This window comes from Ambystoma mexicanum, chromosome 7q (assembly GCF_040938575.1).
Source record: "Ambystoma mexicanum isolate Mex_15411 chromosome 7q, UKY_AmexF1_1, whole genome shotgun sequence".
Taxonomy (NCBI): Eukaryota; Metazoa; Chordata; class Amphibia; order Caudata; family Ambystomatidae; genus Ambystoma; species Ambystoma mexicanum.
Genome location: NC_090941.1, coordinates 238,688,917 through 238,833,095, shown reverse-complemented (window position 1 = coordinate 238,833,095; position 144,179 = coordinate 238,688,917).

The following is a 144,179-nucleotide window of genomic DNA, read 5'->3' as shown; positions in this document are numbered from 1 at the left end:
AAAGCAAGAATACGTAATCTAAACTTATAAAATAGAATGTTATCATAAAAACGTTCAACTGTTGACAAATAGGTTACAAATCCCACATACAGTTTTTTCTTTAAATTTGTTGATGGTAAATGTGTTTTGCTTGCCAAAGTCAACATATTTTTTAAGCATTATATGAGGGTTTAACACAAATGATTGAAGACATTGTGATTCAAATGTGTTTTCTTTAGGACATCTTGAACATGGGCCAACCAGGACCAAGGAATTTTGGTATTGGATCTAAAAACATCCATCATAACTGGCTTGTACGATAAAAAATGTGAACTAATTTTAACCATAAGAAAAACGAGTTTGATGGCAACATCATATTCAATCCCTTGCCTGCCCAATTCCATTTTCAGAAGAATATTCATATACTAGGGCAAACTTTGCCATGGTGATAAAACGCATTGAAAATGTATCTATTTTGCACTATGGGCATTTTTTGCCCTGGTACTTATAGCATGCCAAACTGCACTTGACATGGTGCAATGGTTTTCTAATATGTCCCATTATTTTAAAAAATAGGGCAAACTTTGCCCTAGTGCTAATACTCTGCAACATTGCACCAGTGCAATTGTCTATAACTGAACTTCTCATTCAAAATGCTGTCCGATGATTAAATATTATATTGAACATAAATGTGCCGTATGTCTCATGGTTAATGCTTAACCCTTCGTAAATAGGAAATCGGAAATGTTCACTGACACAGAGGTTTTTTCAAGTCAGATGTTCCCATATCTCTGCAAGATAGAGGGTTGCTTTCTTTAATTGGGCCCTATACGCCTCAAATGATTGTGCAATTGCCTTTGCTGCATAACGATTGGCAAATGAGACAACAACACCAGATTCGCACTAAAACTGCCAAATACACTAATTGCCAAAACGAATGACCAAATCATGAAAATATTTGACATTCCCTATTTGGGTACCATATAAGGTTGCATGGATAGGGCAATACGTCTTTGGGTGACACACCATGACCTTTGTTTTAGCTATATTAATCACAGGATCACTACGATTGCACATCACAGAAAATGTGTTGGTAGCCTTCCTTATGCCCATTAGTGATGTTCACAATAAAACTGCATCATCAGCTAAAAGAAGTATGTTTAATCTTTCATTATTAATAATAGGCCCATCCACTGATTTGGAGAGCATGTGCATACCAATGCTGTTAATAAATAAGGAGAACAACAGGGTTGATAAAACACACCCCTGTCAGACTTCTTTTCTTACGTATAGAGTGGAACTCTATTCCCCTCACGTTCCCCATATAACGTCTGACGAGTTGTATAAATAAAGATACTCTATGGCGATAAGTAATTCTGATTCATCCTTCATTGCTGTTAGGGTATCCAACAATCCTACCCTACTTACATTATCAAATGCAACCTTTAGAACCACTGAAATATAATGTCATTTTTTGGGATCACGTATATTTGAATTGCTCACAAGAGTTTAAAAGTGTGTTCTATACTTCCCAGCCCAGGACTGGAATCCGCCATTAGCATGACTCAAAATGTTATTTTCCGAGGCCCTTATGTTTAATTTCTTCTCCAGGACCTTATCATAAACTTTCCCTACAAAATTTAACAAAGAGATATGTTGATAATTAGCTTAATTGTTAAAATCTTCTTTTTTGTATATAGAATGTTGGGATGAAGATGCAACGTCCTAAACGTGTAGGGAGGTACAATCAGTGGAAAATACATTAGCATGGAGAATTGGTCATTTTTGTGTCAGTGTTTCTGTCATTTGTCACAGCATTTCAGGTCATTCTCGAATTGCATTTATATTTTGCCACATTCAAGAGCGCACTAGTCTACACAGCACACAGCGGAATGATGGACAAAAAAATATATTGTTACTGGTTTCCATTATCATAAGGGCCTCTTGGCAGATTAGCCATAGTCCAGCCATTTTGAACTTTGCCCCGTTTGAGTGTGTAGATTTCTGTTATTCAGAGTACTAAGTCTCTTTCTTTCCATTTAATTAAACTTTATTCCTGCTTCCACCAGCAAGTGTTCAGCTGTGGAGGAAGGGTGAGGTGCAGCACAGATGTCAGCTATTATTGCAGAGCCTAGCTGTTCTCTGGAGCCTTTAATGAAATGTAGATTAACGGTGTGTGTTTGCAAAGATAGATAAAATACAATAGTTGGGAAGGACATATTTTGGTGTGAACAAAGCCTTGGGTGAAGGCATTGCCAAAGCACTAGATCATTGTCATACTGCCCCCTATGTTGTGTTGGAACAACTGGGTCTGCATTAGAGTAGCTTGGTAGCACGAATAAATATGAGAAATTAATTACCATGGAGTGGCACATCAGTTACTTTTTTTTATGAAGCCACCTGGTTCCCAAGATATAGCTGGAAGAATGTGTGCTAGGGATATCAACATGTTTCAAAATGAAAGCTGCCTTGGATTGCCAAATTGGTTGAGCTCATGGGGGAGGATATTGCTGTGTCTAATTTGCTGACTTCACTGTTCACACTGTTAGGTATCAGTAATGCGAGGTGGGCAACTGCTTGTAGTTTTCTCAGTAATTGACATTTTATTTCAAAAGAAAAATGCAAATAAACCCTAACTAAACCTGCTCTACCAAGGGATTCCCTACCTAGTCTAGTCTAGAATCTAAGGGAAAATCTACTAACATACACAGAACTGCCTCTCACACTAAACAACAGAACAATCGAAATAAAAGCATACACAACACAAATAAAAGATTACCAAATAACCAGTGTCTTGGATGACTTCTCGCAGGTAGATCGTGTTCCACCAAAAATGTCCAAAGTCAATTTCTCCCATGGAAAAATAAAGTCTTAAATCAGTTCTTGAAAAGTTCCAAAGATGCAAAAGTTCACGCAAACAAAAATCCACTAGTAACAGTTCCTTCGTTGTTTGTTGAAAAGATTCCCTTTCCAAGTTCCACTTAGAAAACAGCACCAATGGAAATCCTGGATAACCTCCTTCCAGGACAGAATAAATAGTGTTCAAAACAAAAGAAATACCACTTCTGCTTTTTGAATTATTCTTTTGTAACTTTTGCAGTGTTTTGAATATCATTTGTCAGGATGCTTCTTCTAAATGGGTTGCTTTCTCTTTGGCAACTCCCTTCTGTAAGTGCTACTGCGAAAGCAGGATCCTTTGTGTCACGTTTTACTACTGATTCAACTATATTCTAATAAAGAGATTCTGATAAAATTATAGACAACCACAGTTCTGCTGTTTCTGCTACAGCTTGATACTTTGAAAATATATTAGGCAATTTAGGCAAGACTCTTCGACCTCTATGGGTAGGCAAGGTACTCTTCTTTCCTGTTCCATAAGAAAGGGCAGCCTCTTTGCATCTTCTGTCTGCCTTATACTGCTTTTGCTGCAACTTGATACTTTGAAAATATAGTAGGCAACTTAGACAAGAATCTTCGACCTCTACAGGTAGGCAAAGTAGTCTTCTTTCCTGTGCAATAAGAAAGGTCAGCCTTGTTGCCTCTTCTGTCTGTCTTACAGCTACCACAGCATCTATCTTGGCTTCTAGACGGCTTCTCTCTCTCAGCTTCAACAGTCTCAACTTCCCAGATTGCTGATTATTTCTTTTGAACAAGCATCCAGTTCCCAACCCCTGCTTTATGTACACCTTCTCGTTTCCAGTAGTTGGCCCAAAGCTGTATTGACACTCTCCCAGCCATAGATAACCATTTCAGCCTTGTTTATAATAGCTTCAACAACTTAAAAACCTCAGTGTTCCGAACTTAATTGGGCGGTTTCACCTTAGAAAGGATCTATCTACTGGCTTGGGTAATGCTTGTTCTTCTCAGGCCTTCAACAACTTCAACACCTATTAAGTATTTGTTACAATAGTCAGCTTTCACTTCATAAACAAATGTAGGTACACGCGATCTCTGTTTCATGGCAAACTTCAATCTACAAATTTGCGTTCCCTTTAATTCAGGCAGTATTCTGTGTCAATGTTGATCGGGAAACACAGTGTCTTAGACGCAAACTTTCTTTGATGTGAACTATTCTTGTAACACGTTGGGAAAGTCAGCTGCTACTTCTTGAAAAATGAAAGATAATCCCCTCTTAATAGGAGACACACAACCTCTCTGGTAATGTTTTTTATGCAACAATGGGAAAAGAAAGATGTTCTTCTTATGGGAGCACTTTATCTGATGCTGAATAGGGTGTGACACAATTGCCTTTATTAGCAACGACTTACCACGACTGCAAACAACTTCACTTGCTTTAACTCATATTCGAGTGTGAATTCAGCTGGTTACCATTATTTGCAAGGATTTTTATGTGATTTGGAGAACAGAGCTTCACTCATCGGCTCCAAAATCACATCGGTTGCGGGCAGCTTTCACATCCCAACATTCTTGCTTCTACTATTACTGCTACAGGCTCCCTTGGGACCCACATCCCTCTGAAGTACGGGTGTCTCAGGTTCGGCCTCGACAATGGAGAGTCTTATTTTTTCCAGCTTCCCTCGGCTTGTATCTGCACATGGGCATCAGTTAAATGCACGACTTCAGCTCTGCATTCACAGCAATTTGGCTTTCCTGTAAAGACTGTCAGCTTCCCCCAGTCTCTTCCAATGCAGCCACAGCAAACAGGGTTTGTGAGCACAGGACCAATTGAGAGCCTGCAGGTGCAATCTGCTCTTTCTTCGCTCTGACATTCATCTGTGGTCACAATTCCTAGTGAACTTCCAGCCTTTTGCTCTGCTTCATCTTCTACTACTGCTGCCAACCTTCCAGCTCCTGCTCCAACTACGTTCTACCGCTCCCTTTTGCTGCAGCCTTTCATACCCTTCAGGTGTGTTAATTGTCTTTAGGAGCAGGCCCTTAATATTAATTTTCTGACCCCTGCCAGAGACTATTACGCCTGCCTGTTCTTTACCTCTACATGCCTGTTTAGCCCTCGTCTTTGTCACAGTCCCTGAGGGATTCTGGGACATATCGTCCTTTTTAAGGAAATTCGGTTTTCCTGGTTCTTCACTCTTTTTAACAGTGATTTCACCTCCCTTGATGTTTTTAGAAGATGGATTGTAGGGCTTAACATTTTTAGAGGCAGATAGGATAGAAAGGGCCGCATTTCCTTCATTCTTTTTTGTATACTTTTGGAATTTGGGAAGATATGTGATTTTAGGGTTACAAAAGACATGTTCTTTGGATACAGCACTTTGTTGGATTACACCCTGGGTGTTTACCCTTACATCCTTATAAGGAGGTTGACATATATCAAAATGACAATAAACCAATTCCTCCTTTCACCCAGTGGCAAGAGTATCCCTCTCCAATGATAAATACCATGTCTCAACCTGTGAAGGCACCCCACCGCCCTGGGCCTTGTCTCCACCCAGTTGATCCTCCAGCAGTCCACCACCCCAATGATTGGGATCAAGAAGCATCTGCCCTTTCCTGGCCACATGTGAGGAGACTTTAGGCAGGGTTTTAGTCGAGAATCTGCAAGATTCTCCCAAACACTCACTACATGATTGAGTCATTTCAGTGGGACTGTACATCAGAAGTGACATGAACTTGTTTTGACCAATGAGGGTATGCCATTTTAGTAAATGTTGCATGGATTACTTTAGCCAATTAGGATGACTTATTCTCTGCTGACTGCACAATTAGGTCATTCATAGGGGGCTTCACTTAGGATGGTCATAGGCAGTGTATTAACCAATGTGGGGTTACTCATGTATATTTTGTATATATGTCTCCATAGGTGGGAGCCAATAGTGAATTTGGGATTAACATGTACTTGTTATTTGTAATGTATTCTAATTTTGTGGTTTTGGTCCTTAAATTCTGTAACTCAATGGGGGCGATTGAGAGTGTTTTCAATTCTATGGATCTGACTTTCACTCTGAGCCATAATTTGCATGCATTAAAACAGTGTTTCATGCAAATCTTGCACTCTATTTTTGCTTCCTTGGATTGATTTATTTTTATCGGTTTTTGGTCCTACCATACATTTTTGGATGACCCTGACGTGAATTCCAGTGCCTCGCTAAGATGCAGAGGGTCCTATAGCTGCACGTCTCAGGCTGTGGAGCCCTGACTCTCGGGAGCAGTTTATGTGCACACAAACGAAGAGGTGAGCAGATGCCATGATACTCTTACAGTCTGTCTGATCTCTGGAGTGTAGGCTGCTTGGCTCGTCTGGGCAGGCAGTTTGTGGGGTACGAGGCCCCAGGGGAACTCGAATACCCCCAAGAATGTGAGATCACTTTCTGCTTGAAACACAGTGTTGTTGATATCTTTTTAAATGTCTTGTTAATTGCTACTGTGATAAAAGGGAAAGCTTCCCGAAGACAAGGAAAGACCATGTTGTTTGTTTCTGCATGAGTTCTTTTACTAGTCTTGAGGTGAATCTCCCCTGCCATGGGGAAGAATGAGCCATATAGAGTAGTAAAAGTGAAGAACTAATCTGGGGAAGCTCCTCTTAAATGGGGAAAGACAGGCACTGTATAAAAAATGGTGGTCCTATAAGAAAGGGACAGGATTTCCCTCAAATATAGAAGGGTAGTTTGAGGAGGGTTGAGTTCTCTCACCTCTTGGCAAGGAGGTAGAGGAAGAATCTACATCACTGTGTATATACATGTGTTTTGTCTTGCAGGTATCAGTAGCAGGCATATATATAGAGGTAACGATTCTTAGGTATTGTTAGCACATTGTGTATATAAGGTAGGGAGTTTTTGGTTACTGTTTGTCAGTGACTGCAGGTTAGGGTGTTTTTTAATATTTATGTGAGTGATTGGTTATTAGTGGGTTATGAGTTTTGGAAATAAGGCTCAGCAGGTCCTGTGTCTTTGGAGTTTTTTGATGTTTTGGATGAGGTTGGAGCCTTGTATTGTTATGGGTACTCTGTTGGAGCATTTATACAAAACACTTCCACAATATAAAAAGAGAAAATGTTCAAGTACCACCACAAGTGGGTTAAGGTAAAACTGGGCAGAATGCTTAAACCTTGGCCCAAGGAGGGCACACATGATAACAATTTATTGAAACACATGTGCACACATGTGTTGTCAACTTAAAAAGGGAAAATACTGAAAAATAGGCAGAGTATATTTGAATTATGGAAATTGTTTCAGGAGGATGATCACGCCCCTCAGGACAGTACAGAGGGAATACAACAAGTATTTATACAGTCCATCACTCCTCCCGCCTATGGGTGCTTCCCTTTACAGTACAGAGCAGGGTACACTAACCCCCGGTTTTCACCCACAACTGAGGACAAGGGGAGGGACCTGATACCCAGTCAATATGGAAATAGAAAATAAGGCTCAAAGAGAGTTAGAGGCAGCATTGTAGAAGGTGAAAGAACAGATAGTGAAAGGGGCACAGGGACAAGGGGTGTGGCAGACTGCAGGGAAACACACAGACAAATTGAGGGTGGGACAGATTCTCTTCAAGCCAGACAGTAAATCTATCAAATATCTTAATGTAAACACAAGTGGGGAATAGCCCAATCCAGGGGAGGGCACAGAAGGTCTGCAAGATAAGAACATGCACCGTAATAGTGTAGACTATGACTCAGTATATTCTCAAGATAGTGGAGGATGATGATGATGAGTTGGAGACAGATGAACAGGAGGAAATAACACCATGGTGCTGTCAGCTCAGACCAGGCCTCGGGAGATTTTCCCTTGTTAAGGGTAGGAAGTAAGCATCCTAGAGTAAAAAGTGGGGAACACATTTCCAGTTGCTACAGAAGGGACCAGGGAGTTCACATTATGTGCCCTGGCCCCACATGGATCGGGATAACTTAATGCACACCTTGCCCTCTCTCACAGCAGGATCAGGCAAGTGTATTTATGCCCTCCAAAAACATAGAGCAGGGATCACGTTAGGTGTAGGAGACATGAATAACTTGTTTGCAGGCATGTTGGGGGAACAGGCAGACACCATATGGAGGAAGGCAGGATATAAATGAGTCAAATTGAGCAGTAATGCCCACGATGCTGCACCATTTAAAAACTGTTGAGCACACATATGGAAAGCTTTGAGGGACAGATACCCAGACACATCTGACATAAACTCTATCATGGCTCACACAATGAAGGCAGATAAAGACCCTGCACACTGAATTCAGCAGATACAGGAAATGTGGCAGTTAGGGACAGGAGAGACATGGGTCAAGAATTTAGTAGTCTTCTCCCACATGAAGAACACAAGTATCTCCCGACAGTAGTGCGCTCAATGCCTGTTGTTTTAAATCAAAAATGAGACTTGCAAATTATTGTCAGTCTTACTGTATGTGGTTTTAATTATGTAACTAGCTTAGTGAATATTAAATCATATTCATAAGTTGCATCTTTGGGTAATCATTTACAGCCATAGCATTATATTCAAAGGTTGCATCCTTGTGTGTTCATTAACAGCCAACAATAATGTTTTTGGCACACATGCTTTTTTTCAGCAAACCAATGGCTTTCTCTAGGCTAGTTGAACAGTTCCCTGAAATTTTCCAGAGTGTTACTAACCCTTATTCTTGTTGTATTGCAATTTTGTATACATGTATACAGGCATTTACATCAGTGTTTAGATTCATTTTCATAAAATTAAAATACGGTACAATCTGTATGTTTAATCTTGTTCAGTTTAGACAAGGTTCACTTCAGTTAATGGCAGCAGGCCGGGCATGTGCTGCTGTTGTGCCTTCATCTGGGTTAAATTTGGGTTGTCGCCTATGTAAATGTTTCGTCCTGTTAGGTGAATTGCTAGTCTTCTTAAGTTGAAAGTGAAATGTCCTTGCTCACTGGAGTTATTTTCTGTGAATGAAAGCACTTTGGAGCATACTGCTTCTCTGTTTCATGTGATTGCCTTTGGTAAATCCTGTGGTCAGGTACAGATTTTCCCAAAGACAGCAGAGGTGTTTTGCTCAGTCAGGCATTGAACGCACTGGTGTCATTCATGATTATATACTGTTCTGGTGTTACTGTCTCCTCCCCACCTGACAATGCCACATTACTCAGAACACAATTCAAATTCACAAAAAGGTTAGTACAGTGACACTTGGTAACATCGATACACTTTTGGAGTCTTTTACCACATGTTGTTCAAGTGTCTTAAAGTAGAATTGCAATCAGATTTGAATAAGGTAGTTGGCATGAAAGCAAAGGCATCCCTGAAATACATGCACACATAGTACACTATTGTAGAGTGAGGCAATAAAAGGAGAAGGAGAGAGTAGAACAAACACAGATGTCAGAAGCAAAACGAGTACAGATAAAGCTAGCTAAATTCAGCATGGAAGGAGCAATGATAACAAACACCATGAAAGGGCAGCAGGGACAGAAAGACCAGGAAATGACCCAGGGGAGATGGGAGGTTTCCAGTGGGGAAAGGGCAGTTACCAAAGAGGTAAAGCGGGTTTATGGGGAGGAATGAGACCTTGGTTTGGAGGACCATGTTAGTCTTTTGGGAACACAGGACACTGTGCATGAGAATGCAAAATTAGGCCGCCCATGTCCTACAATAACCCTACCACTCCAGTTTATCAGCTCACTCATGACCCACTTGCCCAGTTCCAATGAAGCCACAGCTGATCCAATACCCAGCACCAAATCTCCTGCGGACAAACATGCAACAGTCACCTGCTCAGTCCTGGGATAAAAAAACAACCAAAGGGCACAGTAACTCATTACACAGTAGTGAGTGTGATAGGGGGCCATCCTTTCCTGCTCACAGGCATGAATGTTTAAACACAATTGGACAGCCCACAGAGATCTCTGACATGCCTAGTACCATCAGTAACTTCAGACACGGAAGAGCATCCCAAAGTGGGAGTGAAGATATGGGATTGAACATGTTCTTTTTAGGTCGACAAAGTAGCCGCCAAGTCTTGTATTAGGGAAGGGAAGTTTCATCTGTCAGGCAAAAAAATGGATATGCAGGAATTCGCTGGGGTAGTTGTATCAGTTCCTTTCACGTAAGATTTACCCATTCCCATAGGTACACACGAATTGACAGCAGCTATATTGTTTTCACAAGATGCCCTTGTTAACCTCCTGGGCAGGAGTAACATGAATAAGTTGAACAGGACCATTTAATTAACTGAGCACGGCATAGTGTGTTCTACCTCAGGCACATACCATGCTAGAGCTACTGTGGTAATCCATGCACTTTGTGGCCACAGCATCCTGTGGGGTGTGTCCCTTCACCCAGATTTCTTCATCTATGGGTAAACTATTCTGTTAGGATGGTTGCCTGGGACACAGAACAAAGCACTACACATTCCGGCAGAATATTTATTCAGACCAGCCAACCCCCAGGATATAGCACCAGGCAACATTATCACATTAGATTTAGAATCAGTGATCACTAAGGCAGACAAAGTAATACTGTCAAGAACAGATGGGAATTACATTACATGCTGTACGGTGCAATTTATTGACCCAGCACAGCAATTACGAAAGGTGTCTGATGAGCAATTGGTTGAAGACACAGATGACACAGGGATGATGGTGTTTCAAATATGTACACCCTGTCAGATAATTATCAACCAGAGAGAAGTACCTCATGCTGTGCTCCTTGCAAAGACATTCCCACCACAATTGAGGAAATATTTAGAGAAGGTGCTCAAAGAGTTATGGACCGGTAGGTCCCACAATGTCAGTCTCTTAAAAGGGATAGGAACAGTTTGCATCAAACTGAAACCATGGGAAGTGTTGCCCCGAGTGAGGCAGTACCCCATAACTATAGAAGCAGGTAAAGGGATTTATACCACCATTGACACATTATGCAGCTGGGTGTAACAGTGCCCATGCATCAAGGCTGTGTACCCAGTGAAAAAAGTAAAAGGGCGTCTGTGGAGTATGGTTCAGGATTTACACCTGTTGAATGATATTGGAGAGATAAAGGTTCCAGTGGTCCCCAATCCCACCACTTTGCTTTTCAATATCCCAATTGCAGTGACCCATTTCAAGGTGATAGAGCTAAGGAATGCATTTTTCTCTATCCCATTGCACCCTGACTCATAATATCCAACAGTATTTAGCTGCAAAGAACAGAGGTTTCAGAATGCTTGTTTACCACAGGGTATTGTGAGTCCCCAAGCATTTTCAACAGGGTACTGCAGATGGGCTTAGGAGATGTTCATGTATAGAACACAGTAATTGAGTATGTAGACACGCTCCTAGTGTGTAGAACGACAGAAGAGCAGTGTTAAAATGAATCAGTGATACAAGGTCGAAAAAGAGAAATTGCAATGCTGCCAGAAAGAAGTTGAATATTTAGGGCAGAAAATATGAGAAGCTGGGAGAAGAGTGACACCAGAAAGGGCAGAAACAGTACATCACACCCAACAACCGACCACGGTCAAACAGATGCAGCAATTCCTAGGATTATGTAACTATTGTTGGGCCTGGATATTTCATTACTCCACCTACAGTAAACCTCTATTGCAGCAGGTAAAATAAGGACAGAATGTTAGGGATCGCTGGTCTGGACAGATGAGATGGTTTAGTGGTTTCAAGAACTCAAAAATGCAATCAGTAATGCATCTGTGTTAGCAACACCAGATTACAAAAACACATTATTCTTGTTCTAACATTCAAATTGTCAAGTGACGACTGCTGTCCTCACTCAACAGACATCAATGGGACACAGACATTTGGCTTATTACAGTGGTCTCTTTGACACATAAATGCAGGTTCATTTTTCATGCAAGTATGCTCAAATAGAAGCTGTTTTCGCAATTCAAAAATCATCCACAATCACAATGGAATGCACCGTCAGGTTATACGTGGAATACAAATGTGTGCCATATTAGAGAATTCAAAATGCACTCTCACCACACAAAGAATATCAGGATACAAGGCCATCTTGTCCAACCATTCCAGTCACATGGTGAGAAGTCATACTGTCAATCCAGCAACATGTATTGCAGAGCCAGTACAGCAAGGTGAAAAAGTGCATGATTGCCCTACATACAAAGACACTTCAGATGACACTACCCACATTTGAGAAGACCCGCTGGAATAAGGTGAAGTGCTCTTTCTTGATGGTTCATCGACAAATTATCAGAGCACTGGGGTCATGCACATGGTTCGTCAGTGGTGACTATGAAGTGATCTCTAAGGTACAACTTCCCCCACACCACTCAGCTCAAGTAGCATAGCTCATAGTGCTATTAACAGTATTGGAAATATCCAATGGGTGCATTGTTACCATTTACTCGAGCCCCTCTAGAAGGAGGTATAAAAAATCAGATAGCACACCCATGCAACACTCTGCCCTACATTCCGGGTTAATTGATGCATTAACACTCCCCACATTAGGGGTAGTATAATGCCTACCACATACCAAGAACTCTGACCCAATTTCCCATGGTAATGATGTGCATATTCAGCAGCAAAAGAAGCAACATATCTGGAGGTGCCAAATCCCACAGTATCCACTAAGGTAATATTACAGCCGGTAGAACTAAATATTCCTAACAATGCAATCCCAGATACCCAGATTGTTGAATTACAGGGACAAGCTCCCCACCAAGAGAGAGATTTATGGATCAAAAAAGAGTGTGCCTTATCCCCCATAGATTTAATTAGGATACAGAATATTTCAAGAAAAGCAGTGATGCCCCAGGAACTACTTACAGTAGAACTCGAGTGGTTGTACTACCCTGTGAATGTATCCATGTAATACATAGCAGCTGACTTACAGGAAGAATGGTTTGTCCAACCCTCCAGGAGCATAATGATATTTTCATACTTAATTGTAACACATGACAAATGTACACTACAGGTCACACCCATACAACATTGAAAGCAACATTGCCCAACCCCTCATAGCCATTTCGACACCTCCACATTGACTATGAGGAGATGGTTAAAAGGTGCAGTAACTCCTATTATGTAATTGTTGTGGTGTGCCCATCGTCTTGTTGACTTGAAGCAATTCCCTGTGTCCACCTTGATGCAAAACTGCCAGCAATATTTTTAGTACATCAAGTATTTGCCCGATGGGGGATGTGTGACATCCTCAGACCTATAATGGGGGTCACTTCTTTACTGAGCTCTTCAAAGACATTTCCCTTTTATTGTGCATAAATCACAAACTGTGCTTCATTTGTCACCTGCAAGCCAACAGGGTTGTGTAAAGCCTAAATAGTTTATTGAGACGTCAGGCCAAAATGTGTAACACATTGAAAAAGAGTTGACTTTGCTGTCTGCCATTAGCATTGTTTGCTCTTTATAAAGAAGTCCTCTATCAAACCTCCCTCTCCAGCTAACTATTACCCGATCTCCATCACTCCTTTCCTGTGCAAACTCTTGGAAAAACTGGCCATCGTTCAGCTTAATCTGCACACAGAATCTGTTGGTTGTCTCCATGACCACCAGTCTGGCTACACAGCTGACAGAAGTACAGAAACTGCACTCATGAACACCCATGAAGACCTGCTCTCTTACCTTGACTGTAACCTTTCCTCTGTCCTCATTCTCCTCCGTCTTTCTTCTGCTTTTGATAAGGTCAACCATGTCATCCTGCTCAATAAACTCTGTGATAACTTGGGTATTACTGGTCAGGCCCTGGCCTGGCTGACCTCCTTTCTCACTGACTGACCCTCTCAGGTCCAACTGGGGTCTTTCATCTCTTCTATCTCTCTCTCTACTTGTGGTGTTCCCAAGGGGTCTAACCTTTTGTCTAGGCTTTTCAACAACTATCTGGCACCTCATGCCCACTGCATCGCTACTTTCTGCTCCAACTTTCAGTGTTATGCGTTTGACACCCAGCTTTCTTTCAGGTTCCTCTCAGCTGCCTCCACCCCTTCTCTCATACCAGAAGGGCTGCACTTCAGGAAGACTTTCCTCATCAGAACACCAGCTCCCTCCTTTCCTCTCTCTCTCTCTGGCCACTCACTCTCGTCCCTCTTCCTGCTGCTACCTGTGAGGCTAAGAACATCGAAGTCACATTCATCTCCACCCTCTCCTTCTCTCCTTACACCTCTGATAACTCTAAGAAGTCAAACTATCAGCTGCACCTCTGCAGGGGTATTCTTCCTTTCCTCACTTTCCCTCATGAGCTCACTGTCTCCTGAGTTCTGGTCCTCTCTAGGCTGGACTACTTTTGAAATATGCCTGCCTCTACTCTCCAACCTCTACAACTTTTCCAGAACAGGACTGTGAGACTTGTCCTTGTCCTCAAGCCAAGGGATTGCATCTCTCCAACTCTGAAATCTCTTCACTGGCTCCCGATGGTGGCAAATATCAAGTTCAAGACCTTTTGCCTCTTCCACTAGGCTTTCTGCGGCCTGGGATTGCACTACCTCCATCTCTCTCTTCCTAAACATCTCCCTTCTCAGGCTCTCCGCTCATCCACTTACAGCTCTCTGAGAGTCAGATCCTTTTCCATACAGAGAGTTGGGGGCAGATCTCGCTCTTTGGCTGGGACCTCCCTCTTGAACAGACTCCCACCCTCTCTCAAACTTGAGCAGAACCACCGCTGGTTCTGGAAGCAACTCAAGACCTTCCTTTTCACTTCTGCTATCTCTCTTCCTCTCCCCTGCTGATGTCTCCACCGCTCCATGCACTGGTCACCTGGCTACCTGCTCAACTCGGGCCCAGGCTCCTGCATGTCCAGTTGCCTTTGCACTGCCTCCGGACTCTCCCATCACTTATGGTCTGTATCTGAAACCCTACAGTCCCTTCGCTCTGCACATATGAAACCACTCTCTAACTGCACATATTGAGGTACCTTCACTTCTCCCGTCCCCCCTCTGCACTTCTCCACTTCCACTTCCCTGCACTTGTGCGATCTGAATGGCGGAAGGCATGGAAAGATTGTTGTTTTGTCCTCCCTCTGTTTCCCTCTCCTTGTCTTGTCACACCTAGAAACACTTGAGTACAGGCACGTTATAAATGCCATATCATATCATAACCAGCCTGGGTAAGATCATCATCTCACAAGATAGTTACTGGCAAGAGGCTGCATACTGCACTCACACCTGCATGCACACACAGCTTCAGATTCACAGAATTCTGCACCAATTCTAGATGATGAATCTGTCAGATTTATCTTCTGCCAGGTTAGGCCCCATCACAGAGTGCTCACTACACCAGCAACGGAAACTCCAGCAGCACAAAAGGACACAGCACCTCTGCAGTAGTTGCAACAGCTCATCCCTTGCAATAACATCCTTATTAGAAATGTTGTACAGAAGTGGAGTCAACCAAAATTTGACTGATGCTATGACGTCATCTATGCCACCCCCACAGTGGACGAGGTTGCAGGCTGGAAGATGTGGAGCCACATAACTGACACCCCAGAAGGAAAACAGATTTAAACCCCTCTCCAGCAGCAGGAGGAGGAAAAAGGGGGAGAAAAAGATTAGTGATATTATTTCTTTACCTTCTTTGAACTCAACGCTGCCCTTCGGGCGAATGGATGCTAACTCTTTTTTACAACCTTCACAAACAACAGACAATGTAAAAGGGTTATGCTTTGCATCATTTTTTCTTTTCTTTTCCTTTCCTTCTCTCTCTCTCTCTCTCTCTCTCTCTCTTTCTTTTCTTATGATAGAATTGATATGGTTTTCTAGGGGTGGGTCAAGTAACGTCACTGACACTGCATATATAACAGTGAATAATAGTGTATCCATGAGCAGAATTAGAAGGGATATTCCAAACCCAGGAGTTTATTTAGGTATTGTTAAAGATATGCATCACCCCGAGACTGACAATGGGCCTCATTACAACCCTGGCGCTAATGGGTTAATGGCGCCGTAAATGGCTGCGGCGCCGTTAACCCATTAGTGCCTGATTACGAGGTCCCTTTGCGGGACCCGACCTTAACAGAGGGTCTACACCAGCCGTTAAAGTAGGGACCCGCAAAGGGACCTTGATGCTAAGTACGTACTTAGCACCTTCCCCATTCCCATAGAGCCCTATGGGGCGAAAATGGGAATGGTGAAGGGCCATTGTTCAATGAGGAATTACCGCCCCGCCAACCTTGAAATGGGGTGGTAATTCCCCATTGAACCATGGCGGAACCGTTACAACACTGGCTCCAACCATGGTGCTAATAGCGCCATGGTTTAGCGCCGGTGTTGTAATGAGGTCCAATATGTGGTACAACCACATGAAGGTGGTGGGAAGAGGGAAGTCAAGAAACTCTTGTTATTTGTGTTCTTTGATACACCATGCCATCAGCATACCCAGACTGTTCATGTCACAATAATTTCCACCAGAAGTAGTACAATGTTCAGTGTATTTTGCCTTAAGTAGGGTGCAGGGATTGATTCAGGCACACATGTTCTAAGAACAATGGGTAGAAGAGGACACTATAGCATACACAGATAATTGCATCAACATAAAGAAGATGGCAGAGACAGACTGTTTGAAAAAGCATATACTGACCTATCACACAACAGGGCAGAGGAAAGTGGAAGCTGTCTTTATTGTACCACCCCTGATCCGATATCATGAAGAAGTAGAACAGGAACAGCTTCTCTGCAAAGCAATACCTCAATTGCATATGGAAGGTGCTGTTTATTTACAGAGATGAGTGTGTCCAAGGACTGATGGGGTGCAAAGCAGAAGAGATGGTTGGATTATCAGAGTGCAATATCACAAATAAATTAGACTTGTTCAGCTGTATCGGAAAAAAAAAGTTAAAAAGTTGATCTTGATTGACCATGTGGGGACTAACGAAAAGTGTAACCAGACCATCGATTTCCCCGACATAATGGGGGGGACAGCAACCCTCATGGATGTCTACTGGATTTGTGGGGGCTTAGCATATACTCAATTGTTGCCACTCTGGATGGGTGTGTGTTGTTTGGCAACCCTACAGTCCCCATCCTCATTATCCCATTTATCAATATAACCACCATCAGTGAGCACCAAATGTCCGTACCAGTGCACCTTATGCATCAGTGTGCCCGGTGCTCTTTGGGCTTGAAACGTCATTGATAGAGCAACTATTCCCAGGACTCTAGTGACAGACTAAATGCTATTCCTGAGGCATTTAGGCTGTTTAATAAAGCAGAGACCTTTTTTACCTTTCTTCTTGCTCCTTGGTTACCGCCAGCGGCAGATGCAAAATGGCTCCAGATGACACGTTGCGAGCTCATACAACTTGCAAATGAAACTGAGCATGGACTAAACACTGTCAGAGAGAAGTTAATAGCAATTAGGTGGACCACCCTCCAAAATAGTTATGTCCTTGATTTACTGAATTGCATGGATGGTGGCGTCTGCGCAAAGTTAGGTAGTTCCTGTTGCACTTACACACCTTCCAATGATGCAGATAAAGGCACCTTTTCCTAAGCTTATTCACTACACATTTTGCACTTTAGGATGGAGAAGGAAGGAGGAATCACAGAGCAAGATTGGTTTGGGTCTACATTTTCATGGGTTCCGGTGTGGATGGGTAAAATATTGATGGTGCTGATTCCTGTCCTTGTTTTAGTGTTTATCCTTCTTTGTACCTGCCAACTGGTTATGGCTTCTGCCCAAAGACGGTGTCCAAGGCAATGCCTGTGATGTCACTAACACTTAACAGGTGAGGCCACTCCCCTTTTGAAAGAGTTGCACATACAGACAGACAAATGGAATGGCGCGATTCAGCATTGCATGGGTAAGATATCAGAACTGACTGGTCCACCAGGAACGTGCTCTGATTCCCCTCCTGACCCAGAGAACTATTCGGAAGAATATCTTGGCTGCACAGAGGATGGTGGTTGCTGAATTCTGATGTGTACCCCTGAGGAATATGCAGTACAAGGAGGCAATCTGCATTATGTTCGTAAGGTATGGGTGCCAATGACTAATTTTGACAAAATTATAGAAGCAAGCAAGGTAGTTAATGGGGGGAATGTTGGCATGCAGGTGCAATGCACTAAACGTGTAGGGAAGCTGTGGAAATTCCGCTAGCATGGAGATTTGGTCATTTTTAGTGCCAGTGTTTCTGGCATTTGTAGCAGAATTTCAGGCCAATCTCGAATTGCATTTAGATTTTGCCACATTTTAGAGAGCTCAAGGCTACCTAGCTTATAGTGTAATGACGGGCAGAAAAATATATTCTTACTGTTTATATTAGCATAAGGTCCTCTTGCCACATTAGCCATAGTATGCCCTTTTGAACCAGGCCCATGAGAGTGTGTGGAGTTCTGTTATTCAGAGCACTAGGCTAAAGTTCTGAGCCTCTGTCTTTTCATTTAATTAACATTTTCCTGCTTCCCCCAGTGAGTGTTAAGAATGCCATGGTCTGTGGAAGAAGGGGGCGGTGCAGCGCACATAGTAATTATTGTCACAGGGCCTAACTGTTTTCCGCAGCATTTAGTGACATGTTGAATAACGGTTTGCAGTCTCAACCATAGCTAAAAGGCCATTTTTGCTAGGGACAATATTTTGGTTACACAAATTCATTTGAAAAATTAATCTCCAAGTAATAGAGCCTCAGTTACTTTTTTAATGCAGCCACCTGGTTCCAAGAGATAGACTTCAAGATTGTGTGCTAGGGATATCAACATGTTTGACCAAAGTTGACCAAGAGAATATGCAAATGCAAGGACGTTTTTGCATCTGTTTGATGGATCGGAAAATTGGCTGCAAAGATATTATACGTGCATGAGATCCCCTTCTGAAATCCTGTCTTCAACCAGCTTAAAACATGAAGTTCCCCAATCTATTTCTCAATGCTATGTAACAGACAGGTTGCAAATATCTTATTGGGCCCGTCCAGTAATGACAAAAGGCGATAATTTGTAGGATCATTTCTTTTGCCATATTTAAACACTGGAAGCATGTGTGATTGTTTCCATGCTAGGGGACTATAGCCGGCACTGACAATTCGGCCAAACCGCAGCATATTCAGCTTTGGCTCTCATGACCATATTACAGGTCCCATTGGAGTTGGGTGCTCTAGATTGTTTAAGCTTTTTAATAATAGGCAATAAGTCCTCTGTGTCAAAATCAAGTCACAGCTGAACCCGCAGAGATGGCTTACAAGGGGACGAGCTCTACATTTATCAGCTATATGCCCTCCCAATTCATTGTAGCAATACCATTAGACAGAGACTTCTCCGATTGCTTGTCTTTTACTATTAAATATGTGCCACAACTGTTTGCTTCCGTTCTTCTGTATTGCTTCATATAGGATCTGACAAGCATTATTCACAATGGACATATGATGGCATTTAGACCAATTAGTATATTTTATTTACTAGAGACAAGTTTCCATCTGTTGATTGTTTTTGCAGTTCTGTCTGAATTATGCTATGACATTTTTGACAGGTTCGTTTATGATTAATGTTTTTGAATGACACAAAAGTATGGGTCGAGAATTTTAAATAGTCAAGAAATTCCGTTGAATATTGCAATTTTATATTTTTTTGTATACGATTTTAAAATAGATTATTGATTGTACTGTTTGTATTGTAATTAATCATTTTAATATGTTATTGAAAAGGTTTGTTATAAACTATATTCAATTAAATAAATTAATATATATATATATACATATACACACATCTATAGATTTTTGCCTTTTTTTTTACCTTTATACATCTACAGAAGGGGTCAGTATCCAATTGATACACTTTTCTAATTTCCTGTCTCAGCTTCCGTTTTTTGTTGACTATAACTTTATCAAACTGATGGGCACCGTATGCAAAGGTAAACCCCCCTTCTCAGACAACACCCAATCGATACAAGGTTAATTCAAATCCCCCCATTCGACATATCTATGTCTATGAGCCCAGATCTAATTGTTGTGATAGTCTCATAAATAGTCACTTGCGTATCTTCTGTAGAACCTACTCAGGGCGGTCATATACATTCACTAAAAGAATATGACAGTCCTTGCTCAATTCCACCTCAAACATTAGGATGTTATCGACAGGTAGTAATATTTCCCTATTGTCAAATTTATTAGCGCAAATGGTCAATAAACCACCAAATAGGCAACGCTTATCACCCCTGCTTATCAAATTTTTAAACATGTAAAACCCATCAACAGCAACGTCTCACATTAGCTATGTCTCTTGTAGTAATATGATGCCTGATTTGCATAAGAGGTTACGTGTACCCTCTTCAGTAAACATGTCGGCATGGCCGTGAGTCACTCCCAGTGTGTATTCACCAATGTCTCACCTTCCTGCTTCAATCAGAGCAGCTTCAATGGGAGCTCAACAGGATTATTCAGTTAGCCCAGCACCCCACCCCTCCCCCCACACCCCACGGCGAGATTGCCTGGCTACCTCAGGGTTTCCAATCCATTCTTCCTGATTGGGCCTCACTTTTCCTGTTTGATCGTTATCAAAGCCCCATTTTAAAAGGGAGGGAGCCCAACTCTGTACCAAGGCAGACACTTCTAAATCCCTACAATTAACTTTCGTGCCAGCCATACTATGTGCTCAAAATCCCTACTTTGTAAAACACTCAGTGATGGTAAAAGGCTGAAAAGGGTCAGTAGTACACTCCGGTTTATAGGCTGGTTACCATCTTGGAAAAGGCATGTTACTATAAATGATGTTGATGGGAGACGTACCGTCTGATCAGCTTGCCTGGACTTAACCAAAGCAGGCAGCCTTATCTTCTTTACAACTGGTGCTTGCATCACAATAGACTCACAGAAGAAAGACGCTGACAAGTTACCCTGAATATCCTGCGCCTGCACTGAGACAATAGATTCATTGCCACTCTTATTACAAGGGGCTAGCTCAACTCTCATTTTTTTCTTGTTCATTTTTTGTCTATTATTGGACCTTCTGACTTTCCTCGGCACCTTCTTATGGGTTTTCTTTGATAGAATCATTAGTTTTTTGTATGTTCATCGAAGCATCCACTATTCAAGATGAATCCAAGTCATGCTCCTGTTCTTGGACCCAGATTCTTCTTCCCTTTACTGCCTTCATCCTTTTTCTCCTGGTATTTCAAGAGATGAATTGGGTCATTTACCACCTCGCCAGGATACCATACCAATGTGGACTCTAATGGCACTTCCCTAGGCTGTACAAAGTCGGGCAAAGTCTGCCCTGGCTGTCTGCGGGGTCCGTGGCTGTAGGCGAGTGGACTTTTCATCTGTTTTTTCACCTGCCTGGTTGTGAGGGCACTTGCAGCATTGCCTGGTCCATTTGTTGCACTGTGGTGCAGTCTTTGCTTTGCTGTCCCCATCCGCTCCTCCGGCATGCAAACCGGCATCTAAGTTGCCTAGCAAAGCTGGAGGCCACAGCTCCTGCCTCAGTTTCATCCACCTCACTGGCTTATAATATCGGCCGTGGGTGAAGCTGACCCTCGCTAACTGCGGGGTCCGTGAATAAAATACAGACTACAGCTATTTCATCAGCCTTCAAGTGCCTTACTCGATCTCCATCTCGGCCGCCATGACAGTTCCATCTGTCTCCCATTCCCCAGCACAACCATCTTTACTAATAGCTGGTTCAGCAAACTTTTCCACTCTGGTGCTTGGTAGCATATTTCTTGTTTCTTCCAGTTTTTAGTGTTATGCCTCCAGAAAGCAATCCTTCTGCTTCTAGACTTACATCCCTCGAAACTATGACAATCTTATCTACCATGTATGTATTCCGAATGCTGAAGTTATTGACCTTTGATTATGGAATGCAAGATCGGTCTGCAGTAAAGCATTTGCTGTGCTGGATCTCTTTCTTAGATTCAATTTACATTTTGTTTGTATCACAGAAACATGGATTCCTCCATACAACACCCCTGTCGCTGCCTCTCTGACCCCCTCACAGACCTCTTTTTGTCATACCACAGGTCACATTGCTCGGGAGAGGGTATTGGCAATCTTTATCAATTTTCTTTCTCACTTATCTCTTTGCCCTTGGCTCACCCTAGCTACTCTTCCTTTGAATTTTCTTATAATATCTTTTCTAAATCCTATTCTATTTCTTTCCTGCTTATCTAGCGATCTCCTGACCCTGCTGGCTCTTTTTGCGATGATATTGATCATCTTCTTTCCCATATTCTTCCTTCTCCCAATCCTCTAATTCTGCTGGGCGAGTTCAATCTTCACCTTTTGCTGACATTCTCCACTCTACCTTTTCTCTCAATTCTTAACTCTTATTTTCTTCACCCTCTTCCTACTCCTCCATTTCACATTTCTGGTTCTTGTCTTGATCTTATTTTTACTTCCTCTGTTTCGGCCTCTCCTGTTTGCTCAGTCCAGTTTATCTTTTTGACCACTATCTTCATTCTGTGTCACTTTTTCCTCAGGTTTCTTCATGTCCCCATATCTCTCCTTCCATGTCACTGTTCTATCGGTGCGATTTACATAACTTTAACTATTCACTTTTCACTTTCACTTTTCTTTCTGCTCTCCCTTCCCACTCCTCTTTTGCAACCCTACCAGCTGATGAGGCTGCCTCTAACTTCTCTCATTCTCTCTCTTCCTCTATGATTCACATTACCTACGTTGCCCTTCTGTCCCACTTGTAAACCTTCTCAACCATGGCTCTCTCTTCATCTTTGGTCCATGCACCATTTTCTCCATTGTCTTGAAAGGCGCTGGCTTAAGACCAACGCTGCGGCTGATTACTCTTCTTACTTTACCTATCATGATCTTTATGATGACTGTTTGCTCTCTGCTAAACACCTATAATTTTCTGACCTCCTACATACTCAGTCTGCCCATCCTAGCCGTTTGTTTCAAATTCTATCTCATCTTCTATCCCCTCCCACTCCTGACTTTTCTGCTAGTTCTACGCTATCAGTCTTTGACTTTGCACAATTTTTCACCTCTTAAGTAGCTTCCCTTTGTTCTAACATTGATGATTCAATCTCACCCATATCTACAATTACTTTCACTCCTGCTTCCTCTGCCTCTTTTTCCTCTTTTCAACCAATATCTTATGCAGACACTTCTCTTCTATTGGCTAAAGCTCACCCCACTGCTTCTCCCACCAACCCAATTCCTTCTGCACTCATTCTCAGTCTACCCTTCTTTGGTATCTTACCTCACTTCTTTCTTTAAGATCTGTATCTCAACCTCAACTTTCGATCATCGTTTAAGCATACCTCCATCATCCCAATTTTAAAGAAACCTACCAACGACCCATTAATCATCTTACATGTTCATCCTCTCTCCCTGCTACTCTATCTCTCAAAACTACTTGAACTGTTGGTTTACTCTTAAGTCTCTACTTTTGTTTCTAATTCCTCTATCCTTATACAATTCCAGTCAGGCTTTTACCCTTATGACTCTTCTGAAACTGCTCTTCTTTCTGTTTTGAATTCACTACTTACTGAACGCCAATCTAAACATTCATCCCTTCTTATTCTCTTGGACTTGTAATGTGCCTTTGACACCATTGACCACTCCCTTATATTGCTGTCCCTTTTCTCCTTTGGTTTCACAGGTTCTGTCCTTTCCTGGTTTCAATTGCACCTGTCTCAAAGAACCTTCTCTGTTTCATGGGCTGGCAAGTCTTGGGAGGATAGCTCAGCAGCAAAGTGCTCGCCTTGGAAACAAGACGACATGGAGCCACACAGGTTCGATCCCCGGGTCCGCGCTTAGAAACCTCTGGGTATTAAGTGCATTATAAATAACCTATCATATCATACCATATCATATCTATATCCTTCTTACCCACCCATGGCATGCCGCAAGTGTCTGTTCTGGATCCTTTTCTGTTTTCTCTCTACACTTCCTCTCTTGCTGCCATTATTTGTTCCTTTGATCTTTTGCACCACTTTTAAGTTGATGATGCTCAACTTTTTCTTTCCTTTTCTTCTTTTTCCTCTGCGATTCACCACACTCTTTCTGCTTGTCTTTAAATCTTCATTAAATCTTGGCCGTCTTCTCACTATCTAACACTTAATGCTGGGAAAACAGAGGTTCTCTTTTTCCGAGCTAACACTCTTGCCCCTTCTCTTCCTCCATCCCATCCTGTATTTCCTTCCCCCATCCCAGTTTCCAATCTCTCTTATGGCTCGCAATCTGGGGCTCTGTCTTAACTCTAGTCTATCCTTCTCGCACCAAATTTCTCTAACATTGCGCTTGCCGTTTTCATCTACATAATATCCACAAAGCTCGCCCATTTCTTGCCTTTCAAGCTTCACAAATATTGATCTCTCCTTTGATTTTCTCCTGACTCTTCTACTGCTCATCTGCTCTATTTGGGCTGCCAACTTCTCATCTGCCACCCTAAAATCTGTCTTCAACTCATCTATTTGTCTACTTTGTCTTCTATCCTTCTGAGATTCTATCGCATCTTCTCTTGCTACTCTTGGATAGTTATCTTTTCACACTCAATTTAAATTTAATTTTGTGCGCCTCATCTTCATTTCGCTCTATGGACTTGCTAATGACTTTATTTTGGTCTTGGTATTTTTCTAGACCCCCTCTCATTCTCTCTGCTTCCCTTCCTTGTTCCTCTTGCTGGCACCTCGACCCTCATGTGCTCAATCTGGCTTTCCTATGTTCACTCTTTTAGCTCCTCTACACTGGAACACCATTCCTTACACTCTTCGTTCTATTTCCATCTATTTTCAATTCTGTAAGTCATTGAAGTCTCATTTTCTCTAACATGTCTGATTGATTATTTTCTTATTATTATGTTTACCCATTTATTATACCAGTTGTTTGTTCTCTGGACAATGCCTTGGCTTTAGGTGCTATATAATCTATAAATAAATACAATTTAATACAAATACCACAATCTCCAATGGGGGCAGAAACTGGGGCATTTTTGTATACCGTCCTCAATCTTGTTCTCAATATGATTGACACAAGGCCCAGTTGAAAAAGGCCCTACAGAGAGTTAAGAGCTGGTTAAGTAGGTGGGAGTGCCTCTGAGATGGCAGTGTTGTAATAACATTTCAGTGGAAAGTGTGATGCCTTTTTTATGCTCAGCGCCTCACTTTAATCCGCAATTAGGACTTTCTGAGATCTTTCCTGCGCATTCCGCAATGGAGTCTGTTCTACTGCCACCCTAAGGGAATCCTCTATTAGGCCCGTTAATCGGGGTGAACTAGAGAGTCACTGGCTTATAGATGGTGAATTGCTACCTTTGTTGATACTTTCTTTGTCTGTATATGGCCAGTCAACATCCTTAGGGACAGCCGTGATCAGTAACTGTTGCACCCTGGGGTGGACTGTGCTCTAGGGAACTCTGAAGATTTTCCGGTAGCCATATGCACACTTGGCCTCTTTTGTGGGGTATTTCTAAATGTTCCCATAGGAAAAGGGTTGGGCTTGCTGAAAATATGTAATATGGGGCCACTTTGACAATTATTTCCAGGGCCTCTTTTGGTTCCCAGCCCTTGTTGCACCTCAGCGTGCAGAAAAAGGCACAAGTTCAGAAGTTAATTATTATTGTCAATTTTAGTGGAAACACTAGCCAATCCAATCAATGTCCCGGTTTCAAGCACTGTCTCAGTATTCGACACACACTCTGTCCAGACCCCTGCACACTAAAATATTATGTTATTTTAGAGCCTGCATGCGGGCTGGATAAATGAGCATTCAAGCATAAGGAAACCTGTGGGGCTGTATTGCTGCCCATCTGGGGAAGATCAAAAGAGTACTTTTGTCCATGTTTTACCAATTGTATATTACTGCAGAGGTTCTATTTTCTCTTTGGAGGCATTTGTAATAACTACACAGAAGCTTTTGGTGCTGCATTTAGTCTGTCAGTCTAACTGCAACTTCACGCAGCCTGACGCCTTTTTCCCAATTGTTCACCATACGACACACCACTTGGAAAAAGCTGTTCCCTCTGAGCCAGTCACTGCACACAGATTGCAAAATCCACACTTCCGTGGCTCGTTGTTTGTTCTGCCTTCCTTCAAATGAATGGGTAAACAGATAAAGTGGAGCCTGTTTGTTAAGCCACGCAGACAGTGTCAGTGTCAACCGCAACCAAGTGTCTGGCTCCCTCGTTACAAGCTCTAAAGGTGGTCTAAATGTAACTCCTGAAACTGTAAACGACAAACTAGGCAGGGCTGAGGAAGTCCTGAATGAGCAGAGAGCTTCAGAGAGCCTAACGCTCCTCCCCGCTGTGAAAATACAGTGTTGCATGGTGCAATGAATCAAAGCAAGATAAAGTCCAGACCGGCTAAATGAAAAGAAAGAGCACAATTAGAAAACACAATGCTTATTAAGGATACATGTATCCTTCAAATACAACACAAAACCATAGGCATGAAGCTCAAAGGGCAACACGCCCCGCAGTTACTGCATGCACCGCTCTTTAAGTGGGCTCCTTACAGAGGGGTTAACAGCTGTGGCAAGCACAAATTGTTCCCAGACATAAATTAACCCACCTTCTTTGTTGATGTTCGAATGTTTGAATGCTTGAAATTTCAACCTCTCAGTGTGGCTGCACCTACCAGCAGATTGCCTGAGCCAGCTGGCCCACTGACGTACTTACACCCGCTCCTCCTTCTGGGGTTAGAGTCGCACAGAGCACTTCTCAATGTATACGTAGACGACTATAGTGTACCACTGCTCGGCCATGTGCCCGTCCTCCCTCGATACTCGGCAATTCAACAATCCATTACCAAGTCACTCAGGAACCGTCCGGGACCACAAGCAAGAAAAGAACCCTGCAGCGTACAACACGGAAGCAAATTCACACTGACGATTGTCAAGCTGCACCTCAAAGTACCACAGAGAAATGAGGCTGCTTCCAACAATCACACACATTGATGGTTCTGCCTTAAATAGATCAATGAGAAGACAATCTGGTCTCTGTGCTTTTCCACTCTTCTGATATTTCAGTGCATCTTTCAACTAAAGGCATGAAAAGATCAATTTTGTTTGGTGCTGACTGATCGAAGAGTTGCCGATAATTTCCACCACTATGTGAAACATCCAATCACAAGCTTCTGAAATAATTCAACCACACATTCTCAGAGATAGTTATTCTCTGATCCACTGAGTGGGTAGCTGGACCAAAATTGACTATCTGTCCGTAGGTTGTTAAAGTTGTTCTACAGTTACCTTTCATACTAGGCTGCAGTTTTATTTTTTAAAAATATTAGCAAATGTTTCTAAAGTGACTGTAAAGTTCACACTTGTGATAACTTATCAGTGTCACAAGACTTTACTGCCAACAAAAGAATTGTATTTGAGTCTTTGCATTTTTTGTCGTACCACAAAGCACTTAGAGAAGTTAAATGCTGAATATCCCTATGTGTTGCGTAATGAACCGTTCTAACAATTAAACTAACTTTTCACTAATGTATCATAAAAATTAATGTAGTACTATACTGGAGTCATTAGTTTCATACAGAAACATAATTGCCAATGGAATTATCTCAACCTAGATAGCTGTTATCACAAGCTCAAGATGCAGCTGAGCCCATTTCAGATTATTAGTAGACACAATATTAACAGTTTGTAAAGAAGATGTCTTGACTTTAAGATTTATGGATTATGATCAAGCTCAGGATGGTCAAAAATCCTTAATTTTCGTGTCCATTGCCAAATTAGCAAGATCAATAAGATATACTCAGTGTGGTTCAAGGCCTTCTCAGATCCAAAAAATCAGGTTAGCAGGAATGTCTCCAGTTAAATAATGGTCACAAGTTCATATTCCAGTATTTGCAAATAATAATGCTAAAGAGAGGGTGTTTTACACCTGCGATGGGTTTTAACTAAGTGGCAGATTTATATGCCCCATATTCCAAATCTCATCCTTTGTGTTTTGGATACCATTTAAGATATCAAGTGTTTCAAATAGTACATGTAAATCTCCAACCATTATTCTGATATACTGATCCCCTGTCTTTGATTCTCCAATTGATGTAACTATTATTCCATCTCATTAATCGTAATTTTTTGCAGGACTTCAACTATCCGGACAGATATATGCATTCATTGAAATTGTTCAAGAACCATTTGGTAAAGTTATATTTTTCATTTGAATATCGAAAAATAGCCAGAAGTGATCAGTATAGTATAGTATAGGTTGAATAGTCCAATTTATTTGGAAAATCTAACAACCATGTATTCTGCATTGATATTACCTAAAAGTTATCAATAAACACGTTCTGATCAGTATCTCACAGTTGGGAATGGACACCAGGTATGGTCCACAACAATAACAACTGGGAGATATTCAATCTTTGCTTTAGGTGATGATGACGAGGGAGGTGTGGCACTTGATCTGTTAACTAACCCCTTCAAGGCCCAAATGAATTGCTACTTTTGAAGCTGTTTTGTTCATTTCAAATGTATTGAGTGACCTGGGCTCATGATGATACTGATCATTTGATTGAGCAGTTGTACAAAAAAGGATCATTGATCCTGCTGGTAGTGTCAACATGGAGTCCAAATTTAGCAATAATTCACTGTTATTTACTAACCACAGTTGAATTATTATGTTATGTTGTCTCATACTGTGAACCGTTACCATTGGGTGGTCTCCAGGTGCTCAAGTGGCCCTCAAGAAAGAGGGCCCATGGGTTATTGAGGGTACACTGATAGGATAGATCCAGAACCAGGAGAACCTGGCATGAATGTGTCCAACACACTTGCAGATGTGTTGATTGCGGGCACTGGTTTGTTGTGTCTGTAATGGTAAGGACCAATACCTTGGTTGTTTGTTGCATGAAGATGTTTGTTATGGTGGTGGTGTGCTTGTGTGTTTCATAAGTGGTTTGCCTGGTAGTTTTGATCATGTGCACTTGCTTGTTGTATCCATAAAGGGAAGGTCCAGTGTATGAGTTGTTTGTTGTATGCAGATTATTTTTATGTTGGGTGTGTGTCTTTGTCTGATTCATGTGTAGTTTGGCTGGTAGTTATTGTTGTGTGCAGTGGCTTGTTGCATCCATAAGGGTAAGGTCCACACCCATGGGATTGTTTGTTGTATGTGAATGTTAGTTAGGTTGGATTGGATGTGTGTTTGTTTGTACTTTGGCTAGCCCAATGGCCATGTATAGTACTTGTGAGGAATGTTGGAGGGGAGCAGGGTGTTTAGTACTTTGGCTACTCTCCAAGGTCTTTCAAGTATGTCCCCAGAGCTCATCCAGATGCAACAAATTGTCACCTTCCAATTCTTCCAAGTACAATACACAGGCCACCCTTCCACACTCAACACACTAGCCACTCACACAAATTCCTCCAAGTTCCATACATTGGCTACTCTCACTAGCTCCTTCTGCCTAGCAAGAATTACCAGACACAAAGTGTGCTTCTGAGTGCAGCAAGATTAACAGCTAAAGTGACACATGGCTAATCTTCACAAATCTAACTAAATATGACACATGGCTAATCTTCACAATTCTATCTAATCCGACCCATGGCTAGACTTTCCAAATCCATCTAAATGTGACACATGACTGTGGGAGGAGGAGTTGGAAGCTGCAGGTTAGTGGCTGCTGACTTTGGTCTCCATTTGTATTGCTGGTATTATTGTCCACTGTGCTGGTTATTGGCAGTTGAATAGCCATGTTTTCAGCCATTTTCTGAAAGTGAGGTGGTCTTCTGTTGTCCTAATTTTCTTTGGCATTATGTTGCATATATAAGAAAATATGCGAGAGAATGCAGTTCAAGTAAATTTCCTTTTTTTGTATTGTTTTGTCTTGATTTGGAGGATGTCGTTTGATTTTAGGTCTCTTCCTGGCTGGTAGCGGCTGATCTTGGCTTGGAGAAATTTGCCTCATTGTCCATGTAATGATTTGTGGGCAATGCAGAGGGCTTCGAATTTGAGGATTTTTTTTTTTATACTGGTATCCAATGTAGGCTTCTCACAGCTGGTGTGATGTGGTCTCTTCTGGTTAATCTCAGAAGTATCCTTGCTGCAGTGTTTTGGATGCGTGCAAGTTTTTGGGTGAGCCGTTCTGGTATTTCAAGGTAGAGGCTGTTTGCGTAGTTGATTCTTGACAATATTAGGGAGATGAATGCAAGGGTTCTATGTGGAAATAGAGGTAGAGGAGCATCCCTCTGAGTACTCTCAGGAGGTAGAAGCATTTCTTTCTAATAGCATTGACTTGTGGTTCCAGTGATAGTCCGTTGCCCATGAGTATTCCTAGGTTATTTGTCAGTTTTGAAGTCTATGGATGGGTTCCTGTTCCAGGCAGCCAGTCCAGTTGTGAGTTGTTTGTGTTGCCCTCTGTGGGTGAGATAATTATTTCAGTTTTGAACTGGTTTAATTTAGGTTGTTCATTGTCATCCAGCAGTATATGTCAGTGAGGCATTTGTTGAGGGTGTTGCTTGAATCTTGGGTCGTGGTATCTTGATAATGAGTTGTGTGTGGTCTCTATAGTTGTAGGCACTCAGTCAATGGCTTTTAATGGTTTTCATCAACAGGGACACATAGATGTTGAAAAGGAGAGAGGAGAGACAGGAGCCTTGTGGCACTCTGAAAGAGATGTTTTTGGTGTTTGAGGTAAAAGGCAGTTGTTAGGTCATTTTGATTCAATTTGTGAGGAAGGACTTCAGCCATTTTAAGGTGGAGTCATTTATACTGCATTCCATCAGTCTTTCTATTACTTGTATGTGACTGATGTGGTCAACGTCACTGATATGTTCAGTACTATGAAGTCAGATTGAGTGCTGTTGTCTGCATTTATTTTTAAGTCATCCTATATGGATAGGAGTGCTAATTCCATTCCTCTCGTGGGTCTGAAGTTGACTTGCGAGTGGTAGAGTATTCCATGTGTTTCTATGTAGCTAATTAGAATTTTGTATACAATGGGCCCCATTCCGAGATTGGAGGTAGTTATGGCGCTATTTGCGCCACGACTGCCTCCAATAATGGGTCCGGCACCGGTATGGTTCAATGGGGACCAGTGTAGTCCGACCTTTGTGGGACCGGTAAGTCCCCATTGAAAAAGACATTCCCCATAGCCAGCCCCCATAGGGCTCAATGGGAATGGGGAAGGCGCTAATAACGGTACCGCAAATTGCGGTACCGCTATTAGCTCTGAAGTCCCTTAACGGGACCCATCCATAACGCCTGCACAGACCAGGCATTAAAGGAGGGACCCGCAAAGGGAACTCGTAGTAGGGCGGTAAGGGATTACCAGCACCGGTCCCTTACTGGTGCCCAGAATCCCTTACCGCCCTACTCATAATGAGGCCCATTGTTTTCCAGTATTTACACCGAGTAGGGCCGGTTCGATATAGGTCGGAAGTTCGTGGGGTCTTCCACGCTTTCCATTTTGTTTTTTATCAGTAGTTAGAAGTAAGCTGATTTAAATGATGTTGGTACTAGTGTTGTATTTAGGGTTAGGTTCATCAGATGCTGGAAGTTTGATGCTCGGATGCTGTGATTAAGGACTTTTTTGTAGATGACCGGGGGGCAAGGGTCGCTTGGAGATCCTGCCAGGTTAGAGTCCTTTATTAGTGTGGAGAAAATAACTTTGTCTATTTGGTTGTAAACGGGCAAGTCTTGCTGTTGTTGGTGTATCACCCGTTATCAGTGGTCCAGCAATTGTGTTTATAGTTGGGCGGTTTGTATGGATGGTCTGTTGGATTGTTGCAATTTTTTTTCTAAGGTAGTTGGTGATGTTTTCACATAGTGCATGTGTTGGGATGGTGCTTTTGTTGCAGGATGTAGAGTTTTTTTTTATCTCTTTGTTTATTCTGAAGACTTCTTTTTGTGGGTTGGTTGCCGTTTGGATTCTAGTGACATAGTATTTTTGTTTCTGTTTTGAGGACTGCCAATTTATATAGTCTGAGTTGTCTTTGATATTTTACATTATCTGGTTGATTGTAATTGTTTCTCCATATTTATTAGTTCTCTCAGCTCTTCATTGAACCACCTTGCTGCCATCTTGTTTGCTGTGGCTTTGAAAGGTTTTGCTGGTGCTATTCATTTTAGAGCCTTGGTGATCAACGTGTTAAGTATTTTTTTGGTTGAGTCCAGGGTCATTCTGTTCAGCTCAGCAGTGTTTGTTTGAGTCGATTGCAGCAGGTTTGTTAAATATTACAATTCAAGATTCTTCCAGTTTCTTTTCCTTGAGGCGTGTAATATTGAGTTTTCGGGCAGTATGCAGCTTTGACATTTCACAGCGAATGGTATCAGCTAGTGATCACTCCATAACATTGGTAGCCCTTCTCTACCAGAAATTGCATCTAGGGTTTTTTTCCGGCATTGTGGGTGGATCTGTTTACTAGTTGCTTGAGATGGAGTGTTTCCAGGAGGGCACAGAGTGAGTTTGCTGTGGTTTTGTTCTCTCGTTCAAACCAAAAGTTGAAGTCCCCCACAACAATTAAGTTGTCATGGTAGGTGGAAAGGTTGGTGAATAAGTTGTCAAGTTTTGTTGCATAATTTGGGTTGTATGTTGGGGGCCTGTAGATAAGTAGGAACACTACTTGGCTTGGTCATTGTGTTTGATCTTTATGAGGAGGGATTTGCAGTCTGCTATGTCAGTTGAGGGGAGTGGCATAGCACAGATATGCTCTTTGTATGCCATTGGCATTCCACCTCCTCTTCTTTTTTTTCTGTTGCCATGTATTAGTTTGAAATTGTCCAGTATGTCTTTGTGCGCGATAGTTTTGTAGTTGTCTGATAGCCATGTTTCTGTGAGGAAAACTGCGTTTGTGCTTCCCTCCCTTAGGGGGTCACATATTTCTGTTTTGTGTTTAGCCATAGATCTTATATTGAGTAAGCTGCATTGTAGTTTGTCTATTTTCACTTGCCGGTTATTGGCTGTTCTTTCATGTGTCTCAGCCGGTGTGGTGTTTGTCGGGTTTTCATTACTAGGGATTCTCTCCTGGGTGGGGCTGCTTGTTGAGATTTTTCTTGGGTATTTTATCTCCTCGTTCAGTAGCCAAATTAGGTTGATGGCAGGTTGCTTAGTTTTGGTTCGTTCAGGTTGGTAGGTTGTTTGCGCGTGGGTGCTTTATTCCCATCTTTGGTAATGTAGAGTTAATGGTTATAACTCGAGATCGCCCCTTATTCTTATTGGGGTTTTTCCAAAGGTGTTATTCGGGTTGCTGTGTTTTGCTTTTTGGTTTATTTGGTTTGGTGACCTGGTGGGGTCCACATTTGTTCTGGTTTCGGGTCCGTTTAGTGGTGTCTCCATTGGGTTCCAAGGTGTTTTGAATTCTGGAGGGTTCAATCCTGTAGGGTTATGGTTTCCCTCCTGTATCTTTTTTTCTTTCTTGCTTGTTTATCTTTCTTGTATCGAGGCATGTCGGGGGTATGTCTTAATTGTTTGTATTGACTTTGTGATGCATGTTTCCCGGGGGTGGGTGTCCTCTTGCGTTGGCAGCTTCCTGGTCCTGAGTTATAGTTTCTTGCTTTCGTGGTTTCCTTTTGAGTTTGTGGTGTATGCTTGTTGTTTATTGTTTATTGTTTGCCAGGGGTGTATGACCTCGTGGTTAGGTTATTTCCTGGTCCCCAGTTATATGTCCATGCTTTCCTGGTTTTCTGATTGTGCAGTGCTGTGTAGAGCTCTGTTTCACTGTGATGCGGGTCTCTATGTATTTGTTGGGTTTTGTGCTTGAGTCGGGGTCACAGTGGCGAGTGCCTCCCTGTGGTGTCCTAGTATTTCTTCACAGTGTTGTATTTGGTTTGTTTGGTGTTGTTAGTTCACAGAGGCAGAGGTTTGTTGTAGGTGTCCCAGGCTGCCTCAAAGTGGTGACGGACTCTGTGAGGTAGTTGGGTTTGTGTTAGAGCTGGGTGTACTGGGTTGTGGACCACTCAATGGTGATCCAGTGCTAGGTTATAGGTGGAATTATGTCTGTCTTATGGAGTGATGTTTACTGCAGTGTAGTTGGGTGTAGCAGAGACCCCTAGGGTTTGTGTCTGACGTCATGGTGGGAGTTGAGCTGTGTTGAATGCATTATTAACTTATATCTCTGTAATCTATGTTCTAAGTGTAATATTATCTTTGTGGTGCGGGTTTGCCCAAGTATCATGGCAGTTGGTTACTTCTGTGTTCTGCGGGATAGAGACTGGGAGTAACAAGAGCCAGAGTACAGCTTCTGAGTCTGGTAAGATTCGGATAATGAGTGGAGTGAACCAGACCTTAAAACGTTGCACACAGTAGAATGCAAAATAGTTACGATGTGGCGTTTGAGTGTAGCAAAGTTTGATCAGTGGTTGGGACCGACTGCAACTAAACCTTTGTGTGTGGCAAGGGATAACCAATTCCAATGCACTTTTGGCCCATTGAAATACAGAGCAGTCACAGTGTGTAGTCTGGCTGCAGCAAAATTCCAACCTTGATAGTGGCCAACTTCAACATTAAAACCCTGTGTGATAGATCCTTAGGTGTGCAGTGTGTCCAGTGCTCACAGATTGAAGATCTATGCAGTCCAAATCATGCTGCTAGTTTCAAGATGTGTGCAGTCACGACAATACAGCTAATTTCAGAATATATGTGGTACATAACAGTGCTGCTAGTTTCAGGATGTGTGCAGTATCTACGATACAGCTAATTTCAGAATATATGCAGTACCTACAGTGGAGCTAGTTCCAGAATAGATGCAGTATTTATAATGCAGCTAGTGTCAAGATGTGTGTAGTACCCACAATTCAGCTAATTTCAAAGTGTGTGCAACACCTACAATGCAGCTGGTTACAGAGGAAATGCAGCACCTATAATGCAGCTAGTTTCAAGATGTGAGGAGTAACCTATAATCCAGCTAAATATAGATATGTGCAGTAGCTACAATGTAGCTAGTTTAAAAACAAATGCAGCACCTACAATGCAGCACAGTTAGAAACATATGTAGTACCTACTAATCAGGTCATTTCAAGTTGTGTGCAGTCATTTATAACACAACTAATTTCAAAACATGCGCAGTACCTATAATGCAGCACAGTTCAAGACATATCCAGCTACATTCAGAACATATGCAGTGCCTAGTATGCAGCTCCGTTCAACAAATATTCAGTACATACCATGCAACCAAGTTCAGATCATATGTAGTACCTACTTTAAAGCTAGTTTCAAGTTGTGTGCAGTAACGTATAGTACAGCCAGTATCAAACTATATGCAGTATCTCCAATGCAGCCAGATTAAAGCAGTGTGCAGTAACTGGCAATACAGCCAGTTACAAAACATGTGCAGTACCTACAATATAGCTAATTTCAATATATATACAGTACCTACAATACCGCTAATTTCGAAACATATGCAGTGTCTACAATGCAGCTAATTTCAAGGTGTGTGCAGTAATTTATAATACAGTTAATTTCAAACTATATGCAGTACCTAAAATGCAGCTAATTTCAAGCTTTGTGCAGTAATCCACAATATAGCTAATATCAAAGTGTATGCAGTACCTACAATACAACTAATTTCAAAACATATGTAGTACCTATAATACAGCTAATTTGAAAACATATGCAGTACCTACAATAGAGCTACTTTCAAGGTGTGTGCAGTGACTTATAATACAGCTAATTGCAAAGTGTATGCAGTATGTACAAAGCAGATGGTTACAGAGTATGTGCTACCTACAAAGCAGCTAGTTTCAAGATGTGCACAGTAACCTACAATACCACTGATTACAAGCACCTACAATATAGCTAGTTTCAAAATATATGCAACACCCACAATGCAGCACAGCTAGAATCATATGTAGTACCTACTATGCAGGCGGATTCAAGTTGTGTGCAGTAGTTTATAATACAGCTAATTTCAAAACATGTTCAGTACCTCCAATGCTGGTAAGTCCATGTCATAGGCAGCATATACAACACTGCTAAGTTTAGAACCTATGAAGTGCCTAATATGCAGTTCAGTTCAAGGCATATGAAGCACATACCATGCGACCAAGTTCAGATCATATGTAGTACCTACTTTAAAGCTTGTTTCAAGTTGTGTGCAATAACTTATAGTACAGATAATTTCAAACAATATGCAATACTTACAAACAATGCAGCTAGTTTCAAACTATGTCCAGTAACCAACAATCCAGGTAGTTTCAAAACATGTGCAGTACCTATAATATAGCTTATTTCAAAGTATATACAGTACCTACAACACCGCTAATTTCAAAACATATGCAGTACCTACAATACAGCTGATTTCAAGGTGTGTGCAGTAACATATTTTGTATAGTGCTTGGGATGGATGTAGAAGTCTGGTGATGTAAAAGAGAATGTTTGGTGTGGCAGAAAGAGTGTTATGGTGTAAGTGAGGGAATGATCATAGCAAAGGTTCTAGACTCAGGAGCTGGAAAGCCCCTGCCTGGGTGAGGGGAGCCATTGGTTCTTACTAGTCATCTTAATGTGACCTAATGTAACTGGAATAAAGTAATTCGCTGGAACCTACCTGTTGTGCCTGAGAATCCTGCTTTATATCACTGGCGAAGAGTTGGTCTTCATGGAAAACTGGAAACGGACCTGTGTGACTAGAAGAGAAGTTTAAGGTGTCCAGTCTTTGCAGAGGGGGTGCAAAAGAGAAGGAAAGCGAACCACTCCACCCATAAGAATGTCCCATCGCCCAGGGCTAAGAAAGAAAGAAAGGGTAGAAGTCCCCGGGTCCAGAGCCATTACCCAGGACAGGAGAATGAAGGGTCCTATGTGAAAACATTGTTTTCACAGAACTAAAAAAGAAAAAGATTGATTTAGAATGACCACTCTGTGACCGCATAGAGTGGTAATTCTGAATTGATCTGTCAGCCCCTGCCACACACGAGTGAGCGCATGGGTTTACAGGCTGTCAGGTGAGTGTCAGTATGTGTGTGTGTCTGGGCGAGTGTTTTTGTGAGCATATGTGTGGGGATTTGGTGTGTCTTGTGCTTGGATAGGGGTGAGTAGGTGGCCTTAAATTGAGGAGAGGGTGGGGGAGGGGTATTCTTGGGAGGGTGGGGGGTTAGAATTTGATATTGCCACATTTAAACCCAACACAAAAAAGGGTGAAAAACTAAGTATTTTTGTTTTCGGTCTTTGAAATGCAGTAATATCACATAGAACTGACAGAAGGGGTGATGTGCCTGCAGACGACATGGCAAAGAAAAGTGCCCTGAATCTGTGTTGCCTATAGAAGCTCTGGGGCGATTGAAACCGTCCTGTATCCCATCAGAAGAGACAGCGTGAAGGAATCCCCAGGTCACAGGGTACAAAAGTATACTCCAGCACTCAGGGTTGAGGAAGAGGGACCCTGGACAAGGTGGAAGTGTCCCAGGGCAGAGGATAGTAGAGGCTGAGAGTCAGTGTACATCACGCAAACTGTGCAGGCTGAAGTCATTGTGATTTGCATGATGAATAAGAAGTGTGGGAGTGGACGTCCATCTTATCTTCAGTATGGATGTGTGTTGCTCCTGGAGCTGGGCATGAAAGTGATCCCTCCAACAACCCTATGGTTGCTGTAGGGTCCAGATGACCATTGGAGCTGCAGAGCTCCTCTGCACTCTCTGGTCAGGAGACCAATAGTGACATCAGATAAGCTACTGAGAGTGATGGTGATCGGGTGGAATGCTGTGGAGCGCAGGCGTTCAGGGGTGCTCAAGGAATTGCATAGGCCTTAGTGTGGACTCAACAACCTTGTCAGCAAGGGGCAAGAAAAGGACCCGCCGACAGCTATTGCTGCATAGTGAGGAAGTGTGTATCGTCTTGGAGGAAGATGATTTCCTGGGCATCCTGTTTGGCATCCCGGGTTTCAGTGCGTTCTAAGGTCAAAGGACACATGAAGTAGCTGAAGCAAGAACCGTATAAGTGCCAACAAGGTAGAGAAAAAAAATGATGATCTGCAATGGTATGGCAGTCTGCCAGCATACTTGCAACGAGAAGCTGGTATAGAAGTGTCTTCTTTTCTCAAGTGTTGTTGAACATGAAAAAGGCAGAGGTACCAAAGTGAAACGGGACATTTAGATAAGTGGCTAACATTATCAGGTACTGGGCTATTTTGTGCTCACCCACAGAAGAGTTTCTCTGAGCCACCAAGAACTAAGAGTTTATAATGCCTAATTTCAGTACAGCGTGCATACGTCTATGTTTATGTTTACTTGCTTATATAGCGCTGTAGCCCGCAGGCATCAGGGCACATAAACGGAATCAACAAACAAAACCAGACATGATGGGAGCACCTATAACCTAAACAAATATGAACATTTTAATATTTCTCCTTAATTTCGATTTATTTACTTCACAACGTATTTCCAATGGTAGTTTGTTCCACATCATTGCAGCCTGTGTGGCAAAGGATCGTCTATTTCCTCAGGTTCTGAGCTATTCCATACAGGCATTTGTGTACAATGTTATTTACTTTAAAATGCATTCTAACATCCCTGGGAGCCAATGAAGCTCTTTCCTATAGGTAGATACTGGATTCTGTCTTGAAGTGCCTTTAGCAATCCTAACTGCATCATTCCGAAGGACCTGAGGTTTATTAATGCATTCCTTGTTAGCTCCAGCAAGGATGGCATTGCAGTAGTCCAACCTAGGCATAATGACAGCTCTTACTAGTGTTATGCAGTTTACTGCTGATACATTTGGCTCTACTAGTCTTAACAATCTTAGGTGGTATTGGGCCTTCTGGACTGCACTGTTTACATGGGCTTCGGCATCCAGTGATGAATCCAGGGTCACTCCCAGGGTCTTCACCTTGGGGACGACTTTAATGTAATGATCTTCTATGGTGAATCCTTCATACAGGCTGTCAAGCCTATTCCATGTTTGTGGAGACCCAAAAATTAGGAACTCTATCTTGTTTGCATTAAGACAGAGACCATTCATTGTCATCCTGACCTGGATACCCTTGTATATTCTTACCATATGTTCCAGATCTTTCTCATAAATCCCACTCAGTTCAATAATGAGTGTTGTTGGCATAGTTAGAAAAAGCCACCTTCAGTGCGTCTAGGACATTGCATAGGGTACAGCAGAATATGTTGAATAGTACAGGGATAGGCACGCTCCCGGGGACAAACCACATTGGATGACCTCTGGGTTTGAGCACACCTGTTCCCAAACTATCTTAGATTTCCTATCCTGGAGGAAGGATCTAATACAGTTAATGGCTTCACTTGAGCATCCTCCATAGTCTGGCAGCTTCGTTAGTAGTTTCTCTTGGCCTATAATATCAAAAGCTGCCAATAAATCCAATAACATCAGCAGCCCTAACTTACTTCTATGTAGGATATCTAAAATTTCTGACTGCAGGGCTAAAAGGGCAGTTTCGGTTCCATGTGCAGTTCTAAAACCTGATTGTTTTGGATGTAGGATGTTATAGCGCTCTACATATTCTTGTAAATTCCATATTCTTATTTTGTCATGTGATGGGTACCAGTGGGGCACAGGTTGAGAGTCCATCTCTGCATAAGATTGAATCCAAGGTCAGTACAGCACAGTGGGTTGGTCATTTTACTATTTTTTTTTTAATTGGAGAGTTTCCAGTAGAGCACTGATGAAATTTGCTGTTTTTGTTTTCTCTTCCAAACCAGTCGTTGAAATCCCCCAGAACAATTATGTTATCATGATATAGTGTCAGTGAGCTTTCTTACAAAGTAGAGGTTGTAGGATGTGGTTTATAGATCACGAGGAATAGTAGGTTGGCTTGGTTGTTGATCTTGATGTTGATAAAGAGTGATTCACAGTCTTCTATGTCAGTTGGGGGAGTGGTGTGGCGCACATGTGGTCTTTGTGTGCTATTGGAATTCCACCTCCTCATCTGTTTTCTCAGTTGGAATGTATTTGTTTTAATTTGGCTGTTATGGCATTCTGGGTGATTGTTTTGGAGTTATCAGATAGCCATGTTTCTGTGAAGAAGAGTGTGTCAGTACCATCCTCGCTTAGAAGGTCATACATTCCGGTTTTATGTTTGGCCTTGGATCTCACGTTGAGTAGACTACAGTGTAGAGGGTGCACTTTTTTTATTATTATTGTTGCCTGTCCTCTGCAGCGTATTGTCAGGGTGGAGTTTGTTGGGTGTTTGGTTCTTGCTTGGACAAGGCTGTTATTTTCATATAGTGTGGCTCGGGCCTAAGTTGTTGAGGAGTTTGATTAATTTGAGGGATAGGTTTCTTTGCTATGGTTCATAGTAGTGGGTTGCGTGTTTGTGCGTGTGACCTTTTTTTTCGAGTCTTTGGTTATTTATGGAGTGTGGACGGTTAGGGTTTCTAGTTTGTCTCTGATTCTTGTTGAGGTCTCTCCAAAGATGTCTTTGGAGTTGATGGGTTCTGTGTGTTGTGGTGTGCAGTTTGGTGGTCTGTTATGGTCCAGGTTTGTCTGGGTCCTTGCTAGTGGGTTATTAGTGGGTTGTTTTTCTGTTGAGCTGGGGTTCTAGGTGGAAATATAGCAAGAGATGGACTCTGTTTTGGTTCTTGACTTGGTCCATACTCTTTGTATAGTGGTGGTTGGTGGGGATTTTGAGGTGTTGCGAATCCTGGTAGGTGTTTTCCATACCACATTGTTGCAATGTCCTTCCTATTTCTGTTCTCCCTTCTTGTTTCTTTGTCCTTCTACTATTGTGGCATGTGTGTGGTCTAGGTGTCTTTGTCTAGGATTTGTGTTTGTGAAATATACCAGGGGCAGGTGCCCTGCTGGGTAACTTTCTTTCCTGGGCTTAGTGGTAGGAGACTGTGCTGCAGTGGTGCTTGCCTCACTGTGCCTATAGGATGTAACCTCTGTTTTTGAATCAGAATTGTATTGCGGTATATTGCGCTAAGTCCAGGGGAGGGTGCCGTCCTGGGTCAGTTTCTTTCCTAGTCTCTGGCTGGATCGGTGTGCTCCGACACCCAGTAACGTCTGCCCTGCTGTGGGTGTTTTATTTTGATTCAGGTTTGAGTTAAATGTGTGATATATTCTGAGGACGGTTGCCTTCCTGGGTTGGTTTCTTTCCTGGTTTTGGGCTCAATCAGTGTGCTCCGACACACAGTGGTGCCTGCCTCACTGTGGTTGTCATATTGTGATTCAGGTTTGAGGTAAATTTGTGATATAGTCCACGGACGGGTGCCCCACTGTGTTGGTTTCTTTCCTGGTTTTGGGTTAAGATGTTAAGATGGTTGCTCCGATACACAGTGGTGTCTGTCTCGCTGTGGTTGATGTATTGTGATTCGGGTTAGAGGTATATTTGTGATATATTTCAGGGTGGGTGCCCTCCTTGTTTGGTTTCTTTCCTGGTTTCAGGTTAAGATGCTGTGCTTTAATAACCACTGTTATCTGACTTGCTATGTTTGGTGTATTGTGATTCGGGTTTGGGGTATAGTCGTGATATATTCAGTGGGCAGTTGTCCTCCTGGATTGGTTTCTTTCCTGATTAAGTCTGTGTGCTCTGACACATAGTGGTGTCTTTATTGCTGTATTTGTTGAGTTTTACCTCTGTTTTGGTTTTGTGTTTGGGTTTGTGATATATAGTGATGTATTTCAGGAGCAGGTGCCCCACTGGGTTAGTTGTTTTTTTTGGTTATAGGTAAGGTTGGTTTGTTGCGGCCCAGTGAAGTCTGTCTCGCTGTGGTGGTTTGCAGTTTTGTCTCATGATTGTATTAGTGCTTTTGTTTTGATAGGATGGGTGCTGAGTTGTGCAATGTTGTAGGTTTTCTTGGGGTGGAAGGATTGCAGTGGCTTGCTTTGTCGTCTTGGGCTTGGGTTTTGGTTTTGATGTGCTCCAGGTGCGGGTGCCTCCTGGACTTCCTTGCTTTTTTGAGGTTGGTAGTAGATCAGTGTTCTTTAACCCACAGTGGCGTCGCTCTCGCTGTTATTGTACGGTTGTGATGGCTTGCTTTTCCACGTTGGTTTTCCATTTATATTTTTGGTATATTCCAGGGGCAGATACCCTCCTGGGTTGGGTGCTTCCCTGGTGTCTGGTAAAGTTGTATTGCTCTTAGCAGTGGTTGCTTCCTCACTGATTCAGTACAGTTCTAGGCTGGTTGATTTGTGACATTTCCCGTGAGGCTAAATTTGTTTGGGGAGTTATTTAATTCTTTCCAGGAGCAGCATTCAAAGGGCAGCAGGGGTGAAATAGCGCCACACTTCAGAGCATAGTTCAGCTAAGCACAGTGACAAAATTCATAGGCAGTAGGTTTTAGAGGAGTGGTAACATTTCGCAGGGTAGCCAGATTCAATATGGAGGTGAAACTTCAGGGCGCAGACGTGGCAAACTTCACATGGTTGCAGAGTGCTGCAGAATGGCAAACTATGGGGCACAGTAGGATTTGGTGCAATGGTAAACTATAGAGCACAGCAGGATACAACACATTGGCAAACTGTGGATTGCATCAGGATTCAAATACAAAGGCAACTATGGAGCATAGCAGAATTTGACACAATGGCAAACTATGGAATGCAGCAGGGTTCAACACAATGGCAAACCTCAGCGCGCAGCAGGATCCAACACAATGACAAATTATGGTGCGCAGCAGGAATCTGATGCGGAGATGATTTGCAATTGAGTCAAACTGTACAGTGAGAAACAGTGAGAAACTCGCGCAAGCTGCCCATTGATGTGATATGCCTACATATGCATGCGCAGGGCTGAATGGAGAAAGCCTTTAAACTTTGCATGAAAACATTAAGGGCTGGATTCACAGAGTGTTTTCCAATGGGATAGTGCCATTATATGACACTTCTCTGAATCAGACACTATATGACCACTACCTTGTCCAAGTAAACAATCAAGTTAAAATGGTCTGCGGATGTTTAGCAAACCCTTGAGCCTGACCCCTGTGGTCATGTGAATGGACATGATTTCAAAGTGAAAATAAGGAAACAACCATACCAAGCTTTCCTTTTACTTAGCCCAAGCATGCTGTGTGCATTCAATTTATGTCAAGTAAAACTGCCTTCGGAATGCGTCGGTTTGGATAAGATCTGAAACAATTTGTTGCAGGCAGATTGACATTTTACACTGACATTACCAGAGCTTAGAAATCATCAACCACATTGCCGTCATCCTGCAGTTTCATCCATATGGGGGTCTATCTTTTTTTTTTAATTATGGTGGCAGTTTTGTCAAATGTAAAACCTTGCAGTGTTCGGGACCGTTCAAAATGCCATCTTGTTGAAAAATTAAAAACAATTTGGTCAGATTTTTTTAAGGCTTCCGGAGATAAGAAAGAACAAGCTGCTTTATTGGATTTTCCGGTAAACGGGAAATATGAAAATCAGGAAAAAATGTTTGTGGGTTTCTGCTGCCAGGTTTACAAATAATATGAGAGATAGACCGGAACAGCAAATTCATGTTTCAGGGTGGAGAACCGATCTTGTTTATTACAATAAAGGCTGAATAATACACTTCTGTATTTTAAAATATAAGAGTTCGAACCAAAATGTAATGGGCCTAATTATGAGGCTGCCGCCCGTATTCATTTTTTTCCAGTGCCCAGAAAAGGGCAATTACCATGTAATTACGACCTTGGCTGACCGGTTAATTGCCCTTTTCTGGGCGATGGAAAACATTCATCCCCATTCACATTTTAGCCCATAGGGCTCAATGGGAATGGGGAAGGTGGCAGCACCATGCTACAGTCATGTTCTGCTCACGTGTGCCGGTACGGCCACCATGTCAGACCTGGTGGCTGCAAAGTCACCCGAGAGCAGAACTCGTAGTATGCTGGTACGGTAACAGCGGTACCGGCAAGCTTACCGGTACTGTTGTTACTGTACTGGCAAACTCGAAATGAATGTCTTCCTTTGGCATGTAGACTTCCTTATGGTAAATCAATTTTCAAGACAAAAGTGCACATGAGGAAAAACTGCGAATGAAGTAGTTTATTGTCATCATGCTGGTGGAGCACAATAGGGCGATGCAAAGGCTGCATTTTGAGTCACTCATGAAGCAAAATAACAAGGGTACCGTGCGACAGCAAGCAGAACAAAAACGTGAGCTTTAATGTAAATAGGTCTATGCTGATACATGCACATAAGAGAACATTTACACACAGATATCACTGCATGGTCCCACAATTTGAATTTGCACATCAGTAAAATGCACCCACTTCACAAAATTAAATATAAGTGCAAAAATGTACATTTGTGAACTAGCTCTTTTGGGTAGATGAATTAATTCACTAAACTTGGTGTTTTAACCTTCTCTAAGGCTTTTAACATTAAACATGTTCTAAATAAGGAAACTCAAAACAAAAAATACAATTCCTAAATCATGGCCAGACTTTAGATTACTAGACTCTCTCCCAGCTTCCAGGACTTTAAAAGGTAAGTAAGTCTATCTAAGTAGATGCTTCTCTAGAATTATGGGTTTGAGGGATCCCAAACTCTCTTGCTAATGGAACTAGTTGCAGGTTTCTGGGCACCCCCTCGGGTTCCTTCAAAGTGGCAGGACAGCTGGGGGAGTTTGCTTGGGGGTGCTTGGGTGTGGGATTTACATTGAGAAACACATGTACAGAGGGGGAGACAGAGACAGAAAGATTGAGACAGAGCTCTCTGGTATCCTGGCTCAAATTGGGTGTTTTTAGAATCTGTCCCGTCTCTGTCTCTACTCCTCCTGTAATCTCCCTGTCCAGCTCGTATTACCCCTCTTACTTGTGATGACTATAACGGGCCTGGGTGATTCCAGGCACAGCGCAAATAAGACATGCACACACACTGCTGGTGTCTGGGATGCAGTGCCCTTATTGGCAGGCTATTGCCCTTATTTTTTGACTCCTCTTACACGTGCGGCATGACACAACTCATCATGCCATCAAACTGAGTTACATGACTATGTCACATCCGTCCCCAAATTGAATACCAACATGAACTCAAATCAACTTTTCACAGTCTTAAGATTGTCCAGTGTTTCTGCTCGCTGATAGATTCCATGAAACACAAACCCTCTGAGCCTGATAGATGGTGCTGGATGCCTGTGGCAGGAGTAACAGTGGTGGTTCTCCTCCCTCAGGGTAGTCTTGACTCTTGGGAGAATTGGTTCCCCCTCATCTTCTGGCGATGGCTCCTAGTCAGGGCTTCGGGTTGGGCTTTTTTCTTGTCTTGGCTGTTCCATCTCTGCCAGGGTCTGTTTGCCCCACTACGTGATTCTTTCTGGGCCTCTTGCCACATGGTCGTCGGGACTTTCTGAAAATGGGAGGAGTTCCAGGTTGCCTTCTCACTCCCTCATGACGCTGTCACCATGCCGTGATTCTTTTACACAACAGTCCATGTTTACAATTCGTACTTAAGGGCTAATTATTTTGGTGGTACCCGGTTCTTCACTAGTGCTGTGTCCCCTACTTGGAGGAAGCTCGGTGGCTTGCCAGTCTTGGCTCTTGTTCCTGTTCTACTCTCTACAGTGTTGCTCGATACTCTCTGCATCTACCGGTGGTGAAGCCCAGGTATGGCGTAAACGGAGTCCTACTTGGATCGGGACTACGAACATGAGAGGAACTGGCAGAATGAGTGAAGGAAACTATATAATTCTGGGAGCTATGGTTTGTTTTTGTCTTTGGCCATTCGCACCATTTGCTTATTGAGGCCAATTATTGGATGAGAATGGAGAAAAAAACAAAGCCATTGACCATTACCAGGCACAAATTAATGAGTTGCAAGAAAATTGCGACATCTCTATCCTGTCGTACATTGTCTAACACTGTTTTTAAATTAATCAATTCTTGCTCACCTTCAGCAAACTGCTTATCTCTCTCATCTAACCGTGAATCAAGGTCGCTACATTTGGCTTGAAGTCCTGTGTCCAGCTTTGTGTGTTTTAACTTTGCCTTCATCTGTTCCACCCTTTCACGTTCTGCCTCTAAATTAAACAGCAACTTGTTTATGACCTCAAAGTCTTTTCCTCGTCGGTTTACAAACATGTGTCACAAAAACCACAACCTTGCACATAACCTAATGATATAATCTCTCTCTTGCTTATCCACTGAAGCTAGAAACAGTCTAAGAAGACACATTTGCACAATGCTTCCTTCAACAAAAATCTTTTCAAGGGACTCTTTTTCAACTTCAGCACTAATCCTGTATTTCCATGTTATTAGATTTTCAAATGACCAGCAAAAAGTTTTTTTTCACCTCACTCCTTAATTTACTAATAGCTTACCAAGGTAATGCTTGATTCTGGATGCCCGCTCACAGCAAAGCCAGGGCCCCAATCAGCTGGCAGGACCCCCGCACAGCACATTTCTTTATCTTCTTCTTTCCTCACTCAGCCTGAATGGATTACAGCCAAGGCCTTCTACCAGTTTGCCTGCAAATGCAGCACAATTGCCAGCCAGAGAGCGAAGCACAGAGTGTTCGAGAGACCAGCGAGAGAGAGCCAGCCAGCCAGCCTGCAAGTGCTCTTTTTAAACCCTCAATTAGTGACCTCCCACAAATGTATATTTTCTTACAGAAAATGTAAGAAGATATCATCTTTTAAGTGATGTCATGTCCATCAGAACCACTTCCCTCTGTCAATCAGCCAACTCTCTAGAAATGTCTGGTGACACTTGTCTATCCTGCACTGTTGGAACACAACAACGGAAGAACAGTGTAACATTTCTCCTGTTCTGCATTCCTGTTCTGAATCAATAATGGGCCTACTTTGAGACACATTTTATACAGATTTATATTTTTTATAGATTTATATATTTTCACATCTAATTAAGCAGAAACTATACCGCTTCCTAATTTTCACAAGTCTAGTAGCAAATCACAGTACTATATTGGTTGCATCTATTTCTTCAAGGCATGTCACTAATGATACTCGGAAAAATCACAGGTACATGGGTATGTATGGGCCAGCAGAATGTCGAACAAACAGACTCCTAACATATGGAATTAATGGGAACTATGCCGGCCCAAGAACAGCTTCTCCATCTGCCCAATATGTATGTCTACAGAAATGACAAATTGTTTTCTGTGGTAATCACATTTTATTTGATCAGCCTCCTCAATAATTCTGCCCCACTGGAAAAATACATTGTTGTGGGGATGACATTGTGAAATGCAATAATGAAATAATGTGTTTCTGTCAGTGGGTTTTGTGTAAAGATTAGTCAATAGAAAGCTGTCTGTTTTTTTGGACTAGGTCTAGAACAGTGATCGGTCACTGACTCCATTGTATAGTGAATGTTATGTTGGAATTCTGCTCTGTAAAAAATGCATTGTCTCGACATATATGAAATGCAATAACGTGTTTCTGTGAGTAGGTTTTGTGCAAAGATCGGTCAATAGAAAGCTGCATTTGCTGTTTGGTATGATACCTAGAACATTGCTCTGTCACTGACTCCATTGCATAGTGAATTTTATAAGGGAATTCTGGATTTCATAATAAATCTGGTGTAGCTGATGTGCTTCTATTTCATGTATCAAAATCAAAAAGATATATTTGATATAGTGCTTTCAGTGTCAAACTAAATCAAAGTACACATGTGTGTTTTGAATAACATATTTTGACTCATAACGAGCCATATAGAGATTTCCTATATTAGGAGGAAAATGGCTCCAAGATTTGTTCATTTCCTTTGCCAAAAGAACTATTAAAAAAAATGAAATTGTTTGTCAATTTCTGCAATTTGAATACAAATGAATAAACGTATGGCCTAATTCACAGAAGGGCTTTATAATAGAGAAATCCCATAGGAAACCGCTCTGTGAACCAGGCCCTCAGTATCCAAGATGGTCTTTCCATGCTATCCAAGGCCCTTGTTAAATACTACAGTTAATCAGTTTGAGGAACATTAGCGTATAATGATTCCACATCCATTGTTACTAGCAGTTACAATGATGGATCAAAGTGAAGACTGTGCACCAATGTATCAATGTGTGTGGTATCCTATACAAATCTCCACTAAAGAAAAGTCACAGAACTACAGTACATAGCAGTGCTGTCATTTTCAGCATTAGTGTTTTATGTAACAGAAGGAGTTGGTGCAAAACAGACCAAGTACATAATAAATATTAAAAGACAATAGGACTAACGCAACTGCCATCAGTAGCTGAAGTACATCATTGCTCAGACCCTATAACACCATGCACAGCTCTTACTATCTCTTCCACTTCTTTCTTCATTCTCCTCTGCCCAAAAACATTTCAACTCTCTTCTTAACCCTCTCATCTCTTTTTCGTGATGTCTTCCCTCTTGTTGCTTACCTACTCCCTCTAATCACAAAACCTACAACCCTAGGTTTCACCACTCTTCCTCATCTCACATCTACCCCCAGTACCTCTCTACTTCACAGACAAAACATCACTATGCTTCTACATCTCCCTCTCTTTAGATTGCTCTTTGGAATGAACATTCTATCCGTAGCAAGATATCCTTTACCTCAGACTTGCTTCTTTCCCTTTCTTGACCTCATTACACTTAAATAAACCTTCACCCTCAGACTGGGCAATCCTTGCAGGCCTTCATGAACCTGCTTCACCTTCACCCACTCTCCCCGCCCAACTGGCAGTAGTGATGGTGTAGGACTGTTCTCTTCTTCCAAACTTCCTATCTCTCCTGATCCCATTTCTCTCGCAAATTATCCATCTTTCGAATACATCATCTCCACAATCACTGAACTCTATGGCATTCATATTATATCTCTCTACCTGGTCACACTGATCAATTTATTGACGACTTCTCCCAAATAATTTACTCAGTTCCTGCCCATCGTCCCTGGTGATTTTAACTTCCCCCATCTCACCACTCCTCTATTCATTGACTTCAGCTCTCTTCTCTTAACCACTTGTTCTCTTCTGTTCCTTTTCTGCCCACAAATTCAAATGATAACACTCTTGACCATTTACTCATCTCCTCAAGAACTCTCTGCCTCTTATATTTTCACCATTCCTTTTCCCTCTGATCATTCCACAGTCTTTGTCTCAATCTCCACTCCTCCTTCCACCCCCCACTTTTCATCTACCACTTCCATTTCCAAGCACAGGTTCCCTCCTCTAAATTCCCTATCTACCTCTCATACCTACATCACTCTCTCTCATCCAATGTTAAATTCACTTTTCCATCCACTGATAAAGCTTTCACTAACTTTAATGTTGCCCTAAATACTTCTTTCTCCTGCCACTTCCATTTTACTACATTCACTACTAATCCCTCCACTCCACAGCCTTGGATTACAACTTCCATCCACACCCTTAAAACAACAATGAGGAAAAACCTTTGCACCTGGCAAATATCTAGCCACCCCACAGATCTCTAACTCTAACAAACTGCTCTTCAACATGACTTCTCTGCTCTCAACTCTGCCAAACGTGACTTCTATCTCTCATTTTGTCTCAATCCTCTCAACCTAGGTGCCTCTCACTTTACTGAGATGAAACTTCTCTCTTGTTCTAGTGCTAGTACTGCCTCAAAGATTTCCGGACACCCATCCATGTGCACTGGTATCCATTCCTGACTTTCATTCATGTGGATCCTGGCAACTGCAGAAATATATTTTTCCTGACCTGACAGAGGTGTCACATTGTTTTGTGTCTGTCTTGTTCACTTAAATAGAGCCTTAATGTGTTTTCATCCACTTATGTTTGCCATTTCTTCCTGGGATCTAAGTGAATCTCTAATGACTGTTCTATTTCTCTATCCTGCATTTCATCCTTGCACATGAGAATGGCAGTAACACTAGGTACACATCCATTTTGAACATATACTTCAACCTCTATGTCTGACTTAGCAATGGTGTGGCATTCATTTGAATTGCTAACCTGGTTTACAACTTTTAGAGACTTCAAGGGCTTTTTCGCCAATGACCACAAAATGCCATTTACACCATCAATTAGTGGCAAAAAGCACTTGAGACAATTCATGCCTAATAGGAATGATGTCTCCTCAAACTGCTATTTTACCCTTAAATTTGTGGACCCTCAAACTTCTTTTTCTTTTAACCTGCTGTCCTGATTTCTTGCCAGTGAAGCACACCCTTCAGCTGCACTCCGCTGGGCTTTCGCTCCTCGTTATGGGGTAACTGACTTGTCCTTCTGACTGTCAGTACTGGGAAACATTGGGCCTCATTACGAATGTGACGGTAAGGAAACAACAGCACCGGTAGTGCTACCGGCTCCATTGTTACCATACCGCCACATTACCAGTTCTACTTGCGGGTGCCGCTCTGCACGCCTGGTCAGACCAGGCGTACAGAGCGGCACCCGCGAGCTGAACTCGTGATTGCATCGGCACCATTATAAACGGTGCCGGTGCAACCATGCTCCCCACCCCCATTCTGCCCTACGGGACAGAATGGGGATCGGGAGTCCGACGCGCAAATGGCGATTACCGGCCCATTCAACTCGCAATGGGCCGGTAATGGCCTTTTCGTGTGTGCCGGTAGTGACTTATTAAGGGCACAGCTACCACCGAACTCGTAATGAGGCCCATTGTCTCCCTTAGTCTTATGACATTGTTTCCACATTGGCAACTGTATTTCAGTGTTCAAAGTAAAGTACAGTGCCGTGCACTGGGGTCCTTGTGTTGGCAGACCCTAACTGGACATGGTGCCTAGGAGTGGACTGGTGGCAGCATTAGTGTTTTCATATACGTTCATGTACTTTTACAGAGCCATACCATGTTTATTATGTTTGGCTCATGACTGAGGCTAGTGCCTGTCATGGTCATTTAACAAGGCCTTTTGTCTTCTCCTTTGACCATTTTGTGCCTTGGCCTTCCTCATGGTCTGAATGACCCGGGGGAATCCTTATTTGGGCATACATTCACCTACAAAAGCCGGAGCGATTCATGGGCTAATGCATGTCACAGTTGTGGGTACCCAGGAAGTGGGTTGGGACTGTCTTCTCACAATTCACATTACTGGTGCCAGGATGGCAGGTGTGCATGAGGGAATGAGAGCCACAGTGGTCCCTGATTGGACCATTGCTGGCGTGCATGAGTTGGGCAGATCTTCTCATTGGCCAGCTGGGTGAGAGCACTCACTGGACTTTGGGATATGAGGAGGGGGCCTGAGTGCAGACCTGTAGATCACCCATAGGACCAAATCGACCTATACACAGAGCCACATATCCAGGGAAGCGAAGCAGATCCAAGGACTATCTGGAACCTTGCAGAGAAGGTTTGGCATCTTGAGCATGCTCTTGTCCCAGTAGAACCCTGCTTTACGCTGGATGTCTGAAGACCTGCAAAGGTGTTTCAACCGTTCTGAGTGATGGGACCAATCACGCTGAATGCCTCTTTCGTGCCATACAAACAAGCCTTCTCGGAAGTGTCCCTTGGCTCTCCAGTGGACTGGCCAGCTTGTATATTGGCACAGTTATTGGAGCATTGCTACATTGAGCTTTAGCTTGAGCTTTGAGAGAACCCTAGTTCATACTGCAACGCCTCTTCTTGACAATTCTTGTCGTCCCTACTGGTTTGGTGCCACGAGAGAGAAGCGTGCATCAATCTGCAATATTTGGGTGCTCCTGCGTCACTGTGTGATAGTGGCGGGCACTACTGGTGACTTGCCCGCCTTTCTTCAAGTGTCTTGAGACCAGCAGCATTGGTGCATTCTTGGCCCTGCATTTGTGACGAGAGATCCAGCTCCAGTTGTAAACTGTACCTGCATACTTATCCACAACGCTTGTGCACTTTGAAGCATAACCAAGGAAGGGATTTCGGAGCCCAGGTGACCTTTTTTAAACCTGCCAAGTTTGAATCCGTAATGAGCTAAGGCCGGTGAGTAACCATACCACTTACCGGTGGCCCCTAGTTCATCCATACCGTTTTTACACACAAATGATCCCTTGTGGTCCTTGCCTTGTCTTGGGTGACTCTTGCTTCCTATAGTCATCCAAAAGTTGGGGACAGCTTTGTTCTCTGAAGCAGACCCACCTCTGACTCTTGGCACTGATTTGTCAGACACCAGTGTCCTTTTCTAACTTCTAAAGTCACATTTTCAGATAGTGAAGTAGTTTCTGACACATACAAAATGCAGGAATAACCTTTGCTTATAATAAACAATCAAGGGGCTAGGCATGAAGAGATAATATTTCCTACAAATGTAGAGCATTTGTCGTTCCAACTCGTTGCACTTACCCTGGATACTTGCTTACAAACGGATCATTTGTGTGGGTTCGACTAGAAGGTGGCCCAGATATTTCACTGATTTGCACTACTGACAATAAGTTCTTGCCCATTGGCCACTTACATCTTGGAGGCTTTATTCTCTTTCCATTGTAACACACAATGTTTGTTTTTGTAGGATTGGCCACCAAGCAATTCTGGACGATATATTCCTCAAATCTCAATAGAAGTTGCTATAAACCTATTGGTGTTTCATCCATAAGTAAAAGATATTCACTGTAGGCCAACAAAAGCAACTTTCATTGGCAACCACTGGAGGGACAAAAGATGCTGTTTCTAAAAACTCACCCAGGTTGGACACATTTAAGCTAAATAGTCAGGTGACCAAAGCGCAACCCTGCCTCCATCTTCGAGCGGTACGATTAGCCAGAGTTACCTCACTCTGAGCATTCAACCGGAAGTTGATTTGAGTATTGCAAAGGACATGGACTAATATTTCTAAAAGAAAGCTCAGAAAGTTCAATTTCTTCAACTTATTCTAGAGTCTAGTTATATCTACCATGTCGAATGAAAGAATCAGACCCACATTAGCCACATATAAAAGGTCTGCCACCTTTCTACTTACATGTTCGATTAATGTACCAATAACAAAACCATTAACATCCGTCTACTACCCCCTCCTATTTGGAATTTAAATAATCTATTAGTTCCAGAGATCCATTCTTCTATTGCTTTGAGTATGCCTGAAGAAACGACCTTACTACCAGCATCTAGGAGGGCGATCGGGTGGCAGCTGAGTGGATCGAGGCGCTTACCCCTCTTACATATTGGAACAATATACAAAGTATTCAAAGAAGCAGGTAGTGTCTTTGTCCCTAAAATATTATTAAAAAGAACATAGAACGCCAATTCCCACATCTAGGGAGCAAGCTCATAATCCTATTGCATTAGCCATTCGGGCTAGGGGCATGTGAATTTGAGGACGATATTATGATCTTATTTATCTGTGCAAGAGTAATCACCAGCTCCCACTGACCCTTATGAGCAAATGCTAGGGAATCACAGGAAACATAACTGCTCTGATGTAGGATTTTTAAATGATTGTATACTTTGAAATCCTTTTCTGTTCACTAAGGACTGGACATTTTTCAATTATATTCTGAGATGGCCCTAAGCATCAACTCCCCATACCGTTGTAGCATTAGGTATTTGTGTGCTTTCAGCCAGTTTCTATACCTGTGTTTCTCTTTTTTAATCATAAGGCTTTTTACCATTGATTCCTGGCTCCCAACACGTATTTCCTTTATCGTCTGTCTCATTTGAGTAGAGAATCTTATCTCCTACATCCATTACCTTTTGGATTATAAATGTAAGGAAATTATCTACACACAATACTCTTAACTTATTGCTTAGTGTTGCAGAGTGCCAAAAGTCTACTATAGTCATATTAAACTGCTGTATGGGCCTCATTATAAGTTTGGTGGTAGCCTTGAGAGTAAAACCGACAGGCTACCGCCACACTTGTGAAGATTTACGGCGGCTGCAAATGGGCAATTACCGGGTCATTATGGCCCTGCCGGACGCGGTAATTGCCCATTCGCAGGCGCCCGAATGGAAAGCTCCCCATTCCTATTTGAGCGCCATAGGGCTCAATGGAAATGGGGAGGTCGGATGCACCGGCACCATTCAAAACGGTGCTGGTGCATCCAACATGCTTTGCTCGCGGGTGCCGGTATGGCTGCTAGGTCAGACCTGGCAGCCGTAATGGCACCGGCGAGCAGAACTCATAGTTTGCCGGTCCAGGAACTATGTACCAGCAAGCTTACTGGTACTGTACTTCCCGGACCGGCAAACATATCATGAGGTCCTATGTGACTAGGATTCCAAGATATCTGATTTGGTTATTGATGTATAACCAAATTCCTCAAGTTCCCAATTCTGGATACAAAATCTTCACATTCATTTGGGAAACTAAAATACAGTGATCACTTGCCTCAGAATTAATAACCTCGAAATGAGTGCAAGTGTGGAACAACATTTTTGAAAAAGCTACTTAATCCATCCAGGAGACTAAGCCATTGCTGTGCCAAGTGGTCTGCGAGGGATATCCCTGATTACCTGGCCATTTGCAATTATATGGCATGAGTCAGCACAAAATTCAGTCGGATTCTACCCTGATAACGCTGTCTCATACTGTGAATGGATTAAAACATTTTCTCAGTCCCAGAAAAATTTTTCCAGGGCAGACAATTTGAATTCCAATCACCCGCTTACACGACTTTGCCAATCCTCCACAATACCAACCAATCTCCCAATGAAGCCAAGAAAATCTGTATGCATGGGGTGCCAACAAATATTTACAAGAAGAAGCCTCTTCACTACAGAATTATTCCAAAACTCAATTTCCACTACTAACACACCCCTTACTTCAGAAGAGACAAGCTTCCCAGTAAATGTCAAAGTATGTTTAATTGCTATGCAAATGCCCCCTGATGGCCTACCTGTGCAATCTTCTGAAAAACATTCAGGACCTGAGTAATCAGTGGAAGAGTTGTCAGTGTCTTCTTTAGTAATTCTCTCAATTTTTCAGCCTATAAAAATGTTCCACAAATATTCACTACAATATCAAATGTGCACTCTTCAACCTTAGAACTGCTAATGACGCAGGTCATTCTCAGTACAATGCAAAGTAAATATCACCCTCCAATACAACATGTATCGTAATATATCTTCATTGAACCAATCACACATTTGTTTACATCACCTTAATTGTTGCGAATACTGAAGGGCAACCCGATAGCTGTGGCTACAAAAGACCTGTAGAGTCCCGGCTAAAATACACAACGTCCAATTGGTCTAAACATAGCCGTAACCTGGTGTGTACCCTGAAGATAGCTGAGACTTGGTGTGCTGAATTATGATCGCCAATTTGGTAGCCGTGAATGGGACCGCCAGTCTTTGCTGCAATTAACTACGCCTCCAAAGCTCGCCATCTCGTTGGAGTTTTTGGTAGTCCAGGTTATGAATGTATGTTTAAAAAACAATTATCTACATATGTATATATGTGTGTATTCAGTAGTCCTAGTAAATTGTATGTTGAGATATATACAGTGTAAGAGATGGTGGGATAGAGTGTAGATGCATGAAGAGATTTTGGCTCAATAGGGTGGTTGGGTAGTGGTCAAGAGAGTGGGGGTAGGCTAGATAGGGGTAGAGAGGGTGGGGGTAGGGTGTATTTATAAGGAAAGATATGGTAGGAGTATTATTGTGGTAGAAAAGGTGTCAATAGGGTGAGTGGGTGGGGTAGTCAGGGTTAGGTAAAGTGGTGAGGATGTATATGGGGTATTATGGTGAGTGGATGAGGTAGAAATGGTGGGAGTGGGTTGGCTGGATGCAGAGATGTTGAGATATAGTAGGTGCTCAGAGACACTATCCATTGCCACAGTAATATGTGCACAGTGATTATGTCATTGTTTGTGCTTTTCTGTCTGTGAAAACAGAAGGAATTACATTATTTAGAGAGCATACTTTATGAAATACAATTACTTACAGTTGTAAACACGTTTAATTATTTTGAACCTCATAAGAATACATCATATGCATTATCTTTCATACAAAATGTGTGTGCAGTACACTGTTGTTGTCTTCACATTCAATTAACATTGGGTCAATGGGAAAATATCCAAGGTGGACTGAAAAAAGCCATACAGTTTGTGAGACAACTGCTTTACTTTTCGTCATTACTTTGTCTTCTGACTGCTGCCACATCTGCTGTGGTGCCAACCTATTCACCAGCAACCACCACAGAAACCTTTACACCATCCACCGCCACCACTGTACCTTCCATGACATCCACTGGGACCCAAACTCCCCTACTGCTGCCCAGACTGTATCTGAAGCAGTGCAAAGGTATGTGCTGCAAATTTCTCATGTCTTTTTCTATTTATTTTAAATGTTCCTCTCAGGGAAAAACTGCAGACAGCTGAAGGTTCTTCATGATGGAGGTGCAGAGAAAGTTTAGAACAAGTGCAAGCAAATAAACCTTTAACCTTAAATCAATATCAGTCCCTCCACAAGACAAACATTGTGCGTGGATCAGTGCACCAAACCAATATATTTGCAGTGAACCACAAGAAAGAACTTCATCCATATCTTCTTGAAATCTGTAATTAGTTGAACAATAGTTTAACATAGAGTAATCTCTAAATCAGAGCACAAATGCATTCTAAGAATTCCCACTGCAAATAAAGCTATTCATATAAAAAAAAATCTATCTTTTTAAGTGAACCCCGTCATGATAGTATAGGTCATTTTAGGTAGTGCTCATGTTATGTTTTTTGTCATGTGTCCTGTCTATCCGTAAGTTTACCGTCTATGTCTCTGTGTTGGCGCCCAGATGCCTGCGGGCTATCGGCGTGGTACAAGTAAATAAATAATAAATAAATAAATATGTGCTGACACTATCTAAAAAGGTACGCCATCAAAGAAAAAGACCATGTAGTACAGTATATCATCTTAATTAAAAAACGAATTTGAATTATTCAGCAACACAAAAACAATTACTTGATATAGCTGACACAAACCACACTGCTACCAAACCATGACATATGTAAACATTTACTGACACTTACTTTCACCTCAGCACCATACTCAGGATGTGCACACTATGAGCTCTGCAATGTGAATAGCAAAGGTCTACCAAATGGTGCCTAAAATACTTTCCAAAATCAATGGCACAAAAAGAGGACTGTGGTAAGCAAAATAATGAACTGGCCCGCACATTGCCACTGAAAACTATCACAGGCAAGCACACAATTGCAACACTGACACTAACCAATTGCAAACACCAAAACACATACAAAACCTTTTTATTATAGTTTCTTTTATAGCCGTGGCTATTCCACCTGTGGCTACCAGCATAGCCTCTTGTTGTCACACATACATGTTTTATAAAAGTTCAAATGACACACGGGTAGAGGTGAGGACATGGACTCATAAGCACATGGAAAATCCACTGAATAATATGATTATTGCACAGAAATGTGTGGGTTAATACCCACAGCTATTTTGCATAGCTGCGTGGAGCGCAGCAACCAATCAACTGATGTGATATGTTAACAAATGGACGTACACCTGGTGGCCTGCTGTATACCAGCGAGTATATGAACATCCAATCAAACTGCCTGTTTCTATTTGTCATGACTGCAGCTATCGGGAAAAACTGTGAAAAGAAAATGATTTCCTCCTCTCCCAGGCCCTGACCAAGTGACGCCTACATGTATGCCAGCTCCCTCCACTCCCCTGATGGTCTCCTCATCTCCCCTGCCCTCTCCCATTCACCCTATAGCACTTGGCCTTTCTGTGATGCAGGTTCCGGCCAAATTGTCAGCTAGACACGGCTTTGCCCCATGTTAAAGCCAGTGTGATGTTCTATACCCACGCATATGAGAACAATCAATGAAGCTGCATGTTTCCGTTTGTTATAGCTGCTGCTATTGGAAAAACAAGTGAGAAAAAAATAAATTGCTTACTTGCTCTTCCAACACTCAGCAAGTGTCCCCAACATCTATGGCTGCTCCCCCAGTCAATTGATAACCTAATCACCTCACCTCCTCTTCCCCTATAACAATAGTTTCTGTGATGAGGTTTCATACAAAATGTCAGCTAGCCACGGGTATACCCCAGGTTAAAGGTAGATTGATGTTCTATACCCACAGGTATGAGACAAACCAATGAAGGTACTTTTTACTTTTTGTAAGAGCTGCAGCTATCGGGGAAAACAGGTGAGAAAATAAATTGCTTACTTTCTCTCCTAGCCCTCACCAAGTGCCCTCATCATCTATGCCAGCTTCCCCCAGCCCACTGATTGCCTCTTCACCTGTCCTGCCCTTTCCCATTCGCCCCACAAGACGTGTTGTTTGTGTGACACAGCTTCAGTTGAGATGTTGAGTAGTCAGGCTATTCTGTATGATAGCTGAGGTTACAGAAAAGCTTTGTGTTGCAACATCAACCCCTAGATCCCGTCCAACTCCAAAATGTCACTTGGAGTCCTCTTGTCTCCCCCCCACCTCTAGCATATGGCATTTGTATGTTTGTAAACCTGCATAAGCTTTTTTGCTATGTTTCATTTTCCAATACACTTGGCTGTAGCTGCGGCTATTTCTCGCAATAAATGGCGGCTGTTTCATTAATAAACACTTGTTATTTTGGTAATTTACCCGAGATATAGCTTTCTACTTTGGAGTAGGTGGCACCCCTCATCCATCAAATATTTTAAAAACTACTAGACGGAATAATCCCAAACCACAAAAGGGCCGCAAGTCAGTGTGTCGTGACAAGTTATTTTGCACCTGGTCCAAATCCATCCAGCAGTTTGGGTTGTGCAGTCTGGCAAAAATTGTCCTGTTTTGGCTATGGGAAAATTAATAGGGAGTAGGCCGAAACTGTGTTTTTTTAGTTTGGTTTTGTAATATTTAAATTTTTTAACAAATTTTTTAAAAACATTTGCAATCTGAGTGAGCACGGCCATACCTGGTTCCTTCAAACATTTTACCAAATCTGTTGCACAAGTCAAAAGTTATTAGCAATTCTTTTTTTGAGTTTCCTATGGGAGTCCAACTCACCTTAACTATGGACGGTGATTGCTGCCCAATAATATGTTTCAGGTAATTTAGCATCAAGGTCGATAGGTGCCAAGCTTCACTCTCACAATAAAGAATACAGTGATATGAACATCTATTGCAAAAAGTAATCTTATGGGAATCAGATCCCCCTTATAATTGCATGTGCCCTGGCTTTAATATAACAGTTATAGAGAGTCTTAATTTACTCTGTCATAGTTAAACAATTAATTTATTAAATAATGTCCTCACATTCTCAAAGATGTACATTGGAAAGAGTTATATGGTGATTAATAAATGCACTATTATGCAACTAAACCTTAGTAAAGGATAATGAAATTCTGTTAATGGAGTTGGTAAGCAGAACATTTAAAATAATGATGTATTTCTTATAACAATCCATCTTTTTGCCATAAAACCACCTAATAATCTAGCTTCATATTGAAGTAAGGGAATGTAGTATGTCATCAAAAACTAGCCAATTGTTGTTTCTGTCTATTGTAATCACCAACCATAGACTTATATAGTGATGACTATAGGATGAAATACTATTGTAAAATCAAAAGTAACAAATTTGATTGAAAACTGGATACACGTTTCAAATGTATCTTGCTTTTTTTCCCTCATAATGGATGTTTCCCCCCATTGGGTCTCCTTACAATTATTTTATATCATGTGATTTCCCTTATATGTGTGTTTTTATTTATGGGCATCAGTAATAGACAGTTTATTTTGTTGTGTCGGTTCTTATGCAGAACACATGTGTTTGCTTTTATACACTATAACCTTTACTTAAACTATTGTTCTGCATTGCCATGTTGGGATTCTAATTGGTCAATTTGGCATTGTCATTTGTATTTGTATTTGTTTTATTTATAACACGCAAACCATCAGGCCCGGGGGCATCGGGCGCAATTTGTGCAGAGTTACAATAATGCATATATACAGACAAAATTACATTAAAGAGGATATTAACATTAACGAAAGTTACATTAAATAGAATATTAGCAGTGTTTCTAACTACATATATCACAGTGATTACAGTGTTGATAGGCTTAACAGAGGATATACCCATAGGGTGTACAGAAGTAGTGATGGAGGTCAGCGGGCTAGAGTATGTAAGACAGAGGCGCAGAACATTTCTTAGTGCTGGTCAAATAGCCAAGATTTGGTTTTGGTCTTGAATGTGTTGAAAGAATCTTTAGCTCTGATTGTAGTGGGGAGGGTGTTCCATAGTTTTGAGGCTAGGACAGGGAAGCTAGTGCCCCCTGCTTTTTGAAGTTTAAACCTAGGGATTGATAGACAGTGCATCTGGGCAGTTCTGACCAGGTAGACGTCGTTGAGGGCCTTGGTGTCAGCTAGATAATCACCTGTGATGGAAATGAGTATCTGGGTGTCATCCGCATAGTTGGTGTAGGAGACACCCAGATAGTCAAGCACATCAAAGAGTGGTTTTCTGAAAATGTTATAAAGTGTAGGTGACACACAAGATCCCTGAGGTACGCCGCAGTGAATAGGGGAGGGGTCTGCGGCTGCGGATGGTGCAAAGACCCTCATGGATCTATTGCTCAAAAAGGATTTGATCCAGGCCGCAGCCGAGGATGAGAAGTTAGCAGCAGAGTGGAGGTGCCTACATAGGATCTGGTGGTTGACCAGATCAAATGCAGCAGAGAGGTCGAGGAGTAATAGCATTGCTAGTTTGCCCTTATCCTTCAATACTTCAATTTGGGTTTTTAGGTCTATTAAAGCAGTTTCCGTCCCGTGTCTGGGCCGAAAACCGGATTGTCGTAGACCTAGCAAATTATTAGATTCCAGGTAGTCTTGAAACTGAAGGTAAGCTGCGTCATATTTAAGAATTCTGAATATGAGATGTATGACTACTTCTCTTGAAAAATACCCATGTGTGTAAAACATGTGTTAGGTATCTGCCTTGGTCCCTCAATCTTATGGTACTATCACACAATCTTTACTGTACCATATTCATTTTGCATTACTTACTCTTGATTACTTCAGAATGGAAATAGGACATAATAACACTTTATAACCAACCACTGTTAGTTTATGAAGATCTAACTGTGATAGCTAACACAGCAGTGTACCAAGTTGCCCATATGCTTCTAATATCAATAAGTGCATAGTAGTATTCTCTATAATAAGGGCCAGAAAATGTGCATCTAAGAATCACAGTACATTAAATTCAACTAAATCAAAATGCTCCAATTACAACTGCAAGCTCTGATACACAGAAATCCTCCTTTAACTATTTTGAAGTTAAGTGCAATGTGCGTTTATGCAATGTAGCGTATTTTTGCTTATATTGTACCGTTGAATTAGCAAAAACAATGACAATGTCTAGACACCTAACTTCTTGTTGTATGATAAAAAAATAGGTTGCACAACGTTATTTAAAGGTAGAAACATAAGATTGGAAAAACCGTCAATTTACTTCAGCCTGAAATATAACATTGCCACCTCCTTCTTTTCGTTGTCATTAAAGATAACAAATACAATTTGGAAAGTATTAGTGTTTCTACTTTCAAAGGCAGTTTTAGGGTAATATGCCAACATAATGTACCTCCAGGTTTGTTCAAAACATGAAAAATGAACCTCCAACAGCAAACCCAGCAGAGGACAGGTTAATTCATGGTGGTCATGATCACTATCCACCTGAATAACTAGCATCAAAATCAGGCAAAAATGACCAGTGCTCATGGGGAAATTGGATGATAAAAGGCCAATAAAGGATATATATCTTGTATCAAGCATGTCAAACAAAGATTCATGATTTTTCCTTCTGAAACTAGAGGGGAAATGGGAGATAGCAGATGCTTCAATACCTAAGATTAGTGTCAGTGTCAGTGCTTGATAAATCTTTCAGAGTAGCATTCAAATCCCAGAGATAATATCCTTGAACCTGAGACCATGTGGTCCAACAGTAGTTATGGATGTTAAATGAAACCACATTTTGAGAACCCTTGTTTTTATTTTTTGTTATTTTATTGTAAAAAGCACGGACCTAGCTCGAGAGCGGTGGAGCGTTGTACAGAGTGTGGGCAGTAGTGTGAGGTCTGTGCATTGGTATGTGCATCCATTGAATTAGTCCTTGAACAGGTGTTGTTGAAAGTGCCATGTTTTAAGAGATTTGCAAAATTGGAGAATCGTGGGGGCATTCCGATAATTCTAAGGAAAGGAGCTTTTATTTTTGAAGACACACTTGGCATTTCAGTGGCTATAAATGGAAACTCAACAAACATCTGTCAGATGTCAAAGTCCTTGGGAAACGAAACTCATGAAGATCACTTAAACATGCATACCTATTAATCCCCACTGTCCTCTAGCATTGCCATCTATGTTCCAAATAATGCATGATCAAAACATATTGAATTCACAGGTAAGTACGCAGTCATTCAAATAGAGTCTTTCTTTTTGAGTAATTAGGTTCTGCTTCCATTCACCCATCAACAATCAATTAAACACTGTCCTGCTGATTTATTGAAGTAACATGTTTTGTTTAGACTTTCGGTGTTTTACATTTTTGAAATGCAATTCTAGGTACACTAGGAAGCCTGACATCATCCACAAAGTCATCAATTTGAATGTTAGTCCTTTTTAGCAATCAATGTAATACTTTCTCCCAGGACTGGCTCATCACATCTTCCATTAGATTAATCTAAGTTAATATGTGTTCAATCTATGTGTGCTTAGTTCCAAGTAATGGTCATACAGCACTATGACATAGGTTGACAGGGGTGGCTCTTAGCAAATGGTCCTCCCTGTTTTAACACCATTTTTTTGACTTATGTAGGCCTTTACAAATAATCTCCTTTCATTGATGGGGTACAATGCCAAAGTGAATCCCCAGTAAGATCCTCTATGCAAGTCCTGGTCTATGTTTGGACATTGATATGCATATTTACCTTCATGTGGTAAGAGCCACAGGAGTAACTCTATTCAATGTGGAAATGTGGAATGTGTTGTACTATTACTATTGTCAAGGACACTTAGCAGTGAGCACACAGAACATATAGAAAGCATGTGACATGTCTGTGTGGAGGGGACATTCTATAGAGAGAGAGCAATGTAGTCAATTCTGGGCGACTGTGTTTTTGTGACGTCGACTGTGGTCACTGAGTCACAGAGAATACTGGGGCATGTGGTTCTCTGCGGATGGATCAGACAGATCATTTAGGGTCAAACACACCATTAAAGTTCCTCTAATTGACTGAGGATGACTGCAATCTGGGACAGGTAGTGCTGTGGAGGATTCTGCTGCTAGACGTGGACAGTGTTAAGAGTCATGTAGAAAGGGATCTGTTGTATGTGTGGAGAATGCCCTATGAGGCATGAAGTAGTTTTGGAGTTTTCCATGTTGTATGTATTCCAGGTTGCTACATGACATGCAGCACCGAGCAATGGCAGGGGGCCCTCTGTACTGGTGAATTCTGGGACTGTATTGCTGTAATGTTATTTGTACATTGTGAAGGAAATGCATCATGATATATGGCGCCAAGCATGTGCAGCTTGTTCACTGAGATAGACCAGGAGCATTCTAACATGCAGATCATTAGGAAAGTCTTAACAGTGGTATAATACATCTTTGCAAATGTGTGGTCAGTTAATCAGAACTTTGCTGTTGTGAAAGAAATTATCCAAGTTAAGTAAGCACCAATGTTGCTACTTAAATAATATGGAATGGAGCAAACAACTTTAGCTCCAATCCAAACTATCTCAACATGTTTTTTAGTAGGGGAAAAATATCAAAGCCTGTCTGATTTAATACATTTGCAGCTGCATACAAAAAAGAAGTGTATACAACACATTTCTTTTCATGTTACACAGCAAACATAGTACACAAATTAGCCTGATTCTGTTTTGGCCTGGTGCAAAGGTTTTACATAATATGGACGGTGAAAAACCTGCTTACTGCATTGTATGTAATCGAATCATTTGCTTAATTAAAGCACCGGTGCACATTTTTGACAGTTTTGCACATGGTCCTTCATGGAAATTGTAACTTAGAAAGGCACATTCATTCTAGGGTATGCATTCCTTCTTCCTCAAGGGCAGTGAGTAACAGAGAATGTTTTTTTTAGGTCACATATATATGTCTGTGGTTGCATGTTTACTGGGCGAGACCTGGTATCCCCCCCCTTAACACCTATATCCCATCCTACCAGATAGGATATCTTTGAACTTTAACCCCCCTTCCCTAACAACCTCTTTCACATGGACAGTGATCTCTGGGGAAAGACAGGCTCACACCCAAGCATTACATCTGACATGTCACACGACCATGGTCAGGCAGAGTCACGCAATTGCCATTAATGATTCCAATAGAGCTTCCCCACACAGATAAAAGGTGGCACACAAGAGCACACCCTGAGCAAGGCAAAGCACACAAAGGAGCAGTTCTTCCCAGGCAGCAGCGGAACAAGTGGAGAAAGACATCAGGCTGAGAAGGAAAATCAAGGATGGGAATGCCCTTGGACTTTTCGATGAGTGATCATTATACTCCTAGGAACTTGAAAGCAGCATGTGTAAGCCCAGGAAGCAAAGTTGGTGAATCCTGCATTGTGTGTCAGAGATACCCGGGACCCTCCTGCAGGCCTGACCAGGTCAGGGAGGAACAGCAACCACTGTGCTATCATCCTTGGGTCCAAGATCAAAGCTGTGAGAAAGGAGTCCACACAGCCAGTGAGTTGGAGAAACTGCAAGGCTGGTCTGTGTTGAAGGCAAGCTTGCAAGCGGCAAAAGTGCATCCTGAGAGAGCGAACATTGGCACTTTTGATGAAAGACACAAGTAAAGGCAAAATTGCTGATAATTGTTTGAACATTGCATGTAAAAAATAAAGTGAGAAAATCAGACAAAAAAGTTATGAAAGGTTTACGATGCCCAAATAAGCACACCAATGGGTAGGTAGCTATCCTGGCCTGTAACCTCTTATGAAAGGAAAGTCAGAATCTTAAATGTATTTTTGTTGAAAGACATAGGGTTAATACATTAGTAATTCAAGTGACAGTTCCATGTGTCACAAGATCAAAGTATTTATTGTACAATTGGCCCAACACGTTTCGAGTTTTTACTCTTCGTCAGGGGCAAGATGTTTTTCAATTATTTCTACAAAAAACATTATAGAAAATGAACTTGATTAGATTCACATTTAACAATGAAATCAGTGTGATAAAAATGAATTGTCAATATTTGCAATCATTGAATTCTAATCATTACATGCAAAGATTTGTGACTGCGTTGTCAAACACTTGAGTTCTTACATAAGCAAGGTAAATCCATCAAATGAAAAGATCTCACTATGTATTAACCAACCAGCAAGTAGTCAACCATTTATTGAATTAATTTGTTTGCAGATAATTTAGGAGATAAGGATAGCCCTGCTTTTAGTGTTTGAAGTAAGGCCACTGTCTAACATTTCAATGTGAATGCTTTTGGTATAAAACAAAAATAAATATAATAAAACCAAAACCTGCTGACCTTGTGGTTGATTTTCAAAATAATTTTCAGTAATTAAATGTTGCATAAGAGATTGGAATCTTCGGGCGAAGTATCCTCTTTCAAAAATGATAACATCCATATGTTCTTGGTAAGTGCTAGATAGTATGGTAATTAAAGGTAAATCTTACCAACAAGAAAGCTTGTGGGACTAGCCGGAGCCCAAAAAAATGCAGAGCTTCATAAGGTATTAACTTGATTCCCAAGTTGGAATCTGGTTAAGTCGCCAATTTTCACCAAAATTTGTCTGAAATGTTAGATAAGTATCTTTAGAATACTAACCAATAGAAAAACTAGCGAGAAAAGGAAAATAAAATGGTTTCTGAAGGACTTACATTTAATTCCACTTTTGCCAGGTAACTGTAGAGCCTTCTGGAAGCCAGGGTTGGTGAGGTATGACTGCTGCAGTTTGAGATAGTGGCCATGGTTTATATACACAATAGGTTCCCTTTTCCCCCTGGGCTGATTGGTTCAGGGGAAATGACATTGTGTGTGTTTTTGCCTTTATGATCTTTCTCTGTCTCTCAAAACTACTTTTTACCAAAAATGAGTTATAGAGCAAAACTTCAAATTTATACTAGACACCGCCATAAGAAGTAGATATGCGGATTCACTAGGTCACAGCGAATTGGACAATCCGAACGCTGACTCTGTGCGAGGTTGCATCGCCCTTTGGCACATTTTTGCCATTTTTAAGAAATGCATAATATTTAAAATTCTGCCAATGGCTACACATATTCCCAATAACATCTCACATCTTTTCACCTAGTTTCATAATTGTGCCATTTATAATTAACCCTGAAATGCGTCTTTCATGGCCATTTCAGTTCACTAAGTGCAAGATACCTGTACCTGGTCTCTTTATATTCATCTAAAAATCACATGAAAAACTGGCATGATATAAAATTACTGCTGAGAAAAATGTCTTAAAATACAGATGTCCTTTACTGTCAATGGGGTGGATTTGTCACAGGTGTGGGCGGTGCTGCAACTCCCCAAAGCAAACTGTCTCTGCCAGGCTTGGCTTGCAACAAAGAACTTTTATGATGCTCTTTGAAGTTTTGACAGTTCCCCCTCCAGGTGGGATGCTGGAGGAAATCGCACATCTCGGTCATGCACCAGCCCTACTGGCTTCCTTTGTTCATTCTGCAGGGCTGCCTGCTAGTCTAGCGGGGCTGTGAATCCTCACACTCTTGGTCTTTTCATGTGTCCTTGTGGGCCAGTTCACTTCTGGATGCAACTTTTCTGAATGTTGGAGGCAGGGCTGGCATTTTAATTCTGTGCCTGGGCCAAAAAAACAGTTTACGTGGTTTCTGAGTCTTTTCTAAGGAAACCAAGTCTTGTGAGTATTGTGGGGATAATATAATAAACATTGTATGGCCAAACCCCAAACCACATACACAATAATATTTTTGTGCAAGCAACAGCTGTCATTTGACAATTGAATTTGAATGACATTTTTCTTATTTTAAAGCACAGATTTACACGTGCACAGGTTTATTATTTCAAATTGCAAATGTGGTTCTGCAGCCCACTGGATTATGTTTCAATTAATCTTTGGTAGGGCTTCTGCATGCACTGTGGGTTCATAGACACAGATGGATACTGCAAAGAATGCCTTTGATATTGACATGGGAAAAGACAGAGAGCCTCGCTATTTCTTTCCTTTGCTGTAATTTGAGTGCAATGGTTCACTTCAAAAGTAAACAAAAACTGCGTTGTGTGAAAACAGAATTCTTTGCTCTTCAAGAACTTTATCAGTAAAACAATGCCATTCTGTAGATGGATTGCCTCACTTCTTGGCAATCAGATGAAATAAAGCATGCATGGGTGTGTTTCAATGGAGCGCACAACTTTATGGTGTTTAAATTGAAAGAAAGAATGGATTGCAATGCCATTTCGAATGCTGTGCACAGTTTTAGTCTTCAAATGACAGAACAATAAATGTAGAGCCATTCTGAATGCAGGTCAATTTTCTTATGATTTAAATGAAATAAAGCAAATGCAGAGCCATTCTTTGGGTGGCAGTGTTCAAAGCTCGCCACACATGTGCCAAATAGTCAAAAGCACAGCGGTTGTTATTGGCATTGTGTAAATGTGTTTTTTTGGTTGTATGGGAGTTCTGCTTCAGGCCTTAAATACATCCCACAATACGCCTCAAAATCAGGCAGTGCTCCACCCCCCCCTTGTCTAGTGGCACTGCCAATTTCTTACAAGACATTCACCCCTGCTTGCCTGCCCAGATAAACTGTGAAACCTCAGTTTGCACCTTGCTAAAAAAACACCTTAGATACCGCCAAAGGTGCATTCAGGAATAAATAAAGGAAACAAGGCAACAGAACTGGCTTCACCAATGACATACTTCTGTACAGGTTGAGAGGCAGGCACATCCACCTAGCCACCACCGTGCTCCAGTACCTTTCGGAAGTTACGCCATTACAAGACCTCTGAGGAACGCACAATGTCTATCCCCAGATATCAGATATGGACCATATGCCACTGAAATCTGAAATCATCAACATATTGCCTGACACAATCAGTAAATTGGAAACGCACTGATTTTGTCACATACATCTTTAACCCTGAGAAGTCCCAAAAACTCACTACATCCATCATAATTGACCGTTGGTTATCCTGTGGATTTTTAACATAAATCACCATATCATCCGCATGAAGGGAGATCACCAACATACGTTTATACCACTGTATCCCTCGGTGCTCATGCCCATCTCTAATTAATTCAGTCAAGGGTGACAGAGGACACCCCTGCCCCCACCCTCTCTCCAGCAGGATGACCAAGCTAAGGTGGCCATTCACCCTAATTCTTCCATTACGGAAAGCGTAAAGCAACAACACCACAGAGATTAACCCTTCGCCCGCTCCTATCCTTTGCAACAGCATGAATGGAAAGGACCATTTAACAGAATCAAACACTTTTTCAGCATCCAGCAGTGCTGCTACAATCAGATCCCCCTCCCTAACTGCAGACAGTAATCCAAGTATCCAACACAGGCCATAGGAAGTGGAGCATCCCGGGATAAATCCTGATTGATCTGATTTCACACATTTATGCATGAATGGTCCTAATCGTGTTGCCAACACCTTAGCCAGAATTGTATTGTCCAGATTAATGAGCAAAATAGGGAGGTATGAGAAGCACACATCTTCCTCTTTCCCAGGCTTCAACAACATGGCAACCACTGCCTCTCTCATGGTATCTGGTAATCGCCCATCCCACGAAGACTGATGATACAGTTCTAGGAGCTGAGGAACTAATTTCAATGCAAAATGCTTATAAAACTCGTCTGTTAGGCCATCGAGCCCTGGGGGCCTCCCCAACGTCAATGCTTTAATTGCTTTGAGGATTTATGGTCCAGTAATGGGCTATCATAACCACTCCCTTGCCTCCTCTGCACGCTACTAAAGCGCCACTTGGTGAAGAATCGTGAAACCTGAGATTGTGAGTAATACAGATGGGTGTAGCACGCTCCAAATTCTTGGAATTCTCTGTCGGCATATTGCAGCACTCTGGCATGCGAGTGCTAAGCCCACATCACAATTTCTATTACCTAAAAATGTATGTTTATGAATGCAGGTGCTAACAGTGAAATGTTTTATGTTACTAATTTCAGGCCCTTTGTTAACAGTGACGCACAGGGCTCGTTTAATGTCTGTCTTGCTCCGTCTGGCCGCAGCTCTGTTGGTCAGCTTGGCAGGGGCTAGATGACAGTTTTGAAAGCGGATAGTGAGCGGGGCCAATATGGGGCCAATAAACCCATTACGCTGTTGGTCTCCCAACTGAGGGATGGCATCTGGGTCTTTCAGATTTTGCAGTTGTAATGGGCCCCCAAGCAGCTGCCCCCATGTTGGCAGTCTTATGACACAGACACCTACTGATAATCTGCAGCTTTTAACCACCTCACTGTATTGTTTTGAATTCATTATTGATTTAAGCACTCCACAGGTGCATTGGCCTATTTTTCCAATCTGTAAGGCCCGGGATGCCCCACAATCATCGCAAAGAAATGGGCCCCCACCAGCACTGACACATGGTCAACCAGCCCCGCTCCCACTTCCCTCCCATTACCCTGAGCCCAGCTACGAAGCTGAGTAGCTAGTTCACCTTCCCTTTGGCCACTAGTCGTATCTTTCACCCCAATTCAGAAGTTCTTTACTTTAATAATGCTATGCTAATCTCTGGAGAGGTGGGCCATCTAAAAGCTGAGACCAGAAGTTAAGAATTTGGCTTTATCAAAGTTAGTCGGTTGATATCGCATAGATAGGCTTTTGTACTCTGCATGTTTGATGTTTCTGCCGCTCCATAACGAGAGCTACGGGCTGGCGACACATAGAAAGAGGCCTGCTGCCTGAAAGTGGGAGGGCTTCAGCCCTCCCTAGCCAAGGGATGGCTACGTCTATGAAGCCAGGTTGAGTCACCAAAAGCCAACATTTCGGGAGAGGGCTAGAGCCCGATCCACTCAATGCTGTTGCACCCTATATGTCTTTCACTGAAGTCCTGTTAAAACAAATATTGGCAAAGCCAACAGTTTTGGCTTGTTCATAAATATCAAGCATTTGCCAGGCACTGCTATTAGATGCTCAGGTACTCAAACCAATTTGCACCTGCTACCATCAACGGCCAGTTAATACCAACACAGCAATGCCTTTACCATGCCTACATGAAAGCCCAAAGTGTTAGGATTGCCAATGCTTGTTTTGCTTTACCCATGTTGCACTATGAATCAAGGTTAAAGCAAACATACTACTTAACTAAATTGGCCCACATTGAATTTAGGCCAATTGAGCCAGTAATACCACTTATGGTGCACAGTCAGCCTGGGTATACTTTCTGTGGCATGGCGTGTTTACTGACTGGGAGTGCGTACATGGTAATAATGGCATATATTGGTGCAGCTTGCATAGTCCACATGGGAACAACCAGCATGAATATATCTTAATACTAGCATATGTTGTGTGCAACTGCGACATGAAATGTATTGGAAATCTGTCCTGTGCACGGCTGGTGATGTGCAACTATTGGGTTTTTCCATGGGCTTCCATGCACAACCAATTGCAAACTGTATGGATTTCTGCCCGATTATACATAGGAAGTGCTGTAAAATGCATAATTGTAACCAAATGTTTCAAACATTTTCTTGGGTGTGAGAATCCCCTTCAAATAACCCTTGTTTGGTTTGGGCACCTTCACTCTGCTCTGTCGATCCTGCATTATTGGCACAAACATTTAAGCCTCTTCAGTTTAGAAACTCACCAGCCTCCACTGTGCCTCATCCATCTGTCACTGTGTCTGATGTGTGTTTTAATGCGCACATAGGGGAAGGTGCTCCTTAATGCTGTCGTCATGCACCACATGCCGTCATGACATCCTATATATGTTTATGCCTATGATACAAAAGTTAACCTGGCATAAACCTTTCTTCAGTAGAGAAACATAACTTTGCTGTAGCTGATTTGCAGTTGTAGTAGTAAACCATATTTGGGTTCCTCCACACAAACTCAAGGGGAGATTTCTCGAGTCCCCTGTTTGCGAAAGTGCTGGCGGTGGCGTAGTGCGTAACATCAAAAGGGGACCTCACCAAATGTTTTGCACTGTGTCTCACCACATCTTGTGACAGCCCTGGGGGCCAGAGAGGCAAAATTGCGATCAGAGTAGAACAGGGTGGACAAAGGTGCATGCAAGAGAAGAATAGGGAAAAACATAGCGGGACTGATTCACATAGCGTTTTCCTATGGGACTGTGCCATTCTAAAACATTTCTGTGAATCAGGCCCATAATTCGGTCTAGAGAAGAGAGAGCATGTTTTAAAACCAAAAGGGTGAGGAGAACAAAGAGGCCAAGAAAGGGAGACAGAAATGTATGGATATATTCCTTAATTGGCTGACTTAGCCCCATCATTTTGAAGAATATAAAATATTATTATTGCAAAGGGATGAAGGGACCGAATGCCAGGGAGATGCATAATAGGAGGGAGAGCCATGCTAGGAGGGGGTGTGGGCAGAATAGGACAGAATGGAAGGTGAGGATAGAATAGGAGGAATGGCCATGATAATAAGGAGGTACAGAATAGGATAGAGAGAACAGAGGGAAAACTTGAAAGGAGGGTTGAAAACGGACAGAAGATTGAGAGTGATGAGAGAGAATCAAAGGATTGAAAGTAAAGAGCCAGCAAATGTGGGCAATAGTAAGTAATAGCAGAGAAGAGACAGAATAGGAAAATAGACAGAATTGACAGGAAACTAAATGAATCAAAATGGATTGGGAAATGGGAAATAATGGAGAGAGTGAGGAGAACATGCACAAAAGGAGGGAAAGAAATATAAGAAATTGGTTGAGTGGAATATAGATCCAAAAGACAAACTGGGTGGGGATGGGAGCAAGATAAATAACAGAACTGGATAATGAGGGGTGACAGTGTGAGAGGAAGAACAGAGAGATAGAAGTGTGCAACAAATAGAGATACACGACTGAATATGAGAGGATGAGAAGGATGAAGGAAACAATTTAAGTTTGAAAGTGGGAGAATATTCGTGAAGGAGGCAGTCAGGAGGTTATTACCCACATTTGTTGTTTCTAATTTACTGATTGGAATTCGGCCAGTACCATTTGGTCGTTTGGAAACAACCAATTTCGGTAATCGCTACCAAACATGGGTAGCGGGGTTTGCTGGGGTGTACCCCGCTCTCCATGTTTGCTAGTGATTACCTCTGGGGTTCGCGGGGGTGTCCCCAGCTTCTGGAGGTCTGGAGGTGGGTAACAAAATAGAAAAAACAGACCCTGCAGCGTCGGTTCCGACCTGCATGGGAGGGATGCATCTGACGCTGCAGGGTCAGATCATGCCTCGATGGCGATAAGTTAAGAAGAGGGTGGGTGGGGTTTTTAATTGGGGCAGTTTTGGCCACAGCAAAATTGGCTTAGTGGCCGAATTTACCACGGGCTATTTGGCTGCGAACAATTGTGCCACGGCCAAAATGTATACATCCGTCAGGAGGACTAGCAAGGGAGAAGGGATATAAAACCAGCACAGAGAAGAAGGAGAATTTAGTGAAGAACAGAATTAGAAATGGAAGACATTGGGTATGGTAGAATGGCAAGGCAGAGGGGAGAACTAGACAAGGAGACAGTGAAAATGTAAGATAGTCTATTGCTATACTCCACTGTGTAAGTCCCACCCTTACCAATATTTTGATGCTGTCTGGGTGGGATATATGCACTCAACCTCTGCGCTTCTGCAATGAAACAACATGAAGTGGAAGGCAGCTGGAGAAAGCTTCTACAACAAGCCTCTTGCTACAAAGGCAAATGTCTCAAATCGCCCTGATTTGAACAGTGAGATTCTTCTTTGAATAACTACTAACAAAACAATTCTTGGTACCACCTCAAATTCACTCTCTATGAGAGAATGTATGAGATTGTGAGCCTTGGTACCTGGCATGCTACTCGCTCATGGCTACCCCATGTAAACATGGGACAGTGCTCTCTGGAAAGATGAGCCCACTTCCCATTCAGTAACCTTGATGGCGGTGTTGGGGGGGAGGGGACTTCAAACCTTTCAAACCTGTCTCAAGGGGGGATTTGAATAAAAAAGATTGAAGACCACTGTTGTAGACCTATAGGGGATTGAGTCTTATAACCAACCATCCCTTAAATGTGTGCATGTGTACAAAGTCAAATCAATAATATGCTGCATTGTTGTTGACTTCTATACAGTAGGGTCTCTGGGAGGATTCAGCATGAGGCCTTCTTTAACACATATGTGATCTATACATGTAGTTTGCTTTATGATGCAGTCCGTAGTTGAGCTGTACCATTCACACAACCTTTTTGTATATTTGACTCTGGGGTGAGGAATGCAGAGTACTGTGTCTTGTCTAACATTCCATAGCAACTGTGCAATTGTGGATAGTGGAGTTTGTATGATTTCCCATACAGTGGAGCGGGTAGAAGGATGAGCATTTCATCTTTCCCTACAATGTATACACGGGTTTCTCTACATGTAGAGACCTGTAGGCCATTCTCTAGACTTGTGCATGGATAGGCAGACGACCACAGGCTCTTCAAATGTTGGTTTTCAAACGCTGCTTTTGGGCTCAGAAACCTTGCCCCATCTCATTATTGGTTTTCACTAAAACACAAGCTTCATGGGGGCATTGGGTCTGGAAACCTTCCCCAACATGCATGAATGCATAGAGAGTTACATTTAGACACTGGTAAAAAAAATTTAAAAAAATAATAATAATTGAGCAGTTTGATGTCCTGTGCAGCCAAGTGACGGTCCACACCTCATAGATTCAGGGTCATCTACGGTAGAACCTTCCACGGACTTTGAGAAAGTGTCACGTGAACTTGCCTGGCTACCTGTCTTTAGTAATTGACACATTTCCTCTCAAATGCAGCTTGCAACGGATGATCAGTTTACCCTTAGTCTGGGATGGCACAGCAGGCCTTACAAATGAGTGAGTCATTTAGTGGGGCGTTGGTATGGTTGTGGGCATTTTAGGATCCACTGGCTTGGATTCTAGTGATTCAGAAACATGTTTATTCTATCTTACATCACCCATTTTTTTTCTCTTGGAGCAGCCTAACCCACCGTTGCACACAACGTTGCACTAGACTATTCTCTCAGCTCCTTTTGTTTGGTTGTGCGTGTTTTCAATTTGTTGACGAATTGCATGAGAGTAAACGTGTGTTCTAAAAGTGAAATTGTGCAATATTATCATTTAAGCTTATATGAACCCGAGCAAGACAGTGAGTGGTGGCATGTAGTGTAGCAGCAGCTATAGGTGTCAGTACTATGGGGGGCTGATTAAAAACACGTGTTCAATGGGACTTTCCCATGTTAAAACATTTTTGTAAATCGTGCACTGGGCGTCTTACATTTGAGAGAAATACAGAAAGACAAGAAGATATGAGATCAAGAAGACTAGAAGGAGAAATGGAAGGAAGGGTGTAGGAATACAAGGAAGGAATGGAAAAAAAAGAAACGGAAAAGAAGTGTGGCTAAAGGAAGCGAGGGAAGAGAAAGTGCAGAAACGAAAATGAGGCGAAGGAAGGAGAGAGAAATGAGGAGAAAGGAAGGAGAGTGGGTGGAGAACTAAAGGGGAAAGAAGGGATGGAAAGGAGGGGAAACATTGGACAAATGTCCAGGTGGGATGAAAGGAAGCATTGACAATCTTTCTAGTGGAATAAAAGTGAGGGAATGCTGCAATTAGGTTTTGTCTACGCACATTACTATGTTTTATATTACTACAACACGCCGCAGCATAGTGTACAGTGATTTATATGTATTAATATCAAGAGTTTTCTATAATGTTGTCTATTCGTCTAAGCTAATTCTCTATATGACTGACAACAATGTAATGAACAAAACAAATAAAAACGAGAAGTCTTTTACAGCGCACGTGCTTGGCTCAGTTTATGAACCCTATTTCTCATATCTAGTCTGCAACAATTTTAATCAAGCTCTACACATCGGTTTTTGGCTAATCTAAAAGTATTCTTTTCTCTGTGATGCATTAAAGAAAATATCGAGATTTAAGTGCTAGACGTAATTAATTTCGCTCCACTTTTTCAGTCAGAGGAGTGCGTGCTTAAACGTGCAGCAGTGAGGAGAGGAGCCCGCAGGAATTGAGATAAACAGTATAACTGCAATTGCACTGGCAGATTATGCCTTTTATAGAACATAAAATCAAATCAATGCTTTCAGTTAATGGTTTCTTGGACATATACGCATAGTGCAAAATATGGCACACAGTGTCTGGATGGTGAAACCCAAACTCGTGTGCTTTACTATCCGATATATTAACATATGTATATCTTGAATACCTGACTTTCTCATCTAAACAAGCATTGTAAATGATATAAGCTCGTCGTTCCAACGATCTCAGAAGGAAAAATGCAATATTTGCCTAGTATATTTTCAACGAGTTATTTACCAGAGATCTGTTTTTGCAGGGCTTATAGGTAAGCAGGTGCAAGTCTAAATGTGCAGAATGTGTAGATACATCATTAAAGATCAAGAGATCATTCATATTTCATGCGATAACGTTTCATGTTTTCTATTTAATGGTTTACCCGCTTAACCAGTGTCATTTATTGTTGCTCAGTGATTGCTAAACATGTGTGTTAAATGTCAGACCCCATGCAATCTCCCAGCAACATTGCTGGGCACCAGTGCAAAACACTACAAAGAGATGGGGTGACGGTGGGTGCGCCTGTGATTCTGCATCTAATTATTTTTCGCCTGGAAAACGGCCATTTTAATCTTTTAGTAAAATACTGTTTATTAGGAAACAATGTCCCGTATAGCCATAATAATGTTTTTCACCATAATATCAAAACGAAATCGTCTCTTTCATGGGACGCCTTGCTGTGTGTCCTCACAGAATACCTGTTTTCGGTCCATATGCATTAAGGAAATATTTTAATTGTTTTTGGTGGCCTTTTCTTTTAACTTTTTATTTTGGTTATAGGTTAGCAGGTTACAACAGACCACAGGCTCACTCACTTATGGCATCTTAACATTGCTGTTTACAGCATTTGCACACTGACACCACGTTAAACCTCATGATCTTTCAGTTTCTCTCTCATTGAGATATTCCTTATATCGGACCCATATGTCTTTTGGTCTGCTCATCACCTGGACGGACCAAGTATATCCCTCCTCCAATTCACTCACATAGGTCATTCCTCGCAGCCATTCCTGGGACGTTGGTGCCCTCTTGTATTTCCATTTCAACATTATACATTTTTTGTCTAGCATACATTCCATGTTAAACAATCTCCGTATCTTAGTGGATACTTTATCTATGTCTGAAGGCAGGTGGGGGGATCCCGGTCATATTGTGCAATGCCTCTGATACCTTTTGCCAGAACTGCACGATATTTGGGAAATCCCAGTACATGTGCACTGAATCTGTCCCGTCCTTGCCACATTTCACACATTCAATAGGTGCGCCAGGAAAGAAAAGCGAAATCCTTGCCGGGGTGTAATGCAGTTGATTCAAAATCTTAATCTGTATAAGTCTTCGGCGAGCATTTAGAGAAACATCCCTAGCTAACAAACAGTAGTTTTGCCATTTGGTTCTGTCAATGGTTTTTGCTAAATCTCTTTCCCATTTAGGATTAGCCATATTCTGCTGTTTCTGACCTGTCTGAACCACCTTATACAGTCTGGAGACTAGTCCCCTCAGTGTCCCTTCTGCCATTACCATTTCTATGCATTTACAGGACTCAGATTCGTGTGGAAAGGATGACCATCAGTGGTGCACTGCCGCCCTTATGCAAAGGTATTGCAACTTCTCTCTAAACTCCTCTTGGGTCACAAAGGTCCCAGCCGGAAACAGGTCTCCCAGTCTCACAGTCCCCTTGGGGTCCCAAGTCTTCTTTATATCGGGTTCATATGTTGGGGGATCCCCGGGCAGTTCCACAGTGCTATTTTATTGTTATATGGTGTGTCTGTATTGAGTTCTTTATGTATACGCCTCCACGCGTCAACTGTGGTTCGCACCAGGTCAAACGTACATGTGTCTGCATATCTGCCATCCAGGATTACAGCCCTAAGGTTGGTAGGGGATGCGCCATATTGTTCCAGTGCTAGGTGGGCTGGTGCTGGGGCTTTTGAATACCAATGTGCCGAGTATTGCACCTGTGCTACCATACAGTGTAGCTCAAAGTTTGGGGCAGCGATGCCACCGGGTTCATATGGCTCCCTCAGACCCTCCCAACTGATCCTGGGTATCCCATTGCCCCATACATATTGTATTACCATGGAATGAGCCAAGTAAAGTATTTGCGACCGGACCATATTGGGATCATGGTGAAATAATACAGTATCTTGGGCAACACTAACAATTTTCATTGAAATAATTTGCCATATAGAGACAACAGGAATCTGGGCCATGCTGCAAATGTTGTCGTTAACACAATGTGATATGCCTCAAGGTTATCTTCATACAGCGACTGTTGTTTGCGAGAGACTGTCAACGCGAGGTATCTGAGTCTAGTCGGGGTCCAGTGAAATTCCAGCAGATCCGAGGTGCAGATGTACTCTTCGTTAATGGGAATAGTTCAGACTTTGCATTGTTGATCTTATAAACTGAGTGTGTCGTGAATTTTGCCACCTCAGCCATGACTGGTTTAAGGTTATCCTCAGGGTTACATAAATATAGCAGTGTATCTTCTGCATATAGGAAGAATATCTGGGTGGACTCCTCTATAGATATACTTCTATGTGCGTGCCGTTATCGTATTCTCCAGACTAGGGGTTCAATTGTAAGTGCCAATAGTAGTGGGGAAAAGGGACTAACCTGTCTAGTTTCCCGGGCCAATTCAAACAGTTGTGATAATATCCCATTCGTGCAAACGCTGGCGGTTGGATTTGTATACAACAATTGCATTAATATAATGAAGTTTTCCCCTGTCCGGAAGTGTTTGAGTACCCCAAATAAAAAATTCCATGATACTGAATTAAAAGCTTTCTTGGAGTCGAGTGACGATGCAGCCGCTTTAGCCTCTTGTTTGATCTGTGACATGATGCCGAATAATCATCGCAGGTTCAGTGCCGTCAACTGCAAAGGGATAGATTGCAAGTGGTCTGGATCTACAAATTGTTGCATAGGAAGGAGAAACCTATTTGCAATTGTTTTGCCTGGCATCTGTATTAATTAGGGATAAGGGGTGGTAAGTCTCCATATCATTTGGTGGGCATCCCTGTTTTGGTAGCACAGTAATAACGGCTTCCGATAGCGATGGAGGGTGATTCTCATTCTCTAAAGCCCCTTTCCAAACTCTCTGAAGTCTTGGAGCTAGGATTCCCTGATATGTTTTATATAGTTCGATGACAGGTCAACCTGAGCCTGGGTCCTTTGCTAAGGGCAATGTCTGTATTGACTCTACAATTTCCTCTAACTCAATTGGTCTATTGATTTCCTCCCTTACATTCACTGGGAGACCAATGGGGGAACTCCCAGCTAAATATTGTTCCATTTCTTCACCAGTGCTTGTGTCCGTATTGGCATATAATGAGTTATAGTATCTCTGGAATTGTACATTAATTGCTTCAGCAGCAGTTACCAATTGTTTGCTTAGTCCACCAAGTCGCGGAACTTCATCAAATTCCCTTTGCTCGCTCCCAGGAGAGCTCTATCGTTGGTCGTATCGTATTGAATCTCTAGGTGTTGTAGATCCCCCTCGAGTACACACAGTTGCTGTCTGGTTGTTTTCAATATCCCAGTGGTAGTGGCGATCATCGTGCCATGTAGCCACACATTAAATGCTGCCCATATTGTTGCATATTTAGGTATTGTGCCCTCATTCATCTCCAAAAACCCTTCTATCTTCTCTTTTAAGGATTTGAAATGTGAGTGATCTTGTAGTGCAGCTGGAGGCATTCTCCACATGGGGCGAGATCTCGGCATTTCCTTTAGTAACAGTTTCATCACTACTAGTGAATGGTCTGAAAGAATGCGCAGTAAGATCTTAATACCCTTCAATCTGGACGCCCATTCAGCAGAGATTAGCCACAAATCAATTTGGAAATGTGCATCATGCACCGAGGAGTAGTATGCATATTCATCAGTATTTGGGTGTGTGGGATGTCCTGACCCACTAGGCTCTGCCCTGCGACATCACTGCATGCTGCTTTCATCAGTAACAACAGAACGGCTGCCAAAAAGCCCTATGCGCGCTAAAACATGCTGTGAAGTGCGCAGGGAAACCGGAAAAATAGGCTGCCAATCTACTTTGCCTGTGACAGTGGTAAAACAGGAGACCACACTGCCAAAACATGTCTTTGGGATGCCAACAGAGTGAAATGGAACTACCTGAAAAGGCAGTGCTGCATTGCCAGGAAAACACAGAAGTGCTTTAAAATCTGTTTTTCCTTGGCTGTTGAAATTGCAAATAATGGTTCTCCAAACATCAGAAAAGATCCAACATCCTTGTTGGGTGTTCACCATCACCTTATCTAAGGAATCCCCATGAGCACAATGTCAGGAGAAGCAGATTTCATCACAAACATATCCATGCTCAAAAAGGTGCTTGTCTGGGAAAATATGTCAGAATATGGGTGCAGTACCGCCGCCTGCCTGTGTCAAAGCTGTCATTTACTTATACTGGCCGTTTAAAACCTGTGTCTTAAAATCAAATTGTGGAAAAGAAGAGACTTGCCATCAAAAGCAATATAGGTTGCTACTATTCCATTTCTATGTTTTAAAAAGACTGGAAAGAGAGATCTGTGTGTATATTTGTTGAAACTGTAAAGTTTATTTAGAAAAGACAATTTTAAACAAAGCGTTTTAAAGTGAACTGATGCCGGTCACAGGACTTCAAAAGCACATTCCACAGTTTGCCCCAAACAAAGGTGCCTTCCCTTTTGCTCTCTGCCCAGGAACTCTCAGTTAGATGCTAATGAAAGGAGGAGGGGATTTTGCTCTGCTTCTCTGAGGAGAGACAATAGGTTTCCTGGACTGAAAGGGAATGCAAATTCGGGTGTCAACAGAAACAACTGCCAGCAGGAAGAGAACCCTGGACTGCTCTGGGCCCAGCAAAACCATGGAGGTGGGAACAGACAGATTTGTGTATCTTAAACTCAAGAAAATATCTTTTTGAAAAAGACTCATAGGGAACTGTGCAAAATTTGTAAAAATCTGTAAATTATAGGTGGTTAACATGAAATTTGTGCTCACAGTTTGAAACTACTCTGAACACTTGTCACTGCCCAAGGCTCCTTTCCCAGGGATCGCCTCACCTGGATCTTCACTGTGGCTGAGTACCTTCTGCCTCCTTCTCCGGTCCTTTGGAGGTTTCTCTTCTTCCCCGTCCTTCTTTAGAGATCCTTTCCCCTTCTTACGTTCAAAGAGATAGGGGCGATCTCCTCCCGAGGCCACTTTGACCGTTAATAAAACAAACAGTCAAGTGAACCCTGGGGAGCCCGCTCCTTCAAACAGGGAAAAAGCCTGAAAGGCAGAAAAAACCCTGTGTACCTGCAGATGACGATGGCCGGGTAGATTAGAAGGTCCAGAGGCAGGTGAGGACTTTCTACAATGATCTTGGTTGTAACTCCAAAGGATAGCGGCACTGATGCGGGGCCTTTCTGGATGAAGGAGCCCGAGAAGGAAAGGTAAGGAAGAGTCGCTGAAGAGGACTTCCGCAATACACACGGAAGCGGACAAAGAAGGGTGAGCACGGGAATAGTACTACCGGAGAAACAGGTAAGATCAGAGAGAGCCAGAAGTCAGAACGAGAAAGAGCACAAGAGAGAATGAGTGAGTGAGAGCGAGAGAGCGCGAGTGAGTCTGAGTGAGAGAGAGTGAGAGAGAACGAGTGAGCTTGAGTGCGAGAGAGTGAGAGAGCGAGAGAACGGAGATGTAGTGAAAGTAACCCCGAGCGGGTGGGAGCCGACAAGTCGGAACCCGGCCGCCGGGGAAGGCAGGTCTGCGGCAGCGCGAAGCAGATAGCAGAAACAGAACTAGACAAAGCCGGAATACGTAAACAGAGTGATATGCAAGGAAGGTAAAGGAAGAGAACCAAGATCCGGCGAGCAGGATAGGGCAGCAGAGGAAATATATAGCAGCAAAAGGGGAAATGCTGAGACGGGAGGAAATCTAGGAAGGCACTGGTAAGGAACAAAACAAAAGTCAGCGAAAGCGGGTTGCAACGCGACTCGCAGGGGGCGTGGCTTCCATATATGCCCGTAGCAAAAAAAGGCTAGACCGCTAACAGACAAGCTGTAGAGTCCTAATAGCGCCTCCATCTTGCCCATAGCTTCCATGGCCGCATCAGTGTGACAGTATGCCCTCTCCTTATCCCTTCTCCTCCAGGTTTCCCTGTGTGAAGGCGATGGAACAGTCTAAGTAGACATGGGGCGTGAATGTTACGTCTGGGTTCCCAAGATCGTTCTGCAGCAGAGTACCCTTTCCAGTGGACCAAATACTGTACGGTGCCATGTCTGTAGCGGGAATCCATCAGCCTCTCTACCTCATACTCTTCAGGGTTAGGATCCTCGATCCTTGAAGAGGAGAGTCCACGACGACTCATGGGATCGGGATGATAAGTCTTCAGAAGAGAGGTATGAAATACAGGGTGAATCTTCTTCAGACTAGGTGGTAGTCGTAAACGAAAAGCGACAGGGTTCACCTGAGACAAAATAGGAAACGGACCTATGAAACGGGCCGCGAATTTCTCTGGGTGAACCCAACGTGGAAGATATTTGGTTGATAACCACACCTTAGTTCCTACTGTCCACCTGGGATTAGGTGATCTCTTCTTATCGGCGTATTTCTTGTAGCGGATCCTACTAGCCTCCAACTTCTGCACTGCCTCCTTTTGGATGGAACGAAGCTCATGAAGGCGTTGATCAACCGAGGGCACTGTAGTAGGAGGTACCCCAAAAAGAGGTATGTGTCTCGGATGATACCCGTAGGTAAAGAAGAAGGGACTACATCCTGTAGCGGAATGTTGGGTATTGTTGTAGGTGAATTCGGCCAATGCTAGATAAGACTGCCACATGTCCTGTTCCTGATGGCAGAAACAGCTGAGATATTGTTCGAGGGTGGCATTTAAACGTTCTGTTTGGCCGTTGCTCTGGGGATGGTAACCAGAAGATAAAGCTCTCTTTATTCCCAACGAGCTACATAACGCTGACCAAAATCGAGAGGTGAATTGAGTCCCCCTATCAGACACAATGGTCCGGGGCAGGCCATGTAATCTCACCACATCTCTCAGAAATACTTCGGCCACAGCAGGAGCAGAAGGCAGACCAGGCAAGGGAGAAAAATGTGCCATCTTGCTCAGGGTGTCTACAGTCACCATGATAGCTGTGTACCCCTTAGAGGGGGGAAGATCTACAATAAAATGAGTAGAAATATGTTCCCAGGTTTGAGACGGTAGAGGTTCCTGTTGGAGCAGGCCTAAAGGTTGGTGAGTGGTTTGCTTGTTGGCGACACATACTGGACGACCCGTCACATATGCCCTAATGTCCTTTGTCATTGTCGGCCACCAGAAATATCTAGAAGCCAAATGTAGAGTTGCCCCTTGGCCCTTATGCCCAGCCGAAGGAAGGTTGTGGCACCAATACAGGGCTTGAATCTGAAGTTCCTTAGACGGTAGAAACAGTGCCCCCTGATGAAAGTACAACATACCCCTCTTAACCAGGAGTGGTGGTACTCCGATGACACTTCGGAACGACTGGTAGCAACCTCTAAATCATGCAAGAAGGAGCTAATCATTCCCAGGATTCTCTTGCCCACAAGTATTTCATCCTGGCCCTGATTCTCTTGGTACTCCAGGCTCTGAGAAAGAGCATCCGCTAAGGCATTGTCCTTTCTGGGAAGGTAAGTTATTTCAAAATCAAATTGGGAAAAGAAATAGGCCCAACGAGCATGTCGGGAGTTCCGACACTCCATCTGCTGTAAAACCTTCAAATTTCGGTGGTCTGTACGGACCAGAAAAGGATAGGCAGCTCCCTGTAATGAATGTCTCCATTCAATGCAGGCCTGGCGGATCGCCAGTAGTTCTCGTTCCAAAACTGAGTAATTCCTTTCACTTGGTGTGAGCGACCTAGAATAATATGCAACCGGATGTTCCATTCCATCCTTGCCAGCCTGCAGGAGGGCGGCTCCAATTGCTCCTCTTGAGGCGTCTGTCTCGACCACAAAGGGGAGAGATTGGTTAGGTTGCACTAGAATGGGAGTAGTCGTGAAGGTCTTCTTGAGTAACTGGAAGGCTTGGTCGGCTTCATAATCCCATTCAAACTTCTGACCCTTCTTAAGAAGACGAGTGATGGGCAATACTATGTCAGAGAAATTAGAGATGAATCGTCTATAAAAGTTGGACAGACCCAGAAACCTCTGTATCTCCTTGGGACTCTTAGGAGTAGGCCATCTAAAGACTGCCCGTAGCTTTTTGGGATCCATCTGTACCCCCTCCTTTGAGAGGATGAACCCTAAATATGACACTGAGGCAGCCTCGAAGATGCACTTCTCTGGCTTAACCAGGAGCTGATTATCCCATAACCTTTGGAGGACCTGAGTGACATGCCTTCGATGTTTTGAAAGGGAAGAAGAAAAGACCAGGATATCGTCCAGATAGACCACTACAGAGGCATATAACAAGTCCGAAAAGATCTTATCAACAAAACACTGGAATACAGCAGGGGCGTTCACCAGACCGAAGGGCATGACTCTATATTCAAAATGTCCCAGAGGAGTCCGAAAGGCGGTCTTCCACTCATCCCCCTTCCTGATTCTCAGCAAGTGGTAGGCTCCCCGGAGATCTAGCTTGGTGAATATTGAAGCTCCTTCAACAGCCTCAAGTACCTCCTTTATAAGGGGCATAGGGTATCTATCTCGAATAGTCAAGCTGTTCAATCCCCGTTAATCTATACACGGCCTGAGTTCTGTGGTGCCCTTCTTGGGAATGAAGAACATTGAGGCCCCTGCTGGAGAATGAGATTCTTGGATCAAGCCATTTTGTAGATTGGCATCTAGGTATTCTTTCAGTGCCCTTCTTTCCAGGAGGGACATCGGATACATACGCCCGAAAGGAACCGATGCTTCAGGCTTCAGATCGATAGCACAGTCCTCTGCTCGATGTGGGGGTAGAGTACGGGGTAGTTTATCTTCAAAAATCTCGGCGTGCTGCTGGTAATACGGGGGAATCGCCTGAACAACCGCTGAGGAGGTCGGAATTGCGACTCCCCTCCCCTCAACAGGCGATGCCAGGGGTAGACACGAAGCCGAGCAAAACGGCGACAAAAAGCTGACAGTGTTGGCAGACCAGTCAATCCTGGGATTATGTTTGCGTAACCAAGGTATGCCCAGGATGACAGGGAAGTGAGCAGCTCTAATTACATCAAAGGTAATCTGTTCTTGGTGCTGAAACAAAGACATGGTGGCTGGACCGGTCTCCTGGATGATGGGTCCGGATGAGAGAGGAGCTCCGTCTACACCCTCTACTGGCAAAGGACAATCCTTTTGATGTAGGGGAATAGCTTGTTCTTGCGCCCACTGAATATCAATAAAGTTTCCTGCGGCACCGTAGTCCAACATACCCAAGGTTTCTAATGAAGCGAGTGATTCAAAAATAAGATGAACTGTAAATACCATAAGTCTATGGTCCTCTCCTGACACGTCCTGTTGCCTAGAATTGCAGGGATTCTTCAGCTCCGCCCAGTTCCTTTCCCTGCTCAAGACCGGGGAGATGCGTTTCCCGAACATCTCGGGGGTACCTCAGGGCAACTCCGAAGCAAATGCTTCGAGGATCCGCAGTACATGCACAGACCCTGATCTCTGGTCAACGGACCTCTAGTTGTTCCAATTTGCATAGGCTCTTCTGTCTGTGGTCTGGTAGGGGTATTTGCCGTGGGGTTTCCTATAGACTGATGAAGTCTAAACCTCCTTCTTTCAGACCTTTGCTCGTGCAATCTGTATTCCAACTGCAGAGACATCGTGACCAAATCCTGGAAGGCAGCAGGACGTGCCATCCGAGCAAGCTCGTCCTTGAGTTCATCATGTAAGCCTCGTCGGAAGAGGGTCTGCTGTACAGAATCCGGCCACCGTGCCTCTGTCGCCAATTTCATAAATGTGGAAGCATAAGTCTGGACATCTTGGTTTCCTTGACGGAGGTCTAGGAGGGCTTCGTAGGAAGAATATTGGACTTCCGGTCTTTCAAACCTGGCACGCATCAATTGAGTGAACTGAGTGTAGTCATTAACAGCAGGATTTGCCAGAGCTATCAGTGGAGTAGCCCAAGCCAAGGCATTACCCACAAGGTTGGAGACCAGAAACCCTACCCTGGCTCTGTCAAGTTCATAAGCTTTAGGTCGAAACGTAAAGTATATCATACAGGCATCCAAAAATTCTTTCAAGAGTTGAGGACTGCCATCATATTTCCCAAAGGAGAATGTCAGTGGTGGTAAATCGCCTCGGAAATCTTCTCGAGCCGCTACCTGTTGACGTAGGTTGATATTCTCTGTTCTGAGGCTCTGAACCTCTGCCTGAAGGCCTTGGATAGCTGTCACCATCTCCTGGTATTGCTCCAAGGAGGCCATAGTAGCTGTTAGGCGTTGCAAACTGTCACTGCCCAAGGCTCCCTTCCCAGGGATCGCCTCACCTGGATCTTCACTGTGGCTGTGTACCTTCTGCCTCCTTCTCCGGTCCTTTGGAGGTTTCTCTTCTTCCCCGTCCTTCTTTAGAGATCCTTTCCCCTTCTTACGTTCAAAGAGATAGGGGCGGTCTCCTCCCGAGGCCACTTTGACCGTTAATAAAACAAACAGTCAAGTGAACCCTGGGGAGCCCGCTCCTTCAAACAGGGAAAAAGCCTGAAAGGCAGAAAAAACCCTGTGTAGCTGCAGATGACGATGGCCAGGTAGATTAGAAGGTCCAGAGGCAGGTGAGGACTTTGTACAATGATCTTGGTTGTAACTCCAAAGGATAGCGGCACTGATGTGGGGCCTTTCTGGATGAAGGAGCCCGGGAAGGAGAGGTAAGGAAGAGTCGCTGAAGAGGACTTCCGCAATACACACGGAAGCGGACAAAGAAGGGTGAGCACGTGAATAGTACTACCGGAGAAACAGGTAAGATCAGAGAGAGCCAGAAGTCAGAACGAGAAAGAGCACAAGAGAGAATGAGTGAGTGAGAGCGAGAGAGCGCGAGTGAGTCTGAGTGAGAGAGAGTGAGAGAGAACGAGTGAGCTTGAGTGCAAGAGAGTGAGAGAGCGAGAGAACGGAGATGTAGTGAAAGTAACCCCGAGCGGGTGGGAGCCGACAAGTCGGAACCCGGCCGCCGGGGAAGGCAGGTCTGCGGCAGCGCAAAGCAGATAGCAGAAACAGAACTAGACAAAGCCGGAAAACGTAAACAGAGTGATATGCAAGGAAGGTAAAGGAAGAGAACCAAGATCCGGCGAGCAGGATAGGGCAGCAGAGGAAATATATAGCAGCAAAAGGGGAAATGCTGAGACGGGAGGAAATCTAGGAAGGCATTGGTAAGGAACAAAACAAAAGTCAGCGAAAGCGAGTTGCAACGCGCCTCGCAGGGGGCGTGGCTTCCATATATGCCCGTAGCAAAAAAAGGCTAGACCGCTAACAGACAAGCCGTAGAGTCCTAATAGCGCCTCCATCTTGCCCATAGCTTCCATGGCCGCATCGGTGTGACAACACTATGCGATGTTTAGAGGCAGGCCTACCGAAATGTTGATGTTGTAGCAAGTGTGATAATGCTAGAAATATGAAACTTCACAGGATTATGCCCAGATTTCATGCGGATATATGTAGAAAAATGTGGACAGATCTGACACTGGTACCCAACCAAAAGTGCGAAAAACTGTAAAATTGGAACTAAAGGTCTCACTGAGCTGGAACTCGGACGGTTACGTGCTCTACTAAATCTGGGATGTAATTATGTATTGGTAGCAATTTGGTTGTATTGTAAATATGATTTATGTAAAAAATAGATTTACTGTACAGACACAAAGGGGAGGTACTCCCTGGATTGTAAAATACTGCATCATCATGAAACCATGAGTTCCTTCTCAAATCAGGAGAGAGGACCGACTTTAACCAATAGTATTCCTAGAGGGTGTGCTTAGTATAATTCAGCCTACCCACCCCTTTGGGAAATACATAAATAGGGACAGATCCAACCCAGAGGGATACACAGATTCAACCATCAACTGATTTACTATGCGAAGCACTTTGCAAGAAGAACCCATATCTAAGACTTCAGAACCCTGAAAGCAGAAGGCCAATTCCAAAGCTGAACCCTTCTCAGCTGGCCTTTAAAATCTTGAAACCTGATTTTCCCCTAGACTTCGAAGGGGAACCCCACAAATAGAACAGCCGGGCTTCTGCCTCTTGCCAAGAACTCTTGCTAGAACCCAGAGATCCAAACAGGTAGAGCAGAGCTGTAACCTGTAGCTGCAACCCAGAACCAACCCATCAGATCCAGTCCAGAGGCCGTGCAGTGTCCGAGAGTGCCGTGCTGAGTGCCTGAATCTTGTCTGGTGGCTAGCAGAATTCCAGTCCAAAACCTTTGACCAGATCTTTGACGGGCCTATTCCAAACCATAGTTGTGAGTATCTATAGCATAGAATTGTCCATAGCCAGTACCTTATCCTTAAGTAATCCTATTCAACCCATTCTATCATATCCAGAACTCTTTTGTTTTCCTGAATCTTTCCCCTATCAATATAGTCCTTTGATAATTGTAGTGATAATATCATCTTTGCGTTAATATATTTTCGGAAGAAAGACAAGCATCTCGGCAGGTAGAAACCACCCGGAGGCGTCACTGGGTTGGTGGCTGTGCTGTCGTGTAGCTTTGTGGCTTCATAGACACCCTAGTGTAAAGAAAATCTGTTTGTAATATTAAAAAGCGCATCTTTCATTTGAAAATTGTGACTATTTCTGAGAAAAATCGACCTCTACTAAAACCTTCATAGCTTCTGAACCGTGCATGCTAGAAATGAAATTTAAGTGTCAAATTTAAGCTAACATCCTCGGCTTTCAACATGCCAACTCCTTAAAGTATTGCCGCAAACGCGTTTCTCGCGGGCTGAAACGCTTGGCGCAAATTTTTCGTTTGGCTCAATTTCATCACGTGTAAAATAGCTATTTCTTGCCTCCGACCTCAGAATTCAGTTTTCAATCTGCTAGTTATTCAATCATCATTGATAGTGTTCACCTGAAACTATACAAAGCGGCTCCCACTAGTTTTCATTCCAATTTAGTAAATTAAATCCATTTTTCAGTGTTTTTTCCATTAATTCTAAGCCACATTCAAAAGCATTTGACCTGTTTGAAATCATTCCTGTTTCTCTTTATGCTTGTTGGGGGGGATTGGGATTGAAACTGTATTTGTTGAGTGTGTATTTCCTGAAACCTGTGTTCTCTTCTTCCATCTCTATATTGCAAATTGGGGGGAATTGAGTAGTGTGCAGGGGGAAAGAGTGACATTGCATTTGACTGAACCTACACAAAGTTTTATTCTGTGCTGCATGATTTCTCTTATCCATACTCCTCCAGATTAAAGAGATGGTTGATTGTAACATCACCCATTGGTGATTATTGTATAAATATTAAATAGTGTGATATATATATATATATTGCTCAAATCCATAAAATAAATCTTTTAACTTTGCAAAACAACCTTCTTCTTGGTACAGTGAGATCGGGGGGTTGGGGGGATTCAAAGAGAGGGGTGTGATATAAGGGTACATCATTCAGAAATGAAATAATTTATAGACAAAAATATATAATTAAGGGTTCCAGCTGTGCATCACACGCTAGGCATTGGCTTAGGTGGAGTGCCGGGTTGAAATCACTTACAGGTGCTCAGTCCTCCACACATCAATCACCCCTAACTGACCCATTATTTGTTTAACCATTTGTGCAGTGTTAGATAGTTTCCATTGGGTGGTGCTTGTTCTGTCACTACCCATATCTAAAATCCTATTGAAGTCCCCACCCCATATGCTAGGGATCTCACTTTCTGTAGCTAGCTTTTCGGTTATCCCACTGTAGAAACCTCACTCATCTATATTGGGCCCATATGAATTGACTAATATAATTTTCTTCCCATCCAGTTCTCCTGTCACTATTATGTACCTCCCTTCAGGGTCTATTTGTAACTTTTGGGAATTAAAGGGAAATGTCACCCTCATTTGTAGGCAAAGGTCTAATTTAATATTCCTGTGGCATGTGTCTCTTGTAGCATCAATATTGTGGGTGAGTGGCGATCAATATATGCCAGTATTTTCCTGGCTTTTATGGGGTTATTAATGCCTCTCACATTCCATGAAATCAGACCTATCAATTCACCTATTTGTTGTAGCATCAATTATCAATAACGTTAGTGTGCTTAGCAGCCTACTAATTTTCCCTGTGTGATCCTGTGTCGTTTTGCCTGCCCGCCAACCTGCATTTTTAAACTTAAAACATTTCACAACTCCCATCACCCCACCACATTCCCTTACTTGCAACCCCCTCCCTCCGCATTCACCCCACCTCGATGGTGTACCCCTCACATAACTGTGGAATATTCCTGGGGAGGTCTTTGATCAGGCCACGCTTCCTTCAGCATGCCCAGTGCTCACGTGCCCCGGTTTTCAAAAATCCAATATTTGTGCTGCATGCCAGTGTTTCTTTCTACTGCTTCAACAGTAATCTATTCATTCGGAGATGGGATTCACAGGTCATCCTATTTCATTGTTGTGCACATTCCCAATCTCTCGCTGGGGCTTTGGTTGTTTCTGCGGTCCCTTGGCAGAAGAGGGATGGATGCTTCCATGTATGCCATGGCCTCAGCCGGATTCTCAAAAAAGTGTGCACGCCCACTATGCTGTATTCTAAGTTTAGCCAGAAACATCAGCGCATATGGGATGTTTCTTGCACGTAATGTTTTTTTCGCTCGGTTGTGCAACCGCCGTTGTGTCTGGACCCCAGTCGAGAAGTCTGGGTATATATAAATGGTGCTGGATTCGTAGTGCAGTGACCCTTTCTCTCGGGATAGTTTAAGGATACGGCCTCTGTTTCTGTAATTGAGCAGACTTGCAATAATGGTACGTGGCGGGGAACCTGGCTTGGGGAGTGGAGTGAGGGTGCGATACACCCGTTCCACCAGAAAGTGTGAAGAGAATACTGCATTTTCAAAGAGGGGTTTGATAAAGTTCTCTATAAATGGTTCCATCGGACCCTTACATGCCGCTTCTGGGATCGCCACCATACAAATGTTGTTGTGCCGCAATTGTTTTTCCAGGTCCTCACACTTGCCCCGGGTCTTGAGTAATTTACTTTCAATTCAGCAATGTCACGGTCATGTTGTTCCATTCTGTCTTCTGATGCACCAATTCTAGTTTCAACCTACTTATACGCCCGTTCTCTTTTTCTACTTTAGCCTTCAGCGAACCGATTGTTGCCACCATGTCTTCTAGCTTGACATGAATCTGTTTTGCATTGCCAGCATCAGCTGGTTGTCTCGGGTTTCTCTTGGCATTGTATCTGTGTTTCCACCCGCTCAGTGGTCAGCTGGTGCAGTTGTAACTTTCATGGCGTTCATGTAGGAGTCCATTGAGCCTAATTTTATGTTGGTGCCCTTCATATAGTGGCTCTGGTATCCTTTGCTGATGTAGTGGGTCCTTCTCTAATGACCGACTGTATCACATGTACTAGTTACATCCTTTTTGGTAGTAGCCAGAAGGGTTCCGGTGGTCATAGTTCCCTTTGTTGCCACCCGTGTTGCTGTACCGTAATGTGTGCGTTGGATTGCTACGCCCACTATCCAGTGGCTTCTGATGCTTCACGTTATGTTACATTACCTAGTTTGGTCCACAACACTTGTGGGGGTCGAGAACCACACAATTTGCAGACTTCAGAGAACAGGGAGGACCTTCTGCTGGTAAGGGGGGTCCCTGAAAGGCCACGGTTTTAGCAGGACTTAATTTGTATCCACGGCTCCGGCTAAGTGGCTGTTGTGTTCCCTCTGACTAGCACCACACTAGGGCATATTCTCTGTGTATTACTCCATTGGTAGTGTCGCAGGGTGGGAGTTCAGGAGGTTAGTGTGCTACGTAGGCCATTTAAGCTAAGTGTTAGCGCCATAGGACCACTTTCTATGCCTGGCTAGGGGTCCACCTCTCCCAGGAACTGCTGGTCACTCCGGCATTGTTTTCAATCCCTGTTTCCCCGCAAAATCCGATAGTTCTCGGTCACAAAGGTCTCTGTGCTCTCTGCTTGCAGCACCAACATTCAGATAATATGCTAATGGCACACAGCAGGATTTTTTATGCTTTTAGGATGATAGCAGGGCCAGAGCAGCAACTAGCACAGCATTCTTCCTTGCCGCTCAACCGCACCCCCCTTTGGTGGCCTTTTCTGATATCCCATCTGTCCAGTTCTTCTTTTTTGGAGAGTTGTCTTGAATGCAATGCAACATTCGAAACAGAACTTAAAACATTCCAGGTTCCTGTCAAACTCGATTTTGCTTTGACCGGCACTACAATGAGATAAACTCAGCAGATGCTTAGGGTAACGCCAGCAGAGTGTCACTAGAGACTGGCAATTTAGCACTCAATAACATACTATCTTGCTCCAGTCTGGGGTTCGAGGTAATAAAATGACTATTGATAGATTGCATCATGTCCTTCTAATGACCGTGCCTTCATTTCAGGGAAACAAAAAAAAGCATGTTTGATTTTCAGAACCCCTGGAGCCCATACAAAGCAAAGAAGCTAAACAACAGACGTCTCTGCTGTTGGAAGTCATCCTCAAAATGACCAATGATCTGGGCAGAGTACTGCTACTAGACATGAAAACAGAAGTAAGATATATAAGCTCCCAACAAATGATATAGATTAGATTTCGAACCTGAAACATGCTTCGAGATTCAAAACTCTTTAGCCAGTTCCAAAGAACGCCAAAGGGAATTAGATGCAACTCAAGGGACATCATTTGGTAATCCAATAACAGAGTGATGACAAAAATCACACAGCATTTTCAACATTTATCATGAAATAACTACCCCAGAAATCCCTAAATCGTTCAGTTTTCCCCAAAGACAACACACATATCTTCTGGAATGGTCGTACCTTAAAATGGCAAACATCTGTGAGACCATAGGAAACCTGGACCACTCAACACACCGGGAAAAAAGTGCTCACAGATTCAGCCTGCTCATTTGTTAAAGGATCAAAGTGTTGAAGGTAGTGCACCCAATCATATTCTTTAATCTCCCTGCTAAAGAAAAACAGCAACACTCATGAAGGAATTCTGACTAAGTCTTCCAACCAACATCACAGAACTTGTAGATTCATCACTTGTCCAGGTCTAGTTCCTGAATCAATAAAATTATTCAAAGTTCAGCTCTCAGATAAGTAACTATCACAGAGGATTTTTTAATGTAGGTACATGATGTGTTATACTATTTGGTACTACAGCCATTTTTATGTGTTTAAATGTATGTGTGATTTTAATGTGCTGTACATACAAAGCTGTTTTCAGCTGTAAGTATATTAAAAGAAAATAAAGAAGTAACCTTATTTAGACAATATCTGGCTAGCAAACCTTAGTTCTGTATCTCACCTTCCATACTGCAGAAAAAGTCTATAAAGTATGTATTTGAGGCACCATAACCTACCTCAAAATATCCTTTCAGCTGTATGACACAATTGTGAACTTCTGTCTACCAATACCTGTGTGTCAACCCAAATCATGGTGGCAGAACTCGGTAGACCTAGAAAGTCTTGTCACCCACAAGCAACCCGCAACAGCTACCAAACCATCATTAGGATTTGAGGGCATGGGTTTCATTTTGGCAGGCCAAGCAAAGTCAATGGGCCTCCTTACGACCCTGGCGGAAGACCATGGTGCTATTAGCACCATGGTCCATGCCGGTAAGTTACCGACTCCGCCATGGAGAAAGGGGAATTACCACCACATTACAAGGTTGGTGGGGCGGTAATTCCCCCTTCCTCCATGGCCCTTCCCCATTCCCATTTTTGCCCCGTAGGGCTCAATGGGAATGGGGAAGGCGCTAAGTATGGTGCCGCAAATTGCGGCACCGTAATTAGCACCAAGGTCCCTTTGCGGGTCCCTACTTTAACGGCTGGTCTACACCAGCCGTTAAGGTCGGGTCCCGCAAAGGGACCTCGTAATTAGGCGCTAATAGGTTAACGGCGCCGCAGCCTTTTACGGCGCCCTTAACCCATTAGCGCCTGGGTCGTAATGAGGCCCAATGCATTTCCCAGCAATATTTAGTTGGTATGGGAGATTCAAAGGCCCACAAAAGAATGTGCTCAAGTTAACCTTCTCTTTGTGGGGTTATGTAAGACTGTAAGCGTAGAAGTACACAGTAGGCCCTTAGCCTGTGCTTTAGAGGAGTTTGGAGGATTGTGTTATTTATTTGTCATTGTATAACACTTTAGTGGTTTTTATTCCCATTTTTTCTCTTTTGTGTTACTCTTTATTCACTTGGTTGTCTTATTGATTGTTTAATATATCGAGAGAAGATTTCACTATACTTTCCCCTGCTCCATTTCAATATTGTTTCACAACCAAAAAAGTAAAAGAAATTATTTTCCCTTTTGTATTCCTAATCCCGTTTCTGTAAATCTGCCCTACTTGACCTTGTGTGACCTAATCCATTTGTTTATTTTCGCTTGAGTTCTACGCAAAGGAAAACAAAAAAAAACGAAACATTAACTTTTAAAATCCCATTTATTTGTGAAATATAAAAAAAAAAATCCCATTTATATGTGAACCCGAGAATCATATCTGTTTTTTAGTCACCTTCCATTGTATAACCGAGGGTTGTCTCTGCCCTGTTGTCTAGTATTAGTTGTTCCTTAGAACAGAATGGAAATCATAAAACAGAACAGGGCTTGTATATGGCGGGAGAGCTAGAGAAGAAAGGAACATGAGGCTCACTATAGTAACACAGACAGAAACAAATGGAGTTGAAAGGCCGAAGGTTGGGATTCAACCCATGACTTAACAAACAAGCTGAAAGAATATTGAGAGGACAAGTAAATTGGCCATGATTTGAAAAAGACGGAGGTACCGTCGAAACACGTGTCATCGCATAAGGGCAAATGCTAACCTTAACTTAAAACCTTTGATCATACAGAATTGAGTTTTTGTGATTTTTACATTTCCGTTTTTTTGGCGTATGAATACATTTAAGAGAAACCACAAACTCAGTATCCTAAAAGAGCAGAGTTGAAGAAGCATTTTACTCCGTTGTTACCATATTTTCATGCAACTCCAAAATAAGGTTCAAATTGAACAAAAAGGGCGCTGAGGTCCATCTTCAAGTACCCCTTGACAGGTTCCTCGAACATCAAGCTCACTATAGTAACGTGCTCTGTGCATTTATAAAGTTCATATGGCTGAGGCACCTAAGCACTATCGATCACCTACAAACAGAGAAAGTGCCTTAAAAGAGTTACTCAAACAATATGTTCTAAGTCCAAAAGATTTGTTGACCTTCGGAGCTCCTGAGGAAGTTAATTCCAATACTTAGTGGTTATCACCTGGACGGACCTTCCCCGTTGATCTGGCTCCTCGGCCCAGTAGAAGCATAGCATGAGACAATCTAAGAGCATGTGGAGGACTGTAAAACTGCAGTATTCTTTGAAGGTGTGGGGCCCATTTTCTGAAGGGCTCTAAAAGTAATGTCAGTCTTGGATCTGATTTTAGCAGCAACTGGCAACCAATAAAGTTTCCTTAAGACTGGGGAAATGAGTGTTCTCGTAGAGGCATCTGTAACAGTACAAGCAGCAGTGTTTTGATTCACCTGTGCCCGATTTAGCACATATTTGGGAGCACCAAGCAACAGTGCATTACCATATTCAAGCCGCAAGCTAGTAACTATTCGGGCAATGGTAGATGCATGCCGTTCTGAAATAAATTGTCCAATTTGCCCGAGAATAATTATAAGATAATTTGAGGAACTCATTAGTTTGTTAACGTGCTAGACCATGGACAGTTGGGCATGTAAGTAAACCCCAAGGTTTTTTACAACCATTTTGGTGTTGACATTTATTCTAAACAAAGCTGAGCTGGTAGCTGTGAAGAGTTTGGATGCAGAGTGGTGCTCAGCCTTTCAGTCTTTGAAGCATTGAGGCTCAGCCAGTTCAGGGCCAACCCGTGTTCAATGCTACTAAAAATGTTTATCTCAGCTTGTTCTTTTCCAGTATTAGCAGAGGACAGATGAAAGATTAGCTGAGTGTTATCTGAATGGTTCAGAAAAATGAAGTTACGTGCCAGGAGGCAATCATGTAGAGGTTTTGTACATCTATTGAATAACAAAGGGAGCAAACATGCATCCTGAGTTACCCCACAGTCTAAGGGCCTCATCACGTTTACCCCGAGCCCTGCACCATTGTGTGCAATGATTTCAGAAGAAATTGAAAATTAGAGCTATTACAGTCATTACCACTGCCCAGATGATGCAGAGATTTCTTTTTCAGTAATGGAGTGATGCATGTATTTTTAATATATACCCTTCAGCAAAGACCTGATAATAAAATCTGTAATAACATATGCCATAATAGGACTGCATATTTTATCTACATTCGAAGGGCAAGGGTCAACCAGGAATGTAGTGAGATTCATAGACACTATTACACTAGTCACCTGGCCTGTAGTGATTGGCGCAAAGTAAAAAACTGGGAGAGGATTCTTGTCTACTCTCATGGGTGGAATGGTGTCATTCTAAATTAAAAACTTGTCTTCTACTTTCTGAACTATCTCACTTCTGATGTTGAATATTTTATTACAAAATGCAGAAGCAGGTGCATCACAGCATTTGCAACAGGGAGGAACTGAGCTTCCACAAGCATCTGGATTACTACTCAGTGGACGAGGATGTAATTTGCTAGGCGGGTGTCTTGGAGAAAATCAGCATGCTTTGTGTGGTTGTGGTCCCATACATGAGACACCCACAGCTGCATCATGTGGTTCTTGGGGTAGAGGAGGGTTTGGGAAGTGGAGAAAAATCAGGTCTGACAAAGTAGGATTTTCCATTGTTACAGGTGGTGGAAAAGCAGGGATTAGTAGAGTCAGGGCAGGCAAGACAATGCCATGCAGGGGTGAAGCAGAAAGGATGATGGAAAAATCAAGCCTCCAAATAAGTATTTTCTACAACCATTGAAGGGGGATGATGTAGAAGAGTCAGGGCCTCTGAAGGGGTTAATGTAGGGAGTAGATTTTCCACAGGTGGTCGAAGGAGCTTGGGATGATTATGGACTGTATGGACCTAGTCGACATAATGCAAGAGTAGGGAAATATGGCTGCAGATACAATAGAGTTATTGCTAGACAGTGTCTTAATCACATAGTGCACCATTGGCTTCATCTGCAGCAGGACATCGTGGCACATTCTACCATCTCAACCCCCTGCAGTTTTTTGTTCTTGGTGGTGGCAATAGCCTTTCGGGGTGGAACTATTTGGGCAGGCATGGAGGGACTAACTGAGTCATTATGCTGGCCCAGACTGCCTGTACTACCAGATAACCATACGGAAGGGCAGGAAGAGCTTAAGAACAGGGCTGAGGAGGATGGAATTAAAAGACACATGCTATAGCACCATGCAGACCTTCCTGCCAGTCACACAAGTAAAAGAGGGCAGGAAAATAACAGGAGAAGTGACCGCCCTTAAGCGAATAGCTGGGGGAGGGGGGCAATCCCCAAATGTTGTTGTAGAGGCTCACCCAATTTTTGAGAGGCTCACAAATGTGTTGCAAAAGCCTATTTTACAGCCTATGGTTATGTTGAAAAGCATACAGCCTTTTTATAACACTGGAAGCTGCACCGCTGTCTGCAGAGTTGAAAAGAGAGTGAACAGTTAATTTAATTGTTTACTGTGGCAACCCCTCGAGTAAAGTAATTAACCCGACTTAAAGGACATCATATTGAATGAGATATAAAGGACACATGCAGGCACATGACAGCACATGCTTGGGAACTGTGTGACCTGTAATATGGTACAACATCATCTATAGACAGACATACATTGAATTATATCGGCCTGTGTCTACACGTTTGGAGATTTGATCTGAAGCATGCAGTAATGGGCTGCTTGCGTTATTTAATAAGTTGTTATGGATGGACAAAACAATACAATATGCAGGTGAAGAGCGTTATGGTAAATGCATCAATCCGCCACTTAATCCATCTTCCATATTACCTGGGCTTATAAAGGTAGAAGCCAAAAATGTAACACTTTACAGAGGGTGTGATTTGAGCATGAACAACACAATGTGCAGTTTTGGACCATACTGTCTTTTTAGAAAATATTAAATTACTCAAACACACTAGATGAATACACATCAACAAACATAGCTATGCAGTGTATAGTGGGTCTGAAAACAAAGAAGAGACTGGATCGGGCTAATTCAGCCCTTAGCTAGCAAATGGACAATCCACAACTATAGAACCCAACAGTCTTACTCCCTCTTCTACTTTTATCCATTTACTACACAACTCAGTCCATGTACCAAATAGGTCTTGAGTCAATGAATTTCTTTAAAACATGTCATTTATTTAGTCACTCGGTACATACAAACAAATTCAACAAAATATATATATACAAATATAGCATACATACCATTTACAGAGGCACTAATTTACAATATTAGCATCTTGCCTATTCTAAAATACATCCTAAAAATAATGGCAAGTCAAAAAGATACAAAATAATATTCATAAAACCACACCCTTCCTATACAAAACTAAAACCAATAGTGCAGTGTAAACACCAATTCATTTCTCAGTGCGATAGTAAAGTGCAAATTCGCTACTACAATGCAATACAATGTTGGTTGGGCAGCATCAGACACCTATTTTCATATGGGGATGCCTTACTGGAAGAATCCATACTTGTTAGTCGCCCTTTATCTGCCTAAAGGGGACATTGATTTTTAAACTAATAACATTTCTAAACACTGTTATTGTTCAGTGTATATTACCCAACATGTTTCGTCTATCTTCAAAAGACAAGTACTTTTAAATATCTGTAGACGTCTTCAGGGGAACCAACAAAAACAACTATATGTAAAACAAAAAACAGCCTCAAAACGTTTCCTTTAGCCTGTTCCAAACTAGGCTAATATTCTTATCCTTCACACAATGAAGTATGGCAATTTGAAGTCCCAACTGAGACTGAGAGAGAGAGACAACCCATCAAAACAAGGGACAGACAAGGACAGACATAAAACAATCAGTAAGGTCTGTTCAACGGTCTTCTATTTTTAATTAAACCTAACTCAGGATGCTTATTACTGATCCTCTAGTGCTGACTACTATCACAGCTTTATGTAGTGTGGTGAAACATGACACCTACGCATCCCGATAGTTCTAGACAGACGCATCATTGTGAACACATTACTGTATGGTGGCAAGGCCCCACTACCTGTGTGTGTGGTGACGAGACTCCACCATTAGGGATGGAAAGACCGGGTGTTCTAAAGCCGCCCGTATTCCCCCTTGTCGTCTAATGTTCAATGATCATTCTTTCATGTGAATAAAAGGGTAACGGATAGCATAGTTGCCAATTACCTGAATTATGCTTGAGGTAATAAATCTGGTCTTGAAGTGTGCCTAGGGCTCGTGTTGCGAAGCAGAAATGTGTGCTCTCACGGAGCCTCGAGATTATTCCTGTGGGATTGAGGAAGAAAAATGAAAATGAGCGCCTGGGCACAACGTCTTTGTTGTCTAAGCGGATTTCTCTACTTCGGACCCAATGTATATAAAGGTAAGCTCACCAGTTAGAGGGCTCTGTAGCATCTGCAGAGCGATGTCGATTCCTTAGGACCCTATCAATATTCAGATCTGCAGGCGTATGAGTTTCCCCTTACCGACTGTTTCCTGTAGCTATCTGCGGTACTTTTAAAGTACGCGATGCGGGGTCTCACATGATTAACGTGCGACGTATTGACGTGTACCTCAACCTGGCGTCCGTTCCAATCGCAGAACGCGCCCTTGTTACTGGTCTATGTCAACAAACCTGGTCTGAGTTGATCCCCGGCCCATCGATTGCATGGCGGGCTGCCTCGTCCGTTGTAAACCACGTGTAACGACTGCGGGTGCAGTAAAATGAAGGTCTGTAACACCTCATTGCATTAAATAAACCTCAAGTCTCATTGTGGGTGTATCATAGGTTGGTGCAACTCGTACAAAAAGATACGGGCAATACAACTACATGACACAGCTAGCAACCTCTTGTGATGTAAAACATGCCAACTGGTTGTTTTTTGACAAAATCTCTCTTGTGAGTTACTACAATGCACGTGCGACTCGTGCTGTAAAGTATATGATGCAAAGTGCAGAACTCGCTGCATTCCACATGCAGTATGAACTGGTACTTGTGGTATTTTTAGAAACTATTCCAGGTTATCATTTCATTCAAACCTGTTTCAGACGCTTTGGTTAAAAATATGAGCAATTGTTCTCTAAAAAATAATTTCCTAGCATCTTCTGCTTTGTCATTGGTTCTAATCTGTTGCCACAGGATGGTCCATTTTAATGTGTCACTTGAGTGTTCCATAGTTAAAAAATGAGGAACCAAAGGTGCTGAAAACACCTTATTTTTGATGCAACTCATATGCCCGCTGATCCCCTGTTTTGCTTTCCTCTCTGTCATACCGATGTAAATCTTAGCGCATGCACACCAAATGGCATATACTATATTGGTGGAGTTGCAATTGGTAAAGCCTGTTTGTCGCCATGGTTTGTCCAGTCCTAGATCAACGACCGTGGATCTACACGTATATTTGCAATTCACACACTCTCCACATGGTGAGTGTACCATTAATTTGGGTAGTCCCCATTGTTCAGTGATCCTGGTTTGTGTACTGTTCTTGAGTGAAATGTCATTTATGGTCAAAAACTCTTTCAAATTAGTACTACGCCGGAAGGCACATAAAGGTTTGGGTAGTGATCATTCTCCTCTTTCCAATATATTCCAGTGGTGTCTAAGGATTTTAGTAATCTCGTTCGACCTGGTGTTAAAGGTACTTACAAACACAATCTCAGTGTTCTTTTCATTCTTATTACGAAATTCGAGTAGTGCTTCTCTATTGTTGTTTTTAGCTCTCTTCTTGGCTCTCTTCACTACTTTCTTAGGGTAACCTTTGTCCTGTAATTTGCCACTCAGAACTACCGCTTCTGATAGAAAAGTTTGGTTCAGTGTGCTATTGCATTTAAGTCGCAATAACTGTCCAAATGGAAGATTCTCCCGGGTATGCCTCGGGTGGCAAATGTTGAAGTCCAATAATGCATTGCGATCGGTGGGTTTGTGATAGGGTCTGACTTTGAGCACACATTCTTCTTGATCAATCCAAATGGAGATATCCAGAAAGCTGATCTCTTTCCTACCATATGTAGACGTAAATTTCACGAATTGATTTTGTTGATTCATCCAATGGGTAAATTCTGTAAATTAATCCTCTGTGCCTTCCCAAATGATTAGAATGTCGTCTATGAATCTTCGCCATAAAACAATTTGGTCAAAGTAAGGATTGGAACTCTGGTAAATGTGCTTGATCTCGAATGCTTCAACATATAAATTAGCAGCTGTGGGAGCTACTGGGGAGCCCATCACTGTTCCATGGGTTTGATGGTATAAAGCTTTGTTGAAGCTGAAATAATTTTCTGTAAGCGCCATTTCCGCGCACCATATAATGAAGCTGTTGAGCGTTGTTCCTGTAGTCCTTTTAGTTAAGAGAACTTCTTCGGGTACCTCCAATGTAGCTTTCTGAGGAATACATGTATACAGTGAGACTATGTCCAAACTTGCAAGGAACTGCGTTGCAGGTACAACCTTCACATTTTATATAAGGTTTATCACCTCTGTTGTGTCCTGGATATAAGAGTACATAGTGGCAACGTAAGGTTTCAAATATTTGTGTGTAAATGTTGATAGAGTTTCTAACAAGGATCCGTTCCCAGATACGATGGGGCATCCACAAGGATTTTCCAAGGATTTATGTATTTTAGGTAAAATGTAAAATTTCGGCGTGGATGGTTTGATGACACTGAGGTACTCGAACCCCTGTTTTGAGATCCACTCGCGTTGTAATGCTTTCTCAAGTTTTTCTGAAATGAGAGTAGTAAGTTTTGCCGTGGGGTCCACACTGATTAGTGTATAGAATTCTTTATTATCCAGTTGTCTGTCACACTCACTAATGTATGCTGATCTATCCAACAACACTACTGCTCCTCCTTTATACGCTTTTCTAATGATTATTTCCTTGTTGTTGGATAAACTTTTGGTAGCCTTTTTTTCTTCATTGCTGAAGTTGTGGTAACTCTCAGGTTTCTTAGATTTTTCCAATGCCGCAATGTCTATCCACACCCTTTTTGCATAAACTATAGCCTCAGGTGTTCTACTATTCACTGGAGGTTCAAATGATGATTTCTTGCGCAAACCGCTCTAATTTTCTGGTGAATCGTAAGCATTGTCATTAAAGTATTGTCTTAGATGTATTTTGCATAATAAACACTCGACATCGATTCGGGTTTGAAAAGTATCGTATGTGGCTGTGGGTACAAAACCTAATCCTTTATACAGGACTTTAATTTCGATTTCCGTAGGGACATACTGTGATAAATTCACTAATAAGGGTGATTGCTCCTGGTCCTTCTTTCCTCCTGTTCCCAACTGTTGGGGGTTGTGCGCTGGTCTAAAAAAGAGACTGACGCGCTGGTTTGTTATTGCTGGGGTATAGTGGGTCACCTTCATGAAGCTTGTTCAACTGCAATATGTAATGTGACATAAAACCAACATGTTAGGTTGCATGCTCACTGGGAATATTGCCATGGCAAATTTAAGAAAGACATCTATGTACTTAGTTAATTTTCATAAATATAATATTTACATAATGAGTCAAACATTTCAAAATAAAGTAAAGCTAGTTAAATTTGTATTCCTGGGTTTTCCAAATAAACCTTTTTGTGTGAAAGTGAACATGTCTTGAATTCATACAATGTTATGAACACAAAACAATTAATTGGTACATTGGTAATTTCCCACAAATATTTAACACATCAAGGATAATGTATTCTATACATTAATACATCTAAACACATTCCATGTCTCATGGAGACTCTTCCTCAGGAGATGGTGGGGTGGCTGCAATACACTTTGAAAAGTATGTCTTTGAAAGGGCCAGCGCAATGCCGGAGGCATAGCTTTGTCTTTCCCATCTTTCTCTGTAACTGTGACATTGGGCCTCATTACAGGTCGGGCGGTCTGGAAATAACAGTGGCGGTAAGACCGCCACCACTGTTAATTCCAGACCGCCCAATCCCGACTCCTGCAGGCGGGAGGTGATGTTCCCACCAGGTCTGACCTGGCAGGTTTAACACCGCCCGCCTACAGGCGGACATGGAAACACCAGCACCATCACGAGATGGTGCCGGTGTTTCCACTTCCCCATTCCCATTGAGTCCTACCGGACTCAATGGGAATGGGAATTTACCGAATTCCCCCTCCGGAATTCCCGGGACACCAGGGTCGTAATGCCCTGGTATTTCCGGGAGTCACGGAGGCGGAATGGTAATACGAGTCTGGCGGTAACCAGGTGGTTTTACCGCCTCGGTTACCGCCGGACTTGTAATGAGGCCCATTGTCCTCCTCTTGCTTCTCATCCTCGATATGTCTGGTTTACAAAATATTTTTCTGCGGCATGGACTAAGATGTGTCACTATTATTTTGCTCATCATCATTATCATCATCCTTATCCTCAGATTCATCATGAATCGGGGTGTGTAGTTGGAAGTGGTAGAGAGGGATATGAGAAGCATCGCGTATCTGGCGCCGCTGCACTGAGTTTTATTTTCCTGTATTTTATTCAGTAGATAAACTTTGGAACTCATCTTCCGTTTCTGCCCAAGAAACAACAGGATACATCTCAGAATACCCCATTTTCTCTGGCTGCAAAATACCTTAGCATGCACATCTTTATCCTGCACACCAGAGGGATGTATGGATGAAGAAGCTGGACTCAGTGTAAACACTATGGCTTCAATTTACCACACATGCTTCAAAAATCCCTAATGGATCCAGTAACTACTGCAACTGATGAAAAACACTCTCTGGCGGCATGCTTCCCACTCCCCCCTGGCATGTTTAGGCCATCCTATCATGCTGGCACTCAAAATATTCATATCTACTCCCTGGCCCAGAGAATATGGCATGTCTGTTGCACACTCTGTTACAGACTCTAAATGTAATGTATTATCTCAAACAATTCTAGGCTTTGGGACAGAGTCACCATTGTTGGATCTAAAATCCCACATATACAGCACATGGATAAGGGGCATGGTTCCCTTCTCATGTTATTGGATATGTGTGCAGCTTTTGACCTGGTTGGCTATGTGCTACTTATCAAAAGACTTAAAAGTGTCGAGCACTTCAGCATCAGTGCTACGTCAGGTCAACATAAAGAAGATAATCGATCTTTGAATAATGTTTATTGTTTGATTGAGGACTGAATGATTGAAAGTGGCCTGTCACTTAATAGTGAAAAAACAGAACTTATGGTAATGGGCACTAATATCAGAGTACATATTCTAGCGTCTGAATACCAACATTTTTACCGAGCGGGTTGCAAAATTGCTACTAAAGAGAAAGTAAAAAATCTCGGAATAATTATTGACCAAAATCTAGCTATGCAAGCTCAAGACAATTTTCTAGTGTCAACAACAGCTTATTATGTTAGACTGCTTGCTCAAATTCGCCCCTTTATCACAATCAAAAGTTGTGAGAAAGCTAGGACGATAGTAGGTTTTAAAATTCACTACTGCAGCAGCCTCTTAGTAGGGATCACGAAAGGGGATTGAGTGAGTCCTCAAACAAACCAAAACAGCACAGTGAGAGCTGTGCTTGGACTCAAAAAATGCGGCCGTGTTTCAAAGGCAAGACAACACTGGTTGCCAATTGAAGCGAGAATAGAATTCAGGCTGCTGGTAATCACTTTCAAATGTTTAAACATGCTTAGAGGGTAATTCATAGAATTTAGCGCACAAGTGGCGCACGCGGCTGGTGCACAGAGAGCACGTGCGGCAGTCTGCACCAGCTGCATGCGCCAAAACCCATTTCGGCGCACAGCGTATTCATGGATTTATACATTCATAAGCAGCCGTGGCGCAGAGTGGGGCAGCGACCCTGCAGTAGCGCCAGTTACACCCCCAACTCCGCTCGTGCGCCAAAAACATCGCACAAATCCAGTACATGGCGCAAAGGCCAGTGGACCAGCATGCAGCCCCTCAAACACGAAAACATGTGTAAATCTCCATGCGCACCCCTCGAAATACACGTACCTCACTCACGCCAGCAAAATCGCGTATAAAACTCCCGGCGCACCCCTCGGAATACACGCACCCCACTCGCACCAATGAAATCGCATGTAAACCTCCCCGCGGATCCCTTGGAATACACGTACCCCGCTCGCGCTAGCAAAATCGCATGTAAAACTCCCCGCGCACCCCTCAGAATACACATACTCCACTCACGCTAGCGAAATCGCGTGTAAAACTCCCTGCGCACCCTCGGAATATACATACTCGGCTCACGCCAGCGAAATCGTGTGTAAAACTCCCTGCGCACCCCTCGGAATAAACGTACCCCGCTCGCACTAGCGAAATCATGTGTAAAACTCCCTGCGCATCCTCAGAATAAACGTACCCGCTTGCGCTAGCGAAATCGCGTGTAATACTCCCAGCGCACCCCTCGGAATACACGTACCCCGCTCGCGCTAGTGAAATGGCATGTAAAACTCCCCGCTCACCCCTCGGAATACACATAGCATGCTCGCGACAGGCATATCGCGTGTGACACTCCACGCGCACCCCTCTGAATACGTGTACCACACTCACATCAGGTAAAATGCATGGAAAATGTCCCCCCTGTGGTTTGGGCTGCCTGCGGATCATGGTCATGGTGGATGGGCTGCCTGCGGAGCATGAGGAGGGTGGATGGGCTGCCTGCGGGTCATGGACTGGGGTGATGGGCGGCCTGCGGGTCAGGGACTAGGGTGATGGGCTGCCTGCGGGTCATGGTCATGGTGGATGGGCTGCCTGCGGGTTATGGACTGGGGTGATGGGCTGCCTGCGGGGCATGGTATGGGGTGATGGTCTGCCTGTGGGGCATGGCCAGGGGTGTGGGGTGGTCCCCTGTGGTGTGGGCTGCCTGCGGGTCATGAACTGGGGTGATGGGCTGCCTGTGGGGCATGGACTGGGGTGATGGGCTGCCTGTGGGGCATGGTATGAGGTGATGGGCTGCTTGCCGGTCATGGTCATGGTGGATGGGCTGCCTACAAGGAATGGGGAGGGTGTATGGGCCGCCTGTGCGTATTCCAGGGGTGCGCATGTAGTTTTACACACGATTTCGCTGGCGCGAGCGGGGTAAGTGTATTCCGGGGTGTGCGGGGAGTTTCACATGCGATTTGGCAGTGTGTGCCGTCCTGGGTGTGCCCCCCCTGCACCGTAGGCTGCCCACACCACAGGGGACCAGCCCACACCCCTGGACATGCCCCGCAGGCTACCCATCACCCCAGTCCATGCCCCGCAGGCAGCCCATCACCCCTGGGCATGTCCCGCAGGCAGGCCACATGGCACCATGCCCCTGGGAGCCCCGACACATGTCCCTCACCGCACCCCCATTGACGGGCACCTGCCAGCAGGCCAGGACTCATGTCCCTCCACCCCCCATTGATGGGCACCTGCCAGCAGGCCCGACACATGGCCTACCAAACAACGTGTCCTAACAAAACAGACCCATGGCCCTAATGCCAACCCAAATCCCCTCTGCCCCCCAGTACAAGCACGCAACCATCCACTGCACCCACTCCCAATTTAACCATGCCATGAGAGTCTGAAAAGAACCACCATAAATGCACAACAGAGCCACACAGTGGCAACACATGACTGAGGCAATGTTCATTGAGACATGCACAAAACAAATGATAGTACACAACACCAATCATGAAGTTAAAAGAAATGTATTAAAAAACATAATGAAATAACATAATGAAAATAAAACTTGCAAATTAATAAAAAATGAAAGCTATTACCAAAAAAAAAAGAAAATCCGATGAAAAACAAAAATCCACGACATGAAAAAAGAAAGTGGTCCATTGCCAATGTCCATATAAAGTACATACATTTAAAAAAAAAAAAAATGATCCATGGGATGTCCAAAGAATGAAATTATGTACAAGTTCGGAACTATATACAATGCAAGTCCAAAGGGTCCATGATCCCCAAACAAAAGGAAACCTACAAAAAAGTCCTATGAATAAAAAACTATATACATAAAGTGGAGCAAAGTCCATGAACTCCAAAAAAATGATAAAACAAAGGAAACGTAACCCTAAAGAACTATGTAGAAAGGTGGCGGGCAAGTCCCACGGCTCATTTAGTGATGTTCCGGGCAAGGCATCATCAAACTCCACATCGATGTTCCGGAGGCGGGCCTGTTCCCTGGCCTTGAGGTCTCGCAGGGATGCAGCCATGGAATCCCTCAACTCCCTGTAAGTTTCTTCGAGGCCCTCCACCCGCCTCAAAGCCCGGTGCATAGAGTTCTCCGCCCTGACCAACCTGAGCCATGCCCTCTCCGCCTGCCGCCGCTCCGCATCTATTTGCCGGCCCAAACGCTGCCACACGGAAGACACTCTCAGTCCAGGATCCTCCACCTCGCGGCTGATGCCTGCCCCAGGGGTGTTGATGGCCCTGAGCCATGATGCCTCCCATGCTGAGCTTGCTGCTGCCTCCGACGCAACTGCCTCTGCCACCATGACGGCATCCGGGCTGATGGAATCCCCCTGCACCGTGGTGCACGTGCCCTGCCTGATAATGCCGGCACATCCTCCATCCGCTGGGGTCCAGTTGGTGGGGTGGCCACCCCTGCTGGACCTCCGACTCCCGCTGCAGCAGGGATGGGATCTCCACCAGGCTGGCTGCATTGGTGGGGGAAGGTCCACAGGGGGCCCTGGTGGAATACGGGCCAGAAGATGGCGCAGAGAACGACTGGCGTATAGTGTGCACAGAGGGGGAGATGGCCGCAAGAGTGGCCGACACATGGAGGAAACCCCCGACCACGGTGCCTCCCAACTGGGCCATGTTGGCACACAGCTCTTCGTGATGACATGTGTGGTCCCCCCAGGAAGCATGCACGTTATCACAAATGTCACGTGTGCGCAAAGCAACACCAATCAGGACAGATTCGATCCGGACAATGGGTCCCCTCGTCCGCAGGTAGAGGAGTGCCAGATGACTTGGACCTCCCCCCTACCTGCGGACGGGCCTGGGACGGAGCATCCCTGCTGGGGCATGGTGATGCAGTCACAGTGTCAGGGACAGTGACATGCACAGGCCCCTCCGTGGCAACCTGTGCTGCCTCCTGCTCCTGCCCCTGGACTGCACCACTTGCACCAGTGGTACCACCACCATCAGGCCCCATGTTCGGCTATGTAGTGGCCTCCTCTGTAAACACCACCAACCTGGATGGCTCTGCACCGCCTTCCACTGTCGCAGGCCCCTGTGGGGGCTCACCCACCCCTTTCGCAGCAGCTGTAGTGGCGGACGCAGCGCCAGTCTCCTCGCTCCCAGATGATGGAAATTCCTGTGAGGGTAGAGGCATCCCTTTCCTCCACAGTGTGTCTCCAACCTCTTCTTCACTCGCCGCTGTGTAAAGGGAGACATTGAACACAAGCATCACAGCACTGTACAATAGTCCCCTAGACAGAAAGCAATAGCACATGAGTGGCACTGTCAAAAGTCACTTCCATCATTTGTCCAAACAACACACGGGTCAGTGCAGGCAACACACATGCATGAACCGGCATAGCACATGCAATAAACATTTGCATCCATGTCCATGGCACCGTAGTAACATCCAATGGTGGGCTGAAACTAACATGCATCATCGGATATGCTGATCACTTGCACAAGCATCACCGGAGGGTCATGCATCTGGCCCCGTATACCCACAAACACAGAAGATACAAGGATGAGTAGGCTGTATCAGTGAATCACCACATCGCCATGGACGTGTGTCATGCATCCATGGCGCACATACTACTCAGACACATGGACATGTACTTCATGCATGTCCATGACAGCAGCACACATCCCTCACACCCCAAACATGTCAAAGTACAGACACAGGCATGCATACATGTGTGTGCATTCCGCATGCTGCTCCGCATGATGCATTGTAACACATACACCATCCATGTGTGTCACGCCTGACTGGATTCACATGCAGCACCATCATGTCCCTGCACACACACATCCAAACATGACCCATGTCACACATGCAGCCAAGAAGCTAACTACCAGCACACTGCAACATGCACTGTTTTAAATGTGAATGCATGGCCACTTACTGCCCGATTCCAGACGGGCCTGCATCCTGAGGATCTGGTGGTGAAGCACTGGGCGAATGCGCTCCAGTACCCTCATCTGCTCGGTGGTAAGCTGGACCTGGCGCCCCACTGCATCCGCTGCCTCGAAGAGGCGCCGGACCTTCTTGAGGGTCCTGGACTTGTAGTCCTCCTAGTGCTTCTGGACGTGTTTGATGTCATGGGGGTGCCACCCCCTCCGCGTTGATGACACCCACTATGTCCTTCCAGATCCTCTTCCGTCCTTCCTTGTCAGCGTACGATGGTGTGAAGAGGGCATCATAATGCCCCAGAACTTGCTCCACCAGGATACCAACTTCCTTTTCACTGAAGCTGGTAGCCCTCTGCCTCTCTGCTGGGTGGTTGCCACTGCTGTCGGAAGGTGTTGTGTCGTACATGGCAACCCGTGAGGCAGGTAAGGGTGAGCAACTGGGTCCTGGGGCTGGGCTGTGGAGTGATGGAACACCAGTCGGGAGTCTTCTGTTCCAGCAGGGGTGGTCACAGCAACTGGACCCCTGCAGATGGCAGATGTGCAGGCACCAAATGGAAGGGCACAGTGGCAGCAGGCAGGTAGCAGCAGATGGCTCGTGGGAGGCTGCTCGGGGCTCTGGGGGGCAGTAATTCGGCCTTCTGGACAGGAGCATGGTCTTCCGTGTGTTGTCACGTGGCCAGCTTGATACGGAGTGATTTGGCACGTGAAAAACAGCACGTTTGTGTGTATTGCGAGGAAAGGCCCTTGGCGCGTAAGCGCATAGGTGATGTAACATGCACACTGGCGTTTCCCTTGGCACGGGTTGAGGTCCCATGTGGGTTTCCATTGTTCTGTACATGCTTTTCATGGACAGCAGTGCGTGTGTTTTACAGACGTTGGGGTTCACACGCTATTTCTTCACAGCGGCTACAGTGCGTACTTCTTCTTTTGGTGTGGTTGTTGGCTACACATTCTTCTTCTACACGCAAGGCAGGTGGTGAGTTGCACATGCTATTTTTCCTACTGCGGGTGTCCCTGTTAGTCGCGTACCCCTTTTTTTCGGGCATACTAGCCTGTGTGTTGCTCAAGTACAAATTTAGTGTGTTCCTGGCTGCCACAGCATACTACGTGTGTTTTTTTACACGCACATGGGCTACAGGGGTCGTGTATCTCTTTTTCTTGCTTTTTTTGGGATGCCTCAGCATTGCGTGACACGTCATTTCTCCTAAGGGGCCACAGAATAGGACATTCATCGTAGCTGTATATGTGTTTGTTGTGTGTGCACCCTTTTATACTGTGCGGGGCTGCTTCTGCCTGCCTTTGTGAGGCAGACGTGTTTAGGCCTGTGCGTGTCTTTAGGCGTGCGCGTGTTTCCCCTATTTGATTCCATGAATACGTGTAGTTTGCGTGCGTGCGCGTTTTTCCCCTATTCGATTCCATGAATACGTGTAGTTTGCGTGCATGTGGGCGTTCCGTGTGTTCTCTCCGTGTTCCGCCCCCTTTTGGTGTGTGCGCCACACGTTGTGCGCTTTCGCTGTGCGCGTCGCGTACGGCGTTCGGGATGTTGCAGTGACGTTTGCGCCCATGTGCACCACGCGCGGATTTGGTGCACATTCCGGGAAAAACATGTGCAGGGCCTTCCATGAATTGCACACTTCCATTTTTCACGCTTGCGCCAGCTTGCGCCATGAATTTCGGTGCACATTTGTTCCATGAATCAGTCCCTTAATCCCTTATATCTTGTGGACAAGTTAGTTTGGAAAAAGGCACTTAAATCGTTGAGATCAAACAATATGAATCTTCTTGTGGTACCCAGATGTAAGCTTACCTTAGTCAAAGGCCTTTTTTGCAGCAGCTCCAAAGGCCTGGAATTCAATTCCACCTGGTATGAGAAGCTCAAAAATGCTTAATGAATTCAAAAAGAAATTAAAGACCCATTTATTCAGATAGTTTCTGTCACTGTTGTCCAGACATACGGTTCAGGCCAGTGTTGCATTTATTGTTGTATGTCTTGTTCCTCTGCTAAGTAGCAGCCCTATGCCTCTGGAACTTATGGCTGTGCTTTACAAATAATAAAATACATTTAAAAAATCAATAATTAAAAAAATCAGTGCCAGCCATAGAATCTAATGACCTGCCTCTAAACAGTTCTAATGATATCTCTCAATAGCTAGTTTTTCATCTGCTCAGAGATCTTCACAACTAACATCTAGCCCTTTCTGTCACCCACATTTGGCATACTGAGATTTAAGAGCCTGAAGGTAATGCCTTACCTGCAAATAATTATTTTTGTTTTGTTTTATTAAATGCATAGTGGCTTTGAAACAAAACCTTAATATTTCTATTATCTGTGCTTTGCAACTACTATTTTGACTCATCCATTGCAAAAACACTCTCTCACTTAGTTGTAACCAATTGATGTAATCTTCTGCCACAACTCATACACACCTGAAACCTTACTGGACTGCTAGAAATAGTATGGGTTAACCATTCCTTTTACTCATATACATTGTATTTCGAAAAATAATGAATTCATCAGTTGCTTAAACACATTTGTATCTTAAAGTTCATCAAAAGAGCAGGATCAAATTAAAATTAAACACCATAAAAATCAATATATGCTACAACACAAAGCCTAAAAATAATCCTAAAATACAGTGTTCTACATTGTTAAAGTGTTTAGTCCCGATACATCCTTGCTCATATGTACATCACATTTTCACACAATGAAAAACTCACATGTATTTCTAAAATCCAAAGATGGATCTATTTAGCCAACACAAATGCCCAACAGGTTTTGTTCTCTCCTTATTGGCAAACCACAATAAAACTTCTTCAGGGGCTACTGCCACTTCTATACCCTTATATACAATCTGTGTTTACTCAAAACAACAATATGTTGTTTACTATGTTTCAGAGAGCCTTACAATCCCATAGTTTGTACAGTCGTGCAATAGTTTTGATAGACTATCCCTCCTAGCCTATCTTCTAAGGGCTATTTGTTCCGCATTTATATTCATTTAGACTGGACAGTCTGATTTGATGAAGTACTTGTCTTCTTTTTAAGGGGGCTCTCTAATTCAGCCCTGCAACTTAAGGTGGTGTTGTGCTTCTCATTATGTCTCCCTTCATTTACTTCATATCCTTATGGCTGTTATTTTGTAACCATACATCAATGTTTGTATGTTTTTATACCACAAGTGCAGTTAATTCTACTTGCTGGAGAAGCCATTCTGGACAAGCTCTGTGCTAACGTAATGTTAGGCCATGTCAGATATAAAACCACGCCACTAAGCATTAAAAGTACTGAGTCAAGCACAGAGCTTGTTTGGACCAGTGTCCCCCGCAAGTAGAATTATAAGTACTTCTGGGGGTCAGGGAGGCTATTACAGAGGGATGCTACTGCCGAGGAAAGAGATCTACCTGCCACTCTCTGCTTGGAGATGCGTCTGACCTGCATAGAGTTGGAGCTCAAGGACCTAAGGACTCTAAAGGGGAGGTATTTAGGGAGAGAAAGCTTGATGTAGAGAGGTCCCAGGCCCCAGACAGTCTTGCGGATGATGCAAATGGTCTTGAATTTAATCATTGCAGTCAGTGGGAGCCAGTAGATAGATTTTAGGGCTGGATAGATGCAGTTGCTGTGTTTAAGGACAAGGATAAGTCTTGCAGCCCTGATCCGGATTAGTTGAAGAAGGCAGAGTGCAGACAGAGGCAGATTGAGGAAGAGATTGTTGCAATTAGTCCAACCTAGAGAGAATCAGAGCTCTGGAAACATTGAGCTTCTGAGGAAAGGAAGAATGCCCCTGAGTAGGTGGAGCTCAAAGGTGGACTTCTTGACAAGGTCTGTGATATGCAGAGAGAAGGAGAGAGAGGAGTCAAAGATGACCCCAAGGTTTTTAGCCTCACAGGAGGGTAAGAGGAGGGGACCCAGTATGGTGGCCAGAGAGTGTGGGGAAACAGAGAGCAGGTGTCCCAATGAGAAGGATCTCTGTCATTAAGCATTTTCTTTGCTGTACTTTCCAACACAAGGAGTATGGCACCTAGAACACTACTTGCCATATTTTTTCAGTCTCAGGAGTGAAGATCCCAGGAGGTTTCTTTGTTTACCTCTCAGTCTCAGAGATGTATACTTATTGGTGTATTTCTCAGTCTGTGGGTTTCCAACAGAGCATGCTTGCTGCCCCTAGTGTCATACTCACTCTTGTCCAGCACTGACGTGTATTATGTTGTGACACTCTGCTCCCAGATGTAGAGTATGCCGCTGACTCTTATGTAGCTCATGGAGATATAGCACTCAGCTCACTCTATTCCCCAGGAACATAGCGGCAAACTGATTATGATCTGCTTAGGCTCTGCTCTCAAAAATCACTGTTAAGCCTCTGTTTTCCACAATGTTCAATGCATTGAGGGATATCGTAACCCTGATCATCTTAAATAATGCCTTATCTCTTCTGGGAGTTTGTGCCCAGCATGCACATTCACCCAATGGGTTCTGTATCTTTCATTGTGTTCTGCATAGCTGTAACCCTGGAATGCTCTGTAGCTAGCAGGATTACTGTGGAGATATGCCACTCAGCACACTCTGCAGTTGGCACTTTTTTCCCAGAATGTACTGCCATCCATAAAGAATGCCTCCAGGGATATAAAACTGAACTCACTCTTCCATCGGGGATAGAAATCCCGGCATGTTCGGTATTAGACCCTATGTCTACATGGAAAGGTTGTCTACCACCTCCTCCAGATGAAAAACCTTTCTTTCTCCAGCTTCTCAGTCTCATATCCTATTTGTCATCATTGTGAATCTCTCCAACAATTCTCTCCTTCAACTCTTCAGCACTCTCTACACAGCACAACAGCAATGATAGCCTTAATAACTCCAACACACTTTGCCTCTTACAAGAGCCCTTTTATATGCTTATATGCCATTCAAATCCATGAAACAGATCACTCAACAGTGCTTCGTGTGTGTTTTGCTTTAGTTCGGCCATGTGGGGAGATCACGTACATACGCTCTCCGGATGCTTTGTAAAATCAGTTATTGGACTCAGATAGACAAAAATGACATATACACTGTTGGTTATATTTATAATAAAAATGGCACGTTATAGGCCCTTTATTCATAAATAACATACATAAATGAATAATGAACACATAATCAGTTATGCATAGACAAAGAGAAAAGTCGTCACTGTGAGTATTGTTGCAGAAGACACCTTTATCTCGACCACTACGACACTGCTTAGTCCCACAGCAGGTAGGCAGAGAGACTGATCATCCAAACGGGATTTGGAGTGGAGCTTCCTCCCTCTCAGCGAGACTGCATCACCCAGGGTCTAAATTTTAACTGCTTTCCTAAGAGTAAAACCGTGTCTCTTTATGGAGCTACTTTCGATCCCCACCCCTCATGGGTTACCATGCTGCGCAAAAAGAGTGGAATATTCCAGTTAGAATCAGAAGAAAAAACAGCTCCTCTCCTTGCTGTTATTCCCATTGCCCCTTATCACTGAACCTGCAGGAAGCTCTGACTCCCTTTCTAGCTTGTCCTTCAGTGGACAATACAACAACTATTCTCCCAGACTTGGTCATCTGACATAAATATGTGACCTTGTCTTCGCAGTAGAAATGCATGTTTGCTTGCTGAGCCCGTAAAAAGTGTAGGCTTTCATTGTTATTTCATTGCAGTAAATGGAAGTGAATATCCAAGATGGGCGCGCATCAACACCATCTTTTCTGGCTCATTTCGCACACGCACTACATTGTGGGCATCCAAAGTCTCACCAGATACATTTTAATTAAAGGAGAATTTTGCCTTTCTCCTAACATCTTTGAATCTCTGCACTAAGGCAGATAAAGAATGCCTTTATTAAATCTGCTCTCTGCTTTCCCCAGACTCCAGGTTTGATTTAGTGGCCTGTTCACAGACCACATTAGTTTCCGGTATGCCAATGTCAGTGCCCATATGGGATCCATGTGAGTGTTTTAGGTGCCTCCTTCAATGGTGTATTGTTACACATCCAATGATACAGTGTGCCAGGGGGTTTCCTTCAAGAGGAATCATTGGGTCCCTTACTGAGATTTATTTATGGTGCATACATTAGTGAAGGGTCTTGTAATCTCTACTATCCATTTAAATTGTCTTCAATATGCATTTGTGATGAAGACAGAAAACTGATTTATAACAAGCCACTGATTGCCATCTTCGTCTGTCTCCAAGATGCTGCAGTTTGTCCTCACTGCCTAGCCGTTGACACGAAAAATCACATGATTGTTTTCATCAAAATGTGTTCAGTTGGATTTTCTCATGAACAAGTCACACAAAGTTGGTCTGCTTTGATTCAATCATTTTATCTCTCCCTCCAATAAATACTATGTTCATTTATGTTCCACCTACCTCTTAACTACATCCTATTTCGATAATGTATCTTTCCCTCATCTAAAGCTTATTTTAATTGTCTACCTTTCTGGACACCATTTAGGATTGTTCAGCTAAAAAAATATAAGTTTGAGGACCAAGCTTTTGGCCAAATACGTTCACACTGACATGCCCATATAGTTCCTTTATGCATCCTATATATATAGTTGAATGTATACATTGAGGCCTTCTTTTTGTGCATAGACCAATATGTGGCAGCTAGTTTGCTGTTATTTTATAACCAATACTCTTTTGCAGTCCTTCACACAGCATTATATTTCTTACCACTAAATGAGCCACATGCAAGACATCTTGATGATCTTGTTCTCTCTGAAAATTATACATTACCATAGTTAAGCAAAGTCAGACTGAGATTTTTAGGAGTTTGGCAGGCCATGTCCATATTCACTTTTAATACTATGCAACCACCATGTAAACACATCTAATAACCATCTAAACACATCTAAAAACACTATCAAAAGAACAAAACACATGGTAGAAAACACTCCATGCATAAAAAAAAAGTCCAACAAGGGGGCGTGGCTAGCGCACGACAAGATGGCCGACTAGCCCGTGAGCTCCGGCTTCGATCAATCCTGAAGACCGACCATCCTTGCTCAGGGACGCCCTAGCAGCATAATCAACACGCCGTTGCGTGGCGGACAGTCCTGGCCCCCACGCATCCAAAACTGGGGCTTGGGCACCGGACCGTGCGGTAGATACACCGCCCAGAAAATCCGGCGGCTTGGGGCCGCGTCACTGGCCGCCTGCGGGCTCCACACGCAATCCATCCGGAGCCGCGGGGAGAGGGGCTGCGTGCGGATGCACATCCTGTTCGCGTGTGGCCCGCCGGGGCCTGGTGGACGCGGAGGCTCCCTGCTGGTGTCTTGATCCTGTGGACCGGGGATCTGAGGCGGCGACCGACGCTGCTGGCGGCCTCGCTGGACAGGGGCGATCGTGGGATAGCCCGGGTGTCTCCCCTGCTTTTCCTGAGCTTGCGACGACATCTGCTGAGTCTGGCTGGACAAGGGGCCCCCTCCCACCGCAAGTAGATCGGGTGTGGTGGCTGACGGGGGGGAAGACCGTCCTCAACTGGGGCCTGGCACTCGGGGAGGTTCCCCCGGACATTAATCCTGTTGGAAATTGCGGGGCCGGGCGGCCGCTACGTACATAGCGAGGCACTTTGGGGCCAGGCCTGCTCGTCGCAGCTTGCTTTCCTGGTGCGGGCTTGGGCCTAGGCAGCTGGGGCGCTGGACTACGCACCACAATATTACTCGTATGCCCGAATTTGGCGGTTACACACATCGGCATACAGTGTATTGTTGACCCCGTAGGCCTGGTCAACTACCCACAACTCCCCCCTATAGGGGCCACTGCGGCCTTGCCTGCCTGGTGCCCATTGCGGCCTCGTTGGACTCACCCCCTTGAATTGTCACACGGCTATTGAGATCAACACGCTGCCTACCCTATAGAACGCCTCTACAACACGCGGACGCGGGAGACACTGGAGGTAGTGGTGACCCCGGCTAGCTCCCTCTTGCATATGGGCCGCCACGATCAGAAGGGAGCGCGCTCCAGGAAGACCGGCCCAATGGACTCCTTTACAAGCGCTCAGCCCAGTGGATCCGCAGATCCACCGTCACAGCGGGCAGTTGGCTCACCCGAGCTGCCAATGGAGGAGAGGGTGGATAGACTGATGGCTATGGTCCAAGGTGGCTTTTTGGCGGTGAATACAAAACTCGATGACATTGGGGCAACAATTAGCTCCCTCAAGGAGAGTGCCCGCACCACTGAGGCCGAAGGTAGAATCGCCACCAACGAAGAGGCGATAGCGCAACATGACCGCGACATTGCCCAACTGAAGGGGGACCTCCGAAAAACCCTCGATAAGTGTGAAGATTTGGAATCTCGTTCAAGGAGAAATAACATAAGGCTGGTCGGGGTGGCCGAAACCTTCGGTAAAGGGGCCATGGAGCGCCAAGTAGAAACCCTCCTGAAAGAATTGCTGGGCCCGGATACATTCTCGGACCACTTTCTGGTTGAGCGAGCACACCGCACATCGGCACCTCCGCCCAAACCGGGCGCTCCGCCCCGTACAATAATCGCCCGTCTCCTAAACTACAGGGACAGAGATGCTATCCTGCGAGTGTCCAGGGAGAAGGGCACCTTAATATATGAGAATAACAGAATACACATATATCCGGACTTTTCCACGAGTGTCCAAACACTAAGAAGATCTTATGAACCCGTCAAGAGGCAGCTAAGGCTGCGCCAGGTCCCGTATTCACTTGTTTATCCGGCAAAAATGAGAATACAGCATGGTGGCCGGGCCCATTTCTTTGAGAATCCAACAGAAGCCATGTTGTATGTTGAGGCCTCCATCCCGTTGCCGGTTCGGGAACGGGCTGGGGGTCGTGCTCCGCCGCCCCGGGGTGGGGTGGAACCCAGTGTCCCCGAGGGTTGATGTGGTTCTCCTGATGTTGCACTACTATAACGCTGCGGCCTGTTGGCCACTGTGCGGCCCTGAATATTAATGTTTGGTTTAGCGAGGCCATGCAGATCTCTTGGGCTGGAGGCCGTGCGAGTGTCGCTCATACCCCCCAGGAGTTTTCCTAGGTTATGGTTCTAAGGGTACATCGTCCAGTTGGGGTTGATGATGCGGGTGGGGGGTGGGGTTGGAAAAATGGCACGGTTAGGCCGGCGGTTATGCCGGCCCTGTTTGGGGAATGTATGTTCAGAGTTGTTATGATTAAACCTGAGAGCAGTTCTACAGCAGGGCCTCCGTTTCCCTTGCACGGGGGGCGAGAGTGTGGGCTCCCACTTGATTTGTGGTATGAACATGACACGGGACAATAAAGGACTAGACATCAAGCTCCTTTCTTGGAACATCCGGGGGTTAAATAACCCAGTTAAGGCAAGAAAGATCTCAGCGTATGTGGTGAGACACAACCCCCAAATACTGTTTATGCAGGAAACACATGCGCTTGGACAGGTCAATGTTAAATTTTTGCCTAAATGGGGACCCCACAGGTATTACACTGATTATTCGTCACAATGCAGGGGAGTGTTGACTCTTATACACCCTAAACTGTGTTTCAAATATCAGTCCAGCAAAATAGACCCACAAGGAAGGTACGTGTTGGTATTGGGGGAGTTGGCGGGGCACCGGACGGTCCTGATTAACACATATGGCCCTAATTTAGACGATCCACAGTTCTATAGTGCCCTGGCAGATATGTTAACCTCATTTGAGGAGGTGCGGGTCGTCTGGGGTGGAGATTTCAACATGATACTAGATCAATCCCTAGACCGCTCATCGACGGCCCCTAGGGCCCCCACCAGGGCGGCACTAGTGGTTAAACAGTTGATGGAACAGACGGGCATGTTTGATGCATGGCGAGCATTACACCCGCAGGAGAGGAAATATACTTTCTACTCGTCGGTGCACGATTCTCACTCGCGCATTGATTACTGGATTATTAGTCAATCCCTGGCCAAGGCTATCTCTAGGTGTGATATGCACCCCCGTACCCTTTCTGACCACTCACCGATAACACTTGATATAAATTTGAGAGACGCCCTCCCCCCGGCGAGAAGATGGAGAATGCCATCCACAATCCTAAGAGACCCCAATGTATGTGAGTCGCTGCATGTGGAGATCGCAGAATTTTTGGAAATAAACGAGGGTTCCGTTCCAACTTATGCGACTCTGTGGGATGCATTTAAGGTCTGGGTCAGGGGTAATATCCTGGGAAAGTCAACAGGAATGTTGAAGTCGGTGCGGGAGGAGTTGGGCTCTACTTAGGCGAAGCTTGATTTACTACAGACCGAATACAGTACTACACAGAACAAGGAAACCCTTGCTCAACTGCACACAACACTGGGTGAATTCCATAAACTAGCTCATAGAGAGGTCCTATACATGGCCGCACCGGCCAGAGCGCGACGGTATGGGGAGAGTAATAAGGCTGGGAGATTCCTCGCCAACATGCTTAGAACTGACAGGCACCACAACCCGATCCCGAGTATATACGCCCCTAATGGCACACTGGTGAAGGGAGAGCGGGATATTAACTCTGCATTCATGGAGTTTTACTCCGTTCTCTATTCCAACCATGATCAAAAAATAAAGAAGACACGTTCAGATACCTGGACAACCTTGATCTTCCCACACTAACCAATGCGACCCGGGAGGCACTAGATAGTCCTATCACTGTGGAGGAGATTGTTGAGTCCATAAAAGCTTTATCGAATGGTCGCTCTCCTGGCTCTGACGGCCTGCCTGCGGAGCTATATAAAGAGTTCAGTGATGAGTTGGCCCCGCTGTTGTTGAAGGTATGGGGGGAGGCGATGGACCGGCAGGTGCTCCCGGAGTCGATGAGGGAGGCAATTATTACTGTTCTTTTGAAACCCCGCAGACCAGCACAAGACATGGCGTCCTATAGACCCTTATCCCTAATTAACACTGATGCAAACATTTTTGCAAAAGTGCTGGCCACTAGACTCCTCCCGTACATGTCGATCCTTGTCCACCCCGACCAGGCGGGCTTTATTCCAGCCCGATCTACTGCCCTGAATTTGAGGCGCCTCTTTAATGTCATGGCACAGATAGACCCGGATGCCAAGGCAGCTGCAATCGCACTAGATGCGAGAAGGCATTCGATTCAGTGTCCTGGACCTAACTTTTTCTGGTGTTGGAGCGGTTTGGCCTGGGTCACTACTATATTAACTGTGTGCGTTTATTATACACACAGCCGGCGCTAAGGTCTTGACTAACACCACTCTTTCCCCCGCTTTCCGCCTATATAGGGGGACTAGACAGGGCTGCCCCTTTTCACCCATACTTTTTGCTTTAACCATTGAACCAATGGCGGAATTCATACGCCAACATCACGCACACAGAGGGCTTAGGATGTCTGGGCCTCAGATTATCTCGCTCTATGCGGACGATACCCTGTTATACGTCCGAGACACCATCGAGAACGTAAAACACATCATGGCAGACATACAGGAATTCTCGGAACATTCTGGATACAAAATCAATGTGCCCAAGTCCAAAATATTCCCCCTTACGGATGCCACAGGGGACCTGGCTGGTATAGAGGGTTTTCGTTTTGCCCCCTCCAAGGTGAGGTACCTGGGGATACTAGTGGCTAGAGACAAAGACCTGCTATACGCACACAACCATGGGGAATTGTTGTCAACTCTGGTGACTAAGCTTCAGATGTGGGCTAACCTGCCGCTATCACTATACGGGAGAGTGGCGCTACTAAAGATGGTGGTTCTCCCCAAGCTCCTATATTATTTCAATAATATCCCTCTCTGGCCTGGTAAGCCTTTTTTCGCTAAACTTAAATCTCTTGCTTCCTCGTTCATCTGGAATGGGAAAACGGCCAGGATGGGTTGGGATAAAATGGTGGAACCTTTCGTTAAGGGTGGCATTGCTGCACCGGACTTTGAGTTATATTATCTATGTGCACAAGCACAATTCGTAAAACATTGGTTTGATCCTGAGGACACAGCTCCACACATACCCATTGAAAAACATTCGGTCCGCCCTAACAACGTACGTGCAGTCCTCCTTAACCCGCGCTATGGCGGCATATGCCCATTTGACCCGGTATATACAACGACTCAAGCTTGGGCCAAGATATACAGAAGAATCGGCGTGGAGTCCCCCTCTGACCCGGAGGTTCCCTTATGGGACTTCCCTGGCATCTCCCCCACATTTGATCGGGCCCTTCAGCAATCCTGGGATCCTAACAAGCTTTTTACACTGGGCGATATGTTCCCTGAAGGGGAATTCTGTGATCTCACAGATTTCATTGCAGTGGTGGGCAGGGGTCAACTTAAACACCTCCAATACTACAGAATGAGGGCGGCCTTTCTGGCGAAATGGCCAGCATTCCCACAAGAACCCCACTCCCATGAATGTATTAGATCAATGGTGTCCATGGATAGCTGTGGCAAGGGGGTCTCCATGTTATACACCCTGGTTCAAGCCCACTCCCTGTCACGCAACATGATGAGAGAGGTCTGGGAACGAGACACAGGCACCCAGATAGATGAGGTCCGTTGGGCCCGGTACTGTCAATTAACCCGATCGGTGTCTATGAACTCTGGGTTACGTCTAATCCAGTTCAAAGTGCTGAACCAACTCCACTATTCCCCCTCCAGGGTAGCTAAATTTATGAATACTTGCACGGGCGCCTGCCCTAAATGCGACTCCCCTGATGCAGGGCCTTATCACATGTACTGGACGTGTCCCAGGGTTGCTGAATTCTGGAGAGAAGTGGCAGTACTCCTTGAGGACATCACAGCCATTCCGGCAGATCTCTTACCCCTGAAATATCTTTTGGGCGACATAGGGAAGGTGAAGGAAACTACGAGGAGGCTATTCAATATATCAGGCGTCATCGCAAAACGTTGTATCCTTAAATGCTGGAAATCCCCCAATGCCCCAACTAGGGCCTCCTTCCTGAGGGAACTATGTATGGTAAATAATGATGAGGAATTATTTATACTGTCAGTGCCATCTCCCTCTCGCCCCAAGGACATCTGGTCATTACTTCGCTTCTATCTATGTGACCTGGATTCAGACTTGGATGCAGCATCTGAACATACACCCTGATTTGTGTTATCTGCTTAACGTGCCAGTGATGTTTTTTGAACTTACAATTTGGATACTGTGACGTCTCACTTTTGAATGCTCCCTCTCTGTATACTAATGGTACTGTATAAATTATTGTTGTGCTTGTGAACTGCTCTCTTAATAAAAATATGTTTAAAAAAAAAAAGTCCAACATAAGATGCATGATCAATTTAGGATAACTTGTTTATGTCGCACAATCTGATACTTTAAATGTCTCATTTCTATAGTAAGGTGGTATAGGGACCTCGGGAGACACACAATTGCATAGTCTCACGAGATTTGGAGCGCAACCCATGAGAGCCATGAAAAGCAGGAGATACAAGTCCCTGAAGGTGCCAGAGCTCCGGAGCAGGTCAAGCTCCCAGCACTCCCCCTTAACAGATAATTAAGACTGCCTCCATACCACAGGGCAGTCCAGGACACTGTTGTTCAGCACCATTTTACCTTCCTTGCTCATGAACATTCAAGGAACCCTGTTCTATGTTAATTGCATCTTATTACTACAACAAATAAAGTTGTCAAATTCTGCTGGCTTGCTTCCTGTGTTAATTGCATGTTATCACTACGACAAATAAAGTTGTCAACTTCAGCTGACTATTTACTCATTATTATACTACCAGTGGGTGATTATTTGTAAATGTGTGAGGCACTGAGATTTAGACTTATATAGTTTTCAAGGAAATGGAAATTGTAGAATATAACTTTGTTGATCATATTAGGCGGTTATTAGTCATATCATAGTGATTCTTTATGATGTAAGCTTCAAGAGTGCCTTACCGGCAGGAGTCATGGCAGGAGTCATGGGTCTTGCAGGAGGAATGTGTGGCCTTTACATATTCAACTGTGTGGAGGTCCTCTCCCTAACTACACTCCACTTCCCCTTCTCCAGTCTGCCTGAGTGCAAAAGATTAAACACATTCAAGTGATTATTCCCCTTGTGTGACTTCTTCATTAATTTGGAGATGTCCCCTTGAAGCTCCCAGAACTCACTCCACTTCTGGAGGAGATGTGTCCTTGTTTTCTTGGAAGGTGTCAAGCAGTCATAGCAGCAAACAGTTTCCTGAGCCAGGCCTGCCATCTGGTGTGCATGAGACTTTAAGGCCAAGACTCCAATGCAATAATGGACACGAATCTCTGTCAGTAGAAACCAAGAGGAAATAATAAAATTATATCATATTGGTTTTTAGCAGTTTTATCATTATATCCTCAGATGCCTCTGCATCAAACTAGATAGTCTTATATGTATGGTTAGTCAACGTTCTCCCCACAGGCCATGGACTTGAGCAATTAAATAAAGTTGCATCATGTCTGCCCATGATCAAAGGCAGCCCACGTCTGTTAAAATTAATTTGATTCCAGAAAGCTGATTCAGGAATGCACATGCCATTCAGTAGCTACCATGTTGCCAAATCACATTGCAACTGCTGGTGTGTCAGTAGACCAGTCCGTACACATTTGTAAAATATATTTTTTAGAATTTACAATTTATAAAGTGTAATCCACTCAGGTCTCAGTCAACTTGAGCTAACTGGTGCCCTCTCAACTGGTCGTGTCATGCTCCAAAGTAATTGATATGCCATAGAAGAATGAGAGTATCAAGACTGCAATTGCATCCCAAAAGTCATGGCCCACCAACACAATGGGGAGAAATATAGCTAAAGCAGTTACCAGGTCCAAACCTTCATATCCGCATCGAGCATGAAGTCAGAAATCCAGATCTTTCATCACAAGGAATTTGCTGGCCTTCCTGATGGCAATATTACAGCACAAGCCAGATAGAGCCCACTGCATTTTGCCAGAAGACAGTAGTGGAAAGTGAATGTACACCATTTTTATCCACTCCCTGTTCACAGAACTCACAGATGAGTCTCAGATGAGGCACAATTTGGAATAGAATCTAGGGGCTTTTTATCATCCTGTGCCCCTTTTTAATGAAAATGCAGCATTTCAGACGATGTAATGCTGCATTTCAGTTTTAATTTTCACAGCATATCTTCATCATGATGTGCTAGTATATCACACTGCAAATCCACACCTTTCTGGACTGGCAACTTCATATTTGTATTCTGTTTCAGTTTGAAATTAACTGACTCAAATTCGTTTTTATTTCTTTTCAATATATCCCGGTGTGTCATGGGTGCTGGTTTCTCTGCGTGGCATTGCCCACTAATTATGCCATGTATGGGTCAGTGAAATAGTCCTGCATTTCTTTACCTTTGGGGTAATGATATTCTTACTAATACACACCATAGGAGATAAATAAAATATAATTTATGTAACCTAGAACCAGGTAAAGTCACTCTTTACCTTAATTTAAGCCGCAAATATTATGTTAAGTTTAACGACTCACATTTGGTCTAAACTACACCCTCTGGAATTGGGATGTGTTTTTAAAATCACAGTCAAACATCGGTTTTCTGTCCCAAGTGTGACAATGTCTGGGGCTTGATCCTATCAAGGGCGTGTGTGAAAACCTTGCAACCTGTGGTGGGGAGATGGGAGGGCCCCAGTCCATGCCACCTCTGCTTGTGCCTGCTTATATGTGATCAGTACCAACCTTTTGTGTTCCATGCCTGTACTGCACAATGCTGGACAGTTTATTTCTTGTCCAGTAGGACTTCAACATCCAGCATTCCTGGTGGTGAAGGAACGAGGGAGAAACCAGACTAAGAGAGAGACTGAAGAGAGCTGCCATGCTTCAAGAATATGGCAAGATCAACTCAGTGTGCCTGACATTTCTGCACACCAAGTAAAACTCAAAGAGACAACTTCCTTACCTTTGACAGAGCCACAGAGTGCCTACATGGGTAAAAGGTCATAAAATAGGAACTCCAGAAAACCCTGAAATGAACAGAAACATTAACTGTGAATTTGGTTGGCTGCCAATGCCTAGAACCAGCAGACCCACGTAGGATTAACAGCGAGACTAATAGAAAAGGGAGTGAAAGAGAAGGTGACTGGAAGAGCAAAATATGAGTGATAGTGAGAGAAGGTTGAGGCGGAGAGTAAAAATAGTGTGGGAAAGGAAGATTAATAGCAGTGCAGAGAGGGGTAATAGTGCATTTAGGGGCAGTAGTTTAGAGAGGGGAGTAGTAGTAGTGCAGAGATGGGTAGTAGTGTTGAGATGGGAACGTTTTAATAGTGGGTGAAGAGAAAAATGTGTAGTGTGGAGAGGGAAAGGTTAATAGCAGCATGGAGAGGGGAGGATAGAAGAGAGGAGTGGGGAGACAGAGAGAGAGTACATCAGATGAGACACAAGAGCAATAGTGAGGGAGAAGGGGAGGAGAATAGAAAGAAGGGAAAGGAAGGATAGAACATCATGGCTAGGAGTTCAAGGGCATGAATGCAAAGGAGGAAGTGGGTTCTGAGTGTCTGAAAGGCACATACTCTTATACAAGCAATGCATTGGAAAACCTAGATTAGGAACTGCCTAGATTGTTCATTGGTGGTGATAGGTAGAAACCATGTGTTCCCTTCGACAATCAATATGCAGCAAGCAGCATTTTAGATAGTAGGGCTTTCCAATCACTAGAGACCAACCTGGGATTGGGTGATGCATGGATTAGAGAAGGAGCAGCCAGAACTAGACAATGAAGAGAGTGGACAAGCCTTAGCAGGTCCCTTTACAATAAAATTATAAAACCATACTATTGAGCTGTCTTTGAGAGTTGCAGTGTTCTTAGGCTAGCTGTGACACAAGGTGTTATAGTGGGATCATCCAGACACTGACCACAGCCTAGAGAGATGTTGAGAATAGTGCATCTGACCAAGATGTCCTGCATTCCCACCAGAGCCACCTCCAGTGGTGCAAAAGGTGCTCTATAGCAGAAAATAAGGTGATGGTTTCAAGACCACAGTCTAGACGGATTTAAGGGTGGAAGTACCAGAAGGAACCTATGGGTGGAATGCACTGAAGTCTGAATTGTCCCATTAACATCTCTTGAATGTCAAAACTAGAGCCATTGATGAGGACTACCGAGTGGAATTGAAGGTGGTCCTCTTTAACCTTGGGAGTTTTGCCTATGTCATAAAACCCAGGCAACCACTAGCTTAACTGTTGTATGAAAAGATCCCTGTACCAGAAATCAAAGAAGATTCAAGAGAAAACGTGGAGATGGAAATAGAGAACTTCAAACCCTGCACATTTTCATGCAACACATCACCAGAATTTGCCAAAGCCAATAGAAGGGATCCTCTAAGAAATTAGTCTCCAAAGTTGAGGACCAAATTCTGAATAACCCCCATTTCAGTAGATGTAAATCGAAGTGGGGATGGCACAAACCATTTGTTATGCTCACCTGGTATCAACAGGGACACCACCCAGCTGGGTTACTCGCTGCTATGCTTCTCAGCTTTGCCCTGATGTGGTCTGCGGGGAAGGTTCTGCCTTGTGGTAGAATTAGGCATGCTGTCCGTCCTGCCTTCTTTGCAGGGGTGCATTGTCTTTCATGGGCGAGTGCGGTCCAGTTACTTCACTGACGCCGGCCCGTTTGATATTGTTCAGGTAGGTCTTATTGTTGTTCTTTAGTTTTGTTGCTATCCTGCATGCCATCTTTGTTTAAAATGTCTCTTTTTTCTCCCTTAGGTATGCAGAGCTTCAGTGCGGCGAACTGGCTTAGTTGAGCCCCACTGGTAAATGATGGTGCATTAAGAGTGCTACGATGCGGTAAGTAAGCGCTATGTGCATCGCTGCAAAGTCTTGCCTTTGCTAACCTGTGTTTTCCTTCCTTGTAGGTCGCGGTGTTCTTCAGCGTGAGTGAAATGTCCGGAGTGGTGCCAGCCGAGAGGCGACCAGCCAGGTAAGCCTTTTGAGCAGTTCATAATTTGTAAATGTCTGTACAGCTTTCTTTAATGTTGCTTCTATCTTCCTCTTTCAGTTCGTTCTGTCCGGGAGGCGTGCAGATTCGAGGTAGCTGTTCTCAGTAGCTGCGAGTGTTTAAAGATGAAGACTGCAGGTAAGATGCTGCTGCTAATGATGTTCCTTTTGTCTCCTTGCAGGTTCTGCTTCTCCGAGGTTCAAGGGAAAAGCTGGACACGGTGAGCGTCACGTTGCAAGTTGCAAAATAACACAAAGCATGTTCTGCAGTCAGGGTGTGGTTTATATAGCCCAGGTAAAGTAGTACCAGGGAAAGTAGTTCCAGGCCTGCCACACCCAAAACACTAGACCGCATAGCTTGGTTCTTAGGAACCAAGCTATGTGGATGCCTCCATGTTGGCTGACAATACAATAAAGTAGTTCCCAAGCACATTGTTATTCATGGTGTATGAGTCTGGCGCCATAGGCGCCAGGACTGGCCCCATGAGGGCTTTTGAAGAGGATGCCAGGCCCTAGAGGCCCGAGTCCTGACTCCACCTGGCCAATGGGTTTGCCAATGGGGGATTTGGGCGAGGGTCGGGACACCATTACCAACTTCTGCTCCTGAAACAATTCCAGAAGTCAATGATGGAGTTAGCCCATTACAACCTGATGGCTGTGCAACAGACACTTGAGAAAGTAGAGAAGGCCATCCTCAGTTGATTATACTGGCCCACAGTGTATGTCCAGAACAAACTATTTTGTTCCATGTGCCCCACCTTCCTCCCCGCTTGAAATGCCAAGGGCCCCCCTCCAACTACTGCCTATCATGGAGGTCATGTTCAACAGAATAGGTAGTCATCACTACTCTCCGCTGCCTGGACTGGGATGGAACTCCTACTTGGATCCCCCAGCCACACTACATAGCTTGCCACCATTGTGTGCAATGCTGAAGGTGTACAACTGAAGATGGCCACAGCTGAATTGGAAGACTGTAGCAACAAGGCTCTGTTGAGCCTGCAAGCTGATTGGCTGCATCCAATTTCAAAGGAAGTGCTGGCCACAATCCGGATGGCTATGGCGGCCTACCCCGAAGGCCTGCACTTAAGGCCATCACTACTCTCTGCCACACTCAGCCACTGACACCACCATGCCTGGCCCAAGGCACTTTCCTGATCTCGAAGCCTGTCCCGATATAAGCATCAACCTGCATTCCAAAGGTTGGCCGGCATTGCTAGCTAATCTAATTGCTGTGCCACATCTGGATTCCTCTGCACTCAGCGCCTTGCCTGCCCAACATCTATTCCACCACCACCCATCCCTTTTCTACTGCCCGCCCAGCTATGCGACCTCCCACTCATGTGGCGGTGGCTGCTGTGATATACTCAGTCACCCACCCTGTGACCTCCTGCTCATGTGGGGGAGGCCGCTGTGGAAGGCTCAGTGGCCCGCCCTGCCACGCAACGTCCTGCTCATGTGGCGGAGGCCACTGTGAAAGGTTAATTTGCAATGCACGCCGGCACTCCTCCACAGAACTTGGTGCCTTAACTCAGCCTTACCCCGGCACCTGGCCTCAGTAATAATGCCTCCCATGTTGCCACAAATCACGAGGTTCGTGACTAGTGCACCCACTTTCATTGGGTCACCTTTCAGAAAGTACTGCTTTCAGGAACAGCAGGCTCAGGCTGAGGACTTGCTGTCTGCCAACCCCAGAATGCACCATAACTAGGCCCGACACAAACACACAAGTGGAAGCTCTCTCACACCCCAGCAGCCACCTGAGACCCATGTACAGCACACAGGGCTCTAAGGCCCCTAGAATGTGCAAATAAAATGTGCAAAAGACAACTTGCAGGGCCACCCTCCCCACAAATACTCATTCACTTGCAGGCAGCCAAACAGCCAATCATCCGGGTTGCCACATCCTGCATGCCCAACCTCCAGTAGGTAGTCCCTCGAATGCCATCAACCCTCTGCCTGGACAAAACCTCACCTACGACCCAACTAAAAGGGGCCCTTATCAATGCCAGGTACATCCATGCAAATGCACTTGACATAAATTACCTTATCACTGTCCATCACTGAAACCTGGCTCCATGCAGGCTCCAGCCCAGCCTTATTCCTTGCTATCCCCTCAGGCTACGCCATATACAGAAACGACAGACCCAATGCTAGAGGAGGAGGTATTGCACTCATCGCGCAACAGTCCATCCCCATTTGACCCTCCTCTACACAGTTGGAGAGGAATTTGCGGCCAAACTGACCTTCTTGCACAATGACACTATCTCCATCCCCATTGTATACCCCCCGACATGCCCTATTCTTACATTTGAAGAGGATCTCCTGCACGCTCTGGGCACCAACATTAAACCAACCTCCAAATCCATTCTTCTAGGTGATTTGAACATGTGCCTTAATGACCCATCTGACCATAGTGCACTCCAGTAGCCCATTCACATACTTCTCTGGGCTTTAAACACTGGATTAGAGACCCCACACACACATCAAAGGCTGTACATTAGATTGAATTGTGGACCTGAATTGCCAAATATCTATCCTGACCAATACCCAGCTGCATGGTCCGATCATCATATTGTGTCCTTCAGCATGCAGCCTAGTAAGACCATGACTCACGTCCCTGTGGCCATGCTGCCTGTAGTGCCCATAAACTTACCAAGGAAAGCATCACACCCCTGTTACAAGCACTCCAGCCACAGAACCTTCACACCAATGACCCAAGACTACTTGCTGATCTATATATGAGGACACTAACCACAGCAGTGAACATTGTTGCCCCCCCTAATGGCCCTGAAAAGCCAAACTGGCCAGGCACAGTAACTGCCGCCTTACTCCTGAGCTCCTAGATATGCGTACAAAAATCATCATACAGAAGCAAGATGCAAAAAATACCCACAAACACCAATAAGCTTCATTTCACCACCAGAGCTAAACTCTACAGTCAAGCCATAATTTTGGCAAAATCAGCTTCTTACAATGTGAGAATTGTTAGAGCAAAATCTAACACACATGAGATTTTCACCATCCTGAAGGAACTAGAAATCCCAGCCCCCTGCCCCAGCTACCATTACCAAAAATTAGTCATGATGCACCAATATCCAAAAGGCCATGCTAGATAAAATAGACACCCTACACAAAAATATTCACTTCAAGCAATCTCTTCTCAACTCACCCCTAATATCTCCACCTACCTATCCATCAGCAGACCCTGCAGTTGTCTCTGGCCAGGTCCCTGTTTTCTACTTCAGTATGGTCTCTGAAACCGAAGTTACCACCATCCTGAAGAGTCTCAATCCGTCAAGGTGCAAGGGGGACATCTGCCCTGCCAGCATAATAAAAGACTGATCAGAAGCACTGATCTCCTTTATTACCAGATTCATTAATGCCTCATTCTCCTCAGGCCTAGTACCATCCAGCCTCAAAGAAGCCTGGGTACTCCCTCTGATTAAAAATACCTGTGCTTGACCCCTCTATCTCCAACAACTGTCGACCCATCACCACAGTTTCCTTTCTGCTTAAAATTCTTGATAGAGCAGCTTACATCCACATTCAACAATTCCTGGAATCAAACCACATATTGGGAACATGCCAGTCCAGATTCCGGCATGGGAATGGCACGGACTCTGCACTGCTCGACCTGAGGAACCAGCTTGATGAGATCAGAGACAAGGCGAAACCTGCACTCCTCCTCCTCTTGGATCTCTCAGCTGCATTTGACCTGGTTGTCCACCAGATCCTGTGTCACCACCTCTCTACCTCAGCAAACTTTTCACCTGAAGCCACTAAATGGGTGGCATATTTCCTAGAGGGCAGATCCGTGAGAGATTTTCCTGAGAACATAGACTCCATCACCATATCGTACACCAACTATGCGGATGACACCCAAATCCTCCTACCCTTATCTGGCAGCTATCCTACTGATGCATGCTCACTAAACAAAGTGTACACCATGACCCAAGCTAGTATGGCTAACCACTGTCTCTGTTTAAATAAAGAAAAAATAAATATCCTCTTGGTTGGATCCCTGGCAGTGATTAAGAAACTTGATGCCCAATATGCGGCATACCAGATTGACGGTATCCCACCCCAGTTTCCTCTTCAGTGAAGATGCTGCAAGTGTATCTGGATGCTACTCTTTCATTCATGCGCCAATTGAATGCCATTGCCTCATCTGCTGCATACTCATCCAAACTGATTAATGCATCCAGAGCCTTCCTCTCCCAGGACAGCTCTGTGACCATCACCCGAGCCCCCATCGGGGCTAGACTAGTCTATTGTCACACCTTACTTGCTGGCATCTCTCGACACAACATCCAGAAGATGCAGGTGATACAGAACAATGCCACCAGAGCTGCTCTCAACGTTCCCAAACGTGAGCACATCAAAGCAGCAGGAAAAAGCTGCCCACTGGCTTCCCATTTGTGAACAAATAATTTTCAAGACCTTGTCCATTAAAAATAGATGGTTTTCCAATGCAGCTCCTCCCCTACCTATCTCCGAAAATCACCAGACCCCAATTGGACAGACCACTCAGACTGGTCTATACCAACAGCCTGCTACAACCGAAATTCAAACAAACAAATGCTTACAGGGCGAGCTTATCCACCTTCGCAGCTAAACAATTGAACTTGCTCCCACCCGCTATGAGAGCGGAGCAATCATACTGGGTGTTCAGGATAATTCAGAAAACCTGGTTGTTCACATACCTGCGAGACTGCTCCTCTGTTTTCAACTCCAACATGACATGCGGACATATGGTATTGGTGTTCCGCTCTGTCCCTCACTATGCATGTGTGTAATTGGAACTGTAACAGCGCGTCGATGCCTACGGGCTTAGTGTGCTTTATAGATGAATAACTAAATAAATACACATTTCAACATTTTTGGCCCCCTTGGACCCTCCAGGACTGGGAATAAATATATATCTTTTTTATAATAGACTATGCCAGTTGGTTTCTGTAGTGTAACAAAAGGTGTATGAAGGGTTGACAAACAAATTACAAATTTTACATATCAAAACATTGGCAATTGCCCAAAACAGCAACTTCATACATGTGCAAATCAATGCATACAAACAAAGTGTGGTACTGGTGTTAAGAGATGACGCACAGATGCGTTTCCTTGTGTAGCATCATGTAATGACAACATGCATCTTCAAAGATGTGCGACCGAATACCCTGAGAGATTCCTTACTTCAATTGTAAGATTATGCAATGCACGTGACTGACATTTGAATACAATGGATTCCTTACAATGTAAATCTAAAGTGGAGAGGGAGCAGGGAATTCATTCAATCCCGTTGTCAATGACAGTGAAATAAGTATAATGAGGCTTTAGTCCTTCTCGAAGGTCAATACTCTGAAAATATTTCTATTAACTGGGTTTCATTGTAAATTCTTTCAGGTACAATATTCTTTTTAGTGCGACTATGTTGAAAGTGGACACGATACAGTCACCTGCATTCATCCAGAGGCATACAGACATCGGTAGCACATAACGAACCAAGAGAACAATAAACCTCATGTTAGAGACCATTCCTTCAAGTACCCTTATTCATGAAAGTTGCATTACGCATTGTATCACCTGAATCATTGACATTCCTTAAGGACTAATTGACGACTCAGCTGTACACAACTACATTGCTGGAAAAAGGTGCAAACAGAATTTCAGAGAAGATATAAAGACAAGATGAAATATAAACATGAATTGGCACAGGTGATATTGGACAGCTGTATCCCAACTGCTTTAAAATGCATTGTAGCGTGTGTGAAGCCCGTAGATGTGTAGATAACTTTAATACACACCCATACCTAAGCATGCACTCCAACTCGGACTGAAACTTCAGCATAAGCAGCGTGTTTCCGTCTAGTACCACACTATAGGGACAACAGAGAAGTGTAATTAGAAAAAGGAGAAATAAGTATCTGGAAGCTACCATGCCAATATGGTGATTCCAATCACACTCCTCTCTTTTCCCTTATCAGAGGCACCATGCTTCTTCACCTGTTAGCTTCAATTAAGAGACATTTCACATGGATTAAAACACTGGTTTGAGAATAGAAACATGATTCAATCACATAATGTGTTTGATTTGTGTCGTCTTTTTATTATGAATCGTGTTAGTTGTCTACTTTTAAAGTCAAAATGGTTGACTCTCCCACATTTTACTCTTTTTCCACATGTTTGATACTTGATTTCCTCAATGTGAAGAATATTGTGTTTCCATTCAAGAAGAGCTTGCATTCTACTCTGTTACTGTAGGCAATGTTTTACCATAGCATCTCTTCTGAAAAGATACCAAAAATATATAAAATTCAATGATGGCTGGTGAACATTTCACTAAAAGGGGCATTGCTCTGTACCACTAATAAATGCAAGTGAACAACTGTAGCCAAAAAGCCCAAAATAACTAGAATGATACTTGTATGGTTCTCCCTAAGGGCTGTTCTTTAAAAAAAAAATAATAATAATCAGATACAGATGCGCATTTTCTATAGGATAACACATGGAAAAAATTGAATATGAAGAAGGATGAGGTTTGACGAGGGTCATGAATACTGGGTTTATGGAGGGAGTGTTAGAAATACAATAAAGGATTCCCTGATTGTGAAGACTTGGGGGAAATATGAAGGGCTCTGTTGCTTACAGCGATACAGGAGAAGATTGAGCATTTGTCAGAGTTTAGGAGAGCTTGAGGGTCGTGAGTATGGAGCGGAGGTCTGTGTGGTTGTTAGATCTGGCAGGTGATGTAGTGAGGGCAGACAGGGACACATTGGGCCTCATTCCGAGTTGGGCGGTAAGGGCTAATGGTCACCGGTAAAGAACCCGGTGCCGGTAAATCCTTACCGCCCAATTCCGAGTTCCCTTATTGGGACCCGCAAAGGACGTGTGGTCTGACCACATGTCCTTTGTGGGTCCCGCTAAGGGACCAGGGTGCTAATAACGGGCCCGCTATTTGCGGGCATGTAATTAGCGCATGTAATTAGCGCCTTCCCCATTCCCATTGAGCCCTATGGGGGCTCAAATGGGAATGGGGAATGGTTGGTTGAATGGGGACTTACCGGGTCCGCACAGGTCGGAATGTCCCGGTAAGTCCCCATTCAACCAGACCGGACTCGGACCCAGGTTTGGAGGCAGCCGTGGCGCTAATAGCACCATGGCTACCTTCAAACTCGTAATGACCCCCATTGTATCAGATAAAGAGGTCGAGGAGCACTATTTGTGCCAGCAGCACAGTTGCAACTCCATGCTTGTCTTCAGATTCCAGGTGGCCCGGGAGATACAAAACTGGCGGGAAGGAGTTGAGAGGGAGTTAATATGTGAGTATGATAGTGGTGGTCAAAGTAAGCAGACAAGGGGAACTTGAATCCAAAAAAAGCATTATCAATAGCAGATGCCTGGGGAACAGAGAAAGCAAGGAACGAGTACATGCCTTCAGTTAGATAGGGTATGGTGGATCAGGTCTTAAATTCTAATTTTGTAATGTGTAAGTGAGTAGAAGAGAGAATGGAGTAGGAAGGAAATTATGAAATGGAGGAGGGAGTGATCACAGAGAGAGGGGTCAATGCTGAGATCTTTGGAGTTCAAGTTAGTGTTAAGTAATAAAGGGCTGACTTAGTTGCCTCTGCCCCACAGTGGTTTATTTGTGAATGAAAACAATGAAATGAGGTAAAGCAGCCTCATGGTCTAAAACTAAGCATAGCCCTAAAATGATTCAAATGGGTTTTTGTACAAGGGAACATGTTAAATCAAAGTGGATGCTTCTTCCCAAAAGAGGGCAAGTTTTAGGAGAGCATCATGTATGTGTGCCCATAGAATTCTTTGCCTGGGTCCTCCACTGATGTGAAGTGCAAAGAGGAACAAAAGATCAGTGATTTCTTCACTTTAGGCCATTAGTTTTATAGAAAGCACCACAGGCATTTGTGGGTTGATCTGGTCTCTGGTATAAGGATCCAATCACTCATCTAGTTTAGCTTTAGTTTTATCAAAGCCAACTTTACCTTCATGGTACCTATCGATCTCAGATATTCATTGAGACTTGCGGATCTAAGACATTTCGTTTAAGAGTGAAGGGCTAGACTTATTTTGTATCCTTGGTGGAAACCCATCAGTTCTGATGTTTGGATACCAGCTAGCCTGCTGTTTTCTCTCTCTCCTTCACAAACGTTCTCTATGGGCAAATATTATTTTTGTCATTTGTGAACTTGCTAAATCAGTTTGATTATAATTAGAGCTTCCTGCTAGCCTCTCTTCGATCTGCTTTGCTCTGGTTCTCAATTGGTATACCTCGGACCCTTTCTAACCTAGTCTCCACAGCTTCTCCATCCACCCCTTGTTCCCCCCTCAAAGTATTAGAACTTTTGGCTTGGTTGTTTCTAGGCTCCTGCTCCTCCGCTAACTTTGTTGACACCCCTCCTCCTAATGGGACTCTCTTTCCTGCCCCCTACTCCACAGTACTGCTTTGTTTTCCCTACTCCATTCGTTAGTCCTGCTTTTGCTATCCTTCTTCTTTTCTTCTGATTTTTCCCTACCCATATGCTTTCCTCTCCCTAGACTCCCCTCCTTCATCCAAACATCTGCTTTCCTTCACTATCCTTCCTTCCTCTTTCTTCCTGCTCTACATCGCCCTCCATCTTCCTCCTACTACCTCACCGTTTTCTCCTAACATGTCTTCCTCAATCTGACCTCTTCTCTCCTGCTTGCATTGTATTTCCTCCACACTCTCTGTCCATCTTCCAAATCCCACAGCTAATCGAATACCTGACCCCCATTCATGTTTTAAGTAGCAGGTTATTTGATAATGGATTATTTAAAGGAACCTGCAGGGCTTTATTAGTTAATGTGACAGATTGACACACCATGTCCGTCCCATCGCACAAATGATGAGCAAGTAATGGATTCTTCAGTCATACTATGGGGCCATTGGCTCCAAGATCCAGGGACATAAAGTGGTGGATTTCCATCTTGGAACCTGTCATGGTGGCTGCCTGTTTATGCTTTGCGTTACCACATTGCTGTTATGTGTCTCCCTCCCTTACTTCATGTGACATTTATGGCTCTTGTTGCATTCACTGTGTAAAGATTCTCAGGATAAGCAGAGGATGTATGGTGTGATCCGTGGGTGAAAGACACAAGCAGGACAATTTTCTGAGTCCCAGATTCTGATAGGTGGACTTCTATTGTGAACTGGTGTTGACAGCACCAATAGCCTTCTGCCAAAAAAAAAAAAAAGAAAAATCTGCCTTTTTAAAGCGGGGATTTCTTGTTGATTCCTTGAAAGAGACTGCAGAGGGGGCAGAAGTTCCAGGGATCCACCATGCACAATCTTCATAGTTGACATTACATAAAGCGAGTCTCCCCGAAAAATGAGGGTGCCTCTCACTCCCCTTCCTATCCACCCATTCACACAATGCTGCCATTAGCATGCAAAGGGGTAGAGGCAGAGTTAAATGTCAGGCAAGAAAGAGGTAAGAAGGCCAGGTGGCTGATAGATGTGTAGTATAGTGAGCGGTAGCAGCATGTGTCAGACAGTATTAGTATTATGCTCAAATTGTGAGGGGAGACAGCTAAATAACAAAAGAGTGTCAAATGTTCATGATGACAAGACTATCTCATAATCAATATGGAGAGCAACAAGCATGACACTATCATAGAGGAAGATTGCTGTTTAAGTGCTGGTCTTGCCAGAAAGGTAAATGTAGCATTAAAGACATCTATGATAAAGAAAATGATTGCAGACCTATTGGGCACAACATCAGCCTAGATAGAGATTAGAGGGGGGAATTATGAGGGGATAGTAAATAGGAGAGACTCCAAAGGAAAGTTGAAGAGTGCATATGAGTTTGGAGTAAGTGGTGTTAGAGAGAACGAAATGGCTAGGTTGAATTTTGAGGGGTTTGCAACATATAGGTTTAAAAGAGATTGAGAGGATCAGTGATCTCTAACCGTGGCTGGAAGTCCATGTGTCAGAGTGCTAACTTGTGCTGGATTTATAGTGGACATTAGTAGAAAACCATGTTCAAATAAATTACTACATCGATAAAAATAACAAATAAATGAACCACAATGAAAGAAAGCTAATTATGACTAACAATTACCATAGTACTAGATGACAGTTTAAATCATTACACAATTCAGAACAAAACTGTAATGAATAAGTTCATAACATATCCATCTCAAATATATTATTTGTGACATACATCTGCATTAGGAGGTGAAGCATGAAATAAACCATACACAGCAGGCATATAAAACTATTAATTAAATACTTCTTCACTTATTGTGTTGCCCAAATCAGTTTCTAATTGCTTCTTCCAAACATGCTTAAGACATTCAGGCCTTTGAAGATGAAGCGGATCTGTTTGACTGCTCCATTACATTTCTGGCAGACCAGACTATCAACCATTCATTGCTGAGAGGAAAGACTATGGCCCTCATTACGACCCTTGCGGAAAGCGACTGACCGGACCGCCACAGCGTAAATAGCGTTTCCGCCATTGCACGATGGAGCAAAGTGCGGCCCATTCCGACCCATCGGGCACGAGCACCACGCCATGGCGGAAGTGCAAAGTCCGCGATGGCGGAAATGACCCCAAAACGGCCCACACCGCCGCCGTACGGCGCCCTAGGTGCAATACCGCCACCCATCATAGCGGACACCGCAGTGAGCGCCAACCGGAAAGTACGGCGACCGTAAATATACGGAAACGGAAGTAAAAACATGGGCCCGGAACGGGAAACAACACCCCGTACACCTATAAAACCACAAAATACACACAACCACTAAAAACACCACCCTGAGACACATCCCAACCCGTCATCCACCCTAGTGAAACCAAGAAAAATGGGAAAAGTAGCGAAGAAAGCGTGCGACCGCAAGCGGCAGGTCCACTTCTCCCGTGAGGAACTCACCGTGCTAACAGAGACCCTCCAGGAGAATGCCGCCGCCGTCTTCTCCACGCAAATGACCAGGACGGCACTTGCGAACAAGAAGGCCATATGGGCCCTGGTGGCACAGCGGGTAAGTGCGGTGGGGACCGCACCCCGCAACCCACAGCAATGCAGGAAGCGGTGGGACGACCTGCGGATACGCGTCCGTAGCATACTTTCTGCCAACCGCAACATTGCCACAGCCACCAGGGGAGGGTCGGAATCACCCATCAAGCTGACCCCCTGGGAAGAAATCTGTGCCTCCACCATTGGAATGGAGAGCATAGAGGGAGTCGGAGGGATGGAGAAAGGAGTGCAGACATCCGGAGAATCAGGTAGGTGGCCCAAATAAAACAATGCCAAAACCACAATGTACAATCATGTGAAGTACCACGTGCCCACATAGTGCAACAGAAACACATGGCCAGGAGAACGTCCACACACATTGGCCTGATAGCGCACTTTAAAACCACAATAAATACATAAATAATTAAAAACCCCAAAAACACCCACTACACGTGCAGCAGGCACACCCTAACTGCAGGCTGCCAAACAACTGCACCCTCACTCCACACACAAATGAAACCACCTCCAAGGCCCCGACCCAAATCACCCTCAGGTACCACCCCAATGCATGTGATACATTGCCATTCCAATTCCCACAGACCCATTAATAACACTCGCCCTCCTTTACTCCACCACAGGGTCCGATCCAAACGACGAGCTCCAGGACACCCCTACCAGCACACCTGCAAAGAGGGCCAAGACCGACGGCCAAAGACCCTCCACCTCAGCTGCACGCATCAAGACACGGCAGCAGCACATATCAAGTGGCAGCACACAGGAGGGAACATCAACAGGCACCCCAGCAGCCAGCATGCCCACAACAGCACCACCACAGGTCCCCCCAATGGATGCCACAGAAGGTACTGCCTCTGGTGGCAGCAGCACCATAGGTGACACCCCATTAATGGCAGCATGCTCCGACACAGAAGACGGGGATGTCGAAGTCAGATCCATCCATGACCTGTCCCAACCCCCTGTCTGTTCCATCCCGTACACCATGAGGATACCACGCAGGGGCACCCACAAGACGACGACTGGCCATCCCCCACAAGCCCTGTGGCAGGGCAACATGAGGCGAACAGCCCCTCTGTGACACCACCGCAAATGGCCATGGCACAGCACAGGCAACAGTCCCTCGACCAGTTAATCGTGCAACAGCAGCAACTGGCCACGCTCCTCAAGGACCATGCCGATGGATGTGGGGGCACTAAGGCAGACATAGAAACATCAACTGAGACACTTAGGGCACAAATCGAGAGTAGCACCGAGAGCCTGAGAGTCCAAATGGAGAGTAGCACCGAGAGCCTGAGAGTCCAAATGGAGAGTAGCACCGAGAGCCTGAGAGTCCAAATGGAGAGAAGCACCGAGAGCCTCAGGGGGGAACTGCATGCGACGTCCAAAGACGTATGTGCCGAACTTGCCGCAGTGCGCCGTGTGCTCACTGAGCTCTCACAAACCCTTAGGGACATGCATGGACGTGAGCAGGCAGAGACATCATCCGTTGCAAGTTCCGTCCAGGGCAGCCCCCAACGTAGATCTGGGAGGAACCTGCGCTCCACAGGCAGGGGTGCCCCTGATACCCGCAGAGGGGGCTTGCAATAGCGACTGCCCACTGACAATGAGCATCTTTGGACACTGGTGTTCGGGGGGGAGGTAGGAGGGTGGAGGGGGTGTGTTGGGCTCACTTGGGTGGCGGGTCGATAGGGTGTTCAACATGATATCACATATGCCATAAACAATGCACGATCAAACAATGAGATGTGTGGACAATGACCTATGTGTACTAGGCCATCATAGGCGTACAGTCCATATTGTGCATGTACCAGACACACACAGTGCCACGAGTCCCGTGTCCATGTATCAGCCACCAGGCATGAGTGCTAGAAGCATGCATCTATGAGATGCTGACGAATTTCACGGCCCTCCTGTGCCTCGCAGACTCCTTGAGGTGCTGCCACATCCCCACCCTCATCATGACCATCTTCAGGTGCTTGCAGTTCTGCGTCAGGGGGCATGGTTGTAGTCCTCCTCATGCTGGTCCCGTGGGTTCCGGACTGGTGTGAGGCGCCATCTCTTCAGTGGATATCCGGCATCACCTGTATGTGGACGATAAACGAATTATGTGGAATGCCATTGCTACGTACGCACCCCCCCCCCCTTCCTGCCAGGTCATTGCCGCATCACATACCCCACATCATCATGCATGAAATGAGACTCACCGAGTAGCCAGGATCTGTTCCCTGCGTGTCGCTCCATGTAGCGTGGTATTGTAGAGTTCCTCAAGACCATAGGATCATGGGTTGATCCAGGGAATCGGGCACAACAATGTGTAATGATCCTGTTGGAGTCACACACCATTTGTACATTCAGTGAATGAAATTGTTTTCGGTTGCGGTACTGGGCCTCCATGGCATGTGGGACGACCAATTCCACATGGGTGCAGTCGATGGCACCAATGCAACCCGGTATGCCGCCAAGTGCATGGAATCCCACTTTTGTGTTGGTAATTTCCTGCTCCGAGCGTGGTAGAGAGATGTAGTCGTCTGCGTGCTGCAGGAGGGCATCGAGCACTTGCAATAGTGTCCGTGAGAACAGTGGCTGAGAAATGCCATGCAACTGTCCGACTGTGTGCTGGTAGGTGCCTGTGGCCAGGAAGTGGAGTACAGACACCACCTTCAGTAGGGGTGGGATGGCGGTTGGGCTATCTATCATGCTGACAAGGTCAGCCTGTGTCATGTCCACAATGGCAGCTATGGTGTCCCGGTCCAAACGGTAGAGGGTGTGGATCTGCTCATCAGTGAGGTTGAACGGATGTGCTCGGAGGCGTGGGATTGCGGGCTGCCTGCGTGGTGGTAGTGGCTGTGCTGGCAGCCCTTGCTGGCCCTGCCTTGCCCTCCTCCTCCTCCTGCGTCTCCTCCGTGCGGCCGGTTGTAGTTGGTGTTCGTCTTCTTCTTGGAGTTGGAGTACTTGCAGTGCTATCAGGTCCCCCAGGGCCAACATCGCGAGTCCTGCCGGTAGCATTTTGGAGTGGTTGTGGGAGGAGACTGGGCGTGCAATTTATGTGTTTTAAGGCTGTATGGCCTCCACCTGTGGTGATTCATTCCACCTGTGCAAGCTGCTCTCCCCTTTGGGCGAGCACGTCCCGCACACAACGCTGCAATTCGAGGAATGGCATCTTGCTATTACAATCATGTATTAGTACCCGATGGCCGTGTAACATTGGTTGATATGTTCATTCGGCTATGGTCCCATTGTTTCACATGCATTCTTTGCAGTCGCGAACAGACTTGTGAAGGGTCAGTGGAACGTAGTACTCGAGTAACGGTGGACCCTCATGCATCACTGTACCGAGGTTCACCGACGGGCGGGGCGTGCCATTTGTGAGTGAAGGCAGTTGCCATTTTCACACACAGCCGCACTAGATGGTTTAATTTGTGATTTCAAGCGGCCACAGATGCCTTTTCGACGTGATGTTGCAAATGAGGAATTCGAAGGGCGGCGCTTTCGGTCTTCAGCTAGCGGCGAGGAGATGCCCACAGGTCTGACTGCAAATATAACGTTCTATTGTTCAGTGTCCTTGGGACAGGGACCATGGCGAGGATGCAATGATTGATATGAATAGTTTGGGATGCGCAATAGCGAAGTGGATGATGAGGCCGGACGTTCCCAAATACATGTTACTTCACAACACTGGAATTACGGGCTGGGGCACAGTGGATTTTGCAGGCTGCATAACGCACAGACTCAATGGAATTCTCACATGTTATGTGAGTATGGTAACAGGCGTTCTCATTACGGGATGAGGGAATGATGAATGGGTGCATGGGCAGATGATTTGATGCGGTGTTTGCCATGTACAGGGCTTCTTAGAATCTGTCCGCCTCCCCTGCGCTATGTGATGCAGGGCTGCCATAGTGGGACCATCGTCTATCTGGCCTTGTTGAGCCGTCCCTGTCTCAACGCGCCTTCAGACACTTGTGTCCATGCACGTTACCAATCCCATCTGATGGATTCTGTTTTCACAGACGCATGCACAGGTACACTCGTTTGTGATGGTGTTTTCACCTCGATATGGATAGTTATGAGTCGCAAGTGGTTTTGGGGTGGTGATGATCCTTTGGAGTGGGCTTGCATGCATATGGCTGTGGATTTAGTGTGATCATTGAGGTGAGTTGTTCGGATGTAGTTCTGATGGCCATTCTATTCTTTTTCTTTTCTTTTGGTTGACAGGTATCTCCTCCCCTTTTGCCACTGCCATCTGTATGCCACTCCTGCAGATGGCTTTTACTCCCGACACCTGCTGCTTCGTGTTAATCAGTGGAGCAGCATTACGATCTTATGGGACGATCGCCAATGGGCCACATGCCCTTACGCAGTACTAGTGGCTCGGAGCAACATTTCGGCCTTTCAGCTGGACTAGTGCCTCCCTATTGGGACGGCCCTGCGGTTCTAGGCGCTTCCATGATGCCTTTTCGTACGGAATGTAGCCCCTGTGTACCATGAAGGAACAGGGCGTCACACAAGAAGTAGCTGGTCATTTCTTGCGGATGCAGCCCACAATGGTGAAATGTGTTTTGGAGTTCATGGCCTAATGGCTGTATGGGCTTGGTGAATTTGTTGTGCATTAAATTTCTATTCTGATATGGGCCGTGTAGCGTTCTTCTTTGCAAGTGATGTGGCATATTCCTATTTGGGGAGCGATGTATTGTGAGGAGATCTGCATTGGGTTCCAGCTTCGGAGTATAGTTGCGTGGTACTGTGCTGGGCGCGTTTGCCTACGAAGCCCAGTGAGGTCAGGGGTGAGGGCTGCCAATATGACTGTTTGGATGATGTCATGCTCAGGGGCGGGGGATTAGGTTTTGTGTAACAGATGCCGGTCAGCCAGGTGGATTGGTGGAATGATGTGATTATCGGAATTATGCTGCCTGTGTTTGCGTGCGTTTCTTGGTGGGAGACTGAGGTCATGTCCATTGGTATAGCTTCTGTATTCGTGCCATCTGTGCCCTGCAGCTCCCATTGGCCCCTCTTGTGATTCTTTTGTTCGTTGGCATGCATGGGTGACTTGTACATTTCACTGGTTGCATTGTGACTTCGTTGCACCTACGGGGAGTTGTACTATGTGGCCAGGGAGCGGTGTACAGGCACTCAGTGGGGCCGTTTACGGTTGATTCGCGATGCCGTACTTCTCACCATGGCGGAATGGTACTTTCCGCCGTGCTTGATGGCGTTAGGTACATGTCCGCTAGGGTCGGAATTCGCGTACCCTTGCGCCATGGTGCTAATTACGGTTTGGCATGGCGCGCGCGCGCGTACTTGGTGCAGTTAGCGTTGGCGTTCACTACGGTGTCGCTAATGGCATCGTACTTTACGGTGACGGGTCATAGTCGCACCGAGCGCTATTCGATGGCGGTATTGCATTTCCGCCATCGTTTTTCGCTTTCCGCCACGGTCGTAATGAGGGCCTATGTCATTGAGCAGGCTCATGAGTGGCAAAGTCGAGGCAGGGGTAATACTTGAGAGGATATATGAGTCACTGAGATTTACATTGAGGAGTGCTCAAGGAGCCAGTTGAAGGGCTGCTTTGGTTGCTGGAAATTAGGTGTCATCATGCACTAATACTAAGGAGCTCATTATAAGTTGGATGAATGTTTTATACAGCTTTAAACTGGAGATACGTACAATCTCTGCTGGCCGTGTTGCTGAAAATCCACCCATTTCAAAACGACTGTCATGCTTATTGATGAGAGCGTCATTCCTGGAAAGCTGCTAGTGGATTTCCAGAAATACCACTTCCTTCATTGTTTAAACACTGCCATTACTTCCCAAACACCATCATTTTAAATTTACTAATGTAATTATTATTACGCAAGATCCCAGTATATACTTGATTATATATTATTTCCAATGAAGTGGCGGGGATGAATACAGGCCTTCAACATCCATCGGAGGTCTGGTAGCAGCCATAACCCCTTTTCGCTCATATGTACTACCAAATGGAGTATGGCAAGGAATAGTAAGTTCTTTACTTATTCGATGACAAGCAAAAGACAGGCTGGTTTAGTCGAGCTGTGGAAACAAGTGTGTTCAGCTCAGTTAAGTTATTGAAGCAACCAGGAAAGTGCTAATGATATATCTAGCTATTTACACAGATCCAGTTAACACTGTTGATGCCTGTGTGCAGTTGACAGATATTTGTACTCACATTTCCAGAAGTAAATTGGCAGCCTGTACTAGTAACTGCCGAAGGAATAGGTTGTGGCTGTCTGCAAACTGTAAGGCCAACAGGAGAGTCATCCTTGAGGTTCTAAAACTTTCCAGAGCAGATATTGAAGATGTTAGATTAAGACATAGAGGGCCCGATTCTCATCTTGGCGCAGTGAGCGTGCTAAATAGCACGACTCACTGCGCCCTTTCTTGACGCCCAGGCACCACTGCTTTTCTCATGTGGACCTGGGCGTCTTCGCCAAGCACAACAGTGCTTTCACTGTAATCCACCTGTTTCTAATGGAAACAGGCGGATTGCAGAATCTCGGCAGCATTTTCGGTAAATAACAAGGGAATCGTGATTTAACGAAAATGCTGCCGAGAACACAGTTCCTACACACCAAAGTGAGCAGCTTCAACATTGCAGGATGATGAAGCTGCTTACTGTGGTGTATAGGAAAGTGTTCATATACACCCGTGTGTGGTATATGAACACTTTAATTTAAAGCGAGCAGCTTCAACGTTGCATCCTGCAACGTCGAAGCTGCTCGCTTTGGTGTAAATGAAAGTGTCCATATACAACACGGGTGTATGGACACTTCCATTTACACCAAACAAGGCTTCTTGTGGCACTCCTCCAGTTTAACGGCACCGAAAGGGTACCGTAAATGTGCACTATTTTAGCGCACATATTAAACTGGAGGAGTGCCACAAGAATAGGCTTCCAAAAAGCCAGTTTACGAATGTGGCGGCTGCTAGGTTGGTTTCCAACCCCTCCTAGCAACCGCCACATGTATTCTGAAAATGGCGCATTCCTTCCGACTTCGGAAGAATGCGCCACCTTCAGAATAGGTCTTAAGTACCGAAAAGGTCATTAAGCCTTTTAATTTCCTTTTCAGTACTTAACACCTACATGAGAATTGGGCCCAGAGTATAAAGCTGAATTGACGTTGTGGAGGGTACTGATAACTTGGAAGAACTGTTTTGATTTGTGCAAATCCTCTAGAAAGGCTGATGCCAAATCATTTTGGAGTATCACGGTGAGGATCTTTAACTGGCTGGACACAGGATGTTCTGGGGAGCCCTAATGTTTATATTACATAGAAGGACTGGGTTGCCAATTTGCAGGTGCTATATACTTTGAACTGTAGTACTATCAGCCAGAGCAATTGGCCCAGTTCTGGTCTGGCCAAGGAGGTGGGCCTAAACCCCATCACAATGAGTGAAACTGGAATATATTTTGAGCAGGCAAAAAACCCTCAAATCACAAGGAATTGTGGTTTTATGTGATTTTACTGATTCTTTAACACCAAGATTTTCTTTACCGATCTACAAACAACTGTGGAGGGAATAT